The 144,179-nt window shown below is 42.4% G+C and overlaps 2 protein-coding genes across 4 annotated transcripts; one reads left to right on the top strand and one right to left on the bottom strand.

Moving 5' to 3' along the window:
- Positions 1 to 53,109: 53,109 nt before the first annotated feature.
- Positions 53,110 to 111,884, bottom strand: plekha8 (pleckstrin homology domain containing, family A (phosphoinositide binding specific) member 8). Of its 3 annotated transcripts, none has more exons than XM_068002659.1 (14): positions 111,757 to 111,883; positions 106,687 to 106,803; positions 92,092 to 92,247; positions 90,091 to 90,224; positions 76,928 to 77,080; positions 74,750 to 74,790; positions 70,385 to 70,521; positions 68,694 to 68,877; positions 66,023 to 66,108; positions 65,372 to 65,430; positions 65,083 to 65,213; positions 61,813 to 61,883; positions 54,935 to 54,996; positions 53,110 to 54,833 (listed from the first exon to the last, which is right to left on the bottom strand). In XM_068002659.1, the coding sequence occupies exons 1-14, from the start codon at positions 111,833 to 111,835 to the stop codon at positions 54,636 to 54,638; spliced, it is 1,608 nt and encodes a 535-aa protein (XP_067858760.1). In that variant the 5' UTR covers positions 111,836 to 111,883; the 3' UTR covers positions 53,110 to 54,635. The 3 variants fall into 3 exon arrangements, with proteins under 3 accessions (XP_067858760.1, XP_067858766.1, XP_067858770.1); XM_068002665.1 differs by having other exon boundaries at positions 70,385 to 70,518; XM_068002669.1 differs by having other exon boundaries at positions 54,779 to 54,859; positions 111,757 to 111,884.
- A 275-nt stretch (positions 111,885 to 112,159) lies between these two features.
- Positions 112,160 to 127,290, top strand: fkbp14 (FKBP prolyl isomerase 14). Its single transcript, XM_068002648.1, has 4 exons — positions 112,160 to 112,613; positions 116,143 to 116,294; positions 120,701 to 120,828; positions 125,226 to 127,290. Exons 1-4 carry the CDS (start codon positions 112,408 to 112,410, stop codon positions 125,382 to 125,384), a joined length of 645 nt encoding a protein of 214 aa, XP_067858749.1. The 5' UTR covers positions 112,160 to 112,407; the 3' UTR covers positions 125,385 to 127,290.
- Positions 127,291 to 144,179: the final 16,889 nt, after the last annotated feature.

Genomic DNA, 144,179 nt, shown 5'->3' with positions numbered 1-144,179 from the left:
CAATTAGGGATGGGCAATAAATGACGGCCTTGCCAGCGACGCCCACATCCCATGAACGAATAAAAAAAAAAGTTGGTCTAACCAAGGTTCTCTAGAAGTTTAACATAACTTCTCTGCTTTTCAATTCTATCCCACTAGAAATGAACTCCAGTGCTTGGTATGCTCAAAAGCACAAATAGGGTGTTTGAGATGAAAGTTGTCTCCACCGTCCCTACGTTTGCTTTTTCTTTCTTGCTTCCATTTAATTTTTATTTAAATTTGCTCCCCATTTCCTTGTCTCCCTTTTTTTCACTTGTCTTAAATAATAAGCACAGTGCTCTAAGACTTAATAATGGAGAGGAAAGTTCAGTAATATTTGTATACTATGATTTTATGATTTAAACTAGGAATTGTATATAATTCAAAGAGCTACGATCTACAAGTTTTTAAAACCCAAGTGTCATGTCACCTAATTACCATTTCTTCATTTATCTTGATAAATCCATCTTCTCCCCTTTCCTTTGCAGCCCTGGTGGTGTCCTGCAATATGAGCTTAGGCCAACAGCTTAAACTCTGTAAAAATAAAAGATGCCATTTACAAAATTTATCATTCCCTTCTTTTTCTGCTTCCTCTTTTACATTCCTCCACTCCCCCTACCCCCTGCCACACACGCACCATCATCTGTGTAAAAGACAACACTGGGCAAAACCTAGTTGTGAAAATTTTAGTTGTGAGTCAGCTGCATGTGGCACCTTGTGTCAATGTCTTGCCTGCCCTCTGCACAACTGCCAACTCTTGGGTGGGTTCATGAAGGTAGCCTGACATCTGAAAGTCAAACTCGCTGATGGTAGTGGTGTGTGGCTATTTTATAACACATTTTAAACTTGTAATTCCAGTAACCCTGCAGCTGTGCCTCAACACTCTGTATTACTCCAAAATATTAACACAAAATATCAGTGTCAAGGTGTCATATTCTTTTCTCCTGCCTTTAAAACTTTCTCCCAGATCTTGTCCCTTGCACACAAAAGTTTAAATGCAGCATTAATCATCACTGGATGAACTAGGTTGCCGAAACTTGCATTAAGTTATGGGAAATTTGTGAAATGCACACTGGGGCACTTCAAAATTCAGTCACCTTTGTTTGATGGGTGACTTTAATTTTCCTAAAATTCAGTGGCATGATGGTTTACCCTCTGTAGTGGTGGGAGGTGCAGCTGAAAAATTTGTTGAAAATATACATGACTGATTCCTGACTCAACATGTCAGTGAAGTTACCAAAGTAGATAATATATTAGATTTAGTACTGAGCCTGACCTCATATCAGCCTCCATGTGAGGGAGCACCTGGGCAACAGTGACCACAACTTTATACGTTTTCAATTGGCTGGTAGAACCAAAGGAACAGAAAATCTACAACTTGTACCTGATTTCAGAAGGGCAAACTTTGCTAAAATAGCAGATGATTTGGAATGGGTTCATTAGCTAACCCTACTAGGTGGTAATAAAACCGATGTAGAATACAAATGGAAAGCTTTTAAGAACAAGATAAAAGATGCGAAAGACAAATGTATATCCAAAGTGAAAAGAAGAGAATGTGGTAAGAAAAAGCCACGGTGGCTGACTGGTCATGTACAAAGACAAATAAGATGTAAACAAAAATGTTTCCACAATCTTAAGGCATCTAATACTCAACTAAACAGAGTTAAGTACAAAGAACAGCTAAAGAAAACAAAGGCTCCTATTAGATCAGCTAAAAGGATAATTGTGACGAGGATTGTGGACAATTGTGGAAATAATGGGAAAAGCTTTTTCAGTTATGTGAAGAATCAGAGGACTGTCAAAGACTGTATTGGGTCTTTGAAGAACGCTCAAGGACAGGTTATGAAGGACTCACTGGGTATGGCAGAAATATTAAATGAGTACCTTGCATTGATCTTCACTCTTGAAGGCAATGCTCGACTGTTACAATTAAATGATGTTAATAATAAAGCTAGTAATATTAACATAGATGAACATATTGTTTTAGATAAACTAAGAAACTGAAAATAGATAGAGCAGCTGGACCAGATGATATCCACCCGTTGGTCCTCGGGGAGATGGGACACCTGCTGTGCGAGCCCCTTGCTCGTATTTTTAATAGCTCACTGCACTCTGGGACGGTTCCTGTAGACTGGAAGGAGGCTAATGTAGTTCCCATCTTTAAAAAAAAGAGACAAGACCGACCGGGTAATTGTAGGCCCATTAGTTTGACATCAGTAATAGGAAAGATGCTTGAGGGTATCATTAGGGATGTTTTTTATGACTACTTGGATAGAGAGGGTCATACTAGGGACACCCAACATGACTTCAAAAAAAGGTCATGTCTAACAAATTTTATAATATTTTTTGAAGAAGTCACCAAGATGGTGGATGAGGGAAGCCCAGTAGACTTTGCCTACTTAGATTTCCAAAAAACTTTCAACATGGTACTGTACAAGAGGTTTCTCTACAAGATCTAAGTATTAGTGGTAATATATTGAGCTGGATTGAGAACTGGCTGGAAGGACGTAGGCAGAAAGTAGTTAATGATGGATCTGGATCTGTTTGGAGACCGGTCACCAGTGGTGTTCCGCAGGGATCGGACATTTTGTAAAAAAATTTATATTATCATTTTACTAAAATGGATCATTTGTTGCTGTAAGCCTGAAATCTTTGGGGTAGATGAGAGGCTGGTTTCACAGGTGATGCAAGAAGATGTTTCTTCACTTCATGGCATCCATTTCAAAAAGTTCAAAAGATAGCTGCTAATGGGAAGTTATTGATCTCAGACTTGGCAGTGGGATGTGGATCTTGCAAACACATAAACCGGTGGAGACTAGCACTAAAAGCAGTATTATCTGCTGCAGCCCAGAGGGATATAATTGAGGTCTAAGAAATCCTTCAGGGATGGCATTGTTTACAAATGGACTAATCTTATAATAACTAGAGTCAGAAGTAAGCAGAGTCCCTCTGGTAATATTTCAGTGCTTAAAGTTTTTTTTTGATGGACATTTGTGCTTTACAATTACAGTTATCTCCTATAGTCTTGACTAGTTCATTTTATACTAACTTTTAAAATCTGCCTTAAATCTTTAGATTTCCAATGTTCCCAGGTATTACTTGTGGGTAATTATTATTTTAATGTGTATATAATTTTCATTTAGAATTATTTTAAAAATATCTATCAGGAAATAATCAATTAAGTGTTAGAATAATTATGCATCATAGGGAAAGATGTAATTAAGAAAAGTACAGTTTAATGGATTTTTTTGCTACTTAAAAAAGGAATTTGGTTTTCAAATGAACCTCATTTCTAAGCGTAAGCAAAATAGGATTTCAAAGTAGGTTGGAAAATACAATCGGACGGGCGTACAACGGGAGCTCGATCCGCCACTGCCTGTCTTGCTGAAGTTGAAAGTTTCACCCCTGGGATCTGATTTGCACGAGTGGCACAGAGGCGATTTAAGTTTAAAATTTAAAAATGAACGGAACAAGAGTGGTGACGTTCAATAATGCCAACCAGGTCAGAAGATAATAGACAAAGATATTGAGCAAGTTCATTTAGCTGCAGAGGAAAATGTAAAAGAGCAAGAGTTATAGCTAAAGGAGTGAGAGTTTCAATTCTGACAGTCAGAGCTACAACTAGGGAGGGAATGAGACCAATGGCTGAGGTATAGCCTGAAACAGAAAAGGTTAGTGCCAGTTAGTTCAGAGACTGTTAAGTTATAAATAAGTTTAGCAGAGTTTCATGGCTTATTATTGTGTGGTAGGTGAATGGGTAGGAAATAGATGTATCTCACTGGAAAATTGGATTGTATTCATTCATGTATTCATTGTAAAATAAACCAGTTTGTTGATTTATGATTGGCCTCATCTCACCAGTGTACTATTCAGTCTGTCTTCTGAAGAGACAGGAGAATGCATTTGGTGACATGTGTGAGATCATAGCATCTAGTGCACATAGCGTGGAATCAATTGTTATGATCTCCAGGTCATTTAACAAAATATTGGGCAGTAAAGGTGCTGTCCAAATCATATGGGATGGGAGATCTGCTCACAGGGGTGACCGATGATGTTGAACCCGAAAGAATATCTAATGTAGTTTGTGAATTTGTAAAAGTCACCAATATACTGCTAAACAGGCTACCATCATATGGCCCCCATCAAAACTGTATTAATGGCAGTTTAGTTTCATCACTCATCATCCAATGCCATCCAAACTTTTGTTGATGATCCCACTCTACATTCATCAACTACCATCATAGAATCATAGGATGTTACAGCACAGAAGGAGGCCATTTGGCCCATCGTGCCTGTGCCGGCTCTTTGAAAGAGCTATCCAATTAGTCCCACTGCCCAACTATCACTGCAAATCTTTCCCCTTCAAACATTTATCCAATTCCCTTTTGAAAGTTATTATTGAACCTACTTCCACCACCCTTTCAGGCAGTGGCATTCCAGAGCACAACAACTCGCTGCGTAAATATTTTTTCCTTATGTCGCCTCTGGTTCTTTTGCTAATTACTTTAAATCTGTGTCCTCTGGTTACTGACCTTTCTGCCACTGGAAACAGTTTCTCCTTATTTACTCTATCAAAACCCTTCATGATTTTGAACACCTCTATCAAATCTCCCCTTAACCTTCTCTGCTTTTTATAAAGGTTTAGCATAACTTCCTTGCTTTTGGACTCTATGGGGGTAATTTTAACCCCTCAGGATGGAGGCTGGGGTGGGGGGAGGGGATAAAATTTTTTAAATGGGAAATCTGACCCCAACACGCCCACTTCCGGTTTAAGTGGAGGTGGGTTGGGGGGTGAGCGACTAACCTGCTCTCCGGAAGCAGGTCCCTCATTCAAATATTTCAATGAGGCTGCGTGCCTAAGATTTTACCTCTGTTTCAGTTTTAAAACATTGGCCAGCCGGGTTTCTCAAGCCTCGGGAAACCCGGTAGCTGAAGGGAGGCAAAAATGGCCAGATCCATCAAGTAAGTGCTTTTCTGGCACTGTTTGTGGGCCAGGAGGAGCAGGAATGCTTCCCCCCGGCCCACCAAGCAAACCTGTTAACCCCCTCCACCGTGATCAGATCAGCCCCCCTGAGATCAACTGACCCCCCAATCCAGGACCCTCCCCAGTGTCCGACCCACGATCTCTCCCTCCCTGGCTGGCTGCAACCGGGAAACGGATTCAAAAAATGTTAATCAGGTTCTGCTGTTAAATTCAGCAGGATCTCCAGGAAACCTGTACTTTCGGGTTTCCCGGCTGCTAAACCTCCCCCCAGCTCCCTCCCCACCTCCCTGTAAATATCGGGGCCTATGCCTCAATTTATAAAGCCAAGGATCCCGGATACCTTTTTAACAGCCTTCTCAACTTGTCTTGCCACCTTGAAAGATTTGTGTACATACATCCCCACGTATCTCTGCTCCTGCATCCCCTTTAAAATTGTACCATTTAGTTTATTTTGCCTCTCCTCGTTCTTCATACCTAAATGAATCACTTCACAGTTCTCTGCATTGAATTTCATCAGGCATGTGTCTGCCTGTTTCACCAGTCTGTCTATGTCCTTCTGAAGTCTGCCACCCTCTTCCTCACTGTTCACTAAACTTCTGAGTTTCGTGTCATCCGCAATCTTTGAAATTATGCCATGTATACTCAAGTCCAGGTCATCAATATATATCAAAAAGAGCAATGATCCGAACACTGGGGGGAACACCATTGCACACTTCCCTCTGGTCTGAAAAACAACCATTCACCACTACTTTCTGCTTTTTGACCCCTAGCCAATTTCGGATCCACGCAGCCACTGCCTCTTTAATCCCCTGGGCTTCAATTTTGCTAACAAGTCTAATATGTGGTGCTTTATCAAATGCCTTTTGAAATTTCTTATACACAACATCAACTGCACTACCCTCATCAATCCTATCCGTTACTTCATCAAAGAACTAAATCAAGTTATTCAAACACAATTTGCCTTTAACAAATCCATGCTGGCTTTCAGTTATTAACCCATACTTTTCCAAGTGCCAATTAATTTTGTCTCGGATTATTGTCTCTAAAAAACTCCCCACTACTGACGTTAGGCTGACTGGCCTGTAATTGCTGGGTTTATCCCTCTCCCCTTTTTTAAACAGGGGTGTAACATTTGCAATCCTCCAGTAATCTGGCACCACTCCCATATCTAAGGAGGATTGGAAGATTGTGGATACAGCCTCTACAATTTCCACCCTTACTTCCCTCAGTAACCTAGGATGCACCCCATCTGGACCAGGTGACTTTTCTACTTTGAACGCTGCCAACCTTTTAAGTACCTCCTCTTTATCTATTTTTATCCTATCCAATTTCTTTACATTGACATTGGCAGCATCCTCTTCTTTAGTGAAGACAGATGCAAAGTATTCATTTAGTACGCCAGCCATGCCCTCTGCCTCCACAAGAAGATCTCCTTTTTGGTCCCGAATCGGCCCCACCCTTCCTTTGACCACCTTTTTACTATTTAAAGACTTTTGGGTTCCTGTTTATGTTAGCCGCTAATCTATTCTCATACTCTCTCTTTGCCCCTCTTATTTCCTTTTTCAGATATCCTCTGTACTTTCTGTATTCAGCTTGTTTCTCTACTGTATTATGAGCCTGATATTTATCCTAAGCCTCCTTTTTCTGTTTCATTTTAATCTCTATATCCTTAGTCATCCAGGGAACTTCAGTTTTGGATGCCCTTCCTTTCCCCCTCATGGGAATGTGTCTATTCTGTACCCGAACCATCTTCTCTTTGAAGGCCTCCCATTGCTCATTTACGACCTTAAGTGCCTACAAACTCCGGACTTTTCACGTCGCAGCATCCTGATATTTCACAAGGGAAATCTTTTCTTCCCCATTCGGATACCAACTAACCAGATCAGTTGAAAGGTGAAATTGGAGTGTGTCAAAATCAATTCAAATGGTTGGAGAGCAAGACTAGTGCTCATTAGAACCAATCAGATTGGAGGGCAGAGCTGAAGCCTGCCAAAGCAAGTAGATCAGTTGGAGTGTTGGACTGGAGGAATCAGAACCGGTCAATGAAGTGTTACTTTCTCCCACTTTCTTCTCTGGTTCCTTCTAAGCTGCAAATGCATCATTTTACAGACCCATTCCCTTTCCATCACCCCATTATTTTGAAGTAAAGACCCATTACACAGTCTCCTATGCAAACTAATTTTCCCCAGGATTTCAAAACTGAAATTTCTTATCTCCTTCACTCTTTCCTTCCTCCTACAGTCTCAGGCTTTTACAACACAAACTTGGCATTACACAGTAACTCATTTCTGATTTATCTCTTCTCCTTTAATCTCCTTATCTCGGTGGTGCTTGTACTATGGGCCTTAGCTCTTCATCTTGATTTCTCAAGAAAATAAAATTATCAGAAAAATTTCCTGGATTTAATTTAGTTGTGAGTTTTGTTAGAGCAATATATTTTCATAATAAAAATGTATGCCAGATACCACGGTGCTTTTAACTGTGCCTGTCAACTGCAGAAATGTCTCCTGGCTGCCAATAAAACTGTTCAGCTATTTAACAAAGAGATCCACTGGATTAACCTGATGAAGGCAGTTCCAAAGGGTTGAGAATGACCAATTTTGCAACTTGAAAAATGACCATATAGGTGAATTAATTTAACAGATTAAGACTCATCTTATTTATCATGTACTGGACACTGGAACCTCTCTAGAATTAAACAGTCTGCTGGTATATTGTGATTTCATTTGAAATTAATTACAGAATTAGTTAAGAAAATGGAGCCCAACCAGTTAAGTAAATGGAGTCAGTTCAGATGATATGCTTAAAGCATTGCATGCAGCCCATATTACAAGGCTGGAGAAAAGTCTGATTGCAAATTACGTTAAAGGCTTTGTTGGCAAGAAAGCCGAACCTATTAAATTTGTCTGACCTTTTTCCACTGCTTCAGTCTGCTTTGCTCAGCCTCAAATTACTTATTTAGACATAGATGAAGACTGATGAATGTGAAATACCTCTTTACTGTAATATTTAAAGAAAGAGCCAAACTTCCATAAACCAGCTCCATCACTTTGATTGATTAAATTACCATTTGATAGAACTGCAACGCTACCATTTGTTAGCAACCAATGCAATTACTTATAAGAAAACGAAGAAAAACAAAATACACCCACATTTTAAGAAGGAAAGAAAGAACTTGCATGTGTACAGCATCTTTCACCACCTCAGAATGTCCCAAAGTGCTTTACAGCCAATAAGGTACTTTTGAAATGTAATCCCCGACTTTAACTCGGGGCGCGAGTGTAGGATGCGGGGGCTGGGAGCGAGAGGCAAGCTCGCATAATGGCTCAGTGTCAGGCCCGGAGAGATCTTAACTCTCAGGGCCTTATCTCCATGTTGGATGTCCGACTCCTGCCTGAAACCAGCAGGAATAACTAGCTGGCCAGCTGTCGGGAGCAGGAATCCGCCACCGGGGAACTGAGGGAACAGTTAGCTACCTTCCTTAGGCTTCTTCTGGCCCCGCTCCTACTTGCCGCCAAGTTTCACCGGCAGGTCTGGCAGTGTGTGTGACTTGCACAATCAAGAGTTAAAATCGCATCATTGGACCCCCGACTTTTACATATTAGTGAGGCCCACACCTACCTGTGGTAGATGCCCCCACTCTGCCGAGAAACCAGAATTTAAAATGGCGGTGGGAGGGGACACATCGAGACTAGAAAGGGAAAAATACTCAGCCCCTATTTTAACCCCCTGCATTATATTATGTGCATCTGTCTTTTATATCTATATATAAAGCAAATAAAAGACAATGAACTGGATAATGCTCAGAATTAGCAAAGCTTTTTAGGAAATACCCATAATTTTTCAGTTAAACACAGCTATAGGTGTGTGGTTAACTGAAGTAGTTACATAATCCCCAATACATAGTTGTAAAACATAGTTTCCATCATCAAGTGACTGCATAGTCCACTGTTGCCCTGCATTTCAATCTGGATCACAGCCTGTGAGGACGACTGATAACATACGTCTGTTTTGAAGGCCTCTTAAAATTTCATTATAAGGTTTAAATGTTGAAACGATCTACAAAGCAGCCGACAAATAGGCTGTTGACATCAATAGACACCAGTAAGCCCTCTGTGCTTAATACTGTTTCACAGGATAATAGGAAGTCCCTGCAAAACTTACATCTGTTGTGTCAGGAAATGTCCTGCTTGCATAATGGCATGGCTGGTTTGGGAATTTCTGTACAAAAGTAGCCAATTTCCTAATCTTTCTACCACAGCCCATTTAATCATTCTTTTACCTATTCAGTTTGAATAAAAGAACTGGGAACAATTTATATTTACCTCTGGAGACAGAGTGAAACACAAGAATTAGGAGTTGGACACAGGCCACAGCTTTATAAATGGATATAAAAGACAGAGGCACAATGCTAAACTTAAGTGTGAATAAATCTCTCGATATATATCCCTTTTATCTGGTGCTCAGCAGGTGGCTAAGGTGCCCTATGACCACCTTGACTCTTCCCCTATTACAGTATGGCTGTGACCAGAGAGAGATTTGGCATGTGTTGAGATTCCCTTTAGCTTAAAAACAAGTGGTACCTCAATTCCACAGAGCATGATTATTCCACAGTAGGTCACTCATGGAACAGGGATGTCCTGTCCACAAAAAGCAGGACAAATCCAATCCGGCCAATTACTGGCCCAATCAGTCTACTCTCAATCATCAGCAAAGAGATGGAAGGTGTCGTCGACAGTGCTATCAAGCGGCACTTACTCACCAATAACCTGCTCACTGATGCTCAGTTTGGGTTCCACCAGGACCACTCGGCTCCAGACCTCATTACAGCCTTGGTCCAAACATGGACAAAAGAGCTGAATTCCAGAGGTGAGGTGAGAGTGACTGCCCTTGACATCAAGGCAGCATTTGACCGAGTGTGGCACCAAGGAGCCCTAGTAAAATTGAAGTCAATGGGAATCAGGGGGAAAACTCTCCAGTGGCTGGAGTCATACCTAGCACAAAGGAAGATGGTAGTGGTTGTTGGAGGCCAATCATCTCAACCCCAAGACATTGCTGCAGGAGTTCCTCAGGGCAGTGTCCTAGGCCCAACCATCTTCAGCTACTTCATCAATGACCTTCCCTCCATCATAAGGTCAGAAATGGGGATGATCGCTGATGATTGCACATTGTTCAGTTCCATTCGCAACCCCTCAGATAATGAAGCAGTCCATGCCCGCATGCAGCAAGACCTGGACAACATCCAGGCTTGGGTTGATAAATGGCAAGTAACATTCACGCCAGACAAGTGCCAGGCAATGACTATCTCCAACAAGAGAGTGTCTACCCACCTCCACTTGACATTCAACGGCATTACCATCGCCGAATCCCCCACCATTAACATCCTGGGGGTCACCATTGACCAGAAACTTAGCTGGACCAGCCATATAAATACTGTGGCTACAAGAGCAGGTCAGAGGCTGGGTATTCTGCAGCGAGTGACTCACCTCCTGACTCCACAAAGCCTTTCCACCATCTACAATGGCACAAGCCAGGAGTGTGATGGAATACTCTCCACTTGCCTGGATTAGTGCAGCTCCAACAACACTCAAGAAGCTCGACACCATCCAAGATAAAGCAGCCTGCTTGATTGGCACCACATCCACCACCCTAAACATTCACTCCCTTCACCACCGGCGCAGTGTGGCTGCAGTGTGTACCATCTACAGGATGCACTGCAGCAACTCGCCAAGGCTTCTTCGACAGCACATCCCAAACCCGCGACCTCTACCACCTGGAAGGACAAGAGCAGCAGGCACATGGGAACAACACCACCTGCACGTTCCCCTCCAAGTCACACACCATCCCGACTTGGAAATATATCGCCGTTCCTTCATCGTCGCTGGGTCAAAATCCTGGAACTCCCTTCCTGACAGCACTGTGGGAGAACCTTCACCACACGGACTGCAGCGGTTCAAGAAGGCGGCTCACCATCACCTTCTCAAGGGCAATTAGGGATGGGCAATAAATGCCGGCCTTGCCAGTGACACCCACATCCCGTGAACGAATAATAATAATAAATCAGAATCTGTATCCAACTGTATTTCAAGTGCAACTCCAAGCAGAGTTGGATGTATGTGGGTGGTGGTGGGGGAGGGGTGGTCATCTCTAAAGGCTCTGACAAGGTGGGGAATATAAACCTATTTTTTTTCACAAGTCAGACATGGCATTGGTTAGAGATAGGCCAAAACACCTTCTCCATTGCGTCAGAACCGCTTAGCAAAAAAAAATGTTTTTAATCACAGAGCCTGTGCAAGCACTACAAATTTGTACGAGAACTATGAATATATGCAGGCGCACACAACTACCGTACCCACACACGTGCCCTTTCTTTTTTAATCTTATTTTGCTCCTGCTCGCCCCTGTCTAACAGCCAAACGAAAACTTGCAGATGGGTGAAATCATAATAGCTTTATCACTGTAATGCTCAATGTCACGCTCTGTGAACAGAAAGCTTTAAAAGTCAAAATGGACAACCAAGGGTACCTGCAAATTCCCTGTATTTGACCGTAACATAAAGATTCAAATTGTACATTTTGAATTAGAACACTGTTGGTGATAAAACTGCAATATAAAAGTTATGCTTCCGTTAACTGTATCAATAAGGCTTTAAGCATCAGAGGTAAGTGCTAGCAAAATGAAATGGGGTAGTAATTTAATTATGGTGACAGGTTGATTTTGGGAGCTGGTTAAATTATGGTAGCGGTAAGTGTGGCTTTAAGATTTTAAGTTAAGGTCAACATAAATGATAATAAAAACTTGCCATGCTGCAGAATCTACCCTGTGATTGATTGTTTAGTCTCTTGACGTTTTCCTGTACACTATAAACTACAACCCCTATCACATTACAGTTCTATATTAAAAGAGATAATCACAAGAAGGAGTTAGCAATGTGAAGGATTTATAAGCCAATACTGTACTGAAAAGAGAGGTCAGAATCTCTGAATAAATAACTAACTTTTTATTTTATTTCAAAGATACAGCATGTTGCATTGCGATTCTATTAGAATAGATTTTGGATATCAGGGATAATAATTATATTTTATTCAAAGGTACTTCTCAAACAGTTTCCACCTTTTAAAAAAAATGTTGTTCTTGGATAGTGGGCAACACCAACTAGTGCAGTATTTATTACCCATCCATAGTTGCCCTAAGGGTATTAAGAGTCAATCATATAACGTGGGATAGGAGTCACATATCAGTCATATTGGATATGGGTGACAGCTCTCTCCTTGAAGGACATTAGTGAACCAGTTAAGTTTCTACAACAGAACAGCATGATCATTTTTTCTGGTGCTTGCTCCAGATTTATTGAAGTTTAGATTTACAAACTAGCATGATAGGATTTGAGCATATGACCTCAGTGCCATAACCACTAGGCTACCATATCCTGCTATCTTCCTCAACGGAGTGAATACCCTCCCATAACCAGTTTCCTTTAGTCTGAATTGACCCCCCGTCTATTCACACTCATTTATGACTTCCCCTGCTGGCCATTTCTTGCATAACTGACATAGAACTTTGTATCATAACTACAAGCAGATAGATTCCTGTGGATAATTTTGAATTATATTTTATTACAATAAACGAAAGCACACCTTTCGGAACTTCATAGTTAATTCAGGATAAAATAGCAACAGTGATGCCCTAAATGGAAATTAGCATACATTCTAGTAGCAAGTTATAATTGGTTGCAAGAATGCAGTGATTTCTGAATAGTTTTTCAATCACATTCAATTAAATGCCTACAAATGATTAAAACACAAAATGGAATATCATGGGAAGTGTTAGTAAAACACTTAAGAGCAATAAGTCAAATCCCACTTAGGATCAACTTGCTACTATACATAGAACTATTGCGACTCACTGTAGTAGAATTTGTTATGTATAAGATCAGAAGAGTAGTCTTTGCTTGAAATAGGGAGAGGTATTGGAGTTATAATTTGTGCAGTTTGTGTTGCAGTTACATAGCCCTCGTGTGAATGGATGAATTAAAAATAAATCATATAATCAAGATTATTTTTCTTTTGAGGGAGCGGAATATGACAAACAGGGCAGGGGTCATGACTTCTTTAATATTGTATTTCTAGATGAGCAAAGATAAAGTATATGAGCTATCTTTTAATACCACTGGATATCTCTGGCCTGCACTGCATGTACTACATGGTACACCTGCATATGTCCAGTCACAGGAAAATAGCTAAATTGGATATATTTCCTTTATTGATATTAAGAAACCTCTTGGGGCCAAATTTTACTTAATCAATTTCTTTTCTCTAGCAAATTGAAGTTGATGATAATTGGACTCCACTGTATCTCATTCCATCCTCATGCACCCTGACAGTGCAGGACATATTTTGTAAAATTAATCATTGTTATTTAAGTGGAATTTTTTTTTCACCTGAATTAACTTTTCACTTGCCATAAACTGCTACCTGAACTGTAACCAGCAAAATTAATCTTAAAGAGTAATAAAATGAACCTCTGGTTTGAGCAGTTAGTTATTGGGCTAGAAAAGAGCTGCAACAGTCATGAATGATCAGATACAGCACAAAAGAAAGAAATAAAGGGATGGAGATGAAGGGCCGATGTGTTGATGTTGATACCAAATGGATGAAAACCTTCTCTTGCAGCTCTTCAAAGAAAACAAGTAAAAACATGCATTTATATTGTACCTTTCATGACCATAGGACATCCCAAAGTACTTCACAGCCAATGAAGTACTTTTGAAGTCCAGTCACTGATGTAACGGAGGGAAAAGTGACAGCCAATTTACACACAGCAAAGACCCAGCAATGAGACAAATGATCAGATAACCCATTTTTAGTGGAGCTGGTTGAGGGATAAATATTGGCCAGGACTCAGAGAATTCCACTGCTCTACTTTGAAAAGTGTCATGGGATCTTTTACATCCACCTGAGAGGGAGATAGGGCCTCAGTCTCATCCAAAAGACAGCATCTCTGACAGTGACAAAGCTAGAAACTAACTGATTACAGACCAGTTGGTGAGTGGAAATTTAAAGACAATGGGCCATAATTTGCTGTCAAAATAACAGTGAGATTAATGGCACTCCCCGTTACTTATGCACAAATGGTACAGCAACTTCAGGCAAGGGGCAGATGCACAGTTAAACTCAAATATGCAAAAATTACTGTCCGAATTGTGCTGTTCCACCGTAAGCTCCATGAAAACGGCATCTCACTGTCTGCCTCACCATTGAAATGCATTGAATGGCGTGAAGTTCCTGTATTTGCATGGTAGATACAAACTAAACTCACCACAGAAAGTTAAGTCTTGTCCACTTCAGTCTAAGTACCCTTTTAGCAAATTATGGCCCCTTGTGTCCTGTGTAAAGAGCAAGCTAATAAAATAGTGCAACATCAAACATCACTTAATCTATTAAAGGAAACTACATATTGACCACAGTAGTGGTGGATACTGGGATTCGGACTTTCTGCCTTTCCACCAATTAACCCCTTGTTTTCTAAATCAAAACTAACTTCTAATATCTTCATTATGTTCAAAGCCATATCTGGAACTTTACTCTGAACATTCGGAGGCATTAATTCCTAATGGGTGCATGTCATTCTGCCTGAAAGACTCTTTGAGCTAATGGGGTAATTTTATGAAATTGTGCTCCTAGGTGAAAACTTGTCCACCGGAGCTGATATTAGGAATATGCATCCCATAATTTTCCGTCATCATGGACCAAACATGGTGGGGATTGCATGCCTGAATGCCCAGTAGGCACTCCCAGCTGACAAGACTCATGCCAGGAGCGTGATTACTTCTTGTATTCTAATCATTTCATTGTACCTTCTGTTCAGTGTTACGTGACTTCCTTTAGAGGTATAATTTTTTCTGTTATTTTGAGTAAAAGTAGACATAAGACCACGCTGAGGAACACTGCATTACACTCATCCACTTTTTGGCTACAAATAACGAACAGAGGAAAATATATCATTTAGTGAATATTTTTTTCTATTGTCAGTAAAATAACAAATAACTGTAATGTCCCATGATCATAAATCAGAATTTGCTGTAGACCATATATTTTCTTGTTATTCTCTTTGTACCCACAGGAGAATGAAAACAATGACATTATCCTGATAGCTTGTTAAAGACGAAGGAAATCTAAGGTACTTCTCATTGTACTTGTATACAAGAGTCACTTCTGTAATGATTCTTAATTTTTTTTCTGACTAATGTCCTCTCGTTGTCTTGTAGCTTTCCATTTTACTTCCTGTATCTGTATACAAATAGGTTCCTCCCCACTGCTCCCCCACTAGGTCTCCTCTCCACTATCAGAGTGGCATGGCACTGCTCCGATATTACAGTCAGTGGTTCAGAATGAGCACTGCTGAATTTCCCTTGCAGGCATGATGTGCCCACCCTCGTTATTTGCATTGGGATTGCAGCTACTGGTAAGGGCAAAGAGGGGTTCCACTCCACTGGACCTGAAAAGCAGAGTGGGCCCCAAGAAATTGCAGGGGCTTCAGTTTATTAGATTATTATACAGTTTGAGGTATTACATAAAACTTCTGAACTATCAGCATTTGGGATGAGACTTTTTTGGGTTGCTGAGGGGCACTGATGTTTGCATCAGGGTCGGAGACAATGGGCATGATTTTGAATCCGAGCTGGGAAGGGCTAGGGGCGTCAAATTGTTGTCGGGAAACCCGGAAGTACGGGTTTCCTGGACGTCCTTACGATTTTAACGTAAGGATGTCATTTTTTTTTTTGTCAATTTGCCATCCAACTGGCCGACCTGATTGACAGGCTGATCTCAGTCGGACGGGAAACCAGCCAGGGAGAGGATGTGTTCAGGTAAGTCTTCAGGTAAGTCATTGTTTGTATGGATTAGGGGAGGGGGGGGAAGCATGGTTGAGCATGGGTTGGCACAGGGGCGTGTTGGCACGGGGAATGGAGTCAGTCATGAGAGGGACCAGGGGCAGGACGGGGGGAGGTGTCGGGATTGGGGGTCATCATGGGGGCCCACGATCGTTGGCGGGGTCCACTATCATGGGGCGGGGTCGCTGCAGATAGGTTTGTTGGACCTGGGAGAAGCACTCCTGCACCTCCTTTCATGTGGCGTGGAAGAGAAGGCCCAGGAATCCTGGCCCCCCCAGGGTTGAAATCAGACACTCTACAAAAATGGAGGCCTGCAGCCTCCTTGAAAGGTTTTAATCACCAATCCGCCTCCAGGGAGCGAGTTGGTCTCCAGCCCCTCGTCCCACCCTGGTGAAAACGGGAAATGTGCGGGTTGGAGGAGGGTTGGGGGTGGGTCCAAAATGGTTGTGATTTTGAATGCTTCCCCATCCCTAACCCACCCATTTTTCCCTTTTAAAATCGCACCCAATGTTTATGAGCCATTTTTATGCTGACCTCAGACATCATGGCTGGAGTCAGTCGGTCAGGAATGGTGAATGATCAACTGGTCAGGTGCTGGTCATTGGAAATGTGACAGTGGGAAAACCCTACGTTGGCAGTGCTACTCTAAAACCATAAATCCATCATGGGAAATAAAAGGAGAAAAAGTATATTTTATAATCATGCAAATTGATTTCAGGAGGGAGGAAGAATAAACAAATAAATAAAATACTTGCATTTTGAGCAAAATGCTGCCAATCCAGTGGGTGGAACACCAATTTTACACCTCACCCAATATTACTCTCCGATGACTTCAGTGGAGAGTAAAATCAGGCAGGTGTAAAAGCAGCATTCCATCCGATCTCATCAGTTCGCCGGTGGGCGGATTTGGTTAAAATTGCCCCCTGGGTGTCTGAGAAAGGAATATCTTTAATTTCTTAGTACTAGTATCTCCGACCTTGGCGAACACAAAAATAATTTTCATTTTTCCCAGTCAGTTTCAGCGGACTTCTTATTAAGTTTAACAGTGAGCGCTACAGTAGTTTAATACACACCTTGTTGGTACATCAATTCACGGCACTGTGGTAGTGCTGGAAGCAGGCCCATTCTACCGTACCAGAATTGCTGATTGTGTGGGGAGTTGCTGATTGATGACAAGTACATCCGTACAGGAGGGAAAAGAAAATCTGACAGTCATCTCTAAGCAGATCTCTCCACTCCCTCCCCCACCACTGTCCACAACTGATACATAGCCTAGGAAACTGAGGGAGGCCAAAGTAAAATGAAGGGAACACTTAGCACATCACCGGACAACCGGCTTGGAAGAGTTACTGAACTTAATTGTGAGGGAGTTAAATTAATACGCACAGTGGAAGATGAAGCAGCCTGTGCTAATATTATATTAGAGGCCTGCTATGTTCAGAGTTGTTTCAATGATATCAGCAGCAATCCCTGTTTCAGCAAAAGTTTTCTAACAACCAATGTATGGATGTTAAAAACAATCATAGTGTAAGTACATGATTTGCAAAAGAAACGCATAACAAATAAGAGTCATGATAAAGGGAAGCTTGCCAAGGCAATTATGTATTTGACATCAAATAAAGATTTGAAAAATGCTGTGCCTTCTCCTGTTAACCCAAATATTTACACACCTGTCAGCAAAACTCAAATCTCACACAGAAACTTAACCAACAGTTATGATGTGCTAAATGGAGCAGCTGATTAAGCTAAAATTACCTTGATGAAAATCCTTGGTTCATCATTTTGCAATCTATGTCAATGAAAGAATCTGTGTAAAAAAATAATTCAATTTTTTTGGGGTCAACCAACCAGCCACAGTGGAATTTCTGGTGACAGCAGTTAATTAGTTAACAATTCAATGCGAAGCTTATTTTGTGAAGGAGGATAAAATGGCCAGCAACGTGAAAGAAGTTAGTGTCTCAATGGCCAAGACAATGATATCAAACATTAAGTTAAAGAATTGGAGGAGTCATTCTTTTGTTAACAACTGTCTTTTCTGGAATGTCATTGTTGGTATGAGCAGAGTTTATAGGGAGTATTCTTGCATCCAAAATTAAGGATCATGACCAGCAAAAGCAGCAGATCCATGTTTTTCAAATGAAGTGACCAGAGAATTATGAATCATGATCCCTAAAAAAAAATTTCACCAAAAAATACTATTGCATTTATACTGCACAATCAACCTTCTCACTCACCTTTGAACTCTTATTTACTAAGCTAGGCTTAGAGAGTTGGGTTATTCGCTTTGGGGGGTGCGGGGTGGAGGGAGAGTAGGTACTCAGGTGGTACATGACTGAGGTTTTTAAAATTAAGAAAAGATTGAATGCGGTAGATTTGGAGATGATATTTGAAATGGGTAGTGAAAATAGATCTGTTGGCATGCTTACAAACTACATAGGCAAAAAGTTATCTTAGATGTCACAAAGTATTTTTTTTAACATAGAGAAACACCCCATCTTTTAAGAGGAGAAAAGGAGCGGGCCCTCAGCTTTTGCAGAGGATTAAGTAACCAAAATCTTGGTTGAGGAGATGGGCTTTGAGCAGGCTTTTAAAGATGGGAAGGTAAATAGTGAGGTGGAGGGGTTTGGAGATTGAGTTCCAAAGAGTCGGGTCAAGGCTAGAGACTCTGCCTCCAAATGTGGAGCAGAATGAGGGAGGATATACAGGAGACTCTGGTCAGATGATCAGAGGATGCAGGAGGGGCACAGGGCTGGAGATGAATGGTGAGGATGTGTAGGGATTTGTAAATGAGGATTTTACATGGTTGGGTGGGGGGGGCGGGGGAGGACAAGGGAGTAATTAGCAAGGGTACAGTACTGTAGTGAATATAGTACTGGACTAGCAATCCAGAGATTGTGAGTTCAAATCCCAACAGCTGGATTGGCATAAACGGCTAACTGATCACAAATGTCTTTCAGGGAAGGGAAGGGAACCTATCCCCCACTATGGAGTCTGGCCGATATGCCACTCCAGACCCACATTATGTAGTTGTCTCTTAATGCCCTCAAGGCAACTAGGAATTTGCAATAAATGTTGCCTTGCCAGCATTGCCCACACCCCAATAATAAATAAATAAAACATAAGTTATTAAGAGTGGGACTGATGGGTGAACAGGCTCAGTGTAGGACAGGATGTAAGTGTCAGAGTTTTTGGAGGGTGAGCCAGCTGGAAAGTCGAGTCTGTGGGTCCGGAGTGACATATCGGCCAGACTACATAGTGGGGGGTAGGTTCCCTTCCCTTCTCTGAAAGACATTTGTGACCAGTTAGCCGTTTATGCCAATCGAGCAGTTGGGATTTGAACTCACAATCTCTGGATTGCTAGTCCAGTACTATAATCACTACAGTACTGTACCCTTGCCAGTTGCTCCTCCGCACCCCCCCCCCCAATGTAAAATCCTCATTTACAAATCCCTACACGTCCTCGCCATCCATCTCCAGCCCTGTGCCCCTCCTGCATCCTCTGATCATCTGACCAGAGTGGAAATGTGGATAAAGGTTTCAGCAGAAGTAGAGGTAAGTTAATGAATAGGATGTGGGGTTGGAAGCGCAGTTGAGGATGAAGGCAATGGCAAGGTTAAGGAGTTTTTAAGTGGGGGTCCAAAACCATGGTTCAATCTTTGTAATGTTCAATTGGAGGATATTGGGAGGAATTTTAACCCTCAAGAGTGGGTGGGTTGGGGGCGGGTGGCTAGTTAAAATAATTGATTTTTGGAGCGCGACTGCAACCCGGCTCCAACACGCCCACTTCCAGGTGCAACCGAGGTGTGTTTGGATAGGTGCGAGTAACCTCCAGCGTGGGAATCCCGGGGCTTGTGAATCTCGCCAGTGAAACGAAGGAGAGGAGGACCAGATCATGAGGTAAATGCCTTTATTGCGCTGCTTGTGGGCCAGGAGGAGCAGGAGTGTTTCCTCCAGGTCCAGCAAGTTTACCTGCCCCAATCAGACCTCCGCGATTGGCCAGCCCCACCCAATGTCTGAGACTCCCCCCTCGATGGCCAACTTCTCACCTCTCCAACGATCTCTGACTGCTCACCTCCGCCCCCCCACGCTCGACCCCCCCCATCCAACCCCCAAAGATCCTGATCTCTCCCCGACAACCCTCCATCCAACCCCTAAAGACCTCGATCTCTCCCCGACCTCTGCCACACAAACCCCGAAGACTCCAAACTCTCCCCGACCTCCCCCATACAAAACCCGAAGACTCTGATCTCTCCCCAGCTGCTTACCCGCCCGATAGGCAGTGAGCCTCTCAATCTAGCTGGCAGCCGGGCGCGAAACCCAGAAGTAACATTTTTAACCTTCAATTAAGTTGCGATCGCAAATTTTGACCCGCCAACTTCACTTCTGGTTTTGTGTCCGATAAACTTCCACCACTCTCTTCCCAGCTCCAAGTTAAATTTAGCCCATTGTGGCTGAACATTAAACAGATGTATTCATGGATAGAATTATTTACAGACACGAGCAGTGTAGGCAAGCAATTTAACAGTCCAATCCAGCTCTAGAAGTTTTGAAACAGTTCATAAGGGGCTAATTACAAAGCCCTGTCAGACAATATACTTTGAATTCTTCCTTCAGAACATGCGATAAAGAACTTCCCAGAAATAAATGAGAAAACTCGTTCCTCAGTGAAAATAGAATACCGCCTATTTGTGATTTGCATAAATGACAATCATACAGAGACAAATTAATCCCCATCTCCAGAGCAAGTCAAACATATGAAATTTGCTGGGTTTTTTATACTCATTATTCCTGTGAAGAGTAGGCATTTGCTTTAAAGGCAAGTCTATCAGCCAAGATGATTAACTGAACAATACTGACAATCTTTACAACCTATAGACACAAAGCCATCAGGATGGCCACCTTGGAGCGTTGATCAGGATCACCAAAAATTGTCTGGGTTACGGCAAGATGATACAATTTCAACCCCCAACAGATGTTGGCTACTTTCGATTCACACCTGATTTAAAGCAACTTTAACTTAATTGATTTTCTGATCAAAAGCAAGCAGATTTTTTTCACATAGCCTGTTCTGGTGAGATTAATGGAAGCGTTCTCATGGCATGCAAATTGACTGCCATGTTTCCTATATTACAACAGTGACGAAACTGCAAAAGTACTTCATTGGCTGTGAAGCATAATGGGATGTCCTGAGGTGGCGAAATGCAAGTTTTTTCTTTTACATCTGTAAGGAATCTTACAACACCAGGTTATAGTCCAACAGTTTTATTTGAAAATCACAAGCTTTCAGAGGCTTTCTCCTTCGTCAGGTGAGTGTCATCTCTTAATAATTTTGCAATCAAGTCATTAACAAATGAAAATACTTTGTCCTCATCAATTAGATACTGTGGTAGTAAACCAGACATCTCGTCACTGATGCGCAGACTTTTAATGTAGGTGCAACCTCCATTTTGAGCGTGGAATTTAAAAGTGCTATTTAAACCTAAGCAAAAACAATAGAAACTGTGGGCAAAAATTTCACTGTTATTGCAGGGTGATCTCAGATCAAGTCCAATCAAGAAGTGTAAGGCGTGGAGAATTTTAGCCAAACACTGTAGTTATTAAATAAACAGAGAGTAGAGGTTAAAGGTAGCTACTCAGACTGGCAAAAAGTGGGAAGTTTAGTTCCACAGGGATCGGTGCTGTTGTTCACAATTTACATTAATGATTTGGATTTGGGAATCGGAAGTACAATTTCAAAATTTGCAGACGACACCAAATTGTGTGTGGGGGGGGGGGGCGGTGGTAGTTAATACAAAGGAGGAATGCATCAAAATGCAAGAGGACATTAATAAACTTGCAGAATGGGCGTGTAATTGGCAAATGAATTTCAATATAGAAAAGTGTGAGGTGGTGCATTTTGGTAGGAAGAATAAGGAGGCCACATATTGCTTGGACAATAGAGTCTAAATGGGATAGAGGATCTCGGGGTACGGATACTCAAATCATTAAAAGTAGTGTTGTAGGTTAATATGACCATAAAAAAGGCAAACCAAACACTGGGGTTCATTTGTAGAGGGATAGAATTGAAAAGCAGAGAAGCAATGTTAAACTTGTATAGAACCTTGCTTAGGCCACACTTGGAGTATTGTGCATAGTTCTGCTCTCCATATTATAGAAAGGATAAAGAGGCACTTGTGAAGGTGCAAAAAAGATTCACAAGGATGATATCAGAATTGAGAGGATATCCTTACCAAGAAAGGCTGAGCACGCTGGTGCCCTTTTCTCTAGAAAAGAGAAGGCTGAGGGGTGACCTGACAGGGTCTTTAAGATAATGAAAGGATTTGATAGGGTAGAGGTAGAGAAAATGTTTCCACTTGTGGGGGAGCCCAAAACTGGAGGTCATAAATATAAAATAGTCGCTAATAAATCCAATAGGGAATTCAGGAGAAACTTCTTTACCCAGAGAGTGGTAAGAATGTGGAACGCGCTACCACAAGGAATATTTGAGGCAACTGGCACAGATTCATTTATGGGAGAGCTAGATAACATGAGGGAGAAAGGAATAGGAAGGTATCCTGATAGGGTTAGATGAAAGGGAGAGAGGAAGCTCATATGGAGCATAAACGTCAGCTTAGACCATTTGGGCCGAATGGCCAGTTTCTGTGCTGTAGTTTCGATGTAACTCTATGTAAATTACTGAGGATAATTTGTCCCCCATTGCTATTTGACCAGTGCCAACTGACCTATGCTAGTTTTCATTGACTTCAAGTAGGTAAATATTACCTACTTAATCTGGTGTCAAATCTGCACATGTATGATCGTGAAAAGGCATGTTTGCAATAGGTAATATAAAAATAGTTGAGAAAATGATAAGCGATAGATAACACAAGAATAAATAACATCGAATGATTTTAAAGGCCTTGATGTTATTTCAGTATATGAGGCGGATGTCAACTCAAACATTAACTTTTCATGCTTTAGCTGCATTGAAGTCTTGTAAAATATCTGTGTAGTCAGTGGCACATACAGTTTGTAAGAACTGAATTTCATCATCTCCTTCTCCTATCTCAGCCATGACTGTGAGAGAGTGAGTGGGGCAGGTGAGAAGGCAAGTGCTGAGGTCGGAGCCCACGTGCTGCGTGTCCCCATTGGAGGGTTTTATCTTTGTCCTCAGTATTGCTAGGGCTTCATGGTACCATACTCAGTCGAATACTGCCTTGATATTGAGGTCAGCTGCACTCTCCTCTCTTCTGGCATCCAGCTCTTGCATCCAAATCTGGATCAAGGTGGTAATGAGATCTGAAGCCGAGTGGTTTGGGGAACCCAAAATGAGCATCAGTGAGCAGGTTATTGTTGAGTTGGTGTCACTTGAAGGCACTATTGATACTCCTTCCATCACTTCACTGAGTGGGAGGAGGCTGATAGGGCATTAAGTGGTTGGGTTAGATTTATTCTGTTTTTTGTTGCTAGGATAGGCCTGGGCAATCTTACACATTGTAAAGTAGATGCCAATGACATAGCTGCATTGGAACAGCTTGGCTAGGGGAATGGCTAGCTCTGGTGCACAGACCTTCAACACTATAGCCGGGTTATAGTCAAGATCTATTGCCTTTGTTATGTCTGTGCACTCAGCTGCTTCTTAAAGTCATGTGGAATAAATCAAATTGGCTGGATACTAACATCTATGTTGGTGGGGACCTTTAGAAGAGGCCGAACAAGATCGTCCACTCAATATTTTTATCTGAAGGCTCTTCATAACACTTCATCATGTGCTGGGTTCCACAATAGTTGAGAACGGGAATATTCATAGAGCTCCTCCTCCTGTTAGTTACTTAGTTGTCCACCACCATTCTGGACTGGATGGGACAGGACGACAGAGCTTTGTTCCAATCTGTTGGCTGTGGGACTGTTTAACTCTGACTATAGCCTGCTGCTTTTGATGTTTGGCATGCAGGTAGCCCTGTGTAGTAGCTTAACTAGGTTGGAACCTCATTCTAAGGTATGCCTGGTGCTGCTCCTGACACTCCCTATTGAACCAGGCTTTATGGTGATCAAGGATGAGCGAAGTGCTAGGCCAGAAGGCTAGAGATTGGGCTAGTATACAATTCTGCTACTGATGACTGACAGCGCCTCACGAATGCCCAGTTAGATCTGTCCTTAGTGTGTCCCACTTAGCATGGTAGAAGTGCCACACTACATGATGGAGGTGTCCTCACTGTGGAAATGAGATTTTGTCTCCAGAAGGACTCTCCAGTGGTCATTCCTACCGATACTATTGTGGACAGATGTTGGTAAGGACAAGGTCAAATAAGTAACTTCTTTGCGTTGGTTCCCTTACCACCTGATGCAGGCCCAGTCTGGCAGTTATGTCCTTCAGGAATCAAGTCATTGGTCACTGGTGGACTATCAAGCCACCCTTGGTGGTGGAGATTGAAGTCCCCCACCCAGAGTACATTCTGCGCCCTTGCTTTCCTCAGAGCTTCTTCCAAGTGATATTCAACATGGAGGAATAATGACCCATCAGCTGAGGGGGAGGAGCCGTAGGTGGTGATTTGCAGGAGGTTTCTTTGACCTTGTTTGATCTGAAGCCATGTGACTTCATGGGGTTTGGAGTTAATGTTGAGGACTCCCAGGGCCACTTTTACCCGATAGTATACCACTGTGCCCCCATTTTGGGGGATGTTGTTGGAGGATGTTGGCTGATATTTTTCCGAGAGTACGATTATGTCAGGCTGTTGCTTGAATAGTCTGTGGGACAGTTCTCCCAACTTGGAAACCAATCCCCAGAAGTTAGTGAGGAGGACTTTGCAGAGTCGTCTGGGCTGAGATTGCTTAAGTTTTGTCTTCATGCTACTGTTAAAATTCAAATTATAACTATTTCTCTATTTCAAAGCACATCCCCGCTGCTATTAAACTGGCAATGAGGCAATCTCTTCAGCAGGTAATCAATGAAAATCAAATATACCTCTCCTGCAAAACCTAAGCTACATATAATGGCTCCAGTTGCAATTATGAATTATGAAGCAGAATTGAATTTAATGGATCAGCAAAAGTATCATATGTTATATCAAGGGAAAGCATTAAAGCATACTTAACAGAGAAAATAATTTAATTTCATAGACTAGTTATCTGCAACAAAAAAAATGTGCTTTTTTTAAATGGCTACACTAAGGAGACATGATAGCAGAGTATTTTGGAACACAAACAATTGGCACCACAGAGTAACGGAATGCTCCTCTGAATGTCCAATCTCATCCCATTACAGAACTTGAGATAAAGTACTTTGCAGATAGAGATAGAGAAAGAGGGGACATATCTCAAAACCAAGGCACCATGCTACAGGGAGGTAGGGAAGAACCATAGAATCATATAACATAGAAGGAGACCATTTGGCCCATTGTGCCAGTGCTGGCTCTTTGATAGAGATATCAAATTAGTCCCACTATCCCGCTCTTGCCCCATAGCCCAACAAATTTTTCATTTTCAAATATATATCCAATTCCCTTTTGAAAATAACTATTGAATCTGCTTCCACCACCCTTTCAGGCAGTGCATTCCAGATCATAACAACTTGCTGCATTAAAACAATTCTCCTCCTCTCCCCTCTGGTTCTTTTGCCAATTTTCTTAAATCTGTGTCATCTGGTTACTGACCCTCCTGCCAATGGAAACAGTTTCTCCTTACTTACATCTATAGTTTGATAATATTTTATAGAGCTTACCTTACCTGTGGTATTCTCAAATTTATACATCGAATTTTGTATTAATTTTACCTTCGGGAATATTTTTGGTCTTACATTTCACCCTGTTACAAAGTGATTATTGTGATATTTCAAAATGGCAAACACTGCTTTCATTAAAATTAAACTGCTTTACAGTCATTTAATAGGATTTGTAGCTTATGTTTAATTTTTGCTTAGAGATTACCCATATTTTGAATTCTAAACTGCATCTGCTCTATGCTGTGGTTGAATGGAAAGTGTTTGATGCCAATATTGGATGTAAAACCTGGAAAATACTTCATTCTATTCCTTTTTTACCTTAATAAGCACAAACAAAATCAAAACACAAGGCCCAGTTCATACACATACGGTCGGATCTTGGAAAAATAACAGCGTGTAAACGATGCACGCCGTTATTAATGTGCAAATCGGTCAGCAAGTTCAGGGGAATAAGAGAAACACCGTGAGTTGCGGAATCTCCAGAATTTGCTATTCAATTTACCGTTACCTTCTCATGCACAAGTTTGAGCAGGACTTCTTCACTGCACAGGACCTCCAACCAACGCTATACACCAGATACATCGACGACATTTTCTTCCTATGGACCCATGGCGAAGAATCACTGAAGAGACTACACGATAACATCAACAAGTTCCATCCCACCATCAAGCTCACCATGGACTACTCCTCAGAATCGGTTTCTTTCTTGGACACACGAATCTCCATCAAAGACGGGCACCTCAGCACCTCACTCTACCGCAAGCCCACGGACAACCTCACGATGCTCCACTTTTCCAGCTCCCACCCTAACCACGTCAAAGAGGCCATCCCCTATGGACAGGCCCTGCGAATACACAGGATCTGCTCAGACGAGGAGGAACGCGATGGACACCTACAGACGCTGAAAGACACCCTCGTAAGAACGGGATATGACGCTCGACTCGTCGATCGACAGTTCCGACGGGCCACAGCGAAAAATCGCATAGACCTCCTCAGAAGACTAAAACAGGGCGCAACCAACAGAGTACCCTTCATCGTCCAGTACTTCCCCGGAGCGGAGAAACTATGCCATGTTCTCCGCAGCCTTCAACATGTCATCGATGACGACGAACACCTCGCTAAGGCCATCCCCACACCTCCACTACTCGCCTTCAAACAGCCACCCAACCTCAAACAGACCATCGTTCGCAGCAAATTACCCAGCTTTCAGGAGAACAGCGTCCACGACACCACACAACCCTGCCACGGCAACCTCTGCAAGACATGCCAGATCATCGACACAGACACCACCATCACACGAGAGGACACCACCCACCAGGTACATGGTTCATACTCCTGCGACTCGGCCAACGTTGTCTACCTCATACATTGCAGGAAAGGATGCCCCAGAGCATGGTACATTGGCGAGACCATGCAGACACTGCGACAATGGATGAACGGACACCGCGCAACAATCGCCAGACAGGAGGGTTCCCTCCCAGTCGGGGAACACTTCAGCAGTCAAGGACATTCAGCCACCGATCTTCGGGTAAGTGTTCTCCAAGGCGGCCTTCGAGACACACGACAACGCAAAATCGTCGAACAGAAATTGATAGCCAAGTTCCGCACCCATGAGGACGGCCTCAACCGGGATCTTGGGTTCATGTCACGCTACACGTAACCCCACCAGCGAAAAAAAGTTATCTGTTTTTAACACAACGGGTCATTCTCTGTCTTTCTCTTCCTTTTGGATGTTTCTCTCCCTCTCTCTCTCTGTTTTGTGTTCTGGCCGTTTGTGTATTCGGTGGTCCTGTAGGTAACATCACTCTGTCTGAACACTTTGATTGCCTTGACAACAGGCAGTTGGAAAGATTATCTGTAATCACCAGGTATTGTTCTCTGAATATAAATGCGGTAACCTTCCATGGAATCCCACACTCACTCACCTGACGAAGGAGAAAGCCTCCGAAAGCTTGTGATTTTCAAATAAAACAGTTGGACTATAACCTGGTGTTGTAAGATTCCTTACATTTATCATTACTCTGGCTGAGATCAACCAACCCCAAGCTCATGATCAGAACCTCATCACACAATCTTAAAAGCAAAATACTGCGGATGCTGGAAATCTGAAATAGAAACAGAAAATGCTGGAGAAGCTCAGCAAGTCACGCAGCATCTGAAGAGAAAGAAACTGAGTTAACATTTCAGGTCGAAGACCATTCAATCTTAATTGTTTAACGATGAAGGAACATACATAGAAAGACTCTCAGTTTATGGTGGCTGTCTAATTCAGTCACAAATATTTGAGAACTCAACTGCATACATAAGTACCTAAAACGTGTCCCAAAGTCAGCCATTACAAATATGACTTTAATTACAAGTTCAGAACAAATGGCATGTGATATCCTCCATTTAAAGTTCAACAGTCAGTCAATAAACTGTTCTATTAAAGCTTTAAGATTTCCAGGTTCCAAATCATTTTAAGGTTTTATCAAATACCTTGTATTAAAGCAAAATAAAATGCCAATTTTGTAACATAATTTGATGTTAAGCATTAGAAAGAAAACGAATGACCATTCATCGATATTTAATATATTTTATCTATATGAATATTTATATTCCTTTTCTCTGCATTATACATGTGATTAGTTATCTATGTCAATTAATATAGTCAGCTTCACCTAAGTGAATATTTATATTATTAATAGAAATCAAAAATCTTGTGATTTTCCATTTGAAATCATAGTGTTCAATCCATAGTACTGTAACAGTTAAATAAAATGAGAGACCAGTCTATTTCCCAGTTTAGTCTAGTAGAATAAGTATGCACCATCATAGATCCAAAAGGGATACTCCTGTTTACTCTGCACATGCCAGAGGGAAACCTGGTAGCAGCATGTCAGGAGCAGAGTTTCTTCATTCAAAGTCAACCCAATGTGGACATGTACCAAGGGTGAAACAGGGGTCACAATGATAAAGTAATTAAATTAATCCGTAGGACCACCAAAACAAACCTGTGCGTGAAATTTGGTTTCATCTTCACCCTGAATGTGTTTAAGTCCATAATAAAAATAGATGCATCATTCTATCAAAGGCTCAGCAATTTATAAGTGAACCAAAGAGAAACTTCATTAGCAATTGCTTCCAGGTCAACATCATAGGAATTTGCAAAATCACATTGGACTATTAACCTCTGTGATCACGACAGGTTCAGTATATCATATGCAGTGCTGATCCTATTAAAGATATGTTTAGTATCAGTCATTCACCATTGTGTAGCAATGCATTTGTAGGAATACATTATTAATTAAAAGGCTTTTGATTTCAAAATTTGTTGTTGTATACTGTAACCAACTATTATTTATGAATACCTCAATACAAAAGTCACAGGAAAGAGAAATTATGTAAGTTTACATTGATGCACAATAGTGGTTATTATTATAAGGATTTGGATTCATTGTTGCTACTATTATAAGGTCCTAAGAGTGCTTAAAATAGTATTGAATTAGCAGTAAATCTAGATCATGACAGAAATTATCTAAATATAACATATAATATGATCAATGTCCTGTGAAACTGAATTCTCTCCATGGTGTAATAGTTTGTGAGCAGCTGGCTTAAAGATACTAGAATGCAGAAGGAAATTATAAAGAACTATTCAGTACACATTTATGTGAAAAGATTTCATCTGTTCGAGAAGAAGATTAACCTTTGACCTACTTGTCTTGAACTGTAATAATATCAAAAAAGAGAGCCAACTGGTGGATGTAGGCGAGCAGCCCTGTGTAAAGTTTAGGAGGGTGTTGTATACCAGAGTCCCAGTCTCAAATGTCATATGACTGAACTGCAAAAGGCCTATACTGAGGAAAGTAGAGGCCTAGGTTTGTACTGATGTACAGCTGCTTATTTGCAGGAAGAAGCCTGAGTACCAGCTGTTAAGCGAAACCAAGTGGAAAACTGTGACCTATAGGAAACTATGTGAGGCACGTTGCTCTCAGATGAGTTCAAATGAGCTGACCATATCAGCACTGGAACAGATGCTAAATTAGTTTAAATATTTTTGGCCAGGAGCCTCCGTCGTGAATGTTGCCTTCAAAAAAAGAACAGATCAATTGCTCACATCAGTAGCTAGAATTGCCAGAAGACACAGTTTATACCACGGACAAAAAGCAAAACAAAACTGCAGATGCTGGAAATCTGGAACAAACACAGAAACGCTGGAGACACTCAGCAGGTCAGGCAGCATCTGTGGAGAGAACTGACAAGTTAACATTTTGGGTGAAGATCCTTTTGTCGAAACTAGAAGATATTACCAATGAACAGCATTTCAAAAAGAAACAGAACAAAGGGAAGGGGTGGGAAAATACACAGGCAAAAGCATACACTCAGACCTGTGAAGTGCTTAAGCGGAAATCAGGTGATGGTTAAATGGCAGACATTCTATTAGCATGAAACAATAGGAGGCATAATGAGAGATATCTAAACAAAAGACATATACAAGACACAGAGAATGTGTGAATAGCTGAAAGAGGTGGGGGAATGAGGCAGGTATAAAAGGAAACATAAAAAACATAAAAAACGTTGACACACGACAATGCAAAATCGTCGAGCAGAAATTGATAGCCAAGTTCCGCACCCATGAGGACGGCCTCAACCGGGATCTTGGGTTCATGTCACGCTACACGTTACCCCACCAGCGAACAAATGTTATCTGTTTTTAATATAACGGGTCAGTTGCTGTCTTTTCTATGTTTCTACCTCTCTATCTCGGTTTTTTTTTGTTTGTTGTTTTTTTTTGGTGATTTGTATATTCTGTGAGACCTGGCAGGTAACACCTGTCTGTCTGCACACTGATTGCCTTGGCAACGGGCAGTTGAAAAAACTGTCTGTACTCACCAAGCATTGTTCTGTGAATTATAAATGCGATTTCATCTCGAGGATTTCATTTTCACATCGTTCACCTGACGAAGGAGGTAGCCTCCGAAAGCTTGTGAATTTCAAATAAAATTGCTGGACTATAACTTGGTGTTGTAAAATTGTTTACAGTTGTCAACCCCAGTCCATCACCGGCATCTCCACATCATAAAAAACTAGCAAAGTTGAGCAGGCACCAGCAGTGCAAGAACAAGGCAGAAGGAAAAAAAGGCAGGTTGACACCAAGAGTGCAGATCACCTCATCAGTCCGGTGTTTCGATAAGAGGGTCCCCTTTCCCAGCACCAATCCACTCCTTTTCCCCCATCCCCTGTTTATACCATATCAGAATGGCAAATGTGAATATGGTTTTTAAAAGTTTTATAATAAAACAAGATCTGAAATATGATCATGAATATCAGCATTTAAAACACTTACCATCACCATAAAAACTTGCATTTAAACCAGTTTTTGCTGCATTTTTAGAAAGATGGTCATAGCTGCTGAGGCCATCAGATGAAAATGCTTATCCTCAGTAGCCTTTCAGCAGGATTGAAAGCAAATTACCCTTTATTCTACCTCTATAAATACATAACAATTAGAAACTTCACTAAAATTTAATTTATTAAATTGAATAGATATCAGCCCTTCAACATCAGTATCATCCACCTATACAAGTGCAAAGAACACACAGTATGGGTCCTTGCTGGATTCATAGATTGATGATATTCCTCTGATATGTGGGGTGATAATCTTAAATGGAAGAACAGCTAACAAGGGAGTTTTGTATATAAATGAATCAAAAACAACAGTACAGGAGGATAGCAATGAGGAATTTCGATATACTTGAAGATACACAGAGCAGAAGGGGGTGAAATTGCTCTAGAACTACACTAGGTGGTGGTTTGGATATTCTTCAATAAAATATATGTTACTCAGTTGAGCTACAACTGGAAATCATAAAATCCACTAAATTATATTTATAACATTACATTGACCAGCAACTGAAATATCATTGAAATGCTTCTTTTTATAGCACTGTATTGTCTTGTGATGTGCTTTGTTGATGTACAAACAGCAAGTTAGAGAGGCCATTCCTAGAATCAATGCAACAGGAACTTTTCAGCACCTCCTGATTATTTTCCATATACTTCCAGAAACATTCTTACTGGCTAGGGATAAAATAATTCACACACTCGCAGTTACGATTAGAAAATCCTCCAAACCCACTTCACATAAAGTAATTGGCAATAGCTCCCAATGCAATTAATTGGGAAAACAGATTTGGGAGCAAACATTAGATCTGAGAATCTTTGCTTTCTCTCATTTACCCTTCTCGACAGTCGTTTGTCTTCTACTGCTGAAATCATATGAGTGAGCAGAAATACTTCATGTATGACTGTAAACAGTAGGATCACCAGCCACATGCCAATGGCAGGGTCATTGACAGTACAGTTTGAGCCAGGTTTACATTGCTCACATAATTAAATAGTGGGCCGGATTTTGCTGTGAGCAGCGAACGAACGGCAGCAGCTGTTCGTTAGACTTGCACTTGCCCATAGACTTTCTATGAGTTTTTGCACGGCAATTTCCTGGAAATTAGAGATCCAAAAAACATGGCACCCCCTACAGGGCATCTGGGACCTGTGTGAACAGTGCAAGCAGCTGGGTATCTCTTTAACCAATCAGATTGAAGGATTGTTAATAACAGTGCAGTCAGAACCAGGAAGTGTAAGTTAGAATAATGAATTCAATGTCAAATCAGGTACAGAAAACAAAATAAAGAGAGGGTAAGAAATATTGAATTAAAAAAAGAGATAAAAGAGTCAGAAAGAGAAAGAAAAAACTTCATTTTAAAAAAAATTTCCAACAATAATTAAAATCTGAAGGAATGAGACTCCATGCTTGTAAAAGTTAATTTTCAGTGCCAGAGAGATTGTTTCACAGTAATTAAGACTTACCACACAGTTAAAATGGTACTTAGGCTTGAAATGACTTGATCTAACTTTTGTTGGTGAGTTTAGTCCATATTTGCGATATCAGTACAGGAACTTCATGCCGTTCAATACATTTGAACGGGGAGCCAGACAGTGAGGTGCCGTTTTTGCACAGCTTTTGGAGGAGCATCACATCTCAGAGAGCAACTTCCAGATTTTTGCATTTAACTGCGCATGTGCAGTTGTCGGAAGTTGCTTTCCGATTTCCAGTGAGCGCTGTTAGCCTCACTGTTATTTTTACAGCAAAATCTGGCCCAGTATATCAATTAGGTCAAGGAATTCCAAAGTGCACTATTCTCACAGCTTCTAAACCATTTATTATTTAGAGCAAAATTCACTGAAAGGAGAGAAAGGTGCAGCGCAATGGAGCCCCAACATACCTCGTCAGTGCATTAGGACGAGTTCACTACTGTGATTTTCCACTAAGTGAGTTTTCAATCTCAGCTGTGCTGTCAAGACACACTATGGAAGACATGTTGGAAGCTGGTGTTTTACCCGAGGGAATAGAAGAAGGATAAAGAAAGATCAATGACTCTAGACAACCACTTCCATATCTCAATGCTGCTGGTTTAAGAGTAATGGAGACTTGAAAACTGTCACCTACCTCTTTTCCCAAGGCAACATTAGAGCAAAAGTAAATGACTTAAAAAATGGAGGGAGCAGAATAAAATTGAGCTCATTTAAAATGAGGCATGTGTCTACACAAGATACTTTAAATGTAAATTACACTCCCCTCCCCATAATCCAAGTATTCATATTTTGCACAGGCATTACGATTCATGTTTTGAGCCAACGGTTATTCCTATTAATGGCTAGATAGCAGTAACTATAAAATAAGCCTGTTAGATTCACTAATATTGGTAGTCTGGAACATCAGTCTTTTACCATGAGACCCATATATTGGAAGCCGGTAACACTAGTACTTCATTTCACTAAGAGGTTGGGGGTAATATATTAATATATTAGCACAGATAGAGGATCGGTTAACGGACAGAAAAGGGAGTAGGAATAAATGAGTCATTTTCAGGTCGGCAGGGTGCAACTAGCGGGTGCCGCAAGGATCAGTGCTTGGGCCTCAGCTATTTACAATCTATATTAATGACTTGGATGAAGGGACCAAGTGTAGTGTATCCAAGTTTGCTGACAATACAAAGCTAGGTGGGAAAGTAAGCTGTGAGGAGACGCAAAGGGCTCAATTTTACGATGGTGGCAGGTTGGCAGCAGGGTGGGGGGGGGTGGTGAAGGTGAGCGAGGGGGAGAGAGCGAGACGTCATCCGGCGTTGGACTGGAAGACCAGGAGGTGGGGAGAATGGAAGATCAGAGGCTGGACTGGAAGACCGGGGGGGGGGGGGGGGGGGTGACGAGAGGGGAGCATCGGGGGGGGGCGGGGAGAGGGGAAGATCAGGAGGACATCGGGGGAAGATCGGGGGGGGGGGTGGAGTAAAGAGGGGGACATCGGGGGGGGTGAAGAGGGGAACATCGGAGAGTGAGGAGGGGAACAGTTGGGGGGTGAAGAGGGGGACATCGGAACGGGAGACATTGGACATTGAGCAGGTTTCACCAGGCGTGAATCAGAAGCGGTGGGCAAGGCGCCCAGATAAGTTAAAAATCTTTCTAATTACTTCATCTGTTACAGGTAAAGTGCCTTAAGTACCTCAATGAGGTACATTTGGCTCTTTAACTGTTTTCGGGTCGCCAACGTGCTCACAGGTGGGTCCCTGGGAAACCCGGAAGTCGGCAGGTTGGAGCCGGCTTCCGGACCCGAACAGGATTTCCACGACTTTTGGAGCCCCCCCCCCCACTCCCAATGCACCCGCAATTGCCTCCTAAAACCACCCCCAAAGAGTCTGCAAAGGGATATGGACAGGTTAAGTGGGTGGGCAAGAAGGTAGCAAATGGAGTATAATGTGGAGAAATGTGAGGTTATTCACTTTGGTAGAAAAACAGAATATTTTTTAAATGGTGAGAGATTTGGGTATCCTTGTACATGAAACACAGAAAGTTAACATGCAGGTACAGCAAGTAATTAGGAAGGCAAATGGTATGTTGGCCTTTATTGCATGGGGGGTAAGAGTATAAGAGTAAGGAAATCTTGCTGTAATTGTACAGGGCTTTGGTGAGGCCACACCTGGAGTACTGTGTACAGTTTTGGTCTCCTTGCCTAAGGAAGGATATTCTTGCCTTAGAGGTGGTGTAACAAAGGTTCACTAGATTGATTCCTGGGATGAGAGGGTCGTCCTATGAGGAGAGATTTAGTAGAATGAGCCTATACTCTCTGGAGTTTAGAAGAATGAGAGGTGATCTCATTGAAACATATAAGATCCTGAGAGGGCTTGAAAGGGTAGATGCTGAGAGGATGCTCCCCCTGGTTGAAGTCTAGAACTAAGGGGCATAGTCTCAGGATAAGGGGTCGGCCATTTGGGACTGAGATGAGGAGGAATTTCTTCACTCAGAGGGTTGTGAATCTTTGGAATTCTCTACCCCAGAGGGCTGTAGATGCTGAGTCGTTGAGTATATTCAAGGCTGAGATAGATAGATTTTGAGAGTCTAGGGGAATCAAGGAATATGGGGATCAGGTGGGAAAGTGGAATTGAGGTCAAAGATCAACCATTATCTTATTGAATGGCGGAGCAGGCTCGATGGGATGTATGGCCTACTCCTGCTCCTATGTCTTATGTTCTTAAACCAATATAAGAACAGCTAGAGAAAGAATATTGTTGCCTATGTGACTCTCAGTCCACATTCAAAAACAATCGGTGTTTTCAAAGCAACCTTTACTTAATTGGTTTCTGAACACAAGCATTTGTCACTTTCCCATAAGCATGGCGATCCTCCATTTTGAATTTTGTTGAGGGAAGACAGCTGCTATTTCAAAAAGTGTATAAAATCCAGAGTTCCCTATTTGTCACTACACTTCAAAAAAAAATCCTGATTAAAAAAAGAGAATTAAAGCTTAAAACAAAAATTAATTGCTGGGTAATAGATTGACTCAGCAGGAATGCAATGTCATGGAGCATATTCACTTACTTTCTCCTTAGTGAAATGGATGCCTTTAGGTCTCTACAGGGTCTTGGATTACCTGTTTCTCAGGAAATGAAAAGGACCATTTAAAATAAAATCACTGGGGCTATTTAAGGCACTGAACAGCTAAGCCACAGAGGCCAGGAAGGTCCGAGATGCGATCCCTAGACTGTGCAGAGGTAGTTGATCCAAGTTTGGACAGTGGTGGGAGCACTACGATTAGCTTCAGTGCCCCAGTGACCCCTGCTTGAAATACTGCATGTCTACCTCGAGTACGCGCAAGAACAGAATCAGCTGTTATGCCCCCACAGTTGAGTATGCCAGCTGACACTTAGTCACGCACAGAGAATGGCCACTGTAGGGCAATCATCAGCCATGGAACCATGTCAGCAAGGATTCAATGCCTTCAGGAAAAGGAGACAAAGTTGGTGTCTTAGAATTAGAATTAAAAAACCTTGTGTCTGGACCACAAGGGTTAAATAGTTCACATTTAAAGCACAATTTACATTTACTATAAATATTTATATATCCACATTTTTGCAATTGTGCACATGAACTCCTGTGCAAATGAGTAAAGCCTCAGATTAGTCCCTGAAATCGTGGCCTGGCTTTCCTTAGTCATACAATGACTGCTGAACCCTTTATATTGGGCCTTTAACAGAAAAAACGTCCCAAAGATCTTCACAGAAGCATAAAGAAAAAAATAGGCGCTGCGCCAAAGGCGATATTAAGAGGGGTGGCCAAAGGTTTGGTGAAGGGATGCACTTTAAAGGAAGTCTGAAAAGAGGAGAGGGAGATGGAGAGGCGCAGGGCTTTAGGAAAGAGTGTGGGGCCTAGGCAGCTGAAGGCACGGCCATTAATTGTGAGGCAAAAGAGTTGCAGAAGAGGCCAGAGGAATGGACAGTTTGGGAGGGGAGGGTGGTTGTATTGCTGGATGAGGTTAAAGAGATAGAAAGGACAAGGCCATGAAGGATTTAAACAGAAGGATGAAGATTTTCGATTTGAGGTGTTGGAGGAACAGGAGCCAATGTAGGTCAGTGAGGTGAAGGGCAAGTGGGACTTGATGCAGGATAGGATACGGGCAGAGTTTTGGATGAGCTGAAGTTTATGGAGGGTGGAGGATGGGAGGCCGGCAGGAGTGTACTGGTATAGTCGAGTCTAGAGGTGACAATGGCACGATGAAAGTTTCAGTGGCAGGTGGGACGAGGGAGGGCAGAGACCAGTAATGTTACAGAGGGGAAAATAGGCAGTCTTTGTAATGGAGAGGATATGGGGTTGGAAGCTCAGCTTGGGGTTGTATTGGATATTGAGTCTGGTTCAGCTTGAGGAGGGGGATGGAATCGGTGGTGAGGGTAAAGTTTGTGGCAGGGTAGAAGGTGATGGCTACAGTAATCAGAATGTTCAGCTGGAGGAAATTGTAGCACATCCAAGACTGGATGACAAGCAGTCTAACAGCACAGAGGATAGGTTGAGAGAGGTGGTGGCGACATAGAGCAGTGCGTCATCAGTGTACACATGGGAGTTGACCCCATATCTGTGGATGATGTTGCAAAAGGGCAGCAAGTGGATGAGGAAGAGGAGGGGGCCAAGGATGGATCATTGGGGCAACACAAGGTGATATTGAGTGTGTGGGAAGAGAAGCGACTGCTGGAGATGCTCTAGCTAAGCTTAGATAGGTGTGAGTGGAACAATGTGAACACAGTCCCACTGAGCTGGACAATGGAGGAGAGGTGTTGGAGGAGGATGGTGTGGTCGACCATTGCAAAGACTGCAGAGCAATTGAGGAGTATGAGGAGAGACAATGCACCATGGTCACGATCACAGAGAATGTTGTTTGTGACTTTACTTAGAGCTGTTCTGGTGCTGTGGGACGTGGAAACCTGATTAGATCTATTCAAAAAAGGAAAGGCAATTAGGGATGGGCAATAAATGCTGGCCTTGCCAGTGACGCCCACATCCCATGAACGAATAAAAAACAAGTTGTATGAGAGATGGGCATGGATCTGGGAGGTGAGAGGACATTCAATGTCTTTGGAGAGAAAAGAGAGGTTGGAGAGGGGGCATTCGTTTTCAAGGACAGAGGGGTCGCGAATAGATTTTTTGAGGATAAATTTTTTGAGAGGCTAATCATGACTATTTTGAAAGGGAGGCATCAGTCCCCGAGAGGGATCCATTTACAATGTCAGCTAGCATGAGGACCAAGAAGGGAAGAAGGGGGGCCATTTAGTGGGAATGGAGTCAACATAGGAAAATAGGAATTGTTAGATGATAAAAGATCCAGGTCCACCTAGTTCGCCTTCTACCATCCTGGTATGATACAATGATAATGGAGTTGCTGATTAATCATGGCAAACAATCTCTATCGATTAGCCTACAACAGACCCAGACATGAGGCGAGGAAAACCTCCAGCGGTGGAAAGTTTTGGAAATCATGGGCTCGATTTTAAAGGGGCTGTGGGATGGCAGCGGGGGCTCATTGGGCGCGCAGCAAACCCGAATAATAAAACCTTTCCATTCCCCACACGATCATGACATAATTGGTGCCCCTTAACCTTGTTTCCAGGTTTGCCGTCTGAAAGCTGTGCAGTGGGCGGACTGCGCACCCGCATGACAGGCTGTCAGCTGGAGCGTCTAGATTTAAAGGGCCATTGCTCCAATGGATTTTGCTGGAGCAAAAAGCTAGAAGAACCAATGGAGGAGCACAGGGGCAAGGCTGCTCCAAGATTCAGCGATGCCTTACTTCAGGTGCTACTGGCGGGGTGAGGAGGAGGAGGGAACTATTTTACCCGGCCGACAGGAGGAAACGCCCTGCCTCTGCCACCAAGAAGTCCTGCTCGAGATGGCAGAGGAGGTCACCAGCAGCAGCAACATATCCCGAACCTGGGTTCAGTGCAGGAAGAGTTTCAACACCTAACTAGGTCAGCAAAAGTGAGTAGACTTACTGATTCTCCTGCATTCCGTGTTGCACATCACCCCTGACGCCCCCCCCCACCAACTCATGCTGCACTGCCAAGACTCCATCACATCACTCCTCACACCCACTTAAGGCTCATCCTCAACTTACCTTCACTTCCTGAGCACTTCCTCACCTCCCCATTTGTGACTCCACCACTACCACTCACCCCAGTCCTGATCTAATGTGATGTCTCTGTCTCATACTCACCCTCTGATGCACCTCTTTCATGGTCAGCCTCACCCAAAGCAATGCATTCATTGGTTGGCCACTTCACCATCACTCACTCACACGTCTGTACTTTCTCCCCTTCTAGGAGATGAGAGCGCAAAATGCACACGAGAGGGCGAGGACAGGAGAGGGGCCACGACAAATAGTGGTCCTCACAGAGGCGGAGGCGGAGGACCTGGAGATCAGCCGCACCCTTGAGTGCCTGTCATAGAATCATAGAAAATTTACGGCAAAGAAGGAGGCCATTTGGCCCATCTTGTCCGCGCCGGCTGAGAAACGAGTCACCCAGCCTAATCCCACTTTCCCACATTTGGTCCGTAGCCCTGCAGGTCACGGCTCTTCAGGTGCACACCCAGGTATTTTTTAAATGAGTTGAGGGTTCCTGCCTCTACCGCCCCCTCGGGCAGTGAGTTCCAGACCCCCACCTCCCTCTGGTGAAAAATGTTTTCCTAATTTCTGCTCTAATCCTTCTACCAATCACTTTAAATCTATGCGCCCTCTGCTAAGGGAAATAGGTCCTTCCTATCCACTCTATCTAGACCCCTTATAATTTTGTACACCTCAATTAAATCACCCCTCAGCCTCCTCTGTTCCAAGGAAAACAACCCCAGCCTATCTAATCTGTCATCATAGCTAAAATTCTCCAGTCCTGGCAACATCCTCGTAAATCTCCTCCGCACCCTCTCTAGTGCAATTACATCCTTTCTGTAATGTGGTGACCAGAACTGTACGCAGTATTCAAGCTGTGGCCTAACTAGTGTTTTATACAGTTCCAGCATTATCTCCCTGCTCTTATATTCTATGCCTCGGCTATTAAAGGAAAGCATTCCATATGCCTTCTTAATCACCTTATCTACCTGTCCTGCTACCTTCAGGGATCTGTGGACATGCACTCCAAGGTCCCTCACTTCCTCTCCATCTCTCAGTATCCTTCCATTTATTGTGTATTCCCTTGCCATGTTTGCCTTCCCAAACGCATTACCTCACACTTCTCCGGATTGAACTCCATTTGCCACTTTTCTGCCCATCTGATCAGTCCATTGATATCTTTTTGCAGTCTACCGCTTTCCTCCTCACTATCAACTACATGGCCTATCTTTGTGTCATCCGAAAATTTCTTAACCAAATCGTTAATATACACCACAAAAAGCAAAGGACCTGGTACTGAGCCCTGCGGCAGCCCACTGGAAACAGCCTTCCAGTCACAAAAACACCCGTCGACCATTACCCTTTGCTTCCTGCCACTGAGCCAATTTTGGATCCAATTTGCCACATTCCCTTGGATCCCATGGGCCTTTACTTTTTTGACCAATCTGCCACGTGGGACCTTGTCAAAAGCCTTGCTAAAATCCATGTAGACTACATCAATTACGCTACCCTCATCGATCCTCCTTGTCGCCTCCTCGAAAAATTCAATCAAGTTAGTCAGACATGACCTCACCAAATCCGTGCTGACTCTCCTTGATTACTCCATGCCTTTCCAAGTGACAGTTTATCCTGTCCCTCAGAATTGATTCCAATAATTTGCCCACCACCGAGGTTAGGCTGACTGGCCTGTAATTACTCGGTCTATCCCTTGCTCCCTTTTTAAACAACGGTAGAACGTTAGCAGTCCTCCACTCCTCCGGCACTACGCCTGTATCCAGTGAAGTTTGGAAAATGATTGTTAAAGCCTCCACTATTTCCTCCCTGGCTTCTTTTAACAGCCTGCGGTACATTTCATCCGGCCCTGGTGGTTTATCCACTTTCAAAGATGCTAAACACCTCAATACTTCCTCTTTCACTATGTTTATCCCATCCAATATTTCACACTCCTCCTTAACTACAATCCCTGTATCATCCCTCTCCTTTGTGAAGACAGATGCAAAGTATTCATTAAGAATCATACCCACATCTTCCATCCCCACATATAGTTTACCTTTTTGGTCTCTAATAGGCCCTACTCTTTCCTTAGTTATCCTCTTGCTCTTAATGTATTTATAAAACATTTTTGCCGAGGCATAGAATATAAGAGCTAATATTTTTTCATGCCCTTTCTATGCTTTCCTAATTTCCTTTTTAACTTCACCCCTGCACTTTGTATATTCCTCTAAGCTTTCTGTAGCATTGAGTTCCTGGTGTCTATCATAGGCTTTCCTTTTCTGCCTCATCTTACCCTGAATGCTTCTTGACATCCAGGGGGCTCTAGATTTGGCAGCCCCTCCCTTTTTCTTTGTGGGAACATGTTTACCCTGAACCCCTTGAATCACCCCTTTGAATGTCTCCCACTGCTCTGACACGGATTTACTTTCAAGTAGCTGTTTCCAGTTTACTTCTGCTAAATCACATCTCAGTTTAATAAAATTGGCCTTTCCCTAATTGAAAACTTAAACTCCTGCTCTGTCCATCGAGGATGCCGAGACTGGCGCCCCACAAATGTCTGGTGACACAACTTCAACATTCATCACACACAAGATGAATTGATGTTAACAATGCTTGGCATGTTGAACACCTCAGTATGCTCATCGCAACATGATACATCTGTAATGATGCTTAATATTGTCTTCTGTTCTCTTCCAGGCCCTTCAACCACCGCAGTGATGGGAGAGCGCAATTCTTCCGAGGAGCTCCCGTCCTCTGAGGGTGCACCGTCACATCTTAGTGAGCCATCCATCAGCGCAGATACTCAGACCTCGGTGGGTCCTAGTAGTCAGTTAGTTGGGTTGGCACCTGGTGAGTCACCACACACGTGAGTACGAGCAGACGCTGGTGGCTGGGGCAGCTGTGGAGAGTCCACGTCGGAGGGCGAACTCCCCTCCAGGCTCTGCTCAGCTGGACAAATTCTGAACCCCGGGGGCCATCCTTTAAAAGGAGAATTGTCGAGGGACAGTAGCACATTTGCGAGGTACTGGAACAGGTGCCATGTACACTCTCCACAATAGCGCAGAGGATGGAGGTGTCCAACTCCTGTATGAGTGGAATGGTGGCACAGATACGTGAGGGAATCTCTGAGATAGTGTCACAGGGACGTGAGCAACTGTCTGAGATAGTGTCGCAGGTAATTGCGGAAATGTCTGAGATAGTATCACAAGTAAGTGCGGGAATGTCTGCGATGGAGAAAAGGCTAGCCTCCATTGAGCTTCAAGCACGGCTCACAAATGAATCCATTCAGGCCCTGACAACGACCGTTAGGACTCAGGGCGAACAATATTCTGCCGTCTTACACAGGCAGACAGAAACTTTACAACTGGGCTTCCAAGGCATCATACATGTCCTCCAAGCTGTTCTCCAGCAGGGTGGTAGGAGTGATATACATAGGAACAGGAGTAGGCCATTTAGCCCCTCGTGCTTGCTCCGCCATTTGATAAGATCATGGCTGATCTGTGATCTAACTCCATATACCTGCCTTTGGCCCATATCCCTTAATTCCTTTGGTTGCCAAAAAGCTATCGATCTCAGATTTAAATTTAGCAATTGAGCTAGTATCAATTGCCGTTTGCAGAAGAGAGTTCCAAACTTCTACCACCCTTTGTGTGAAGAATTGTTTTCTAATCTCACTCCTAAAAGGTCTGGCTCTAATTATTAGACTGTGCCCCCTACCACGAATTTGATTGAGTTTTTTGAAGGGGTAACCAAGAAGATAGATGAGGGCTGTGCAGTAGACGTGGTCTACATGGACTTCAGCAAAGCATTTGACAAGGTACCGCATGGTAGGTTGTTACATAAGGTTAAATCTCACGGGATCCAAGGTGAGGTAGCCAATTGGATACAAAATTGGCTTGACGACAGAAGACAGAGGGTGGTTGTCGAGGGTTGTTTTTCAAACTGGATGCCTGTGTCCAGCGGTGTGCCTCAGGGATCGGTGCTGGGTCCGCTGTTATTTGTTATTTATATTAATGATTTGGATGAGAATTTAGGAGGCATGGTTAGTAAGTTTGCAGATGACACCAAGATTGGTGGCATTGTGGACAGTGAAGAAGGTTATCTAGGATTGCAACGGGATCTTGATAAATTGGGCCAGTGGGCCGATGAATGGCAGATGGAGTTTAATTTAGATAAATGTGAGGTGATGCATTTTGGTAGATCGAATCGGGCCAGGACCTACTCCGTTAATGGTAGGGCGTTGGGGAGAGTTATAGAACAAAGAGATCTAGGAGTACAGATTCATAGCTCCTTGAAAGTGGAGTCACAGGTGGATAGGGTGGTGAAGAAGGCATTCAGCATGCTTGGTTTCATTGGTCAGAACATTGAATGCAGGAGTTGGGATGTCTTGTTGAAGTTGTACAGGGCATTGGTGAGGCCACACTTGGAGTACTGTGTACAGTTCTGGTCACCCTATTATAGAAAGGATATTATTAAACTAGAAAGAGTGCAGAAAAGATTTACTAGGATGCTACCGGGACTTGATGGTTTGACTTACAGGGAGAGGTTAGACAGACTGGGACTTTATTCCCTGGAGAGTAGGAGGTTAAGGGGTGATCTTATAGAAGTCTATAAAATAATGAGGGGCATAGATAAGGTCGATAGTCAAAATCTTTTCCCAAAGGTAGGGGAGTCTATAACGAGGGGGCACAGATTTAAGGTGAGAGGGGAGAGATACAAAAGGATCCAGAGGGGCAATTTTTTCACTCAAAGGGTGGTGAGTGTCTGGAACGAGCTGCCAGAGGCAGTAGTAGAGGCGGGTACAATTTTGTCTTTTAAAAAGCATTTGGACAGTTACATGGGGAAGATGGGTATCGAGGGATATGGGCCAAGTGCAGGCAATTGGGACTAGCTTAGTGGTATAAACTGGGCGACATGGACATGTTGGGCCGAAGGGCCTGTTTCCATGTTGTAACTTCTATGATTCTATGATTCTATGATTCTACTTCTAGAATCCCCAACCAGCGGAAATAGTTTCTCTCTATCCACCCTATCTGTTCCCCTTAATATCTTATAAACTTCGATCAGATCACCCCTTAACCTTCAAAACTCCAGAGAATACAACCCCAATTTGTGTAATCTCTCCTCGTAACTTAATCCTTGAAGTCCGGGTATCATTCTAGTAAACCTACGCTGCACTCCCTCCAAGGCCAATATGTCCTTCCGAAGGTGCAGTGCCCAGAACTGCTCACAGTACTCCAGGTGCGGTCTAACCAGGGTTTTGTATAGCTGCAGCATAACTTCTGCCCCCTTGTACTCTAGTCCTCTAGATATAAAGGCCAGCATTCCATTTGCCTTCTTGATTATTTTCTGCACCTGTTCATGACACTTCAATGATCCATGTACCTGAACCCCTAAGTCCCTTTGGACATCCACTGTTTGTAACTTTTTACCATTTAGAAAGTACACTGTTCTATCCTTTTTTGATCCAAAGTGGATGACCTCACATTTGTCTACATTGAATTCCATTTGCCACAGTTTTACCCATTCACCTAATCTATCAATATCGCTTTGTAATTTTATGTTTTCATCTACACTGCTTACAATGCCTCCAATCTTTGTGTCATCAGCAAACTTAGATATGAGACTTTCTATGCCTTCATCTAAGTCATTAATAAATATTGTGAATAATTGAGACCCCAAGACAGATCCCTGCGGGACTCCACTAGTCACATCCTGCCAATGTGAGTACCTACCCATTATCCCTACTCCCTGTTGCCTTTCGCTCAGCCAACTTCCTAACCAAGTCTGTACTTTTCCCTTGATTCCATGGGCTTCTATCTTAGCTAACAGTCTCTTATGTGGGACCTTATCATATGCCTTCTGGAAGTCCATATAAATAACATCCATTGACATTCCCCTGTCCACTACTTTAGTCACCTCTTCAAAAAATTCAATCAGGTTTGTCAGGCATGACCTACCTTTCACAAATCCATGTTGGCTCTCTCTGATTAACTGAAAACTCTCGAGGTGTTCAGTCACCCTATCCTTAATTATAGACTCCAGCATTTTCCCCACAACAGATGTTAGGCTAACTGGTCTATAATTCCCTGGTTTCCCTCTCTCCTTTCTTAAAAAGCAGAGTGACATGTGCAATTTTCCAATCTACAGGGATAGTTCCTGAATCTAGAGAACTTTGAAAGATTATAGTTAGGGCATCTGCAATGTGCTCACCAACTTCCTTTAAAATCCCTGGGATGGAAACCATCTGGTCCTGGGGATTTGTCACTCTTTAGTGCTATTATTTTCTTCATTACTGTTGCTTTACTTATGTTAATTTTATCGAGTCCCTGTCCCCGATTCAATATTAATTTTCTTGGGATTTCCGGCATGCTACCCTCTTTTTCTGATGTGGGGCTGGTCCAGGAGAGGGATAGTGGCGAAAGGGGACATGGAAGTGGGGACGCCTCTCAAAGCGCTCCCATGTCTCACCCGTTGCCCCCCTCTGACCAATACGCGCAATGCTGCCTCTTCTCCAGGTGGCCGAGTCTGCCCTGCACAGGTGCAGGTGGAGCAGTCTTTGGAGGAGCCCTCGTGGGCTCCAAAACCTAGAGGACGTAGGCCCAAAGCTTCTAAGCAGTCAGGGCATGAACATGAACAACCTGTCACTACTTCTGCTGCAGCCACAGGGGATGCATCACGTAGAAGTGGTAGGAAGAGAAATGCTAAGGATTTGTGATCACGAAGGGTATGCACAAGGGTGTTTAACAGACTGTCATGTTTTTCATTTATATTTGGTTTTTGTTAAAGTCACATTAAATGTGATCATTCTCACTACTACTGCCACGTCTTGCCCATTCTTGACTGCCTTTTGTGATAGGGCCCTTTCATGTGCTTCATCATGAACAGTGACACTTGACGACACCCAGTGGGTGACTTTACAGTGGCAGTATGTGTAGTTGCAGGACTGTTTTGTGCAGGGGCGGAGGGGTGGGGAAGCCTGGTGTTGGTGCTGCTCTTTCCAGGTGGTGTGAGGATGGGATTCTTCTCACTTTCTGATCTTACGGGAACCGTTCACATATGAGTGATTCCCTGGCCTCGCGAGCAGCCCTTGGGTTCGTCCTCCTCCTCCTGCTGCTCGCAGATGTGGATGCTGGATGAGGGCATAGGGTCCCATCAACCTCTCTGTTGCACCATGTTGTGCAGGACACAACACATTACTATAATGCGACCCACTCTCACTGATGCGTATTGAAGCACTCCCCCAGAACAATCAAGGCACCGAAATCGCATTATGATCAGCCCTATCGCATACTCAATTATAGACCTGGTGGCGACGTGGCTGTCGCTGTATCGACGCTGTTACTCACTGATGTGGCTGATGAGACCTCTGAGGAACCCCGTGTGCAGGGGATATCCCTTGTCCTTGAGGAGCCAGCCCTTAAGGCTGTTTGGTGCGTGGAAGAGGCCCAGGTTGTTGGATTCCCTCAGAATGAATGAATCATGGCAGCTGACAGGAAATCTGTCACACACGTGAAGGAATCTTTTGCGGTGGTCTCAAACGAGTTGCGTGTTGATCGAGTGATACCCCCTTTCTGTTGATGAACAGTCCTGGCTCGTGTGGAGGTGCTCGGATTGCCGCCAGGCCCAGCTGCGAGCAGCTCGGCCTGAAGGAGGCTGCAGATGTCTGCGACCACCTGACGACTCATTCTCAGCCTCCGTGTGCACTGTTCCTCAGAGAGGTCCAGGAAGCTGAGCCTCAGTCTGTAGATCCTCTGCCGAGGGTAGTGTCTCCTGTGACATTGCTCTCTCTGTTGTTCTCCTCTGTGCTCTTGTGCAGGTGCCTGTGACGGAGCACCGTGTTGTAGAGCTACAAGTGGCGGGAGTGCACGCCGTGCCTGGCGAGGATGGTGATGTTCCTCCTCCTCGGATGGAATGGTGAATGCAGCCATTGTGCCCCCCCATCCTGATGGTATCAGTTTGAGGGGGTCCGAAAAATTAGTAAATATGTGTAAACAGAACAATTCTGAGTGGAAGCCAAAAATTCTCAGTCTAAGCACAAAGATCTCCCAGCCAAAAGTTTGTCTGAGAGAACTGAGTGCCCTGCTGCAATAACTCACCTTTTATCTCCATCTGTCAAACTCCATCTGTTTAAATGACCAAATGGCTGCCGGCTGAAACATGATTCATTTCCCATGGCGTGTTTCACACAGTATGGGAAACACGTTGAAATCGCTTGCCTTCATAGCTAATTGCATTTTTGGATTTTTAAAAATAGTTTAAATACTTCAATTTCTGCTTTAAATATCGTCCCACTGGCTTTAATTGCCGGCGGGACTTCTGGGTTCGGGAACAGTGCGCGCACGCAGATTTCCACCCAATCCTGGAAGAAGCGATTTTCTTTGCCCCCGCCCCCAATGAACTCGCACTTTTGTTTCAAAAATAGAGCCCCATAGGTCTAAAATCACCTGTTCCTCACAACCATGCTACATTTACAATAGGTCATGTCTCAAATTACTCATTTATTGTATCCCAAAATATTATTTTTTCAAAAAAATTTATCTAATTTGCATTTGAATGAATCAATGTTATCTGCTTCCATTGTCTCTAGGTAGTCTGGCTTACTGAAATGATAGTTCTACAGATTAGTTTTGAATTTACCACTCAAAGTACAGGCAGTGAGTGTCCTCTGGTTCTACTGTTCTGGGCAAGGTATTAACAGCTTGTTATGGTCGACATAATCTAGTCCCTTTAAAATCCTAAAAACAGCAAACATTTCCCGTCTCAACCTCCCCTTTTCCAGTGAGACATGCCCAATTTACATAATTGTCCCTCATAACCCAAGTAACATTCGCGCCAGACAAGTGCCAGGCAACGACCATCTCCAACAAGAGAGAGTCTAACCACCTCCCCTTGACATTCGATGACATTACCATCGCCGAATCCCCCACCATCAACATCCTGGGGGATCACCATTGACCAGAAACTTAACTGGACCAGCCACATAAATACTGTGGCTACAAGAGCAGGTCAGAGGCTTGGTATTCTGCGGTGAGTGACTCACCTCCTGACTCCCAAAAGCCTTTCCACCGTCTACAAGGCACAAGTCAGGAGTGTGATAGAATACTCTCCACTTGCCTGGATGAGTGCAACTCCAACAACACTCAAGAAGCTCGACACCATCCAGGTCAAAGCAGCCCGCTTGATTGGCACCCCATCCACCACCCTAACATTCATTCCCTTCACCAGTGGCGCACTATGGCTGCAGTGTGTACTATCTACAGAATGTACTACAGCAACTCGTCAAGGCTTCTTCGACAGCACCTCCCAAACCCGCGACCTCTACCACCTAGAAGGACAAGGGCAGCAGGCACATGGGATCACCATCACCTGCACGTTCCCCTCCAAGTCACACATCATCCCGACTTGGAAATATATCAATGTTCCTTCATCGTTGATAGGTAGGGAGTTCCAGGATTTTGACCCAACAGCACTGTGGGAGAACCTTCACCACACGGACTGCAGCGGTTCAAGAATGCGGCTCACCACCACCTTCTCAAGGGCAATTAGGGATGGGCAATAAATGCTGGCCTTACCAGTGACCCACATCCCATGAACGAATAAAAAAAAAAATCCCTCCATCCCCTCAATCATTCTGGTTGCTCTCTTCTATTTCCTTTCAATAGCTACAATATCCTTTTTGTATGGTATACTGTATTCTAAGAGCGATCGCACCAATAATTTATAAACTATCAGGATTACCTCACTATTTCAGCTCAATATTAATCTTTTAATACATCTCAACATCTGTTTTGCTTTACTAACTACCACTGAGCATTGTTGCGATTGCTTCAATTTATTATCAATCCGGGCCCCGGATCTCTTTCATTTTCTATGCACTTTGGGCCAGATTTTGCTGAAAAAATAATGGCGTGTGAACGACACACGCTGTTATTAACACGCAAATCGGGCAACAACTTGTAGCGTGGAACAGATAACCCCGTGAATTGCGAATCGCCACAAATTGATGGCCGATTTGCACTACTCCGCCATTGGCTTCGCGAAAAGGGCATCTCGCGCTTAACCTTCCTGTGATTTTCACGAAGTTGCTGCATTTGCACATTAACTGCCCGTTAAACTTGCTACAGAAAGTTAAGTGCAAGTATGCTTTTAACAACCATGATAATTATTAACGACAGCCAATCAACCTCTCCTGCCCAGAAAGTGAACAATTATAAGTGTGGAGTCTCATTCCTTCAAGTTGTGAATTGCTTTAGGAGATTTTAAAAATGTCAAATTTAAAATTTAATTTATTTTTTCACTTATTTTTCCTTTGTCTTTTTTCCTCTCTTAATCCAACCTTTCTTTCCCTCTCCTTATTTAGATGAGGGATAGAGAGCCACATGTCCAAGTTTGCCGATGACACAAAGAAGGGCAGCATTATAAGCAGTGTAAACGTAAAATTAGAGAGAGATATTAACAGATTAAGTGAATGGGCAAAACTGTGGCAAATGGATTTCAATGTAGGCAAGTGTGAGGTCATTCACTTTGGACCTAAAAAGGATAGATCAGAGCACTCTCTAAATGGTGAAAAGGTTGAAATAGTGGAGGTCCAAAGAGTCTTAGGGGTCCATGTACATAGATCATTAAAATGTCATGAACAGGAACAGAAAATAATCAATAAGGCTAATGGAATGCTGGTCTTTATGTCTAGAGGGCTAGAATACAATGGGGTAGAAGTTATGCTACAGCTATACAAAGCCCTGGTTAGACCACACTTCGAGTACTGTGTTCAGTTCTGGGCAGTACACCTCAGGAAGGATATATTGGCCATGGAGAGAGAGTGCTGCGTAGATTTACTAAAATGATACCTGGACTCCAAGAGTTAAATTACGAGGAGAGATTACAGAAACTAGGGTTGTATTCCCTGGAATTTAGAAAATTAAGGGGTGATTTGATCAAAGTTTTCATGATGTTAAGGGGAACTGATAGGGAGATAGAGAGAAACTATTTCCGCTGGTTGGGGAGTCTAGGACTAGGGGACATAATCCTGGCTCTAACTTTTAGGCTTTCAGGAGTGAAGTGAGAAAACACTCTACACGCAAAGGGTGGTAGAAGTTTGAAACTCTCTTCCGCAAACGACAGTTGATGTGAGCTCAATTGTTAATTTTAAATCGGAGATTGATAGATTTTTGTTAACCAAAGGTATTAAGGTATACAGGGCTAAGGCAGGTAAAGAGAGTTTGGTCACAGATCAGCCATGATCTCATTGAATGGCGGAACAGACTCAAAGGGCTAGATGGCCTACTCCTGGTCCTATGTTTATTTCTCTTTCTGTATGTGATTTGACATTGAATTCACCCACTCTAATTTATCCTCCTTCTCAGTCCTTCCTCTGTTTATTTCTCAATTCTTAAATCTCATTGGTTAAGTAGATGCACTGTTTGTCCTGTTGGTTACCAAGTTCCCAGATGCCCTGTTATCAGCTCGCACTTCCAAAACCTTTGTGGGCAAAAAACTTTAAAATTTAAACGTGCACCAACACATCTTACACGGCATGCCATGAGATGCTCCACTCCAGCAAAATCTGACCCATTATTTTCTTTCCATTTAAGTAATAGATCCTTCTTGGATTGTTAATTGCCCATATAAAGCACTTTGCATTTCATCTGCCATCTGTCTGTCCCATTCCCAAGTATATTCTTCAAAAAAACCTCTCAGGATTTGGGCATTGCTGGCAAGGCCAGCATTTATTACCCACCCCAGATACCCTGAGAAGATGGTGGTGGGCTACCTTATTGAACAGCCAGTAATGGTTTGATATAACTGAATGGCTTGCTAGGCTACTTCAGAGGACAGCAGTTAAGAGTCAACCACATTGGTGTGGGACTGGAATCATATAAGACCAGATAAGGACAGCAAGTTTCTTTCCCTAAAGGACAGTGAACCAGTTGGGTTTTTAAGACAATCTGACAACCTCATGGTCAATTCTTCTGATACCAGCTTTTTATTTCCAGATCTTTTAAACTGAATTCAAATTCTCAAACTGCCATAGTGGGATTTGAACTTATGTTCTCTGCGTATAAATACAGGCTTCTGGATTACTAGTGCAATAACATAACCACTACATTACCTCCTCAAATTCTCCTATAGCTTATCCTGTTCAGATTTGGAGTCAACCACCTTCATATGCTTGTATAATTTGCAAATTTAGCAATTGTGCACATTAGTCCTAGCTTCAGATCATTATGGAGATATTAAACAAAACAGATCTCAGTAGCACCCCACTGGTAACATTCTCCCACGCAGATGACAATCCCTATACCACCACTGGGTTCCATTGATCAAGGGAGCAGGAGGTGGATTGCACAGATGAGATGAGCTCAAAGAGGACAGGGGAAGATGGGAGAGAACTGGAGGGCTATGTAGGTTTAGGGTTAAGGTCGGGGGAGCTTTGGTGTGCTTGCTGGGCAAGCAGAAGGGGATGAAGCAGCACTGGCAGCTGAATAGAGAGTCTCTGTCTTGGTGTAAAGAAGCCCATGAACTCTTCACATTTGTTATTAGAGGTGAGGGCAAAGGGGGCTGGGAGGGGGATTTAAAGAGTGGTTAGTAGCAGAGAAGGAAGCCCTCCAGGATGATCCTAGAGTAGTGAATGGTTTTGGAAAATAAGAGTGAGGCCCAGTAGAGCTTAATACGGTTCAGCCAGGTATGGTGATGAATGACTAAGGCAGTTGTGCTCAAACCTGCACCCCTTGGACTTAAGTGAGCAAAGATGGGAACCTCACCAGGGGAAAACAACCAAGATGGGAGCCAGCAAAGGTTTTTCTGGGAACAAGGGCATCAAAGGTGGAGGTTAGGAGAGATTGAAAAATATTAACATTGTGCAAATGGAGAGCCAAGCACTAGTAAGTTGAGTTTGAAAGTGCACTTGTGGATTTTGGTGGTGGGGGGGTTGGGGGAAGGGGTGCTTCTTTTCCTAATGGCAGTTGCAAAAGGAAGTGGGGTTGGAATGGGCTAGGTGGACATGGGTGGTGAGGGAGACAAGGAAGTAATTGATGAGGGCCTTGTAAATGGTCCAGACCACAGGAATACAAAGGCCACAGGAGATGGTGAGGTCCAGGAGGCAACTATGAATATGGATTAGAGAATTTATATGGAAGGAGGGGTTTAGGGAGGGCAGGGAATTCAGGGAACAAAGGGGAGTCGAGCTAAAGATTGATATCACCAAGAATGATGAGTCACTCAGTGCAAAGGCTGAAGGAGGACAGGATGGAAGCATTCTCTACTTCAGAGGGCTGCGGATGTTCAGACGTTGAGTATATTCAAGACTGAGATCAATGGATATTTGGACACTCAGAGAATCAAGGGATATGGGGATAGGACAGGAAAGTGGAGCTGAGGTAGAAGGTCAGCCATAATCTTATTGGATGGCAGAACAGATTCGGGGTGGGGGGGCCCTATGGCCTACTCCTGCTCCTGCTCCTATTTCTAATGTTCTTACGATATCTAAATGACAATGAGGATTTTTAAAACAGTGTCGAGAGGTGAAACATGATGAGATGCTTGAAGGAGAAGAACATATCAGAGGACTAGTAGAAAAGGCCAAGTTGTGACGTGATAAGGGCCACGCTGCCATTGCAGCAGTTTGGGCAGAGCATGTGGTGGAAAGAATAAGCAGGTGGGGAAGCTTCATATGTGGCACAGTGTCACCACCTATATGCCAGGTTTCATTCAAAGCCAGGATGCCAATACAATCATTCACAATAATGTCATGGTGGCAAGGGCCTTGTTCATGAGTGAATGGATATTTGGGAGAGGCATGGTGATTGTTGATCTACTAGCAGAATCCAAGGGGTCAGTGGTGGATGGGTGAGATGAAGGGGATGGGATGGAGGTTGGTGAGGTAAATCCCCAGCAGGTTTTCTAGACACAAAGGTCGAGAGAGAGAATACGGCAGTTGGAGTTGCTATTCTTAAGGAGGCAGCAATGGGTGCCTGGATGGGCCTTAGGAGAATGTCAAGAGAGGGCTTACTTCAAGGGGATTCAGGCCTGAGATAACAGCAGGAGAGAAGGAAGGCAGAGGAGTAGTGATGGATTGGGGGGCAAAGTACTTGAGAGGGGAGAAATGAAAGGTGGTATGGCTAAAAGACAAAGACGAACTTCTGCTCTCATAAGAGCGTAACAAAAATTACTGACCTTTTGCTTCGGCCCTTCCCAGGCTTCAGTTTCCGCCAACGGAATGGCCTGGCACCACTTCAATTTCCCTGCTGGCTATTGTGGTGGATGCCTCTGATGAGCTCCTAGAGGGTAGGCCCCCTACCTCGATTAAGTTAATGACCGCACCCTGCAATTTTGGACTAGGTCTGCATTGGCGGAGTGGGATTCCTGGGATTTCGGGGCCAATTACTTTGTCCCATTATTGTATAAAAAAGGGGACTGTCTGAAGATGAAAATTTATATAAATGTCAAATTCTTTTTCTTACACTTTTATTCCATTCTGAATTGGAATTTCCTCACAAGCTGGAAGTTTTATAACTACCAAAGATTCCTATGAACAATTGCAACTGCATCAAACAACATAATAAAAGTGCAACTTTTTATTAAATAAGTACAAAATATATCCAGTATAATATATCTATACACACAGTGCATTTCTCAGTTAAATAAATTCTAGTGGCTATAATTGCACGTTAAGTACACTGTCCAATTACTGCATTATAGAAAGACTTCTAAAAACTAGACTAAGTTAGGTTAGCTTAGTCACCCCAGTTGGCAAGTTGGTACGACAATACTTTAGCCAAAAATAGTGTTGGCAACTTCTCAACATTGAGCAATTATTTTAAAATGTTCATGTCAGCTTCCTCTATGAAATCCCTTTACAGTCCAGGCCTTTTCCCTGAATATAATTTGGAGTTGAGATCATCGACCCAGTGCCTGGTCAGTGGTCTGCAGAAGCCTGTGCATTCAGTTTGCATGAGAGATGGATTACTTTGGCGTATACTTGGTTGATATTTCTTTTGTCCCTTTACTTAATGAGGTACTATGAAGCTTTCAGCTTGTGATCACTTCACTCCAGAAACACTTTAGGCCTGTCTGGACTGGAATGGATAAAATGGGCAAATATGACTAATAGTTGTATGGATTAGTATGTATAGTCCAGGGTAAAACAAATCTACTACTTAAAGCTCCATAAAAAGGTCAGAGGTGTTCTGCCGTAACATCCTCAAAAGTTGCTTTCCTCCTAAATAAAGTTCAGTGGAACTCTCCATAAATCAGATTTAAAACACAATTGCATTATAGCTGTGCATACACATATGTGCAGCTCTATGCTGCATAAGGATATGGAGTGGATTAAAATTTTGTCTTTTGCTTTAATCAACATAAACTCCTTTATCACATCATAAACCATATTAAATTCATACATTATTAGAATGTTTGGACTGACTGGAGCTGCTTTCAGCTTTTTATGAATATATGAAGGGCTGCAATGAATTAGCAGACACTGGCCAGCTGTTTAAGCACTTTGTTCTGTTGCACCAATTTCAACAATTTAAAATGTGCCAAAATCAAACAGATTCTGTGCTAAGAGAAGTCTCTTTACATAGCGACGTCACTTCAGCAGATTTTAGGAGTTAATCAATTTACAATAAAATAGAATACAATTCAGTTATTTTCAGGACTAACTCACAATGATATATATTATAAACAGTGATTAGTGTTTCAAATCGCTTGGGATTCATTTTTAAATATTTGTGGCCTTGTTGACCATTTTGGTAGTAATTTTTTTGGGGGGGGAAAATAGATCACACATTTGGGCTCAAAGATGCTTGGATTCAAAAAACCCAATAAATATGCCACTATCTTCATACAAATGTTTTGAATTACGTAGTAGTCCAATGAACAGAAATGTACGGCCGTTGTCCATTTGTTCAGTACGCACCTATTCAATTTTTGGAATTTGACAGAATGTAGTTAAAGTGAAAGCAAAGGGCCTGACTGAAATAGACAAACCAATGTTTTGCTGCACATTTTACTTGTGGCGTCAGAGGCCCAAAATGGTCAAATTTCTTCCTCAACAGTCGACATTATGAGGAATGTTGATTGATCGTTATACCACCTCATCAGATTCTAAATTATATTCTTCATACAATGCATCCAAGATCTCCAATTGCTTCCCCATGGCTGGAAGATACTGGTTTAAATCTCTCCGCATTCCTTCATAGAATGCCTCCTTCTGTTCATCTCCTTCATTTACAGCAAGTGCTGCCATAAAACCTTCATAAAATGGAGCAGCTCTTAACGCCAACTGTGAATGTCAGAATAAGTCAATCACTAACTTCATTGTTTGACAAAAATGCTCTACTGTACGAATGCTTTAGACATCTATTTTTTTTTTAAAAAACTTACTGCAAAGACACCTCTAACGACCCAACCATGGTACTGTCGCAACGTTCTACCATACGAAGTATCTAATCAAGAGAACAAAAAAATACACATTTTGTACAAAAGATAATAAAAATCCAGAACATTTTAAAACTATATATAATCGTAGGAAACATTTCCCAATTCAAACTATATCAACAATTTACTAAGCAGACTGGATAACTAAAAAATCACAAATATGCTCGCTTTCTCTTTTCACACTCCAAACTTTCAGGAAAGTGATCAGAAATTGGGAATACCATTCTCTTTCTAGATCCAGAGGAATTTGCCACCACTGGGTTAAAATCAGCATCATGGAAATACAAAACAAAATAAAACAATAAATGCAGCAGCTCCAGCTCTTCCAAGAATCAACATGGGCCTGAGTTTACCCATAGGTTCAAAGATCAAAAAAATCATCTCTATCCTTGTGCTGGCTCATGCAAAGGTCAGGGACTATGAACCTTCAAGGAAGTAGATTCACATTCCCAAATAAACATATTATCCCTGTTTTTAGAAGATGGGTAATACTAATGTCTGAAACCAGGATAAAGTAATTACATTCTGAAACTACGTTCTTCTCTGCTGTTTTAGAAATATCCTTGGACTCTGAAAACAAGTTGATTGCTTCCCATCTCCTCCCCTCCCAGAAGGAATATTTGAAAAAGGGGTATGGGATAAGTAACATTAAGCCTGCTTGAAAGTTTGCCTGATTTGATGAAATGATAAGCTGCTTCAAATTATGCATAATCCTCCAAAAACCCCTGCTGTGATCAAGGATACTTTGAGAGCATACAGAATTTCCCAAATGGTAGATTCGCCAAATGCAAACAAGCTACTAAGTTAGATTCCGCTAAGTTGAGCTCCTAACTTTCTAAGTAGTAACCATCCTCTGGGTAGGTGGCTGGACTTCTAGGCATCCTTGTCCCATCAGCAATAATGGTATAATAAAATTGTGTTTCTTTGTCAAATAATACTTCCATTTTTAAATTTATACTGTTTTTGTAGGACATTGCACAATTGTGAAATCTTGCCGTTTAATCAAAGCAATATACTCCATCTCTGGAAGGAGGGGGAGAATTGAGATTGTCAGAAAAGAAAACTCCATTTTTTTTTGGAAAAAGCCCTCACATGCACACATGTACGAGAGAAGCATGGGTCTAAAGAATACAGCTTACCATCTAGTGGCTACTCTTCCAATTCAGAACCATCTTCTTGCTGTTTGAGACGATGATGCTAAACCAATATATTTGCTTGAAACTTTGGCTTTAAACACTGAAAGCAATTAGCAGCAAAGAATACTGGGAGTTGAGCACAGAATCAGATTCCAGTGCCCCAAACATTGGAAATTTCAGCCAGATGGAAGAAGAGATTTTTTTGCACAAATTCTCAAACATAAAACCATGGAATAAGACTGGGCTGTATAAAAAATGTTATTTCATCAATTTTCAAATCCATTTTATTTAGGCCCATAAATATGCTAGTAGTTCCTTAGAGATCACCTCTTCTTTAGATTTACACAGCCGATTTATACTGCAGATAAAAACTTGCGTTGTGGCAGAATTATACCAAGTAGTCATTTGTATAAAGGGACCCTAGATCTTTTCTTAAGCTTTGTTCTCTGGATGTGGGCAACAATGGCAAGGCCACATGGTGGTGTGACTTCTCCTTGAACCACATCAGACCTTGTGCGGATGGTGCCTCCATAGTGCCTCTATAAGCAGAATTCAATGATTTTGATCCAGTGATGAAGGAATGGTGATATATGTCCAAGGCGTTACTGCTCTTATCCTTCTTAATGGTAGAGTTTGCAGGGGAGGTAGCTGCTATTGCAGTAACCTTGGTGAGTTGCTGCAGCGCATCCTGTAGGTTGTACATACTACAGCCATAGTGTGCCAGTAATGGAGGGGGGTGTATATTGAGTCCAGTGTCAGGGGTGCCAATCAAGTAAACTACTCTGTCCTGAATGGTGTCATGCTACTCGAGTGTTGCTGCATCTGCACCCATCCAGGCGAGTGGTGAATATTCCATCACACTCCTGACTTGAGCTTTGTAGATGGTGGAGAGGCTTTGAGCAGTCAGCAGGTGAGCCAAGTTGCACAGTACTCAGCATCTGCCCTGCTCTTGTCGTCATGGTACTGATATGGCTGTTCCAGTTAAGCTTCTGATCAATCGTGACCCCCTAAAATGTCAACATTGGGGGATTTAGCTATGGAGGTAAGGGAATTGAGGTTTCTCTTGTTGAAAGGTAATTATTAGGTACTTATGTGACATGATTGGCACTTGGCAGCTCAAGCCTGAATGTTGTTCAGATCCTGTAGGCCTGCATAGGCTACATCATTATCAGAAGATTTGTGAATGGAGTTGAACACTGTGGATTCATCAGCGAACAGCCCCACACCTGACTTTCACATAGGGAAGGTACCTGATCAGCTTTTTAAATGATGTGGAGATGCCGGTGATGGACTGGGGTTGACAATTGTAAACAATTTTACAACACCAAGTTATAGTCCAACAAATTTATTTTAAATCAAAGGGTTGCTAAATTTCCTTTGATATTGCCAAGTCTCAAAAGGCATTTGCAATATATCGCAAACAATGCACTGTCCCTGCTATCCAATTCATTCATCCTTTCCACCCAACCTAGTGCTTAAAATATATATTTGGCTGTAAGGTGTTGTGCAGTTAGTTGAAGAGCTACCAGCAAACCAGTGGAAGGAGAAACATCAGAATTAGAATTGTGCAAGATGAATCAGGCGCAATGGAGCAAAATCTCATGATCTCAGCACACCAACAGAAGCAAAGTGAGATCAATAGCAATACTTTATTTCTGCTCAACAGCTTCTCAAACTTTCCCCCCCTCAATGCCTTATCCTCCAATTCCATCCCATCCTTACTCAACACATTAATAGTTCTGAAGAAGTAAGAGAGCTGTTTCACAGCACTAGGGGACTGGAATAGTTCACCTTCGTCGACAGTGCTATCAAGCGGCACTTACTCACCAATAACTTGCTCACCGATGCTCAGTTTGGGTTCCGCTAGGACCACTCGGCTCCAGACCTCATTACAGCCTTGGTCCAAACATGGACAAAAGAGCTGAATTCCAGAGGTGAGGTGAGAGTGGCTGCCCTTGACATCAAGGCAGCATTTGACCAAGTGTGGCACCAAGGAGCCCTAGTAAAACTGAAGTCAATGGGAATCAGGGGGAAAACTCTGCAGTGGCTGGAGTCATACCTAGCACAAAGGAAGATGATAGTGGTTGTTGGAGGCCCCAGGACATTGCTGCAGGAGTTCCTCAGGGCAGTGTCCTAGGCCCAACCATCTTCAGCTGCTTCATCAATGACCTTCCCTCCATCATAACGTCAGAAATGGGGATGTTCGCTGATGATTGCACAGTGTTCAGTTCCATTCGTAACCCCTCAGATAATGAAGCAGTCCGAGCCTGCATGCAGCAAGACCTGGACAACATCCAGACTTGGGCTGATAAGTGGCAAGTAACATTCGCAACAGACAAGTGCCAGGCAATAACCATCTCCAACAAGAGAGAGTCTAACCACCTCCCCTTGACATTCAACGGCATTACCATCACCGAATCCCCCACCATCAAAATCCTGGGGTCACCATTGACCAGAAACTTAACTGGACCAGCCATATAAATATTGTGACTAAAAGAGTAGGTCAGAGGCTGGGTATTCTTTGGCGAGTGACTCACCTCCTGACTCCCCAAAGCCTTTCCACCATCTACAAGGCACAAGTCAGGAGTGTGATGGAATACTCTCCACTTGCCTGGATGAGTGCAGCTCCAACAACACTCAAGAAGCTCGACACCATCCAGGACCAAGCAGCCCGCTTGATTGGCACCCCATCCACCACCCTAAATATTCACTCCCTTCACCACCGGAGCACCGTGGCTGCAGTGTGTACCATCCACAGGATGCACTGCAGCAACTTGCCAAGGCTTCTTCGACAGCACCTCTCAAACCTGAGACCTCTACCACCTAGAAGGACAAGGGCAGCAGGCACATGGGAACACCACCACCTGCACGTGCCCCTCCAAGTCACACACCATCCCGACTTAGAAATATATTACCGTTACTTCATCGTCGCTGGGTCAAAATCCTGGAACTCCCTACCTAACAGCACTGTGGGAGAACCCTCACTACACGGACTGCAGCAGTTCAAGAAGGCGGCTCACCATCACCTTCTCAAGGGCAATTAGGGATGGGCAATAAATGCTGGCCTTGCCAGCGATGCCCACATCCCATGAACAAATAAAAAAAACCTTCCTAATTAGTGTACAGTTACACACTCCTTCTGGAAGAATGAAGGAACCGTGCCCATCAAGTGGGCGGGAAGCATTCAGACAGAAACATTAAACAGGATAGAAGGGAATTGAAACAGCCATAGTTTTTGAATAATGATTTTGGCCATCACATAGCAATGCCGGAAGAAAGGAGAAGAATGGGATATCTAAAAAACACTATTAAAAACCATTTTACCAATTTTGTTGACCCTCGAGGGGTTCTAGTTTTTTCCTGCTTAAAATCTTGATGTATTTGACCAGTCTGTCTAAATGATATGAAAAATAGTGCCACTATTTATGCTATTCATAGTTTGGAGTGAAAACTGCATCTCGAAGCTGGAAACTGGTCCAACAGCATAATATACAAATTGCTAAAGTGAGTGTTTGGAATGGAAACAAATCTGGCCAGCTGGAATTATAAACCCCAGACCATCACATTAAGTTGGGATCATCTTGATTTGAACTGAGCTGAGATTTCTATTGGGGATTTACTAATCCAGTTTTCTGTGAAACAGTTCAGGATTAGCTTTGAGTTCTCAGAATATATGGAAAATATGTTGGATATGAACCAACGGGACTGTACTGGATTAGCAGTTTAATGTTGTTTCAAGGCAACATTAGATTAAGAGCTGTTGGAATTTGTTAGGCTTAGTAATTTTGTGGTTCAATTTACAGCTGCTTTCCTTCAACTAGTGTACCCAAGTACCATTTTTAAGTAAAATATTTCATTATAAAAAACAATGGAAATTTAATTAGGTTCCAATGAGAAACTTGAAAAAGGATTTCACACCACTGAAACGGACATTAATAAATAATGGCATGATGACAAACCCTTACGCTGACCCAGTTTTTTAAAAAAAAACTGGAACGGTTTCATTCCTTCATCTGACAGTAAAATATAACTATATAATTTCAAACTAATTGGAAAGTGACCAAGGACAAAAATGACCCATGCTACAGATACAGATAGGCTCTGCTTGTGTATCACATGTAGAGGAAGGTTGTGTATAGAATTGTAAAACAGCAAACTGCTATTTTCCAAAACTATTAAGGATCAGATTTGTATTAAATCCAAGTATCTCTGCAATGGAAGTGCAATTGGAGGAGCTTGGCTCTGTCTTACTATTTGGTTTACAGAAATCTCAAGTTAACACGTTCATACAGCCAGAAACATGATATATCAAACATCATTCTTTTGTCAGAAAGTCAAAGACATAGAAAGCTCAGATCACCTTCCATGTATATAACCGTATTATTGGTCTATTCATTTAAATTCTTCAATATAATTTTACTTATGGGCTTAAACAAGAGTGTTATACGGAGGGAGTACTCCATCAGAGGTGCTGTTTTATGGATGAGACATTAAGCTTGGTCAGGTGGACATAAAAGATCCCATAGCACTATGCAAAGCAGAACAGGGGAGTTTTCCCAATGTCCTGGCCGACATTTATTCCTCAGCCACTAAGGACAGATAGCTCATTCTTGCAATTGCCTGTGTGTTTGTCGACAAAGCAACAGTGACTACACTTCAAAATAAATTACTTGGTTGTAAAGCATTTTGGGACTTCCTCAGGACATGTAAGTGATACATAAATGCAAGGTCTTTCTTTCTTAATTGTAGATTTTAACAATCCAAAAGTAGGAAAATGTTTGTAATGAAGGAAAAGTTTGTGGAGAAAAATTTTTTTTGCAGTGCGTTCAGGACTGTTCTCAGAGTCAGTATATTGCTACTCCAACATGGAAGGAAGCACTACTTGACCTAGTTCTGGCCAATGAAGGGTAGCAAGTAGGCAACCTGAATGTAGGCCAACATTTAGGAAACAATGACCACAATATAATTAGGTTCAGTATAAAAGAAAGAAAAGGTCAAGGACAAGGGCATGTGACTAGAAAATAAGCACGCTGTACAGAAATGAAAAAGGGACCTGATCCAGATTACTTCGTTTCTGTATAGGCAATATTAGCAATAAAGGTGGCTAGCTGACTCTGAATATGTGAATTGATTTAGTCAGTCCTTTCTCACAAAAGGCAAAAGAATTCCTTTAAAGATACAACTAGTCAAAAGCAAATTTATCTATCTAAATATCAAATACATAACTCCCCCTAAATTGTTAACACACCATACAACAACAGAGTGAATGAACATTTCACAGTGTATCAGTCTTTTGGATGAGACATCAAACCAAGGCCTCCTTTGCCTGCTCAGATGAACATAAAAGATCCCATGGAACCTTTAGAGGGTTCTCCAGTCATCATGGCCAAATTTTATCCCAATACACCACCAAATGAATTGGTCACTTATCTCATTGCTGTTTATGGGATCTTGCTGAAGAAAACTGGTTGCCATGTTTACCTACATTACAACACTGAGCATACTTCAAAAAGTAATTAATTGGCTGTAAAGTGCTGTGGGATGTTCCAAGAATGTGAACGGTGCTATATAAATAGAAGTTCTTTTTTTCTTGATCATCAGCCTTTTCCTTTCTCCCTCCCACTATGTTGACTAAACAGAGTAACAGGAACGGCAAAACCATAGAATAGATGGTTAACTCAGACTTACTTAATGCTTTTTGGATGTCCTTTTCTCCATTGTTCACTTCTTCCAGAAATCCCTTCAGAAATTTCAATCCTCTGTCAAGTAAGCATTTAAGGAAAAAAAAGTGATTTTCACATTGATTACCAATACTTCTGACATATTTTACAGTAAAGTTTAGAGTAACAATGCTTAGATACTTGGAAAAAAAATTGCACTGAATTCTGTTAAGGGCAATACTGAAAGTTGCCACAAGGTGGAATATATAAAAACACACACCAACCAACAAAAATGGAAATGCTAATGAACAGCTTCAAAAAAGTTGAGACAGCCCCCAAAAAGCCAACAACTGAAAAATAATTAAAAATAAAAAGGCCCATGACCAAGGTCACTGCTTTAAGGCAACTGGATAAGTTAAATTTATTTTAAGTACATTGGGTTCCAACACTTTTTTTAGTACCAGGGATCACATTCCACGATTAAGTTACCTGTGAAAAATAAACACCAGGTCCTCAGGTAAGACATACGAAAAACAGCTACAGCGGGACATGAACTGGTCACTACTTCAGCTGCAGCTATACCCAATATTCCATCAAGGAAAAAACAGAAGTACACAAAAGTGCCATTTTTGCAGTGGTGGAATTAGAAGTTTTTGAAGAGAGAACGGAGCTCTGATAGCACAAAATTAATTTCCTGCGGGGTCTGGGTATGTCCCACCCCCAAAAAAATTTAGAATTTTTTGACACTTTTTAATGCACTTGCCAGCATCTTGATGTGTACTGTGACTCACCATTTCAAGCCAAAATATTCGGTAATGGATATATTGTACATTAAAATAGGAATAGCTGTTGAGAGTCATAAATCAGTGCTGTTCAAGAGAAATCCCTGACTTGGCACAGGTGTGGCTACGGCAACATAATTTTAGCAAGATGCACTAATTTTAGTAGAAAACACTTTACACACAATGCAGGTAAATATACTTCACAATGTACATATTTACTTAAAACGTCCACCACCATTCAGTGTGAAACATTGCAGTCTTTCTCTTTCACCAAGGTATGGAATTCTGGCATGAATTTATCAGACACAGTACATCTTAGTACAACTTCTAGATTTTTGTCTAACAGTTGTGAACAGTACTTTGAGTTCAGTGTGATTGCTGAGAATGTTGACTCGCACAAGATATGCCAGGCCTTGCCTTTGCCCTGTTAGAGCGATTCGTTGTTGGTTAGGCTTGTTTTCTTCTGCTGGCTGAGCTGATCACTCCTCTCCATACAATGGTGCTGAAGTCATAGAATTTTACAGCACAGGAGGCCAATCGGACCATCGTGCCGGTGACGGCTCTTTGAAAGAGCTATCCAATTAGTTCCACTCGCCCGCTCTTTCCCCATAGCCCTGCAATTTTCTCCCCTTCAAGTATTTATCCAATTCGCTTTCGAAGGTTCCTATTGAATCTGCTTCCACCATCCTCTCAGTCTAGCATTTTCACCCGTGTTACACACGATTTTAGCAAATAACTAAGACCAAAAAGCAAGTAACACACCCGACAGTTGTTGTCAAACCTCAAGAGCAAAGTTCATAAAACATGGAGTCACAATATCATTTGAGTAAGCATCTCCACTCCCAATGACTTAGTTAGTAAAGGCAGTGTGTAGGTGAGGTATATAGAACAGAAGGTCTTGATTTAATACCCAGCCTCTTTTAAGTTAACTGATTTTATTCAGGGAGGAAAGGAAGTCAACTCAGTGTCCAGGCTTATGTTTATGGAAAAATGGCTGTTTGGACAAGGTACTGAAGATGGCCTCACCTGTGGAACTGTACCCTGTACATCAGTAAGAGTTAATACTATCAAGTAAGGAGGATGGGGGGAAAAACAGCAAAGAAAAAAAAAATCTAGTATAAGTTTCTACATTACTGCAACACAAAAGATGCGGCAATATCCTGTCTTGTAATGCATACTGGACCACTAGAGGGTAGAATTTGATAAATATTGAACTCAATCTGATTTTTCTCTCGTTAACCCATCTGTACTTCACAACTGAAATTTTTTTTGCATGCATTCACAAAATGCAAGGAATTCATAAATGGTAAATGGTAAATTATAACCATATGATAAATAAACTATCCAGGTTTCTATAAAATGGCACATTTTAAAATCATCCTTCTAAAACGCTTTGTAAATATTAAAAAGACACTTTCATTCCCTTGTCCAAAAGGTCTTAGGAAAGTAGGGAAGAGGGAATAAAAAAACCTCTCAAGCTACCCTAATGGCTCCCCTGGTAAATGGACTGTTAAATGTGGTGATTCAAATGTGGTGAGTCGAATGTGGCACTAAGCTGTGCAGAACAGGTAAGTCCTAGGCTCAATCCCCAATCCATGCTGAGTTTGCTGATTTCAACTGGGGCACCAAGATCTCACTCCCAATCACTTTGGAAGGATGATTTTAAAATGTGCCAGTTTATAGAAACCTGGATAGTTTGTTTATCATATGGTTATAATTAGTTAGACAATATATTGGAGGCAAAGGAGGTAGCTTGTCAGTGATGCCTGCTGTTTGTGACAAGGTGCACTACAATATAACTGGTTTGTTGAAGCCTTAAAACCTTCTGGTCTGGGACAATTCTAACTGATTTTAAAACTTACATTATATATACACACTATATATAATCATATGTACGATTTGGTTCTAATCAGGGGACGCACATCTACAATCCTTTATATGTTCTATATCTACCATTTTTGAATTCCTTACATTTTGTGAATGCATGCAAAAAAACCTCTCAGTTGTGAAGTACAGATGATTTATACATAGACACACCACTGTAGGAAATATATCCATCAGGCAAGACGATAGACCACACTCCCATTAGCATGCCTTAGTGGATCAGTGTGGTTGAGTAATACATCAAGTTGTAAATTGTCCACAGACCAGAAAGTTCTCAGCTTCAAACTTTGTTCTAGGTGGAGTTAACTGATCGTAGCTCAGACAACAATGAGTAGCTGCAGCATCCTCTAGCGGGGTGGGGAGGGGAAAAAAAGAGATAACAGCCGAGGTTACCACTCTTTATTGCTGTCCAGTGGCCTTTGTTGTAAAATGTGTGCCTAATTGTATCACAATTAGGCACACATTTTAATTAGCCTGGCACTTCCTGTCTATGGGGATGCATGAAGATGATAAGTTCCAAGAAATGTGCTAGCAGCCATGGAACCACACTCCCAACATGAGCCAATTTCTTCAAACCAGGACAGGTCAGGAAAGAAATTCTCAGAAAGGGAAAAAAAAACACACATACATACCTCTTCAACCAAAGGAGTGCCTCAGTGGCAGAGTTTCTAACTGTAGCCACATCGGTTTCCAATTCATACAGCACTATCTTCTGAAGGGTAGTGAACCTTATGGCATCAGTGATGTATTTCTGATTTATTTTCTGAAAGTAGAATACTTTTTTGCAACCATGATCGAATAATTGAACTTAAAATGATTTTAAAAAACACATAAAACTTAAATATCCAATTTTGTTACATGTAATCATAGACTAACAGTAAATTAATGACATCTCAAGCAATGGAATAATGAACCACTTACCTTAATATTACCCACAAAATCTAACTTAACAGGAGCAAAGACCGTTGGACCAAGTTTATCTGTGAGGGGGAAAGTGGCGGAAGTTCAGTACAGAATATTGAAACTGATACATTGTGATTTGTTACAGAAATTACAGAGTTAAAAAAGAAATTTCTGCAATTCATAGACTCTCGCAGCAGCCCATCTAACCTTGTGACTTGAAAAGAATTAGACAAGTTACTTGTTTTCAAATTAAAATAGATGGGGCATTGAAAATAACTACATAGACGGAATTTCCTCCCACCTCCTTTAAGAAAGTGATACATTTTGAAGTAGCAAAATCAGAATCACAACCATAATGCAGATTTAAAATTCCATCAGTGCTATCAAAAATGACTAGCTCGGTAACATGATTTTAATAATGGCTTCAACATGGTGCGTGACGAGGATTTTTTTGGGTTGGTGCCCAGGATCACCTGCGCATGGTGAATATTGGAAAATCAGGTGGTTCACAGCACACACCTGATTTTCCTCCTTGTTTTATTTACAAAAAAAAGACAATGAAAGCAAAAAAAAGTTAATGATCCACACAAAATATTATTGGCACAATTATATTTAGGTTGCAACATACACTTATGCGATAAAAATTTAATTGCTGGCAATTTTTCTTACCTAATACTGGAACTATTGCATAACACGATTCCAGAAATGGCACAGTAGGGATACCATTGTCTTCTTCAAATTCAATATCATTAAATCTGAAAATGAAAATAGACTTACATATATATTGTTGGATAGTATCAAAAGATTAGGAATATAAAATACAAGAGACATTTGTGTCCAAAGGGAAACTCAAATAAAATCATTAAGTAAGTGGATATGCAGAACAGATGGCAAACTGGATGATTAAACAAAGGGACTTCAATCTCTTATCCTCAGTTTGGCATGACTTTGCACAAGCCTGCAATTACTCATTCAATCGTATCTTCAAATAACATTGTAAAAACGATTTTTTGCTTTAGTTTACATATCACTGTGGGTGTTTCAATTCATTATGAGGTCACAATATTACGGAATGATGGACGATCCCCCCCAAGTGAAATACAACTACAGTATATTCAAATGAAAACTCAAAGTTTTCCAGTTGGTGGAAATTTAAGCACAGGTTTATTAAATAGATTTAGAACAGTGGACCAGCTGAACTACTACTTATGGCAAGGATTAGTTATTGTTGCAGGTATACAGCAGTGGTGTCAGAAATAACTCATACTCTGCCATCTCCTTCAAAATGTACAGTGTACCTGAACTTCTCCCTGTAAGTACCACTTTGTTAGGGATAATAGAAAAAAAAAATGGGTAATTATTTACAATTTTTATTCAAGTTGTTTGTACAACTGATGCCAGTTAAGGCATCTGGAACGCAAGTTTTATCTTTGGGATTCCTCAAATCTACGTGAACTGGTGTCTTCCTTGTGACTTTGATATACAGTCGAATCCTGTTACAATTGGATGATCACTAAATCCGAAAGTGGCAATCTTATAATACCCTGCAGAGCAGATGCCAAATGAAAAGCTATTTGTTTTTACTTGGATAGTTTGGTGGTTGGCAAACTATCCAAACCCTAATGCGCTATTCAACTTATTAATCTCTCTCTCATCAGTATACCTGCACTATTTTAAAATTTGAGCACAAAGAACCACTGTATTAGTTCTTACCCATCAACAAGTATAAACAGAGAAACTATAAGGCATGTCTCCTTCTGAGTGATGCTCGTTGTAAAAGACATTCGTTTACAGCTCAACATGAATGGCCACTCACAGCACTGACCAGCTGTTCAACGACACAATTTAAACTGCTAAACAGCACTTTGCTCAAAGTACCAGCTTTTCGTTTCATAGTTGCCCAACAGAACATCTTAAGATCTTTATTTAATTTGGCAGCTTCTGAACGGGATCTCTATCACAAACTATTCAGGACAACTGATGGAAAAATGTGGGCTTAAGGGTTTTGGTACACTACATGTACACGATTATTATAAAAGATTCCAATGTAAAGGAATTTTTTCAAGTTTTCTTTGAAATTATTCATTTCACAGCAGTGGTGTTAAATTTGTAACTTGTATACCAATATAGAAAGTATATAAAAACTTATTTTTATTTTAAACATTCAGCAGTCAACTGGCCCTTAATGATATGATTTTCTGATGAACTTTTCTTACAGAAGATAGAGTCATTGGGCTGAAAACTTGTTCCATAGAAATGGAGCATCTAGGACGTACATCATTATTACGGCAAAGAAATTCCAGGAGATTGTGACATGAATTCACCACTGGAGGATCGGGGAGCACAATGAACGCCATGCGTTAAACCATCGCCAATATCGCCACTGCAGCAAATTCTGGGCCAATGTCATATGTAGCTTGCAAAATCAAATATCAATGCTACCTGACCAGTTAACTGTTTCAAAAGAACCACATGTATAAATAAATTTTAAAAAATAAATTGCACTACGTAGCCAAAACTAGGATTAGTTTACATCTGTGATCTATTACAATAGATATCTCCAAAGTCCACATTAGCTGAAACATGCAGTCTTATTCTGATTATAACATTTGGTTGGTAGAGATGAACTTTGAAGCAAAAGAATGGGATTTTTTTCAATGTTTAGTTTGTGGCTATACAACTGTAATTTTAATCGATATCATCACCAGTAATTTCCACAGTGGTTCTCCCAATCCCCCACAGAAACGGCATAAATGGCCATTTATGCCATTTCTATGGGGTTTCCATTAATCGTTTGCTGAAGTTATGGTGAGAAATTGGGGAACCCCCACAGATATTCTACCCTTTTCTTTCTACCAAAACAAAAAGAAGCCATCAATATTTGGACTTTCAGAAAACACTTCAGATCACTGAAGATCTCCAAAGGAAAATAGTTGCTAATCTGCAATACAGGTGCATGTGAGTCACAACATCTTATCATAGTCAGAGGATTGCAAGCTCTGGAAAAAGTTTGTCCTTGTGTTCCAAATCATCACTAACCACTTAATTGTCCCTTATTTAAAGAGCACAACTGGATATAGGACAAATAAGTTAAAGCTCAGTGTTTTGTTTAAAAAAAGACACAATCACATCGATTACAAAAAAAAACACAAACTGGTTGAAATCCTATTTTCACAGAAGTAAACACTTAGAATCATAGAATGATACAGCACAGAAGGAGGCCATTCAGCCCATCATGCCTGTGCTGGCTCTTTGAAAGAACTATCCAATTAGTCCCATGTCCCTGACCTTTCCCCATAGCCCTGTAATGTTTGGGGATTTTCATGCAGACTGGTCATACCTTTGATCCATTGCACTGAAGAATGTCTGAATCTCTTCCTTTTCTGCTTGAAGTATTGTATTCGTACCATCCAGTTCCTCACTGCCCTCACCAATCTCATCTTCAGCTGCAGAAGGCTGAAGTTCAACATTCACACCAGTCTCCTCAGCAGACACATCTGCTAATTTAGAGGTATCCATTATCTCTGATTACATAACGAGGGGAAAAAAAACACACATAATTAGACAAGATTTTCCAGACTTCAAAAAACAAACTCATTTGGATTAGGCAATAAACAAACTACACAGATTCAGCTGAATTAGGTACCCAATGTCAATTGATTAGAACATACTTATATGGCACAAACTTCTGAGGTTTCCTACAGCAATAGTGATTTACCCAAAAGCAATCAGAGATCATTTACTTATTTGTTGTACCATCTTGCAGATGGTTGCTTATAACATACTTGAAAGGAGGTTCAGTAGAAATCTCGATAAGACCAAGTTTTGCTTGCAAGTGAAACATTACTATCGAAAGAAATGGACTTTATAATCTCTTGGTAGCTGGTAAGATTACTACAAAACTGAGCTACAACAGTTTTTGTCCAGATTTAACCCATTGCATTTGCAGAAAACAAAGATCAGCATTCATGGCAGAGCAGAGCCTGTAGCGCAAGGGCAGTTTCAGGGGTGTACAGTGCTGCTGAGTCGCACCATGCTCGACTTAAGAATTTGCATACTGTGATGATATGAAGTACAGTGCTGTTATTCTTCAATCTCACCCGCTAAGAACAAAAGTAAACAGGGAAAGAATAGAGAATGCAATTGTTTAGAAGGACAGATTACTCAGGTTGGACAGTGTCCCTTTTGTTGGGTTCCTTTGAAATGCTTCTAACACTTTTTGAAACCTTACTGAGCTTTGAATTTTAGTAGGAATAAGAATATTTGCTATTTCCATAAACTGCATTATAAGATACACTTTTGTAAAAGATATGAGCCATTACATGATAGGTATTGAGCAACAACTTGCAAAAAATATGCCATGTACTTAAACAAATAAGGTTCTTATCCAAACTACACCCTAAATCTGGATTAATTTTACAAGGTAGCACCAGATTACTGCAAGAATTACATCCACAGCAGCTTCTCCACAAGAGAGTAATTTTATTTTTCAGAAAATTGCAAAGCATAATGCAATATGACAATTGATTCACAGCCAAGGTGGTCGATGAAAGGACACTATGGCCAGGGGTGGGGGTTTTGCTTCTGCTCTCGTCATTCAACGATTTTCCACCTATTCACTTTAATAGGTGAAAAATCACAGACTGCTGGGTGCTTTAGAGGAAATGCTTGGCCTATTTCTTTAAATTTCTCAAATCTAAAACAGTATTATCAGCTCTCGATTGCCTTCTATTATTTTTTTGAAAACTGCATCCCGATTGATGCAATAAAATCCTAATTTTTTGGTGGGATGGGAAAATAAAACAAACCTACTGACTTATTTAGCATCTCTATAGCAACACACTCATACTTAAGTGATTTCTGAAAGCCAAGTATGCTGTTATTGTGTACTCCCCTCATTAAGTTCTTCAATGTCACACATCATTCCAATCAAGACCTTACCCAAGTAAATCTACTCCAAAGGCTGACAATATTGCTCTCTAAACAGCTTAATGTGCTACTTTTTTCTCCTTTTTATTTAAAAATACTTACCCTCTGCATTTTCTGTGCTTCCCCTTCTTAAATTTACTTGATGTCGATTGTCATTTTCTGACTGTGACCTTTTCTGAGTCTTAAAGTTGACTTCTTCGATCCTTGACCCATTCTGGCAGTTATTCAGCTCATTCCTGCTGGAAACAAGTTTTATTTTAAAATGTTTCTTTTCTTCCTACTTCCCAATATAGTTATACATAATTTTAAGGAAGAAGAAAGAGTTGCATGTAAGAGGAGAAGTTCTTTCAATATTAAAAACTACTTTAATAAAAGGGGAACTTCTTTTCATAGAAAGACGTTTAATAAATATTTTGTTTGGGAAAGAGGCATGCACTACTCTGTTCATAATGCTGTTGCATGCAACTAATTTTTTTAAATCATCGCATTGTAACGTGGGCCCGGAATTTGTTGCAACAGCATTATTGCTGACGATTGCCAGAAGTCAGACCGTTGTTCGCCCCGATCCTCCAGCACTGATCCAAAGCAAAAATTTGCTGGGAAACTCATTATCATACGCCACAGTGATGATAGTGAGCGGCACTACTGCTCTGAAGCAGGCCAGCTGTATATGCAGGTCCATTTCATTCAGAGACAGTGATGCTACCGCTCAACGGGGATCCTATCTCTGTTTAAAAATGGAAGAAATTACATGGCTTGAAATTACCACATTTCAAACTGCCGTTTATATTCTTGAAAAGTACCTTTGCAGTTACCTCCAGGATGTTGTTGATAATTCACAAGTATTCAATGATCATGGCCAAATCAGAAGCGTAATTTATCTGTACCTTCCTGTATTGGTTCAACATCTCTAATGGTAAATCGGAGAATAATTCCAAAACCTGAATAGTGATTACTAGCAAACCCCGCTGCTTGCAATGACTAGGTCAGCCATTGTCGAAAGAGTGTCATTTAACACATTTAAAAAACAGCCCACAGAGTGTGTATCATTTTTGTACTTTTAGGTGACCTACATTACAACAGTGACTACACTTCAAAAAGTACTTAATTGGCTGTGAAGCACTATGGTAAAATCAAGAGGTCATGAAAGGCGCTATATAAATGCAAAACTTGACCTCCTCTTGGGAAATAAGGAAGGGCAGGTGACAGAAGTGTTAGTGAGGGATCACTTTGGGACCAGTGATCATAATTCCATTAGTTTTAAGATAGCTATGGAGAATGATAGGTCTGGCCCAAAAGTTAAAATTCTAAATTGGGGAAAGGCCAATTTTGATGGTATTAGACAGGAACTTTCAGAAGTTGATTGGGAGAGTCTGTTGGCAGGCAAAGGGACGACTGGTAAGTGGGAGGCCTTCAAAAGTGTGTTAACCAGGGTTCAGGGTAAGCACATTCCTTATAAAGTGAAGGGCAAGGCTGGTAGAAGTAGGGAACCTTGGATGACTCGGGAGATTGAGGCCCTAGTCAAAAAGAAGAAGGAGGCATATGACATGCATAGGCAGCTGGGATCAAGTGGATCCCTTGAAGAGTATAGTGATTGCCGGAGTAGAGTTAAGAGAGAAATCAGGAGGGCAAAAAGGGGACATGAGATTGCTTTGGCAGATAAGGCAAAGGTGAATCCAAAGAGCTTCTACAAATACATAAAGGGCAAAAGAGTAACTAGGGAGAGAGTAGGGCCTCTTAAGGATCAACAAGGTCATCTATGTGCAGAACCACAAGAGATGGGTGAGATCCTGAATGAATATTTCGCATCGATATTTACGGTTGAGAAAGGCATGGATGTTAGGGAACTTGGGGAAATAAATAGTGATGTCTTGAGGAGTGTACACATTACAGAGAGGGAGGTGCTGGAAGTCTTAACGCGCATCAAGGTAGATAAATCTCCGGGACCTGATGAAATGTATCCCAGGACGTTATGGGAGGTTAGGGAGGAAATTGCGGGTCCCCTAGCAGAGATATTTGAATCATCCACCGCTACAGGTGAGGTGCCTGAAGATTGGAGGGTAGCAAATGTTGTGCCTTTGTTTAAGAAGGGCGGCAGGGAAAAGCCTGGGAACTACAGACCGGTGAGCCTGACATCTGTAGTGGGTAAGATGTTAGAGGGTATTCTGAGAGACAGGATCTACGGGCATTTGGAGAGGCAGGGACTGATTAGGAACAGTCAGCATGGTTTTGTGAGAGGAAAATCATGTCTCACAAATTTGATTGAGTTTTTTGAAGGGGTAACCAAGATAGATAGATGAGGGCTGTGCAGTAGACGTGGTCTACATGGACTTTAGCAAAGCCTTTGACAAGGTACCGCATGGTAGGTTGTTACATAAGGTTAGATCTCACGGGATCCAAGGTGGGGTAGCCAATTGGATACAAAATTGGATTGACAGCAGAAGACAGAGGGTGGTTGTAGAGGGTTGTGTTTCAAACTGGAGGCCTGTGACCAGCGGTGTGCCTCAGGGATCGGTGCTGGGTCCGCTGTTATTTGTTATTTATATTAATGATTTGGATGAGAATTTAGGAGGCATGGTCAGTAAGTTTGCAGATGACACCAAGATTGGTGGCATTGTGGACAGTGAAGAAGGTTATCTAGGATTGCAACGGGATCTTGATAAATTGGGCCAGTGGGCCGATGAATGGCAGATGGAGTTTAATTTAGATAAATGTGAGGTGATGCATTTTGGTAGATCGAATCGGGCCAGGACCTACTCCATTAATGGTAGGGCGTTGGGGAGAGTTATAGAACAAAGAGATCTAGGAGTACAGGTTCATAGCTCCTTGAAAGTGGAGTCACAGGTGGATAGGGTGGTGAAGAAGGCATTCAGCATGCTTGGTTTCATTGGTCAGAACATTGAATGCAGGAGTTGGGATGTCTTGTTGAAGTTGTACAAGACATTAGTAAGGCCACACTTGGAATACTGTGTACAGTTCTAGTCACCCTATTATAGAAAGGATATTATTAAACTAGAAAGAGTGCAGAAAAGATTTACTAGGATGCTACCGGGACTTGATGGTTTGACTTATAGGGAGAGGTTGGATAGACTGAGACTTTTTTCCCTGGAGAGTAGGAGGTTTAGGGGTGATCTTATAGAAGTCTATAAAATAATGAGGGGCATAGATAAGGTAGATAGTCAAAATCTTTTCCCAAAGGTAGGGGAGTCTATAACGAGGGGGCATAGATTTAAGGTGAGAGGGGAGAGATACAAAAGGGTCCAGAGGGGCAATTTTTTCACTCAAAGGGTGGTGAGTGTCTGGAACGAGCTGCCAGAGGCAGTAGTAGAGGCGGGTACAATTTTGCCTTTTAAAAAGCATTTGGACAGTTACATGGGTAAGATGGGTATAGAGGGATATGGGCCAAGTGCAGGCAACTGGGACTAGCTTGGTGATATAAACTGGGCGACATGGACATGTTGGGCCGAAGGGCCTGTTTCCATGTTGTAAACTTCTATGATTCTATGATTCTATAAGCTTTTTGTTTCTTTCTATACACTGTATCGTCATTGAAAGAACTACAGTGTTGCTATGCCACCATTTGATGCATTACATATTACATTTTGATCAGTTGTGTCTCATTATTGTCCCAAAAATAACAGATTTATTGAGCCTGACTCTCCAGCACCTTTCTGAAACAGCGTTCTGCAAGCAGCAATAAAACTGCCCTTAATGCAGTAAATTGGCCATCGACATGGTTTTCAATGGGAGGTGGAGCTTGCATAATGACCCTTTCCAGGTTCCACAGAGCAGTGCTAAAGTCCCAACAAATTATGGCGTCGCTATAGTGGAGTTATCCACTAACACTATAATTTCCTGGGACTATATTGACGATAGTAATGGTGTTCGCCATTATTTCACCATTACTATAAATGTAATTCATTACATGGAGCTGACATTAACAAGAAATGCGGGTTGCTAAATTTGAATGTTGCTCCATCCACCACCGGCGCACTGTGGCTGCAGTGTATACTATCTACAAGATGCACTGCAGCAACTCGCCAAGGCTTCTTCGACAGCACCTCCCAAACCCGTGATCTCTACCACCTAGAAGGACAAGGGCTGCAGGCGCACGGGAACACCACCACCTGCACATTCCCCTCCAAGTCACACACCATCCTGACTTGGAAATATTTCGCCGTTCCTTCATCGTCGCTGGGTCAGAATCCTGGAACTCCTTATCTAATAGCACTGTGGGAGATCCTTCACCACACAGACTGCAGTGGATCAAGAAGCTTCGCAAGGGCAATTAGGGATGGGCAGTAAATGCTGGCCTTGCCAGCGATGCCCACATCCCATGAATGAATAAAAAACTTATGGGTGGGGTTTGAATTGAGACACTGCAAGTCTAACACTGTATGTCAAATGCTACTGATCTATGGAGGAAATTTTCATAGTCCCATGGAATTATGCCCAATGAATTCTTACCTTTCCGTGCAACTGTAACTGGATAGACGATTATGTTTAACCTACAAAAAAATCATAAAAGAACAAAAATTACAACAAAATGGCAACATGCTCAAGTCCATTAAATCAGCAAATGACAAAATGTTGCTGATGAGTTTTACAGTAACTGGCTTCCTAGCCTCAATGCTTCAATTGTTTGTTTCATTGCTATATTACAAATACCATTTGGGCTCAACCAAAGTTTGAGTGTATCTGGTACAGCAACATTTTGATACTTGAATTTCTCACACCAGCCATCTTTGCAGCCTGATAGAGACTACTATGTGACAATTTCTGCTGAGGGTGTGTGTGTTAAGATTGTCCAATTCTTAACCTATGGTCTAAACAGTAGAACACTTCTTCGTGGACAGAGTTTTTAAAACTGTGTTTTGGCCTTTTTTTCCCAAATGAAAAAAAAGATATTTTTATGTAGTTTAGGGGAAAAGCAGCTTTCCTGTAGAGCCACTGGGCAACTGCATGACCTTCAAGCCTCTGCACAACAAGATGCATTTAATAATGCTCACTGAAGGAATAAAAGACAAACAATTTTATGAACTAGAGTTACACATTTAGTCCTTGACAATAGCACATGCTGCATTTATTAAAATTGCTAAAAAGTACTGCTTCTTTGGAAGTGAGGTTTGATTTGCACGAGGGACTATCCAAGAGCTTTAACATGAGGCAGACGAGACTTCAAACAGGTGCAATCTACCCCAATTTCATGCCGCTGCCTTAGTGGATGCCCCGTCCTCTACCTATTTTCTCTCCTCCTAACTGGAAGAAGTTGACCCCCTTGCTGAAATGCACTCAATTTTCACCCAGGGACATGGAGGTCAATTGTAGCACATCCACCCACTGCCCCCGAGATCAGCCAACTAACTCAGACTGCAAATTGAACCTGGGAAAATAATATAATTATATATAAAAACAGTTGCCATGCAAATATGGTAAGTCTCCTAAACTAATGGCATACAGAGCCTATCCAAGGCACATAAAAATCATGCTTCAGCAGTACCTTTTACACATATTTTGATATCCAATTTTTTCAAATGTTATTAAAAACTGCTTCTCTGTTAATGCTGCTCAGACTCTTTTCATTGCTTTTGGTTATGATAGAAACTGAGTAAAGGCATTAGTTTGTTGAAACATCTTTCTCAGTTACAAAGGCTCCTTGGTGCAAACTACCACAGCCTGCACCATTAGCATTTAGGTCATAAAACAATAAGACAATAAACCAAAATGAAAAACCATTTCCTTGTAACTCACAGAAGCCAATTTTGTGTAGTGGGCTCAGTGCAGTTTCTTTCTAAATATAATAGTGCAGGAACATCAAACTCCTTACTTAATATCAACTTACATACATGGTCATCTGAGAACGCTGTATAAACTACTCAAAAGTCTGTCTGATCTGCTTATTGGAACCACCACTTTTATTTGTGTTTTCTGCGGTCCAAGATTGCACTGCAGAAATAAGTCACATCGGTGCGCCTCAGCTTGCAGCTCTCTCTGTGCCTCATTATGTTCAACAAGTAGCCAAAGGAGAGGGCATGCTGGATGTTTCAGTACCCTTGTTTCTGAATTTCTAAAGATGGCACTCCCAATTGTGAAGCCAGCTTCCTTATTTCAAGATGAATGTTTTTTAAAAATTGAATACATACATGACTTTAAAAAAACTCAAAGATGAGACCATTATAGAGATTTCCCATTGGGGATTCTTTTAATGGGGCTCAGAAAAACCTCTTGATTGGTTGGAAACCTCTCTCACTGAGAAGTCATGGAGCAGTAAAACAAGGCCAGAAGTGGGCTTACTTTTTCTCCCTCTGGATTAGCTTTCTCCTTTCAATTTGTCTGTTTCTATCTCTTTAGCAGCATCCAGGTATCAAATTAATGCAACAGAACTAGGTCACAGAAATAAATATATTAAATCTTTTGTAACTTTAATAAATAAAATGTCTGTGCAATGCTAAAGTAAATTACCTGCCTAACAAATTGCCATAGGATTTATGATTCCTGCACTCCATCCGAACCTGGCAGAGTAAGTTATGGTAAACACATGTACTCAGCACGTAGCGTTAATTCATTTGAAAGCGATCCCATTACATGTGTAGAAGTCACAATAGAATGTAAAAAACAAATCTATTTGCTTAAAAACAAACATACTCTGTTTGGTTTTCTGACAGCCACATTCGGGGAACCTGGAGGTGTAGGTTGCAATAGTTCAGGCCTAAACGTGGCATTGGCAATTTGCATGCATTCTTCCAGTGTCTTCATAAAGGTATTGCAAGTTGATCTTAGAAGAGCTGCCATATCAATCTTCGCCAAGTTTGCGCATGAATAGGAACAAGAAACAGACATAAGATTACAATTTTGTATTAGAAGGTTCAAGGATTGAAAGGGGGATCGTCATGGATGGAATAACATTGTCTCAGTTTGCCAACTGTGTCTACCAAACCATGAGGCAATGACATTAATGGATTCCTCAAACTCAGCCCAAAAAACAGAGCTGCATGCAAACCAAGATAAAAGCGATTCTGGGTTTCCTCCCTTCAAAAAACGACAAACCCCCTTGAAAATCAGAGCATAAATACATACACAGCAGCTTAGTTGGTCGATTTCTCTAAACCAGTCAGATAAGAGTCATGGATTTGATATTATACCATTCCTTCATTTTAAATAAAGTTTTTTTTTTCATTGATGTATCACAATCAATACAAACTGACAGAAAATAACTATTTGCACAATATTGATTCAATATATTATCAGAGAATCAGGGCTTACGTAGACTCCAGAAAGACATGGTGAATAGAAGACCAAAGAGCAGCCAGCAATACTTGTTTTTTTAAAACCTTCAACAGGAGAACTATAAAATTGCTTGGGGCTGGGGCAGAAGAGAAAAGAGGAAAAAGAACAAAAATGTATCGGCCTTTGTTCTCTCTGGTTCCTCATTTGGGATTTTAAATCTATTGGAGAGTTGCAGACCAGAAGCAAACATTTGGTGTAGAATTTCCTCTTCAGTGAGATTATGACATTTCATTCCAGCAACACTGTAAATGTGGATCCAGAACTGTGGACAGCACAAAACACAGGAACAAGGGAGCACTCAGAGGCACCAGAGATCCTAACATTTAGGATTGTCTAACAACTCAGGAAAATGCAAATCCATTTAGTGGGACAGTAACCAAAGCAATAAGATGGGTTGTGTGAAAGATTGCGTTCTAAATTGGTTCAATGGCAATGAAGTCTCATTGAGAATGAAGGGTAACCATTCAGTGATATTATGGCGCACTCACCGTACAGGGCTACAAGGTAACTGGGGAAGCACCGAGACTCATCTCATATCAAGGGGTGGTTTAGCCTGGTGCCTCCATAAGTAGATGTGCCAGGACAGCAATGTAAATGGTTGTCTACAGTGCTGTTTGGTATTTTTGTCTGATCAGGCTAAGCACTCAGCAATGTAGTTGTCACCATTGCAGGTCTATAAATGCCTTCCCTATCAATCATACAGTGAGATATGGCTGCACCATTAGTCTGTCGCCAGTGCTTTAGAACTGTGCCCGAGCTCCATAACACAGTCAGGATATTAAAGAACCCCTTCAAGAGACAATACCTCTGGAACATAAGCACAGCCTAAGGCATGTACAATCCACACTCATACTACTCTCAAAAGCTACCGCACAATCTAGCAAATTTGTTCAGAATTATATTGGTGCCTTCTGGGCAATAATTGGAAGGACATACTGTAACAAAATGTTGGTCTGTTGTGCATTTCCAGTATTTTCCATTTTTGTTTCGGTATTTAGTAGTCATTACTCCCTACCTCCCCAAACTGTGGCTTGGTAAGTAACCAATTCTGATTAAGTTACAGGTTGGCCAAATAGGTCACAAAAGCAGTTTGCATCAGAATTTTACTCACCACCTACAAACAGTGATGTAGGTATGCTATAAAATGTTCTTTAACAGGCACCCTTCTCAGAATGTAGAGACACTATTAAGGCGGTAGAAGCATGGAAATAAGAGGGTAAGTTACTGTCGTCAAAATTTGGCTCTTAATGGCTCTTTCAAACATATGCCACATTCTCTCATTAATGTAAGTGAAGGGGAGGATATTGTAAGAGGATAAGCAGCTGCAGAGTTATTAAAACACCAGGCCAGGAAGGAGGAGAAGCAACAAGGCACTCAAATCTGCCTTGGTTGTAACATGGGGTTGATTCCAAAGCACCAGCAATGGTCAATCCAGTATGGGAAGGAGGATTATCTGAGGTAGGAGATGCTGAGGAAAATTCAAGGATATGAAGGAAAGAGCAGAGGTCAGTTACAGATAATGTTAGTAGCTTCATGGTGATTGGATGGATTAGAAAAACCAACCAATCATCAAGATAGTGGCAGCATAGAGAGAAGAGAGGGAATGAGGGAAATGCATGTCAACAACAGCAGGAAAAAGAATGTGTGTGAAAAATATTGGGATAGCCAGATACTCATGACCGTGCTCATGGCCCAACGGTTAAAAGCATCTCATGGTGTGGCACTGATCATTAACAGCAAAGTCCCAATTTTGATCCCTGGCTTCCATGGAGTTAGGTGACTTCAGTCAGACAGTAGAGCGGGTGCTGCATCTGACCTCAGCACCCCAGGCTAAGAACAAAAGTCAGCTAGAGTTCCTCCTCTTGATGCTTATCCTATGACTCCTGCTGGAAGTGAACCTCTGGATGCAACTGAGCAATGAGTTCAGCTTATTTATGCACGTGCACGCGCACGCGCAACCCCCACCCCATAGGGAACAGTTTGCCAGCATTCATTGTCTGGGCTCACAAACGAAGAATGGCCACTTGAGTGAGGAACCAGAGACGCACCATTCACAGAACTGTACCCCAACATGGGCCATCATCTTTAGATGAAAAGTAGGAAAAGGAAGGAAATTTAGGGGACATAAATATTTAACCACTTTGTATCCACAGGGATCCAAAACGTTCATAGTCGCATAAACATCAAGGGCCGGAAAACACGCCAGGTTTTGATCCCAGCGAAAATGCTTGGAATCAGTGCAGTGACCTCTAGTGGTAACCCTGCCAAAGATTTTTAAGGTCATGGAGAAGTCACCTCATTATGATAACTGGGTGGGCACCTGTGCTACTTCAGGACACAGCTTCAGCATTCACCATGGTGGAGGCACCACAAAATGTGGCCTTGGGTGCCCTCTCGGGGGGAGGAGGAATGCCAAAGTGCTGCCTCCTACTGGAAACATCAGACAGGGACCATCAGTGCCCCGTATAAGGGAGCCAGGAGATGCTTCGCGCTCACCATATCTCTGGGGATTCAGGCCGCATCCTAGACTTGGACCCCAAAAGGTGAACCCCACTTCCACCTGGCCTCACACATCATACCAGTCCACTGCTCTTCCACCAGTCTGCAGATGTGGGATCTCCAAGCTTGGGAGTCTCAGCCCCAGCCACTCCTATGGTACTGTGGTAACTGGCCTTGTTTGGCGCAGAGGAGGCTATGGCTCGACAAGGCCCCACAGAAACTCTCTTGCAAAGCTGGGACTCAGCCTAATTCGCAGCCCTCCCACTAGAGTTGTGATGGAAGAGTCGTGGATTTTCGGCCCCCAAACCTTTAATTTTTCTTCCCTCCTCTACATTCTAGTCTCCAATTAATGCACAAACACTGAAAATGTATTTGAAAAAAAGACAACTGCAGAATAATTGGCTGGAAATCTTACATATCAAACTTGTGTGTGCAATAGGCCTAGTTTATATAGTTTACATACATCCAAAGTAAAGATAAAATTTCACTGTAGTAACAAGAAATAAATACACACATCTATTGTTATAGATTAACTGCAAAAAAGTCTATTCAGAGAAAGAATATATAATGAGCAAAACAAGTTCAAAGTCACTTGACTGGACAAAATCTAGCAGATATAAAAGGCCCATATATTATACCAAATGGACTAACAGATGGGCAGATAAAATCAAGGAAATTACTCAAGTGCCACACTACAAGCACCAGAATTAATAAACACTATAATATTACTTAGGTTGATAGCATTTGATCAAGAATTTGTTAAAATTGAAACATATGTAGTTGTATTCTAAAAATAACTAGAGCACCACATCAAGCTCCCAATAGTTTGAATTCATGTGACAAATGACTGCTTACTTTTCAAAGACAATTTATATAACCTTGTAATGTGTTAACTAAATTTGAAAAAATGTGAGATTATACAAACATGTATTTTAAGTAACAAAAACAAACTAACAGAGGACAGATTGTAACAGCTCTCATTCAATTAACCTGCTCCAGAATCGTAGGAAAATCCTGACATGTTAACCCTTTCCCAGCTTTCACACATACCCCATAATTTTTAGTTAGGTACCTATTTTGCCATTTTCAACAGTATCACCCCTATTTTTGAATTTCTCTTTAAATTAACTTGCTTTTTAAAAAAAAGCATCATATTGTACATTTTCCTTAACGCCACGTGTGATCTAGGAACGGATTCCTTTTTAAAACTACATGCTAATGATAAAATATTTATTCTGCTCCTCAGCAGTCAGCCATTCCCCAGAAGCAGAAACCATCCTTTAGTAAAGATAAATACATAAATCCTGGCCATCTAAACCTCAAATTCAGCATCACTGGCCAGAAAATCACAGAGTATGAATGCCTTCCTTCACGATTGAAATACAAACTCAAACAGCTGTTAGCTTTCATTGTCTACTGTGTGGCAATGTAAACTGCCCTATTCATAAAGCTCCCATTGTTGACTTAAGTTTTCTTAGGGGTTTTGGTGTCACTGCAGATCTTACTTCATCGCCAGCTACTCCGTGCCAGTCACGTTCAGTTTCTGCCCCTCAGTGGCCTGACTACCACTTCAGTTGACGTGCCTTGTGCTTCCACTGACTTCTAGGCTATAAATAACTTCTTACTGTCCTTCAATGCTAGTTTTGGGTGCCATGCAAGTACTTCTTTTTGCCCCTCAGTGACCCACCAGTCATTTCCGTTTTTAAAAAAAAATTCGTTCATGGGATGTGGGCATTGCTGGCGAGGCCAGAATTTAATGCCCATCCCTAATTGCCCTCGAGAAGGTGGTGGTGAGCCGCCGCCTTGAATCACTACAGTCCGTGTGGTGAAGGTTCTCCCACAGTGCTGTTAGGAAGGGAGTTCCAGGATTTTGACCCAGCGACGATGAAGGAACGGTGATATATTTCCAAGTCAGGATGGTGTGAGACTTGGAGGGGAACGTGAAGGTGGTGTTGTTCCCATGTGCCTGCTGCCGTTGTCGTGCATGGTGGTAGAGGTCGTGGGTTTGAGAGGTGCTGTCGAAGAAGCCTTGGCGAGTTGCTGCAGTGCATCCTGTGGATGGTACACACTGCAGCCACTGTGCGCCTGTGGTGAAGGGGGTGAATGTTTAGGGTGGTGGATGGGGTGCCAATCAAGCAGGCTGCTTTGTCCTGGATGGTGTCAAGCTTCGAGTGTTGTTGGAGCTGCATTCATCCAGGCAAGTGGAGAGTATTCCATCACCCTCCTGACTTGTGCCTTGTAGATGGTGGAAAGGCTTTGGGGAGTCAGGAGGTGAGTCACTCGCTGCAGAATACCCAGCCTCTGACCTGCTCTTGTAGCCACATTATTTATATGGCCAGTCCAGTTAAGTTTCTGGTCAATGGTGGCCCCCAGGATGTTGATGATGGGGGATTCGGCGATGGTAATGCCATTGAATATCAAGGGGAGGTGGTTAGACTCTCTCTTGTTACAGATGGTCATTGCCTAGCACGAATGTTACTTGCCACTTATCAGTCCAAGCCTGGATGTTGTCCAGGTCTTGCTGCATGCGGGCACGGACTGCTTCATTATCCGAGGGGTTGCGAATGGAACTGATTTCTGGTTTATCTTGGAAGGCCTCAGTAAATGTTGAATTGTGCAATCTTGGAAATTTTGACTGTCACTCAAGAACTAAAATGACAAGTACTTAAACAAAACACAAGCATTTCCACTTGCTCCTCAATATCTGCTCCAGCCTCCAAAAAATGAATGAAAGAAAATATACGTATTTAAAAAAATGGGAGTTTCACTCAGCTCACATTTGTAGCAACTACATTGTAAATTGCTAAAGAGTTTACTTTATTTGAAAACAATTGTTCAAAATTTCCATTTTCACAATTTTTAGATTTTACAATTAGTTTACTGGGAATGTTTATATTTTAAAAGCTTTCTTCAAAACATTTTTAATTCACTAACTTCCAGTTCCTGGCCAAGCTGGCCTTGAGGCTCTCCATTCCCTGCATCATCCAACTATGCAGCTACCTGCTGGTTTAAAATTGGACCAGCAACTAAAGCTTCATATGGCTCAGTAACTCTTTGGTTTCCATCTTAAGATAGTCTGGGATTTAAAATACTACAGGAATTTTCAAATGGCACTTGGTCCTCTGCAGAAAAGTGAAAGTCACCTCCTGTGACCCAGTGATTAAACTCTGTATTTACTTAAAACATAAATATTGAAAAATGTAGTCACTAGAGTGGTGGGACATGGGTCAGGCACTTCACCACAAAAAGTGTTGAGGTCACAATCAGATCAGCCATGATCTTATCAAACGACAGAGCAGGCTCGAGGGGCCGAATGGCCTACTCCTGCTCTTAATTCGTATGTATGTGCGTATGTAAAAAGGGGGAAAAAAAACCTGAAGGTCAATCATCCTGGGCACTTTTGGACTCCTATTAACCAACTATAGACACACTGATGGAGGGTTCAGCTTACTCCCAAATCAGGGAAGGTTTCACTCACTGATTTGCTGCTTGTGATTTTGTATTGATGACAGGAGAAACTTCTTTACACAGTTGTGAGGCTGTGAAATTCATTTCCAGGGTCAATGATTGAGGCAGAAATTACGTAAACATTCAAGAATGCTACCACAGTGCCAAGGTGTCAGCCATGGTTCAGGGGTAGCACTTTCACCTCTGAATCAGAAGGCTATGGGTTCAAGCCCCACTCCAGAGACTGGAGCACATAGTCTAGGCTGACATTTCAGTGCAGTACTGAGGGAGCGCTTGCACTGTTGGAGGTGCAGTCTTTCAGATGAGACATTAAACTGCCAAGAGCAAGTGAGCTTTCCCAGTGTTCTGGCCAATATTTATCCCCAACCAACGTCATTAAAACAGATTATCTGGTCATTTGATTCATTGCTGTTTGTGGGACATTGCTGTGCACAAGTTGGCAGCTGCACTTCCCTATATTACAATACCGTACTCTGGGTGGGGGACTTCAATGTCCATCACCAAGAGTGGCTCGGTAGCACCACTACTGACCGAGCTGGCCGAGTCCTGAAGGACATAGCTGCTAGACTGGGCCTGCGGCAGGTGGTGAGCGAACCAACACGAGGGAAAAACTTACTTGACCTCGTCCTCACCAATCTACCTGTTGCAAATGCATCAGTCCATGACAGTATTGGTAGGAGTGACCACCGCACAGTCCTCGAGGATACAGCAAAGGCTATGGGCCCCGACAACATCCCAGCTGTAGTGCTGAAGACTTGTGCTCCAGAACTAGCTGCGCCTCTAGCCAAGCTGTTCCAGTACAGCTACAACAGTGGCATCTACCCGACAATGTGGAAAATTGCCCAGGTATGTCCTGTCCACAAAAAGCAGGACAAATCCAATCCGGCCAATTACCGCCCCATCAGTCTACTCTCAATCATCAGCAAAGTGATGGAAGGTGTCGTCGACAGTGCTATCAAGCGGCACTTACTCACCAATAACCTGCTCACCGATGCTCAGTTTGGGTTCCGCCAGGGCCACTCGGCTCCAGACCTCATTACAGCGTTGGTCCAAACATGGACAAAAGAGCTGAATTCCAAAGGTGAGGCGAGAGTGACTGCCCTTCACATCAAGGCAGCATTTGACAGAGTGTGGCAACAAGGAGCCCTAGTAAAATTGAAGTCAATGGGAATCAGGGGGAAAACTCTCCAGTGGCTGGAGTCATACCTAGCACAAAGGAAGATGGTAGTGGTTGTTGGAGGCCAATCATCTCAGCCCCAGGACATTGCTGCAGGAGTTCCTCAGGGCAGTGTCCTAGGCCCAACCATCTTTAGCTGCTTCATCAATGACCTTCCCTCCATCATAAGGTCAGAAATGGGGATGTTCGCTGATGACTGCACAGTGTTCAGTTCCATTCGCAACCCCTCAAATAATGAAGCAGTCCGAGCCCGCATGCAGCAAGACCTGGACAACATCCAGGCTTGGGCTCATAATTGGCAAGTAACATTTGCGCCAGATAAGTGCCAGGCAATGACCATCTCCAACAAGAGAGAGTCTAACCACCTCCCCTTGACATTCAACGGCATTACCATCACCGAATCCCCCACCATCAACATCCTGGGGGTCACCACTGACCAGAAACTTAACTGGACCAGCCATATAAATACTGTGGCTACGAGAGCAGGTCAGAGGCTGGGTATTCTGCGGCGAGTGACTCACCTCCTGACTCCCCAAAGCCTTTCCACCATCTACAAGGCAAAAGTCAGGAGTGTGATGGAATACTCTCCACTTGCTTGGATGAGTGCAGCTCCAACAACACTCAAGAAGCTCGACACCATCCAAGATAAAGCAGCCCGCTTGATTGGCACCCCATCCACCACACTAAACATTCACTCCCTTCACCACCGGCGCACTGTGGCTGCAGTGTGTACCATCCACAGGATGCACTGCAGCAACTCGCCAAGGCTTCTTCGACAGCACCTCCCAAACCCGTGACCTCTACCACCTAGAAGGACAAGAGCAGCAGGTACATGGGAACAATACCACCTGCACATTCCCCTCCAAGTCACACACCATCCCGACTTGGAAATATATCGCCGTTCCTTCATTGTCGCTGGGTCAAAATCCTGGAACTCCCTTTCTAACAGCACTGTGGGAGAACCGTCACCACACGGACTGCAGCGGTTTAAGAAGGCGGCTCACCACCACCTCCTCGAGGGCAATTAGGGATGGGCAATAAATGCTGGCCTCGCCAGCAACGCCCACATCCTGTGAATGAATACAAAAAAAATAGTGACTACACTTCAAAAGACTTCCTTGGCTGTGAAGCACTTTGGGACATCCCAAGATTATGAAAGACACAATATAAATGTAAGTTCTTTCTTTCTTAACATTCAAAATTAGATTGGATAGGTGGATGGGGGAAAGGGTTCCAAGGGATATGGGAACAGGATGGGTAAACATGATTAGAACTATTTGTTTGCATGGAGGGTAAATGTCAACATGGACTGGTTCACCCAAACGGCCTGCTGCCATGTTGTAACTTCTCTTTATTTCTATGGTCTATCATTAACGCAGAGAGCCTTTCTCTGATGGCCAGTCCTGCTGGTCACCTCAACTTATTTTTTTATATTTTATTCAATCAAGTTTACTTTTATGCTTTGCTTCCACAGATTTAGAATAGAAGAAATTTACAGCACAGAATGAGGCCATTCGGCCCATCGTGTCTGTGCCAGCTGAAAACGAGCCATCCAGCCTAATTCTACTTTCCAGCTCCTGGTCCATAGCCTTGTAGGTTATGACACTTCAGGTGCACATCCAATTACTTATTAAATGTGATGCGGGGTTTCTGCCTCTACCACCCTTTCAGTCAGTGAGTTCCAGACCCCACCACCCTCTGAAAAAATTTTTCCTCAGCTCCCCTCTAATCCTTCTACCAATTACTTTAAATCTATGCCACCTGGTTATTGACCTCTCTGCTAAGGGAAATAGGTCCTTCCTGTCCACTCTATCTCGGCCCCTCATAATTTTATACTCCTCAATTAAATCTCCCCTCAGCCTCCTCTGTTCCAAACAAAACAACCCCAGCATATCCAATCTTTCCTCATAGCTAAAATTCTCCAGTCCTGGCAACTCCCTCATCAATCTCCTCTGTACCCTCTCTAGTGCAATCACATCTTTCCCGTAACGGGGAGACCAGTACTCAAGCTGTGGCATAACTAGTTTTTAATACAGTTCTAGCATAACCTCCCTGCTCTTATATTCTATGCCTCAGCTAATAAAGGAAAGTATTTCATATGCCTTCTTAACCACCCCCTAATCTCCCTGTCCTGCTACCTTCAGGGATCTGTGCACATGCACTCCAAGGTCCCTTTGTTCCTCTACACTTCTCAGTATCCTACCATTTATTGTGTTTTCCCTTGCCTCGTTTGCGCTCCCCAAATGCATTACCTCACACTTCTAGGGATTGAATTCCATTTGCCACTTTTCTGCCCATCTGACCAGTCCATTGATATCTTCCTGCAGTCTACAGTTTTCTTCCTCCTTTATCAACCACAGCCAATTTTTGTATCATCTGCAAACTTCGTAATCATGCCCCCCTACATTTAAGTCTATACCACAAAAAGCAAGGGACCTGGTACTGAGCCCTGTGGAACCCCACTGGAAACAGCCTGCCTGTCACAAAAATTCCCGATCATTACCCTTTGCTTGCTGCCACTGAGACAATTTTGGATCCAACTTGCCACTTGCCCTTGGGTTAATGGGCTTTTACTTTTCTGACCAGTCTTCCTAAATTCCACGTAGACTATATCAAACGCACTACCCTCATCGAACCTCCTTTAACTTGTGAGGCGGGATGGTATGTTAGAAGGATCATCAAATGAGGCCATATGGGTTGAACTGAAGAACAAAAAAGGGGGAATCACACGAGAGTACTATAGATCCCCAAACAGTCAGAAGGAGATAGAAGAGCAAATATGTAGGCATACTTCCCTTAACAAATCCACGCTGACTGTCCTTGATTAATCCGTGCCTTTCCGAATGATGATTAACACTGTCCCTCAGAATTGTTTCCAACAATTTGCCCACCAAGGTTAGGCTCACTGGCCTGTAATTACTCGGTCTATCCCTTTCTCCTTTTTTAAACAGTGGTACAACGTTAGCAGTCCTCCAGCCCTCCGACACCAGCTTGTAGCCAGTGAGGATTGGAAAATGATGGGTCAGAGCCTCCACTATTTCCTCCCTTGCTTCTCTTAACAGCCTGGGGTACATTTCATCCGGGCCTGGCGATGTATCTACTTTCAAAGATGCTAAACTCTCTCTCACTATGTTTATCCCATCCAGTATGTCACACTCCTCCACCTTAACTACAACCTCTGCATCGTCCCCCTCTTTTGTGAAGACAGACGCAAAGTGTTCATTAAGAAGCATACCCACATCTTCCGCCTCCACACACAGGTTACCTTTTTGGTCTCCAATAGGCCCTCTCGTTCCTTAGTTAACCTCTTGCTCTTAATTTATTTATAAAACATTTCTGGGTTTTCCTTGTAAATATGTTTTCATGCCCTCTTTGCCTTCCTAATTTCCTTTTTAATTTCTATACTCCTCTAGGCTTTCTGCAGTATTGAGCTCTCGGTGTCTGACATAAGCTTCCCTTTTTTGCCTTCTCTTACCCTGTATGCTCCTCGTCATCCAGGGGGCTCTAGATTTGGCAGTCCCACCTTTTTTCTTTGTGGGAACATATTTGTTCTGAACCCCTTGAATCTCCCCCTTGAATGCCTCCCACTGCACTGTCACTGATTTACCTTCAAGTAGCTGTTTCTAGTCCACTTTTGCTAAATCACATCTCAGCTTAGTAAAATTGGCCCTTCGCCAGTTGAGAACTTTTACTCCTGGTCTATCTTTGTCCTTTTCCATAACTACGCTAAATCTAACTGAATTCTGATCACTACCACCAAAATGTTCTCCCACTGATACCCCTTCTACCTGCCCAGCTTCATTTCCTAAAATGAAGTCCAGAACTACCCCTTCTCTTGTTGGGCTTGCTACATACTAGCTAAAAAAGTTCTCTTGAATGCATTTTAAGAATTCTGCACCCTCTATACCTTCTACACTGATTCTATCCCAGTTAATATTAGGATAGTTGAAATCCCCTATTACTGCCCTATTGTTTTTGCACTTCAAAAATTTGCCTACATATTTGCTCTTCTATCTCCTTCTGACTGTTTGGAGATCTATAGTACTCTCATGTGATTCCCCCTTTTTTGTTCTTCAGTTCAACCCATATGGCCTCATTTGATGATCCTTCTAACATACCATCCCGCCTCACAACTGTAATTGTTTCTTTAACCAATATTGCAACACCCTTCCCTCCTTTTTTATCCCCCTCTCTATCTTGTCTGAAAACCCTGTAACCAGGAATGTTGAGTTGCTATCCCTGCCCTTCTTTATGCCATGTTTCAGTAATAGCTATGATATCATACTTCCATGTGTCTATCAGTGCCCTCAGCTCATCAAATCAACCTGGCAAATTGCCTAGAATAAGAAGTGGCCTTCAATGTACTACACATGTTACATAGAGTTTACAGCACAGAAACAGGTTATTCCGCCCAACTGATCTGTGCTGGTGTTTATGCTCCACATGAGCCTCCTCCCATTTTACTTCATCTAACCTTATCTCCATATCCTTCTATTTCTTTCTCCCACGTACCTATCTAGCTTCCCCTTAAAGGGATCTACTCTATGTGGTAGCAAGTTCCACATTCTAACCGCTCTTTGGGTAAAGAAGTTTCTCCTAAATCCTTTACTGGATCTATTAGTGACTATCTTATATTTATGGCCCCTAGCTTTGGACTCCCCCACAAGTGGAAACATCTTCTCTAAGTCTACCCTATTAAATCCCTTCATAATTTTAAAGATCACTATTAGATCACCCTTATTTTTCTAGAGAAAAGAGCCCCAGCCTATTCAGCCTTTCCTGATAGAACTGAGAGATTATAAATGGGATCATCCTTGTAAATCTTTTTTTTGCACCTTCTCCAGTGCTTCTATATCCCTTTTATAATATGGAGACCAAAACTGTACACAATACTCCAAGTGTGGTCTAACCAAGGTTCAATACAATTTTAACATAACTTCCCTGCTTTTCAATTCTATTCCTCTAGAAATGGACCCCAGTGCTTTGTTTGCATTTTTTGTGGCCTTGTTGACTTGCGTTGCTACTTCTAATGATTTGTGAATGTGTACCCTGGATTCCTTTGTTCCTCTACCCATTTAGGCTCTTATACTCCTTTTTATATGACCGGTTTATTCCTCCTACCAAAATGCACCACCTCACATTTATCTATATTGAAATTAATCTACCATTTACACACCCATTCTGCAAGTTTATTAATGTCTTCTTGTATTTTGTCACAGTCTTCTTCAGTATTAACTATACCCCCAATTCGGTGTGCATGCACTAATGCTTTCCATCTTTAGGAACAGGGAAAAATCATTATCAGAAAGGGATTAGCAGCAATGAGTACATCTAGTGAACAAAATATACAATGCAATGGCACATAATGAATATATACCTCTAAATCAGTTGGTTTGGACTGATCGGATTGTGCATTCTCTTTTAGGTTATTCACTTGGTAGAGGAGAAGATCACAATACAATCGCAGTTCGGAGACCTTCTTTTTCAGGGATTCAGTGTTTTCGCTTATTTCTTTTTTTAAAAAAAAGAAAATAAAAATCAGTTGTTTGTCCCTCAACTTCCTATATGCCATTTAATTTGTGTTCTGAAAGCCTTAAATTATATTTTTTGCAACAAAAATAGTTTAAACCTAAATATAAAATAGATGTGAATTTTGCAAAGATCAGTTTAGCTTCAATTTTTCCCTGCACCAAAAGGTCACAAATCTTGGTAGAGTATGGTTTCACAATCATAGAAATCTTCCAGGTCTTTGCTCAGAAGTGGTTATCCTTCATATGGGGAGCCTAGATAATTTTGGCAGACTATTCAACCACAGGGGAATATCAGAGCTCAATTCAATCCTCTTCTCACGTGGTGTCCAAATATGTAAGCTTGATTAATGAGCAAATAGAAGCAGTGCTGTTACACATGGAGGTCAATTGCCTGGTTCTTGGCCTTATCAAAGAACAGAAGTGAAACTGGATCTTCTCGACCTAAACAACTCATGCCATCATACACTGTGCATTTATCTGCTAAGCCCAGATAAAATTGGCAGAATAACAAATAAAACTTATTGAATGAATGTTCCACTAGTGAATAAGCAAGGTTCATAATAATGTATGTCTAGTACAGACACCTTTAAAATACCATTAATATCTGCACTTGAGTGGACTTCTTCTGAAAAATCTGCAAGCAATATAATGGAAATATAAGGGGACATTTTTCTGTCCCAGAAAAGCTAAATGTTGTTGGGGAGGAAAGGAAAAGACTATGTAACCAGATGAAAAATATTCAACTCTTTTTTTTGAAAAAACAGCCTTGGGTAGAATTCTCTCACTGGTACAATAACCCAAAAACAATGTGCATGAGTGCCATCTTATTTTGAGACAGTTACCAGAAAAAAAAGGTTTGCTCCAGAGCACAATTTTATTCATACATCAGCAAAAGTTGTGTTATGCTAGGATGAAGGCCTGGTTATACTAGACTCTCCAAGAAATTATCTAAAAGCGTTCTTACAAATGAGTGCAATGCAGAGCATGAACTTTGCATGTGAAAATATTGAAAGTTATTTGAACTTCTGTTCTTGCCTTCTATATTGAGCTAACTAGTTGTGAGGTGGTGTGAGTCGAGTGGGGGTAAAAGAGCAAAGTTGGACATACAGGTAGCATGGTACTACAGTAGTTTGGAGCTCCAAATTAATGTGCCAGGAACTGGTACTAGGATTCCAAAATAGTAATATCAGAAATTTCTCAAATAATATTTAGCTACATTACCCAAGTCTTGGGGAGAGGGGGGGGGGGGGGGAGGGGAGGGGAAGAGAGAAAGGAAAGCAGAGAGGGGGAAAAATTAAAAAAACAAGCATAAAGACTTGCATCATCATACTTATAGATGCTCTAGTACTTTAGCAGTGACCAAGAATCCAATTTTCCTTTACTGCTCAAGCACAACAAAAGCTCAGTTTCTGTGCAAGCAAGTCACCGAATAAATTAAACAGTCAGTACTGTGCAAAACCGAAGTTTCTACTCACAAGTGCACAAGTGTACAAATCCCTCAATTCCCTCCCCAATCCTCTCATCAGCTTGCAATGTGCATGTCTTGCACCAAGAGGGCAGGAAGTCACCTCCTCCCAGGCCTCCACCAATTCTATTTGTTTTCTGTGTTCTGCAGCCTACTCTTCCTTCTAATTTTTGTCCTCTTGCCTGCATGGTAAAGTGCTTGACCTCTGTTCAACAACTCCCCACTGCAGTACTGGGGGCGAGGAGCAAGAATTATAAATTGCACCAACATTCCACTCCACTTCATAAACGATCCCTTAAAATTGTTTTGCTGCAAATTGCACGTTTTAAGAAAGAGATACAAAAATGGTAGTGTCCTATGAAAGAAAACAAAAAGCACTTACCTTTCTCTTTCTTAGTCCTGCTATCTGTCAGGCAAGCCTTGGATGATCCCAAGGCAACAAGCCACCTCTGTCTCTCAGCAGCATTGACTGCCTTCACGTAAAAGTGCTGTTCCCCTGGGATGATCAGCTCCATTCTCGTATTGTCACCAGTATGTACTGCAAGTGGAAGAGAATGATTAGAATACCTGAGGGAAGGGGGTGGGGCGGAGGAAAGAGAGAAAAGTATACTCATGAAGGTCACTAGCAGCAGAAATAATTAATGCAGAAAATCTACATCTCACAAATCAAAGACAAGCCTAAATCAATTATTTCAGGTTACTTTGCTGATTATTTTTTCTTCTACAAAGAAAATCCATCATTACAAGGTCTTCTATTTCTGATCCTCTTCAGCTTGAAAACTGTGTCTGCATGTTCCATCTCACTCGATAAGCCAGACCCACCTTCCCTGGCATTGTGAGATGCAGTGACTTGCAAAAGGCTCATTATCAGGTTGGCCACCGTACTTAACCCCAAATGACCATACACCAATGTGGAAAGAAAACAAAAAAGGACACTACCTTTATGTTCTGCAATGCCAATGGTGTTTGATTTCAGCAGCAGTGTTGCACATGAGCTGACCCTGCTGCCTCTAGTGACACGGAGAACCACCTAAAGGAGGCGTCTGACAATTAAATAAAGTAGAGCATTTCAGAACATTCTGGAATTCATTGACACAATATAGGAATAGATCCAGAGGTGTCGAGCACAGGCTATGGGGTCTTCCAATGGGAATGTATAAAAAAAAGGGAGGATCATAGCTGGGCAGCCTGGTAGATGACTTTAGAAATATTCACAATAACTTAAATGCAGGGTTGTGCCTGGACTCTGAGGTGCAGAGATGGCAGACCAGGCTCGCAGGGATGTTTAGATGTCAGCTATGCATTCGCTGACCTAGTTGGACCTTCCTCAGTCACCGGGAAAGGTTCAACAGCAAGAAATACTCACAAAATTCAACATACAAACTACTGGAGATATTCAAATATATGTATTGCACTGGTGAGTGGAAAACATCCTGCATTGTAAGTGAGATGAATTCCACAATATTAATGTTTCAACCCGTGTATCAGCTGGTTGGTGTTTCAGAAGAAAAATCAGCTTCTTTCACTAGGAGTGGAGGTCACCAATATGAACCAATCAGACCAGTTGGAGGGCAGGACTGAACAGCATTGGAACCAATCTCACATTGACATTCCAACTGTTTATGCACAAATTTGATGCAGGAAAGTTTTATGATGAATTAATTAACGGCATTTAAGAGTTGCAGCTTGTTTATTTAGCATCTGTCCTAAAGTAGTTATATAGAACAAGTCGCAAAGATACAGCTTTTAAAAATGCCTGTTGTCTTATGTGAAAGCTTTTTCTTCAAAAAAAAAGTTTGTTACTTTTTTTTTGTAAATAAGGAGGATGTTCCCTAGATTGAATGTAAACTGGCTTTATTTGAACACTCCAATCACCGCATTTGTAGAATTGCCATGGTTTGCAAGTTAAATAGGGAGTAGGAGTCACGTAACGATGAGTTTCAATGAATTGAAAATGGATAGTGCCTCATAAAAGCTAGTGGTGGGGCTTGATCCAGGACCCTCAACAACTGAAGGGTATGCAGGGTTCCGGGAAACCCTAAAGAAACATGACACCACCATTTAATATCTCTCTTCTCTCCGCCCCCCCACCCCCAAAAAAGGTTTATCTTTGGGTCTTGGAATCTTCCGCCTGCCGCATCCAGAGAAGGGTTGAGAAACTTCCATGTCATGAGGGGCGAAAATGGATTGAATGCTTTGGATACTGTTGGGGGAGATGGCTTATCAGGGGAAAGCAGCAAGAGCCAAGTTCGGGGCACCACGGGTGGCTCTGCTGCACAGGAGGGGAGGAAGAAAAGTGGCAGGGCTATAGTTATAGGGGATTCAATTGTAAGGGGAACAGATAGGCATTTCTGTGGCCGCAAACGTGACTCCAGGATGGTATGTTGCCTCCCTGGTGCTAGGGTCAAGGATGTCACGAAGCAGCTGCAGGGCATTCTGGAGGGGGAGGGTGAACAGCCAGTAGTCGTGGTCCATACTGGTACCAACGACATAGGTTAAAAAAAAGGGATGAGGTCCTGCAAGGTGAATTTAAGGAGATAGGAGATAAATTAAAAAGCAGGACTTCAAAAGGTAGTGATCTCAGTATTACTACCGGTGCCAAGTGCAAGTGAGTATAGGAACAGGAAAATAGACCGGATGAATGCGTGGCTGCAGGGATGGTGTAGGAGGGAGGGATTTAGATTCCTGGGACATTGGGACCGGTTCTGGGGAAGGTGGGACCGACATAAGCGGGACGAGTTATACCCGAGCAGGACCGGGACCAATGTCCTCGCGGGGGTGTTTGCTAGTGCTGTTGGGGAAGGTTTAAACTAGAGTGGCAGGGGGATGGGAACCTGAGCGGGGAGTCAGAAGGGAGTAAAGTTGAGAGCAGCAAGAGAGGGGAAGACCCAGGGGAAATTTACAATACAAATAGTACAAACAGTTGTTCAAGAACAAGTGAAAGGGAAATGCGTAGAGCAGAGGAAAGAAAGTGTACTTTAGGCACGACAGATAAAGTAAAAACTAGAAGGCGTAAGGCGATTAACCCAGCATCAAAGCTGAAGGTCAGGCTAGGGTGTGTGGCCCAACTAAGAGTTTTATATACAAATGCACGGAGTATAAGGAATAAATTAAATGAACTACAGATTCAAATTCAAATTCAAATTCAAATTGGAGGGTATGACATGATAGCTATTACGGAGACATGGCTGCAGGATGGTCAAGATTGGGAACTAAATATACCAGGTTATAAGGTCTACAGGAGAGATAGAGAAAATGGAAGAGGGGGAGGAATAGCCTTAATGATTAGAGATGAAATCAATTCAATGATAAAGGAGGATATAACGAGAGGTAAGCAGCCAACAGAGACCTTATGGGTTGAATTGAGAAATAGGAAAGGATCTAAGACTATAGTGGGAGTTGTATATAGGAGCCCTGGCAGCAGCTCTGAAGTGCTAGATTGTATAAATGCAGAGATTAGACAAGTGTGTAAGAAAGGCATAGTGGTCTTAATGGGGGACTTTAACCTTCACATAGATTGGGAAAAGCAGACTAACAACTGCCAGAAAGGTAGTGAATTTCTTGTGTGTGTCCGGGATAGTTTTCTACAGCAGTATGTCCTAGAGGCAACAAGGGGGCAAGCCATACTAGATTTAGTAATGAGTAATGAACCAGATTTAGTTAACGGCTTAACTGTGCGTGAACATCTATCCAATAGCGATCATAACATGATCGAGTTCAATATAGTGTTTGAAAGGGAAAAAAGTGAATCAGCTGCTAAGATTCTAGACTTGGGTAAGACCGACTTCAATGGGATGAGACAGAGACTGTCTGCAGTAAACTGGGCAAATCTGTTAATGGGTAAAATGACTGAAGATCAGTGGGAAATGTTTAAAGAAACATTTAACGTGATACAGAATCAGTTTATACCCGAGGGGCAAGAACTCGACTTGCCAAAAAAAAAAGCCATGGACAACTAAAGAGGTAAGGGACAGTATAAGACATAAGGAAAGGGCATACAAAAAGGCAAAAAATGGCACAGATCCTGGCGAATGGGAAAGATACAAAGATCAACAAAGGGTCACAAAACAGATAGTAAGAGCTACAAAAAGAGAATATGAAAAGAAACTCGCAAGGGATATCAAAACCAATACGAAGAAAGTTTATAGTTATATTAGGAAAAAAGAGGGTGGTCAGGAGCAGTGTTGGCCCCTTAAAAACTGAAAGTGGGGATAATGTCATTGACAATGGGGAAATGGCAGACATGTTGAACAATTACTTTGTGTCAGTATTTACAGTAGAAAAAGAGGATAGCATGCCGGAAATCCCAAGAAAACTAATATTGAATCGGGGACAGGGACTCGATAAAATTAACATAAGTAAAGCAACAGTAATGAAGAAAATAATAGCACTAAAGAGTGACAAATCCCCAGGACCAGGATGGTTTCCATCCCAGGGTTTTAAAGAAAGTAGGTGAGCACATTGCGGATGCCCTAACTATAATCTTTCAAAGTTCTCTAGATTCAGGAACTGTCCCTCTAGATTGCAAAATTGCACATGTCACTCCGCTTTTTAAGAAAGGAGAGGGAGGGAAACCGGGGAATTATAGACCAGTTAGCCTAACATCTGTTGTGGGGAAAATGCTGGAGTCTACATTTAAGGATAGGGTGACTGAAAATTCTCGAGGTGTTCAGTTAATCAGAGAGAGCCAGCATGGATTTGTGAAAGGTAGGTTGTACCTGACAAACCTGATTGAATTTTTTGAAGAGGTGACTAAAGTAGTGGACAGGGGAATGTTATTTATATGGACTTCCAGAAGGCATTTGATAAGGTCCCACATAAGAGACTGTTAGCTAAGATAGAAGCCCATGGAATCGAGGGAAAAGTACGGACTTGGTTAGGAAGTTGGCTGAGCGAAAGGAGACAGAGAGTAGGGATAATGGGAAGGTACTCACATTGGCAGGATGTGACTAGTGGAGTCCCGCAGGGATCTGTCTTGGGGCCTCAATTATTCACAATATTTATTAACGACTTAGATGAAGGCATAGAAAGTGTCATATCTAAGTTTGCCGATGACACAAAGATTGGTGGCATTGTAAGCAGTGTAGATGTAAACATAAAATTACAAAGGTATATTGATATATTAGGTGAATGGGCAAAACTGTGGCAAATGGAATTCAATGCAGACAAATGTGACGTCATCCACTTTGGATCAAAAAAGGATAGAACAGGGTACTTTCTAAATGGTAAAAAGTTAAAAACTGTGGATGTCCAAAGGGACTTAGGGATTCAGGTACATAGATCATCGAAGTGTCATGAACAGGTGCAGAAAATAATCAATAAGGCTAATGGAATGTTGGCCTTTATATCTAGAGGACTGGGGTACAAGGGGGCAGAAGATATGCTGCAGCTATACAAAACCCTAGTTAGACCGCACCTGGAGTACTGTGAGCAGTTCTGGGCACTGCACCTTCGGAAGGACATATTGGCCTTCAAGGGAGTGCAGCGTAGGTTTACTAGAATGATACCCGGACTTCAACGGTTAAGTTACAAGGAGAGATGACACAAATTGGGGTTGTATTCTCTGGAGTTTCGAAGGTTAAGGGGTGATCTGATCGAAGTTTATAAGATATTAAGGGGAACAGATAGGGTGGAAGGAGAGAAACTATTTCCGCTGGTTGGGGATTTTAGGAGTAGGAGGCAGTGTCTAAAAATTAGAGCCAGACCTTTCAGGAGTGAGATGAGAAAACATTTCTACACACAAAGGGTGGTAGAAGTTTGGAACTCTCTTCCGCAAACGGCAATTGATACTAGCTCAATTGCTAAATTTAAATGTGAGATAGCTAGCTTTTTGGCAACCAAAGGTATTAAGGGATATGGGCCAAAGGCAGGTATATGGAGTTAGATCACAGATCAGCCATGATCTTATCAAATGGCGGAGCAGGCACGAGGAGCTGAATGGCCTACTCCTGTTCCTATGTTCCTATGGCTCAAGGAATTTCGGGAGGCGGTGAATTACGCCGAGTCCCCCATTGCATCCAGATCAGCCTGTAATCTATTTCTCTCATCTAAGGTCCTAAATCCCACACATATCTTTGCAAGTTCATGGACATTACAGACAATTCCTCTAAAGCCATCATCCAGATCATTGATAAAGATGGTGAAGAGCTACAGCCCTAACACTGATCCTTGAGGGCTCCACTGATAATAGTAATAGTTGTTATTGACTGGTACCCATGTAGAACTATCAGTCTACAAAAAAACAATCAAATCCTTATTCAACCCAAAATCAGCCCTGTACTTCTACAGGACTCAATTTTATTAAGTAGATTATTGGGTGGCTCCTTGTCGAAGGCTTTTTGAAATTAAGAGTAGACATCAACTGGGCTATCTACATCCACCAACCTAGTGACTCTCAAAAAATTCAACCAGCTTGGTGAGATATGATCATCTTTACCAGAAGCCATGTTGAGAATCTCCAATAACCCCTTCTTCAGTCAAGGTCATCTCTAGTGATCCCTTCCACCAACTTGCCTATAATCAAAGTCAAGTTAATTTCCCAGTTCTGTCCTGTTTCCCTTTTTAAATATTAGTACCTCATGAGCCTCTCTCTAGCCCTTAGAAACAATCCCAGAACCCAGCAAGCTGTTAAAAGAATGAGCAAGGGGCTCATAGAACACAGCCCCCATTTCTTTGATCACAGTAGGATGGATGCCATCAATCCAATTTGTTCTCAGATCATTTATTCTACCCATGACCATTTCTGCATCCACTTCTGTATCCACCCTATGATGTACTATTGGTAACTCAGCATCGTCTTCTGTATTGAAGACTGACAAAAAGTAGCTATTTAAAACCTCTGCCTGGGATTCCACCTAAATCTACTCCAAGGAATCCTTTAAAATTCCTATACAATCCTCAATGGCCCTCTGACTCCTAACATAGCTGGAAAATACCTCCACTATCTTCCTGTTCAATGTCCCTTTGGCTGTTCAGATAGCAGCTTTTATTGGAGGGCAGGGTACAAATGAACCAAGTGATGCAGACATAATTTAGTCCCCATTTTAAGTGATAGTCTGTCCTTATTTTTACATTTCCATTATAAATGTGTAAGCTCACGTTTATAATGGTAACCGCCAATGTAAACTTATCATGCTGTAATTGCAATTTCCTGGAAGTTATGACATTGCAATGTCTTCACTGGCAGGAGAGTGCAATTACAGCATGGCAAGTTTATTTAGAAGGCCAGATTTTGCTGTCAAAATAATGATGAGGCTAACGGCACTCACCATTATTTATGCGTAGACGGTACAGCAACATGGACAAAAGAGCTGAATTCCAGAGGTGAGGTGAGAGTGACTGCACTTGACATCAAGGCAGCATTTGATCGAGTGTGGCACCAAGGAGCCCTAGTTAAATTGAAGTCAATGGGAATCAGGGGGAAAACTCTCCAGTGGCTGAAGTCATACCTAGCACAAAGGAAGATGGTAATGGTTGTTGGAGGCCAATCATCTCAGCCCCAGGAAATTACTGCAGGAGTTCCTCAGGGCAGTGTCCTAGGCCCAACCATCTTCAGCTGCTTCATCAATGACCTTCCCTCCATCATAAGGTCAGAAATAGGGACGTTCGCTGATGATTGCACAGTGTTCAGTTCCATTTGTAACCCCTCAGATAATGAAGCAGTCCGTGCCCACATGCAGCAAGACCTGGACAACATCCAGGCTTGGGCTGATAAGTGGCAAGTAACATTCGCGCCAGACAAGTGCCAGGCAATGACCATCTCCAACAAGAGAGAATCTAACCACCTCCCCTTGACAGTCAACGGCATTACCATTGCCGAATCCCCCACCATCAACATCCTGGGGGTCACCATTGACCAGAAACTCACTGGACCAGCCATATAAATACTGTGGCTACAAGAGCAGGTCAGAGGCTAGGTATTCTGCAACGAGTGACTCACCTCCTGACTCCCTAAAGCCTTTCCACCATCTATAAGGCACAAGTCAGGAGTGTGATGGAATATTCTCCACTTGCCTGGATGAGTGCAGCTCCAACAACACTCAAGAAGCTCGACACCATCCAGGACAAAGCAGTCTGCTTGATTGACACCTCATCCACCACCCTAAACATTCACTCCCTCCACCGTGGCTGCAGTGTGTACCATCCACAGGATGCACTGCAGCAACTCGCCAAGGCTTCTTCAACAGCACCTCCCAAACCCACGACCTCTACCACCTAGAAGGACAAGGGCAGCAGGCACATGGGAACAACACCACCTGCACGTTCCCCTCCAAGTCACACACCATCCCGACTTGGAAACATATTGCCCTTCCTTCATCGTCGCTGGGTCAAAATCCTGGAACTCCCTTCCTAACAGCACTGTGGGAGAACCTTCACCACACGGACTACAGCGGTTCAAGAAGGAGGCTCACCACCACCTTCTCAAGGGCAATTAGGGATGGGCAATAAATGCTGGCCTCACCAGCGACACCCACATCCCATGAACGAATAAAAAAAACTTCAGACGAGGGGCAGGTGCGCATATAAAAGTATATTGAGAATTCTAGATTAATGAATGTCCGTCTCTTCTGTGATTGAAATGATAGTGTGAAGTTGGAGAAGTAACAGTAACAGTTTGAGGAGTAATGCTTCAGTGTTAGGAAGATATGAAACATTAGAGAAAGAAAGAAGTGGAAATAGTTGGGTTGTGCAAAGCTTGGTGGTAGCTCATGCAAAAGTTGGGGAGGCAGGTGAGTGGTAAAAGATGAGTGAAGGGAAGTGCTGAAATGTTTGAGAAGTTACAGGTTTGAGAGAATTTGGTGGTGGCGAGTACGAGAAGAGTATATTGGGATGAGGTCCAAGCACACAAGAAAGAGGCAGTCAAGGCAGTTACAATGAAGAGAACTGTGGGGGAAAAGTATGTTGGGGGGGGGGGGGTGGTGGATCTTTGAATATGTCTCGGTGTGCTGATTTAAAAAGAAAACCAGGAGCATGACTAAAAAGGAGTAATTAAAAAGAAACAGCGGTATTCAGATCTTAAAATACAAACTCCACGAATGGGAGTCAAGGAAATGAATGGGAGCAAAACTGAAAGAAAGGGAAATACTGGGAGCGGAACCTAAAAACAGCAGAGCTGTAGTTAAAAATATAAACACTGCATGTGAATGTAAAAAAAGGAGCACAAATAATGCAAGCCACACTAAATAAAAATACAATCACTTGGATAAACACAAACAGTGAAAACAGTAGAACTGAAAATGATCATGTGATGTAAAATTGTTTTCAAACACCAAGTTATAGTCCAGCAATTTTATTTTAAATTCACAAGCTTTCGGAGGCTTCCTCCTTCCTCAGGTGAACGTTGTTGTTTTCCAACATCGTTCACCTGAGGAAGGAGGAAGCCTCCGAAAGCTTGTGAATTTAAAATAAAATTGCTGGACTATAACTTGGTGTTGTAAAATTGTTTACAATTGTCAACCCCAGTCCATCACCGGCATCTCCACATCATGTGATTGAAAGCAGGAGTTAAAAGGAAACAGCTGAGTTATATTTAAAAAACACACAGTGGGAGTAACACTAATACACATAAAAAACAGAACAATCAGAAGCCCCTCTTCTCCCCCATCTAAGCAAACACCCCTTTTGGCTCTATTTTCCTATTCCTCCTCTTCTACTAACCCCCATCATCATAAGTAACTACTTATGACCCCTATTCTTCCCCCTGCCTGACAACCTTCACCACTTTACGCTCCCCATTCTCCTCATCTCCCACTCACTGATTGCTCCCATTCGCCAACTCTCTCCCTCTGTGGCTGTTCTGCATCTATTAGGCTGCCCCCATTTCTGCATCCTTTTGTGGCTGCCCCTTCTACACCTTCCCTTTCTCAATGCCCAAGAACAGCATCACAAAGTGCCTGGCAGAAGATGGTGGAGTACGTAAATGCTCACAGTAACACTCAGAGCATGCGGATCCAAGTCCAGAAACAAATAAGACTTCACCAGGTAGTCAAAGTAGGACGACCTACTACTAGCTTATATGAAGGTGTAAAAATGCATGGTACATCACAGTCTTTACTCCCGACCACACTTTCTTACAGTACTTTGAATGATTACCATGCCTGCAGATTAAGCAGCAGGGGACACTTAGCATCACAACTGTCTGTAATTCTTTGACAGTTGTTTACAGGGTTTGCCCCAAAAAACTTCCGTCACGTCTACTGCAAATTTCACGTATATCCAAGCACATCCACTCGAGGCTACAGGTTGGCACTTGGCCATCACTGTGCTTCAGAGGATCAGAACATCATATCTTATTCTCTACTTGTACTGCAAGGCCACGCATAACAGACGGAAGCAAACTGACAGATGGAGGCCCCAGGAGCTTCGGGGCACTAGTCAATTTTGAGAAGGTTAATCTTCAGATGGCTGGCCACCAAAGCTTTGAAGGGGAATAGAGAAGTAGAAGACCTTTCCCAAACACAAAGTACCATCCTTCTCATGTTCTCTCTTCTTACTCAACTCACTCACTCCCTTCTTCCGTCCTTCACCTCCAGCACCAAAGCATGCAATGAAGCTCAATACCACGTGTCACATTGTCATACACACTACAATTGAAGGGTTGTAATGATAACAGCATTCCAATATATGTTCCTCTTATACGACTCCAGTTCAGCCCCAGGAAGTTGCTACATGCCCCAGTTGCCACAAAATTCCTAACACTTCATTATCTAATATTATCTACCCTTACCCATGGGAGCACTTTCTCATATCTTACTCCCATTTGGTAGACATGAGTGGCAGGGAGGTGCACCAGGGGATAAAAAGCTGAACAGGAGCAGGTGGTTGTGGCAGAGGAATATGGTGGTGTAGTGGTTAAGTTACTGAGCTACTAATCCAGAGAAAGTGAGTTCAAATCCTACCATGGCAGTTCGATAATTTGAAATTTAGAAATAAAAAGCTGGTATCAGTAAAAGTGACCATGAAGTTGTCAAATTATTGTAAAAACAGATCTGATTCACTTAAAAGGGAGGAAACCTGCCATCTTGACAAATACGTGACTCTTAACTGCCCTCTGAAGTGGCCTAGCAAGCCACTCAGTTGTTTCAAACTACTACAAAGAATACCATACGCTGCAGCAGTTCAAAGGCGGAGGCCCACCACCACCCTCTCGGAGCAAGTAGGGATAGGCAATAAATGCCGGTCTTGCCAGCAACACATCCCAAGAATAATTTAAAAAACAAATAGAACCAGGCTGTCCAGAGAGCCAGCTCCCCTCAATCCTCAGCTGAGGGATCATAACCTCACAGAGACACCATTTAAAAAGATGCTTTCTGAACACAGATCGATATAGTTATTGGAAACAGCATCAAACCACCTGCAACAGATGAAAATTAGTAAGGAGGAGTCCACTACCCACATCCGAACAGCAGTCAAGGACAGATTTGCAGCACTGCAGTCTACTGTGAATCTCCAAGGGCATATGCTGCAAAGCTACTCCTGGCAGAAGCCCCAAGATTGGCCATTTGTCGTGAGTACCCAGTCTGCTGCTATAAAGGCCTTGGACTCCACTGTGGAACAGTCTTTCTCTTCTGGCTTTGAAAGGCCTGGGAAATAACCTAGACCATCTGTGGCCTGGCCATCTCCAGACCTAGCTCGCAGAAACAGAAACACCATCAACTTCAAATTACACACCATACTGACTTAGACATATGTCGCCTTTCATTCACCATCATTGAATTAGTATCCTGGAATTCCCTACCTAACACCATTGTGGGAGCACCAACACACAAGGACAGCAGCTCAAGAAGGCAGCCCACCACCACTTTCTCAGCACAATGAGGGATGGGGAATAAATGCAGTCTTGCTAGTGTTTCCCACATCCTGAGAACAAATAAAACAAAAAAAAGAGGGCTAACTCATTCTCAGGAAGCTTTCACAGACACACAGTAGACAATCACTTCACTTACTCCTGCCACGGGGAGGACCAGATTAGGTTGATCACAAAACTCATACACTGGAAAGAACTGGGATTTTAAAAAAACACCACAGTAAACACAGATAAATTTTAGGGAAATAAAATTTGGTTCCACTGGAGTCCTACAGTTCTAGTATTGGTGTTGGATAATGTATCAATAGGTGATAGGGATGGGATCCTTGTTAGTTTATTTGCAACTACAGCTTTACGTAGACAATGGTGCATTTAGTCACAGCATGTCAAAAATGTGGAAATGACTGTTGAAGTATTGAGTGATTTGGATAATTAGGTCTATGACAACCTGAAAAGGTGCTTCTGCAGCAGGTTTTTCTGGTCCCTCCTGTTAGTTCTGTTGCTGCAGTTGGTTGTTCTCTTCCTCCCGGTGCTCCAAAGTTATGGGTCATTGGATGGCAAAGTTGTTGCAGCAGCTAGCAGACTACAACGATTGTGAAGACTCTGACCAGGCTATGTTGTAGGATGACCCCGAAAGGTCAAGGATTGTGAAGTGCTGCTTCAAGGTGCCTGTTGCATTTGATAATGATCCCGGTAGCTGCATGCACAGCAGCTGTTTGTAGCTGTCATTGACGTGCCATGAGATAGGGTGCAAGGCCTTGTTTTCCTGGGTTCCCTGAGTTCTTTGTAGCTCAAATAATAGGGGACATAGTAGATGCCTTTAAATAAACAAGGGGTTGTGGGAATCAGACAGTGACTTGCATGATCCTGTGCTGATGGTCATGGATGAGCTGAATGTTGAGTGGTAGAACTGCGTTTCAGAATGTACAGCTTTTATTATACTAGAACTCACATGGTTGCCATCGATGACAACTCTGCCCCTTGGAGAATTAGTCTATTTGGAAAGAAGTGCTGTTTTGCCTTCTCATGCTGTTGCCAGTTATCTGTGGAATATGTAATGTAGCAATGTGCTTAAACAAGGTGTAGTCACCTGCTTGATAAATCTGTGGACTGCAGATTGACTTATGTTATTCACGTCCCTTGTGCAACTCTAGAATGAGCCTGCAGTTAAAAGTTAAAAAACTAGCAGTGCCGTGTCTGTGGTGGAATTTGTTTAGATGTACCAGGTTCTAGCACAACTGTTGGACTTCGATTATGAGAGACTGTGAAGATAGAGTTCCTTGGACAAATCCAGTTCAGTGCATCTCTACCTGTATATCCTGGCTCACCACCACCTTCTCAAGGGCAATTAGGGATGGACAATAAATGCTGGCCTCGCCAGCAATGCCCACATCCCATGAACAAATAAAAAAAAAGCTAATGGCAGGTGTGGGCTGTCTACCTCTGGTACACCCTTGCCTGCCAGGCTTCTCACCTTGGCTACTTTTATATTTATTTTTTGGAGGAAGAAGAAAAGTAAGCCAGCAGGAATATCCTAGATCCAAATTTAAATTACATCAGCTATAACTTAGTGTCAAAATTCTTAGCACAAGCACTATAAAAATTAAGTGGAGCCAAAACAAAAGATCCACCAAAAACACAGCAAATTCTCCTCCTGTAGGCTCCAAAAAGGTCAGCTCTCTTTTAGGAACATAGGAACAGGAGTAAGCCATTCAGCCCTTCGAGCCTGTTCCACCATTCAATTCGATTATGGCTAATCTATATCTCAACTACATCTACCAGTCTTGATTCTGTAACCCTTAATACCCTTGCCTAACAAAAATCTATCAAACTCTCAGTTTTCAATTGACCTAGCCTCAACAGCTTGGGGGGAGGCGGGAAGAAGAGTTCCTGATTTCCACTACCGTTTGACTTCTTGTCAGCACACAGCCTAGCTCAACGCTGATTATACATGGGCAGGATAAACATGCACCTCACCTCTGGTGTGAATCATGGGAAATTGCAAATACATTCACTAGAATGCATTAAAATTTTATTTTATTGTTTAAATGAAGCTCCTACCTGTCTTTAGCTGGAGCTTCTTACCCCAAGCCTTACCCAAACAGAAAAGCGCATTATAGGCAGAGATCTGATGAGCGCAATCTCCACGCCGACTTCCAGTCGCCAATGTTGTGTTCACACTACCTTTCTCTTTCAAAGACTGATTACCCTGCTGTACAAAGTAACATACTTCCCATTCGCTAGAAAAAGCCTTGGAAATCCGTGTGAAAAGGATTCCCTACTTGTTACATTTCATAGCAAACTTTTGAGAAGAACATTATTTTCTCAGACAGCAGTCAATACAATGAAAATAGATATCTCTTCACTGTAATTTTATCAGAAACCATTCTTCACACATGTAAATACATACAACAGCCACTTCAAAATAGCTTTCCTGATCAAAGCTATTGCTCCTTCATTCTGTACAATCCATTCATATCTACACACATTCAATCCAGTGTTACTAGGCATAAATAAGAGACTTTTAATTCATAATTTCTCAGCTTAACCTTCAAGTGAGAGCAGAATCACAAGAACTCACGCTAATGTTACAGCTCAGTATGCTATTTCCAACCCACATTTGGCAGTACAAACTCCAGAAATGTTTTCATTGTTCAACTGGATGTAAAAACTTCACACATCTGCTTTTAAACCTTACTCTGATGACACTAAATATGTGAGATTATAAAAATATCCCACAGCATTTTTCAAGGGAAGTACAATTTGTACTTAAAAAGTTCCAGTACAAACCCTAAGGGTTAATTACTGAGGGAGCACTCAATGAGTTACTATAACTAAAAATAGGGTTAATTACTATGGGAGCACTCAATGAGTTACTAAAAATACTGTAAAGGTCACATTCTAAAGCTGCATGATGAAAGCTCTTGAACATTAACTAGGAGTGGGAGAAATGCATTGGGGCAAATTGTATATTAAAAAAAGAATTGCCTTATCTTTGCCAGTATTCACAGGCAGAAACCCAAGGAATATGACAACATTGTTTATTTAATTTCAAAATTTAAGCAAGATGTCATATTTAATATCTACATTAGATTTTCCAATAATTCCAAACCAGCATCTAAGAAATGTAAGTTAAAGATCAGAGATGTTAAAATCCACCTTATACTTTACCTTGTATTTCACACACTGCCATCTTAATGCTGCCTTTGCAGCCCTTCCATGTGTCCTCTTGTGAGTCATAATAGGACAAAATTCCACCAGCAAGAACAAACCAACGTGGCTGCCATCCTGTGCACAAACAATAACAATATCAAATTACTACACAGATGAGTAACAAACACGTGCTTCCGCAAAGACAAATTGGGAGTATTTAGCTAATACGGGTACACAAACATATTAATTAGTGGGTATATTACTGCCAGGGATTCCTTCTACAGTTAGTCACCAAGGAAATTCCATTTTTCAATCCAAGACTTGTATCTACGTTTTCTGGCCTGAACTTAAAAGGATACAAAAATTAGGAATAGCATTCGTAACTCTGAAAAGACCTATTATTAAACTCCCCTTGTCTTTGTACTATTCCAATAACAGTTTCAAGTATCTTGTATATCAAAAATTGGCTTGAGGATTTTCCTCAACATAGAGAATGCAGAATAAAATCATTTTATTAGACAAATAGTGTAAATATAGTACTGTAGCATAAATGGAAATAGCTCAGTTGTGACTTGCTTGCATAGATCCAGGAGTTGAGATGTGAAGGAAAACTATATTTATTTTAGTCAGTTGAGTATCCAAGATGTGCAAAAATCTACTGCCTCAAGAGTTTTCAAACCAAGCTACTGATTAGTTTGATAACCACAATGAGGAAATCAGACCATTTCTGGCCTCCATGCATACTACTCATCTCTCGTGGATTAACGATAAGGGCTGCTTGGTGAACCAGCAAGCTTAAATTAAGCTTCGCTCTATGAAAGAAAAACGGTGAAAGATGAAAACTGAGGTATTGCAATCAGCTGCTGACCAAAAGGACATGAAGCGCTTCTTTGAGGAGGTACAGGCTGTGTATGGACCAAAATAAGTGGCACTATCCCCATCCTGAGTGATGATGACACTAAATTACTAACCGACCAACCAGGAATCATGGAACCCTGGGCCAGCTATTTCAACCAAGTCCTCAACTGTGCCTCTGCAGTGCCTGCTAACGCTAAATGATATACTGCAGCTGCCTCTACAAGACCAGGATGCCATCACATTTAGCATTGCTGAAGTCCAAGTTGTGATCAAGCAGATGTCAGGTGTTAAAGTAGTTGGTTCGGATGGTGTACCTGCAGAGATCCACAAGCTTAGGAAGAGACTCCTTGCCCTCTACAATAAAATCTGGAAAGGTGAAACTGCACCTCAAGATTTCAAAGACAGTAGCATTGTGTACCTCTACAAGCACAAAGTTGATTACTCTTGCTGTGATAGAAGTGAAATTCTGCTGTGACTATCAGCAGCAGTTAAAATTCTCGCCCACATCACACTTTACCGACTATTGAATAATTATCAGAAACATTCTCCCAGAATGTGGCTTTTGGGCTGGTCGCAGAACACCTGAAGTGATTTTCTCAGCTTGCCAAATCCAGCAAAAATGTAGCGGAGGGTACCAGAATCTCTACGGCTCTGTTGTCATTTGATTTTGTGAATCGTGATGCATTGTAGGAGATTATCCTAAAGTTCGAATGCCCTGGCAGAATAGTGAACATTTTCCGGCAATTACATGTTGGTATGATGGCCCGAGTAACAGACCAGTGTTGCATGTCAATACCATTTGTAGTCACTAACAGTATCAAACACAGTTGTGTTCTTGCCCCAACGCTGTTGGGCATACTGTTTGCTGCAGTACTGCTTGAGGTGTTCAAGAACTGTGATGGGGAAATCTATATTCGATATTGCACAGCTGTTGGCATCTTCAATCTTCTTTAGCTGCATGTAAAAATGAAAGTAATGCAGATAACCGTTCGTGACTTGCTTTTTGCCGGTGATTTTGCGTTACTCGCCCACACAACTTACATTTATATAGCACCTTTAATGTAGAAAATATCCCAAAGCTCTTTACAGGGGCGTCATCAGACAAAACGTGACGCTGAGCCACAGATATTAGGTCAGGTGACCAAAACTTGGTCAAAGAGGTTTGAAGGAGTGACTTAGAGGAGAGAGAGGTAAAGAGGTCGAGAGGGATTTCCAGAACTTAGGGCCTAGGCAGCTAAAGGCATGGCCGCCAATGATGGAGCGATGGAAACTGGGGACGTGCAAGAGGCCAGAATTGGAGGAGTGTCGAGATCTCGGAGCGTTGTAGGGCTGGAAGAGGTTACAGGGATGGGATGGGGCGAAGCCATGGAGGGATTTGAACACAAGGATGAGAATTTTAAAATCGAGGCATTGCCGAGGATAACGCTCGAGGTTATTCAGCTGTTATCTGACTGCTTTGCTCAGCATTTTGGCCTTACAATCAACTAAAAAAGACTGAACTCATGGTCCAGCCCATACCTGGTCAGCCAGTCACACCCCATACCTGGTCAGCCAGTCACACCCCATACCTGGTCACAATCAATAACGTACCACTTAAGTTCATGACCAAATTCTGCTGCCTTGGTAACGTTCTCTCACAGTATGCCACAATCGACAACACTGATTGGCAAGGCCAGCCCTGCCTTTGGCAAACCTGAGCAGAGACTCCAGCAGGAATAAGGGGTTACTCTGCCAAGAAAAGTCACTATATACTAAATTGTTGTCCTCACCACCCTACTGTATTAATCGGAGTCATGGATCTGCTCCCGCCGTCACATCAAGCAATTTGACCATTTCCGCCTGTGCTGTCTACGACGCATCGCTGACATCAAGTGGCAGGACAGGGTGCCCAACACTGATGTCAAGTACTGAAATATAACTGGAATTGAGGTCACAATCAAAAAGGTTCAGATGTGTTGGTCTGGACACATCATTCTAATGCCTGATTATAAAGCTCCCAAAGCCGTCTTCTAGGACGAGCTGCAGCCTGGATATCACAACAGAGGTGGGTGAATGAAACACTATAAAGACACACTAAACGCCACCTTAAAATCTTGCAATATTAACCCCGGCACCCGGGAAAACACAGCCACCGGCAGACCACAATGGCAGCATATCTATCAAGTCAGTTTGAATGAATTTGAGGCTGCGAAGTTGCGAGATCCGGCTGCCAAGCAGCTGGCATACAAGGAAACTCATCCGGCTTTCAATGCGATATGTAAGGCCAAGATCGGGCTCTCCTCCCATCTGCACACCCATAACAACTGAGACTCATCAGTCGGTTCGTTGGGAGACTCCATTAAAAAAAACACACATTCTCTCCAAAGGAACACAGCCCACCTACCCAAGTCCAGAGAGTTTAGGTGTGGGTTGACAGGAGCCAAGGCTTAGGGACTCATAGGTGTGCAGAGGAGCACTGCTGGAGGTCTCTCCAGATCTCATTAATAAGACAGGTTGGCTGATCAATAATCAACACTACACTGGGCTACTGTGGACCTGCTTGGGTTACGTATTAGATTACTGAGGCGGCCACGGTATGGAAGCTTGGAACCAAACCAAAACCAAAATGCGTTAGTAGGGATCCATCTGACCCCAGTCTTCCCTACCCACTCCAGCCACCTTGATATCCTAGGTGCCCAAATGCAATGGCACAATACAGGCTTATTAGTAACCAAATGCTTAATCCAATCCCTCATGTGAGGAGCTTTGGCAAAGTTACATGACCACTGTGAGGCAGATTCCTCCTGCAGGGTACTCAGCAGCAGTAAGCTTGAACACTTTTCTTCTTTTTGCAACAAATCCACCTCACAGCTTGGTCCTAAATCTCTTATGTGGGCCAGAGAAATAGAAAAGAGGAATGAGTCAGATGAAAGTAAAAAGCCAGAAATAGCAATCAGAATAAGAGTGCAGTTACATCAAAACTAAAGCTGTAGTGTAAACGCAGTCACCTACCTGGACCAGGGAGTTTGACACCACTAATTCACTCATGTGGGGTTAAATCTAGTACAGTGTAAAACATGCCCAGAGGGTCCCTTGGACCTCCAACACTTTTTACATTTACCTACAACTAATTGATTTTTTTAGACAGTGCAGACTGTACAACCCACATTGGAGTTTAACTGCTGGGAGAGGAGCTCAGTGTGTGCATTTAAACACAAGTGCACAGAACTCTCTCCTGGGCAGCAGAATTCAAGTGTCACCCAGGCAGTGTAAACAGAATGTTGTCAGACTGAAACTCAAAAATATTCAGACTGGTAGTCACAATATGAATACATGCCAAGTTCATCCATTTATAATACAAAATATGCTTCAGTAATTATTCATTTGATTTCAAACTAAATTATTAGTAAATGGAAACACATTTAAACCCTATTGTTTAATCTATCAATGGACAAACTTCTGAAATTAATTTGCAAATCAGTCTCATCCTATTAAAACATAATTTTAAAGGAACAGGTGTAATTAATGCTCAATAGTGGGAGGGATTACAATGCTGGAGATATGGGACATGGAGAATTTCTTCAATACTTTCCCTCCCCTTCAGTGTTTGGTTATAAATCACCCACCAAAACATTTTATGGTTACCAAATGCAAAGATACTGACATGCCCAATCATATTAATTTCTATGAAATGTAAAAGGACCCAAGAATATCAGATTTGATTAAGGCACATGCAGTTGCGGATACTGAACTGCCACCTTTACAAAAAAAGGGGGCCAGGACAAGCTATTAAAACATACCTTAATGACTTTTAATGTCAAATGAATGCCAACTGGATTAGGACTACCCTGACAATAACAGCTTTACTTACTGCCGTGTGACCCAGATACACCGTAGACTCTTAACGCTGTTTACAGCTTACTCGGCGCCAGTTTACATCCTTCTTTACACTGCGCTCATGTTCAAGACATAATTATCGAGACCCCCCCCCCCCAAGAAACACACATCAAAAAATACAATCACTTAATGTCCTACTGTTGCTCCAGAGGCCCTGGCTCTACTTGCGATGCATTTTACTATCTTAAGAGGCCTGACAACGAGTGGAAAAAAAAAATCCCTTTGATCACAAGAATGTAACGATTCACATTACATGAGAGTAACACTGAGCGGCCCCTCTCTTGATTAAAGTTAAAGACAAAAAGACAAACCCGAAATCACATCACAGGCTTGAAATAAAAGGGAGAGAATTACCACTGAGATAATTGGTCCATTTATAAAGCATTCCTTCCATGATAACTGCACAGCCAGCCAGCCATTCACTCGCTCGCATCCCTCATCCCACCTCCAGTGCAATGTAACAATTCACACAGCCGGGCGGAACCAGGAACAACAGAAGGAGCGTGACGCACACTGATTGACAAGCCGGGGAACCACTCACCAGAGGTTATTGCTACCAGGTAGGCGCGTCACATTTCCCGTCAGTAGCCAATCGGAGGTTCGCGGAGGCGGAGACCGGGTGAATTTTTTTTCTCTCTCTCTTCCGCCCCTCTCCGCAGCCTGGGTTGGAAAGGACCAATCAGCGTTTACGCTGGGAGAAAATCTTTCACTTCGGGGAAGGTGGGGAGCGTTTGTTGCGTCATGACGTTGGGAGGAATCGCCCCGCAGAACAATTCGAGAGCGTGCGAATTCCTTTGTGACGGAGAGTATCAAAGTACGGAGAGGGCGGGGCATGCTCGTCATTACGTTTGTTTGAGAACTCAGCGCTGAAACCAGCGGAGGAGCAGAGTTGTCGGTGCCACGTCTGCGCTCGGTTGGTATTGAGTGCGAGAGGGAGGGGGGCAGACAATAAAATAAAGCGATATAACTCCCAGACAGTGAGGCTAAATCGGCACTTTGCATATTATGTTGGCCAAGTGTTTAAACGTTTTCCAAGCACTCGTTTTCACCTTTGTGCTGGATTATATCTGCGGTGCTCTGATACCAGAGCCTGAAGTGAAAATCGACGTGTTGCAAAAACCTTTCCTCTGTTACCGAAAGAGCAAGCTAGGTGACCGGTTACTGATACATTACACTGGATTCTTCGAGAATGGCACCAAGTTTTATTCCAGGTAAGTCCTTGAAGTTCAAGGTTTGTTAGATATTTATTTTGGAATTTAAAATGTCAGAAATATGTCCTTCAAATCATGTGTATCCGAAATGCATCATGAAGGAAAGATGAGTGAATCAAGTGAGTAATCAATGAGTGAATCAAATCACAACTGGGTGAAGAAAGAACTTGCATTTATATAGCGCCTTTCATGACCTCACGACGTCCCAAAGCGCATGACATGCAATGTAGTGTAGTCACTGCTGTAATGTACATTGATTCTACAGCACAGAAACATACCATTTGGCCCAACTGGTCTATGCCAGTGTTTATGCTGCACACGAGCCTCCTCCCTCCCTACTTCAATTAACCCGACCAGCATACCCTTCTATTCCTTTCTCCCTTCTGTGCTTATCTAGCGTGCCCTTAAATGCATCTGTACTATTTGCCTCAACTCCTTGTGGTAGCACGTTCCACATTCTTACCACTCTTTGGGTAAAGAAGTTTCTCCTGAATTCCCTATTGGAGTTATTAGTGACTATCTTACATTTATGACCTCTAGTTTTGGACTCCCCCACAAGTGGAAACATTTTCTCTACATCTGACCTATCAACCTTTTTATCTTAAAGATAACGGGCAGTCAAAATTGCACACAGCAAGGTCCCACAGACAACAATGAAATAAATGGCCAGATAATCTGTTTTTAGGTGTTGGCCAGGACACCGAGGAGAACTCCCCTGCTCTTCTTCGAATAGTGTTTGGGGTCTTTTAAGTCTATCTGAGAGGGCCTTGGTTTAACTTCTCATGTGAAAGACGGCATCTCTGTCAGTAGTGCACTGAAGTGCCAGCCTAGATTATGTGCTCAAGTCACTGGAATGATACCAAGGATAGATGTTATGATGAGTGGTATGTAACAATGCAGTTGGGCTTCACTTTCACATTGCTGTGTAGGGGTCCATATGCAAATTGATGCATAAAGTGGTACCATAAATTGGGTGTCATTTCTCCCTCTAGCGCCTGATTGCACTAAAGCCAAGTAATGTGAAAACCCCTCCTGGAGTTATCTTGCACAATTTAGAGTTTACACTGGCTACAGAATGACTCCAAACTGGTGCGAAGCCACATTTTAAAAGTGCCCAACCAGCCCATTGGTAATTAGCCACAGAAAGAGCAGAGCTGTAAATATGCATGGAAGTGTTCCTTTGTCTCTACTTCAGTGGAGGTCAGTCTGCAACATGACAAACTATGGTCGACGGTACCTGACTATCGGCAGATTCATTATCAAATTGGAAGCTGTGAAGTAACTACAGTCTAAATCACGCTTCAGGGATCCTCATGTATTCTATCAATGGCATATATTAGAAATGATTTTGGTAGATTATCATGTTTTTAAAAATATGCTAGTAAATCACCTGTGGCATTGACATAGGGAGTCAAGATGAAGCGTAGTATTTAGGGCAAGTGAGGTTAGAGGGTGAGAGATTTTTAAATTCAATCTCAGGATGTGGCCATCACTGGCAAGGCTGACATTTATTGTCCATCCCTAGTTGCCATGAGAAGGTGGTGGTAGGCCAGCTTCTTGAACCGCTGCAGTCCGGGTGGGGAAGTTGCTGAAAGTTTTACACTATCACGCAAAGTCAAGATCTACCCCATCTTGTTTAAGTCAAGTAAGGCACCCAACTGACATGGGAAAGCATGGCATGTTCTTCATTTTGTATGTTTACACGAAGATAAGTTGTACTGATTGAACTAAGTGAATCTGGTCATATCTGTTGCTCTGTTTATTCACTTGATGTGAAACAAACCTTGCCTCACCAAATGTTCTCTAGGTGCACCTCTGGAGAGATTGAAGAAGTACACATGCAATAGATACAAATATCTGGTTCAGGTCACTAGGGGGTATATTTACACCCTGAGTTACGCTATCATAGCGGTGAGTATGTATAGGGTATGAGTTAATGCCCATATAGAATAATGTGGAGATGCCGGTGATGGACTGGGGTTGACAATTGTAAACAATTTTACAACACCAAGTTATAGTCCAACAATTTTATTTGAAATTCACAAGCTTTCGGAGGCTTCCTCCTTCCTCAGGTGAATGTGGAAATGAAATCCTCGAACCCTTCGCATTTATAAATCACAGAACAATGCCTGGTGATTACAGATAGTCTTTCCAACTGCCCGTTGCCAAGGCAATCACAGTGTGCAGACAGAGAGGTGTTATCTACAAGGCCACCGAATATACAAACAACCAAAAAAAAACAGAGAGAGAGAGAGAGAGAGAGAGGCAGAAACATCTGGAAGGAAGAGAAAGACAGCAAACGACCCGTTATATTAAAAACAGATAACATTTGTTCGCTGGTGGGGTTATGTGTAGCGTGACATGAACCCAAGATCCCGGTTGAGGCCGTCCTCATGGGTGCGGAACTTGGCTATCAATTTTTGCTCAACGATTTTGCGTTGTCGTTAGTCTCGAAGGTCGCCTTGGAGTATGCTTACCCGAAGGTCGGTGGCTGAATGTCCTTGACTGCTGAAGTGTTCCCCGACTGGGAGGGAACCCTCCTGTCTGGCGATTGTTGCGCGGTGTCCGTTCATCCGTTGTCGCAGCGTCTGCATGGTCTCGCCAATGTACCATGCTCTGGGGCATCCTTTCCTGCAACGTATGAGGTAGACAACGTTGGCCGAGTCACAGGAGTATGAACCATGCACCTGGTGGGTGGTGTCCTCTTGTGTGATGGTGGTATCTGTGTCGATGATCTGGCATGTCTTGCAGAGGTTACCGTGGCAGGGTTGTGTGGTGTCGTGGACGCTGTTCTCCTGAAAGCTGGGTAATTTGCTGCGAATGATGGTCTGTTTGAGGTTGGGTGGCTGTTTGAAGGCGAGTAGTGGAGGTGTGGGGATGGCCATAGCGAGGTGTTCGTCGTCATTGATGACATGTTGAAGGCTGCGGAGAACATGGCGTAGTTTCTCCGCTCCGGGGAAGTACTGGACAACGAAGGGTACTCTGTTGGTTGCGTCCCGTGTTAGTCTTCTGAGGAGGTCTATGCGATTTTTCGCTGTGGCCCGTCGGAACTGTCGATCGATGAGTCGAGCGTCATATCCCGTTCTTACTAGGGCGTCTTTCAGCGTCTGTAGGTGTCCATCGCGTTCCTCCTCGTCTGAGCAGATCCTGTGTATTCGCAGGGCCTGTCCATAGGGGATGGCCTCTTTGACGTGGTTAGGGTGGAAGCTGGAAAAGTGGAGCATCGTGAGGTTGTCCGTGGGCTTGCGGTAGAGTGAGGTGCTGAGGTGCCCGTCTTTGATGAAGATTCGTGTGTCCAAGAAAGAAACTGATTCTGAGGAGTAGTCCATGGTGAGCTTGATGGTGGGATGTATAGAATATACATATAGAATAAGATGTTGTTTCCTTCTTAGTATGTCTGTTCCTAACAGTATACAATGTACAATTTGTGGTGCGTTCATCATTTTTGCAACAGAACTATATGGAAGGATCTACTTATGAAGTCTGTGCTCTCAATTTTGGGTACTGAAACTATTTTATTCTATTTCAGTCATGAGCAAAACAATGGCGAGCCAGTTTGGTTCATACTTGGGATTAAAGAATCTCTCATTGGCTGGGACAAAGGATTACGTGAGATGTGCACAGGAGAGAAGAGGAAACTAATCATTCCCCCAGCCCTTGCATATGGAAAAGAAGGACGAGGTATTGTACCCAGAATTAACTACTCAGATGAGGAATATGCTTGATTTTTTGCTTAATCCAGAATGTTTAATCTGGGATTATTTACCCATTATTTCTGCTGCACAATTTTAATGCTTTTACCATATACTTAACCACCAGCTCATGATATATTTTGCAGATGCGACATATTGTATGGTACCAGATGAGAGATACTGTATAATACTGGATGCTTGGAGATAATTGCACAAGATGAACTTAGTATTGTATTAACAAAATAGTAATTTGGAAAACATTCTGATTGATCAGTGGAACCATTTTGTTTCTAATAACCTTTCAAAGTAAATATGAGTTTGACTGCATCTAAAACTAAACTTGTATATTTTATTGCTTTGTATTTAATTGAGCACAGTCTCATGTCAGACCCAGTTTTTTTTTTAGTTTCCATTTAGTAAACTGATAAAAACACAAGAGTTGGGGTGAGGATGGTAGGTTGGAGTGTACAAGAAAAGAGAAACCATGGAAGTCTCACAGTCCCACTGTCCCAGTTAAATGTCAAGTATGAAAAGGCAAGCAATAAAAATTATCAGCCTATTCAGGATTCATAAACAACTGTTTGCTATAACAGAGATGACACAGTTACACATACATTCTCAGGAAAATCATTCTGCAGTTGTGAGTTCGCATTGCTATTAACACAGATAGTCTACAAAGAACAAAACCTAATGTTGGGTTTGTGTAGGTAAATGCATTTAATATTGCAACCAAAATATCCTGCACCTAGAGTTTTCATTTTTTTTCAACTAATGTACTAAACAATTGCTAACATGAAAACTGTTAATAATAGTTTTTACAATTAAATTACTAATCATTCCATACTCTCTTTGTTTGGTTAACAGCTGACATGGTCATGTATACTCAATGCATGTCTTTGAATTGATACCTCCGTTACCCAGTGACCTTTGCATGCTGATTTTGGCTGTTGTGATTTTTACTTTCTGGTAAGGTTGGCTACAAGTGAGTGAAAGTAGGGATACTATAATGGAATAATTCCACCTACTATAACCATAGATAATGATTGCATATCATGGAATAATAAAGCAGACAAGTCCTTGCCCCCAGAGTACACATGTGGTGATAGTCCTACTCTGAATCCCTAGTCTGACTGAAACTCCTGTCCATCTCTATCCTGGGGCAGCTGAGAGCCACATAATCTCTGGATGTCAGTGTCATAATGAATACAAAGGGTTGTTGAGACAAGCTAAACTTTGAACATTGGATGAGGAAAAGATTAGGCTTGGCTGTGATGACTCGTGAGGCCCAATAGCTTGGCAATACTCACTGTCAAGGTTCACGTGTGACTAATGGCCATTTGAAAGAGGTATACCAAAGTGTGCCCAAGAAACTGTACTACAGCAAGGAGTCATTGGACTCGCAACTTCATGAGGCCAACATCCTGCCTCTGACCTCGGGGAGGTCCATCATTACAATATCACTGGCAAATGCCCATATCACTTGGGTCTATCTTGGGCACGAATCGGGGGAGTCTGCAAATTGCAGCAAAGGCTGTCTTCTCTGGGGGTGTTGCCTTCTCTCCCAGAGACATGTGCTTTTTGTCCCATTGGCCCCTTTCAGAAAATAACTTCAAAATCTGATAAAGATCTTTGGGGATACAGGTCATGACCCAGGCCCAGACCCCCAGGCAGACCTCGCATATATCGCTCAGAACACCGGTATGCTTTCTTTCACTGGGTGTAGCAGCCCTTCAGCGGATTCCCAGGACCAGGAATGAGGAATCTGCCGGCCTGGGAGTCCCCTTCTTGTTGACGCACCCTCTGATGCGGGTGACCTTGTTTGGGGCAGGCAAAGGCTCTGTCCCAAATAAGGCCCAATGGAAACTTGCAAGGAAGGTCAGGACACAGCATAATTCCCTGCCTTTCTGCTGACTCGCACCACACATACGGTGGGATTGCGCCTGTCAAGTCATGGAATTTCGACCAACGTCTTCAGGAAAGAAGGGGAGGGAAAATATTGGTGAGAATAGAATCATACATCTACTTGTTTCAGTGGGGTTGTGTGCAATTGCTGTTATATAAGGACATATAGTATCCGATTTTCTCCCCCCACCCCATCCCTCAACCTTTAAAGGTTTACTAACTCAAGTGATTCTGAATTGGGGGTTTTCCAGCTGAAGTCGCTGTGTAGTCAACCGGAACCCTAAAAACTCTTTCCTTCACTAACACAGGCTTACTGAAGTCAATTGAAGGCTTCTGAAAACAGATATACTTTTATGCCGACTTAACTGCTCAATTAAGAATTAAACTGTAAGTAAAATGCATTGATTGGTGGGGAGGGTTTGTGATAGTTGGTAACACTAAGGCCTTGATATTAAACCCCCCCCCCCCCCCCCCCGCTCGCACCACACACTAGGGGAGGGGGTTGTTTAATAAGTGAAATACTCGTAACGCAGCCCCCAACCCCCATATATGCACCGCCGCCTTTTTTATGGCGGCAGATATCAGGGCACCCAAGTGTCACACCGTGGAGAGGCAGGGTTCTTAATTTACACATTTAAATCTGGTTCCCCCAGCCCCGATCATAAACCTCTCCCGCCTCTACCCTCCCCTAGCCCGATCATAGGCCTCTCACCCCTCCCCCTGAGAATCCCTACGTGGTCAGTTTTCGGTAAAATATTAAGATGCCTACGTGGCAAAGAAGCAGAATGCAAAATGGTTAGAAAGGGTTAATTAGTTAGTAACTGAGATTGATACAAGTGGCCTGGCCCTCCTGCTGGGCCATATGTTTGCTTAGTCAGCAGGCCTGCATTGTCTTATCAATGATAGGTCTTTGATGTGATTCAAGGACTGGTCTGAATGTCTCCATGTTTATGGCAGATCAATATAGGTAACGAGCTTAGCCAAAGTTGAAAGACATTCCAGGTTGGGAGATAAGGAACAGAAGGAACAGGGAAGAACATTCTAAGTTGGAAAGTGAGGAAGTATCCCCTTTGATGTCTAACAGCAGCATGATCAGCACATGGACGATTTATGATTGGTCGGAAATAATGTAACCTCGCATGGCAACCTGTGCCCGGCTTATGATTGGTGTTGACCCTCGTTAAGTATGTTCCAACCCTATTGATTTGTATAAAAACGTGTGGACTTCTGTATGTTCTTGTTCTTGCTCTGCCAGCATAGAGGGACTCTATCAGGAGTCCGAATCAATGCTGCAGACTAAGAACCCTGCTATTAAAGATGTGTTGGACTTTAAAATGTATTCGACTTCAGTTATTACTGAACCAGACTGAGGGGAAAGAATCCGGATCGTCACCCCCACACCCATTATTTCCAACCGACCCCCCCCCCCCCCGCCCCAATCGCGGGCCTCTGTCCCCTCCTGATTCCCAAGTGTTCCCCGTCTGCGGCTTCCTGCCACTGGTGTTCTCCTCCTGCCAGCAAGGAGACAGACCTACAAAATGTTAATGAGGTCCTGCTGTTCAGATCAGCAGGACTGCCGTGTCCCTGACCTTGCCAGGTTCTTTGGCTGTTTTTGGCCTCACCTGCACCCTCCCCGCAAATACCGGTGCCTAAGACTCCTTTTCCATATTTAAGGCTAAACTGCATACATTTAAGTGCTCAAAAGTATGTGTTGTCAATTTAGCCTTTTAATCAACAAGTTTTATGAAATAAATGACTGTCGCTATAGGTGACCTCTCTCTCTTTTAATTTAAGTAAGTTGTGCAAGGGCACAATCCGGGTCCTGCAGTGGGTTAGATACTAGCCTTTCACCCACTGGGTGCTATGTTCAAATCCAGCCAGGAACAATGGAATACAAATCTCCACTGTCTACTGCTGCTAAGTATTGTTCATGAAATGAGCCTGACCAATCTTAATACTAATGAGCATGGCTCGACAAAATCGTCCCTAATTCAGCAAAATAGCAGCCATCCCACTCGGTGGCTGGTGAGAGAAATGGGAATAAAGATACAGCGGGTGCTGTCATGAGATTAAGGCTAATGCACATTATTGGGGCAGAGTAGAGGGAGCTTTACTCCATACCTAACCATACCGTATCTCACCTGAGAGTGCTTGATGCCCAAAATCTGAAGTGTTCCATTTCCTACAAAAATCACAAATAAAGTTTAAAAAGAAAGTAAATAGTATTAATAATTTCATCGTGTATGTTATAACAATTAATACCAAGATTTATCCCCACATTTTAACTTGTTTCCAAGTATGTCTTGACATTCGTGTCAATCACATGACTAGTAAATTATTGTTGTAAGACAGTAAATTAATATATCTGATCAACTGAAGCCCTTATTTAGCAGAAATGGTAATCAGTTCTCAAGGGAATTCTGTGAAAGACATTACATGGTTTAATTTTTAACACAAGTATTTAGTTTCACAACTAAAATTAATGTTATACAGGAAAAATTCCACCTGAAAGCACTTTGATATTTGAAATTGAGCTTTTTGAGATCAAAAGTGGACCACGGTCTCATGATTCATTCCAAGAAATGGACCTCAACGATGACTGGAAGTTGTCCAGACAGGAGGTAAGTCCTTTTTGGGGGCCGTATGGTTCATCGTGCATGTGCCGGCTCTCTGAAAGATCTATTCACTTAACCCTTTAAATTTTTCTTTTTCAAATATTTATCCTCTTCCCTTTTAAAAACTATTATGGATTCTACTTCCACTATTGTTTCTGGTGGGGCATCCCATCTCCTAACAGCCTTTCACTTTTTTAAAAAAAAACATTCTTCTAACCTCTCCCTTTGTACTTTCGGTGATGATCCTAAATTTATGTCCTCTAGTTACTGACTCACTGACGAGTGGAAATAATTTTTCTCAATTTTATCAAAGCCTCTCATCCCTGCTGACCTCTTAATAAATCTCTTCTGCACCCACTATCCATGGCCTTGACGTTTTTCTTAAAGTAAAGCATTAAAAACTAGACACCATATTCTAACTGTGACCTAACCAATGATTTGTATAGGTTTAGCTTTGCTTTTGCATTCGATACCACTATTTATAAAAAAATAGAATCCTGTTTCTTCTTTTGACAGCTGTATCAACTGGTTCTCTCTCAAATATTTGTGCTTTACCTAAATTTCATCTGACATCTGTCTGTCCAATTTACTAACTTAAATCTAACTAACCTAAAAGAGGATAGCATGCTGGAAATCCCAAGAAATCTAATATTGAATCGGGGACAGGGACGTGATAAAATTAACATAAGTAAAGCAACAGTAATGAAGAAACTAATAGCACTAAAGAGTGACAAATCCCCAGGACCAGATGGTTTCCATCCCAGGGTTTTAAAGGAAGTAGGTGAGCAGATTGCAGATGCCCTAACTATAATCTTTCAAAGTTCTCTAGATTCAGGAACTGTCCCTCTAGATTGCAAAATTGCACATGTCACTCTGCTTTTTAAGAAAGGAGAGAGAGGGAAACCAGGGAATTATAGACCAGTTAGCCTAACATCTGTTGTGGGGAAAATGCTGGAGTCCATAATTAAAGATAGGGTGACTGAACACCTCGAGAATTTTCAGTTAATCAGAGAGAGCCAGCATGGATTTGTGAAACCTGATTGAATTTTTTGAAGAGGTGACTAAAGTAGTGGACAGGGGAATGTTATTTATATGGACTTCCAGAAGGCATTTGATAAGGTCCCACATAAGAGACTGTTAGCTAAGATAGAAGCCCATGGAATCGAGGGAAAAGTACGGACTTGGTTAGGAAATTGGCTGAGTGAAAGGCGACAGAGAGTAGGGATAATGGGTAAGTACTCACAATGGCAGGATGTGACTAGTGGAGTCCCGCAGGGATCTGTCTTGGGGCCGCAATTAGTCACAATATTTATTAACGACTTCGATGAAGGCATAGAAAGTCTCATATCTAAGTTTGCCGATGACACTAAGATTGGTGGCATTGTAAGCAGTGTAGATGAAAACATAAAATTACAAAGCGATATTGATAGATTAGGTGAATGGGCAAAACTGTGGCAAATGGAATTCAATGTAGACAAATGTGAGGTCATCCATTTTGGATCAAAAAAGGATAGAACAGGGTACTTTCTACATGGTAAAAAGTTAAAAACAGTGGATGTCCAAAGGGACTTAGGGGTTCAGGTACATAGATCATTGAAGTGTCATGAACAGGTGCAGAAAATAATCAATTAGGCTAATGGAATGTTGGCCTTTATATCTAGAGGACTGTGGTACAAGGGGGCAGAAGTTATGCTGCAGCTATACAAAACCCTGGTTAGATCGCATCTGGAGTACTGTGAGCAGTTCTGGGCACTGCACCTTCGGAAGGACATATTGGCCTTGGAGGCAGTGCAGCGTAGAATGATACCCGGCAAGGGTTAAGTTACGAGGAGAGATTACACATATTGGGGTTGTATTCTCTAGAGTTTAGAAGGTTAAGGGGTGATCTGATTGAAGTTTATAAGATATTAAGGGGAACGGATAGGGTGGATAGAGAGAAACTATTTCCGCTGGTTGGGGATTCTAGGAGTAGGGGGCACAGTCTAAAAATTAGAGTCAGACCTTTCAAGAGTGAGATTAGAAAACATTTCTACACACAAAGGGTGGTAGAAGTTTGGAACTCTCTTCCACAAATGGCAATTGATACTAGCTCAATTGCTAAATTTAAATCTGAGATGGATAGCTTTTTGGCAACCAAAGGTATTAAGGGATATGGGCCAAAGGCAGGTATATGGAGTTAGATCACAGATCAGCCATGATCTTATCAAATGGCAGAGCAGACATGAGGGGCTGAATGGCCTACTCCTGTTCCTACGTATCTGTGTTCCTATCTAACTCCTCCTTGAATCCTTAACACTTAGCCATGCTCCTTAATTTTATGTTTTTCAATTTTTGATATTGTACCCCCTATCCCCAAGTCCAGATCAGAGAGAGAAGAGCAATGGTTCCAACAATGAACATTGGGGAACACCATTGTTTACATCTCTGGAAAGCTTCCATTAACCAATACACTCTCTTTCCTATCCATGTTGCCACACTCCCTTTAAGTGCCTTAATTTTATTAACAAGGCTGATATGTGCCACTTTATCAAATGCCTTTTGAACATCCATGTACACAATATCCATTGCATTTCCTTTATCAATACACTGCATTATATCCTCAAAGAACTTTATTAAATTTGTGTGACACAACTTGCCTTTTACAAATCCATGCCAGCTGTCTTTAACCCACGTCTTTCTCGGTGAATATAAATTTTTATCTTATATTATGGCCTTTAGAAATTTACTGACTACCAACAGTAAGCTGACTTGTCTGTAGTCATCTGGTTTATTCCTTTCTTCCTTTTTGTACAGAGATATTACATTGGCAACCCTCCAGTCCTCTGGCACAACTTCCATTTTTAAGGACGTTTGAAAAATTCTGGTCAGAGCCTCTATTTTCTGCCTGTGCCCACCCTGAGCATTCTAGGATGCATGCTTTCTCCACTTTGAGTTCCACCAATTTTTTTTCAGTACTATTTCATTATCTGTGGTTATCCTATCTAAATGCTCCATCTCCTCCTCTTGTACCCTTTCATTCCACATTCTTCTGTGCAAACCAAGGTGAAATATTCTTTTATTATCTATGCCATTCCTTCATCGTCCATAAGATTTCCATTTTCATCTCTAATCAACCCTCCCCCTTTTTAACATTTCTTTCACTTTTTATAAAATCTTCTAGTATTTCCCATTATGATACCCGCCAGTCTTTTCTCATACCTGTGCTTAGCCTTTCTAATCTCTTTTGTTTCCCCTCAATATTTTCTGTGTTTAACTTGATTTGTTATATGCCTCTTTTTAATTTTAATTTCTGTACTCATTGAAGGAACTCCATCTTTTGCTATATTAATTTTTCTTGTGGCAATATATCTCATCTGTGCCCCAATCATTTCCCTTTTGAGCATTTCCCATTGTTTCTGCACTGTCTTATCTGCCATTGTTTCATTCCAGTTTACCTGGGCTAGTTCCCTTTTTATCTCATTGAAGTTGGCTTATTTCCGGTCAAGTACTTTTATCTGTTTCCTCTCCTTTTCATGTCGAACCTAATTATGTTTTGCTCCCCTGCCCTTGCATTACCTACTTGCCTCCTTTCATTTCCTAGATCCAGTGCATCCTCTTATTGGACTAAAAACATATTATTCGTGCAGCAATTTTATTGTAAATAAGCAATATTTATAATGTTGAGATTAATTATTTAAATTTTGCAAACTTTTGTAGATAGACATATTCTGACCATTTTTTAATGAGAAGCTTGCCTGTGAAATTGTCCTTTTTTCTCAATGGTATGGTTGATTTTTTGAGAGAGTATAAAATGCCTTTTGCCTCCTGGGTCACCCACAATATTGAAAATATTGTTCATTAATGTGCCCCTAGTGGCACAGGTGCCCACCGTTGCATTGCAAAACAGGGGGCCTCCCCCGATCCACAAACTTACACAGTATCGATAGCATAGGTCCCCGGCAGGCACATATGGGCATTTATATCAGGTTGCTACTCACCTCCCCTCACTTCCCCTACCTCACCTCACTTTTCTCACTCTTCTCGCTCTCCCCTTCTTCTTTTCTCTCACTCTCTCTCACACACACTTACTTACACTTCCCTTCTGTTCAGTTTACCTAGCCTGAATATTTTAAAAGTAATTTGATAAACTCTGCCTAATAGGTAAGATCTTTCAACAACAACTAAAGCTTCTGAGAGTGGGATGCCTAACATTTAAAAGTATTTTGAATTTAAAATGGAACAAATTTAAAAATATATTTTAATTTTGGTTTGTTAGGTTTTGTTTTTTTTGTTTTAGTTCCGTTTCCTTCTCCCCGGTAATATGAAAATCGGAATATTCTTTACCTATGAACTTTCTTCACTTTAGATTATTTGCCTTTTGAATGTTTCCGTTAAATTAATCCAGGACTATCTTTGCAAATTAGGTGAAAGAGTATCTTCGCAGTGAATTTGAAAAATATGGAGTTGCACAAAATGATACCCAACAGGAGACTATGATGAACGACATCTTTAAAAATGAAGATGAAGACAATGATGGATATATTTCTGCCAGAGAATTTACATATAAACATGATGAGCTATAAATTAATTCATGGTTCTGTTCCTTACCAGCATATCTGAACTGTGATGTTAAGTTTATTTCTCAAAGAGAAAAAAAATAATCCTTCCATTACAAAATCTTTTTTTAAAGGTTTTTTAAAAAATTCAAATCTGATATGTTCTAAAAGATGAGATGAATTGTTCAGTGGATGGCATGCTTACCTCCTATTTTGTAATGTTTCACCTGGCGGTATTGGCGTCCAATAAGTAAGTTAATCTACCTTTCTGTGGACATTAACATCAATCGTAATTGGGTGACCAAGTCATCAAGAGAGGCAGGGCTGTGGAATTACAGGCCCACTGCTGGTCGGTCATTATTAATTTTAAAAGGGGCACTGCCCTTTTCAATTGTAACAGTTAAAATCTTATTCTCAGCACCCAGCTGGGTGTTTATATGGCATTACAGAGGGGGTTAGGTAAACAAAATATTAATCCTGTCTTTACCAGTGAGCCGCACACTCTTCATCTTACCTTTTTGTCACTGGTATCATTTTTTTACATAAAAATACTGTCAGTGTATATTTAAATATGTAGAAGGAGGGCTTTCTGACAGTCGAAAAAAATGGCATAAAACGTTCTTCCCACTCGTGGTTTCACCTCTGTTTTTCCCCCCCCCACCCCCAACCCCGACTACAAAATTCAGTTAGATGTCAGCAATTAGAATACCTTTTTTGCCTTTCTTGTTTACGAATCTTCTTTAATGCACTGTTTCTTGCGCTAAATTGTTGCAACAAGATAATTACAGATGGGGAAGATAATTGGCCCAACTTAATTCATCCACCTAGCCAGACCCTGCAGTTCTCCCCTCTTTTCCCCCCCACCATCATTGTCGCATCCAATTGTTTCTTGGGTACCGGAGTATTTGCCTCCACTACTCTGTCTGGAAGTCTATTCCATGTGTTGATCACTTTATGTAAAGAACTTACTGAAAACATATCTAATTTACCTTTTTATTAGTTTGAACCCATGTCCTACATTCACACTTTTTGTAAAGTAATATACAATTTGTTAACTATCTTCTATACCTCTATAAGATCATCTCTCAGACATCTCCTTTCCAGGCTGCAAACTCCAAGATTCCCCAGGCTTTCCTCATAACTCAGACCTTTAAACAACCTTGTGGCTCATTTCTGCACTGCCTCCAGCACTTGAATGTCTCTCGTGTCTCAGCGACCAGAATTGGACACAGTACTCAAAGTGTGGTCTGACCAGAGTTCTGTACAGTTTGATCATAATTTCTTCTGACTTATATTGTTTTGTCTATGCAGTTCAACATTCTGTTGGCATTATTGGTTGGACATGTTAAATGTAAAGTCTATAAACTTCATCTTTTAAAACATTCATGGATTACATATGACGCCTACTTTTCCTTTACTATGTGCAACAAGATTTCCTACTTCTGTAAAAGCCAACATTTCTACATTTATTTTAATAGAATAGATTAGAAGAGCATTACCCACAGATCTTTGGTAGAACTCATCCCTACATGTTCAATATGGCAGATTAAAGAATAGAAGAAAATATGTTTACTTTCTAATAGCTAATTGATGTGATTAGTTAGGTTGCTACAGTGTACTTCTAAATTTCTGGCTGAAACTCCTGAAAAAATGCAGTGTTTACATATTGAACTGAGACCTACATATCTTCAACGTACCTGGAAATGACAGTAGAGAGTGGGAATGCATAATTTGAAAGCAGACCTGAGCTCCTAAACATTGCTGACTACGAGCATCTCATGAACCATTGATTGAACCACAGTAGTCTACCACCTCCCATGTTGAAGCCACTGGGGACCACCTCACAGAAGCACTAAAGCAGGTGAGAAAGCTCTTCAAATTGGCACTAGGGGCTGCACCAAGGCGAGAAATATTATAAAGGACTTTCAGTTAACTCTGCCTTTGTCCTTCATTCCATCTCCACCTGTTATACGAAGGCTTTATATGCAGGGAATGTTCCTGCGGTGGTTGGTGATATTGCAATGTGAGGTTACATGAAGAGAAGTTTGATAATTCAGTTGATATTGATTATAGAGTAGAAGGACTTGGACAAATGTTGGACATGACTGTTAAGGCAGGGGAGCATGGATTGTTTAGCTGACGTTCCTGTCGAGCAGCTCTGGGACAGGTAACTGCTGAACCCCTTCCACATCCTCACCATCGTCCACATCATCTACATCCTCTTCATAGAAACATAGAGAGCAGGAGTAAGCCCTTCGAGCTCTGCCATTCAATATGATCATGGCTGATCCTCTATCTCAATACCATATTCCCGCTCTCTCCCCATACCTCTTGATGCCTTTTGTGTCTAGAAATCTATCTAGCTCCTTCTTAAATATATTCAGTGACTTGGCCTCCACAGCCTCCTGTGGTAGAGAATTTCACAGGTTCATCACCCTCTGACTGAAGAAATTTTTCCTCATCTCAGTCCTAAATGTCCTACCCCATATCCTGAGTGTGACCCCTTGTTCTGGACCCCCAGCCAGGGGAAAAATCGTCTCTGCATCCAATCTGTCTAGCCCTGTCAGAATTTTATATGCTTCAATGAGATTCCCTCTCATTCTTCTAAACTCGAGTGAATACAGGCCGAGTAGACCCAGTCTCTCCTCTTACGACAGTCCTGCCATCCCAGGGATCAGTCTGGTGAACCTTTGCTGCACTCCCTCGATGGCAAGTATATCCTTTCTTAGGTAAGGAGACCAAAACTGCACACAATACTCCAGGTGTGGTCTCACCAAAGCCCTGTATAACTGCAGTAATGATGTGGAGATGCCGGTGATGGACTGGGGTTGACAATTGTAAACAATTTTACAACACCAAGTTATAGTCCAGCAATTTTATTTTAAATTCACAAGCTTTCGGAGATTTTCTCCTTCCTCAGGTAAATGTTCAGGATCTCCTTGAAGCCTACGCATTTATACATATTGAATAATACATGGTGTTTACAGACTGCCCCTGCAACTGCCCGTTGCCAAGGCAATCACCGTGTTCAGACAGAGAGGTGTCATCTGCAGAACCCCCGAATACACATTCAACAAAAAAACAAACAGGGAAAAAAAACAGAGAAAAAAAAACAGAGAGAGGCAGAAACATCCGGAAGGCAGAGAGAGCCAGCAAATGACCCATTATATTAAAAACAGATAACATTTGTTCGCTGGTGGGGTAACGTGTAGCGTGACATGAACCCAAGATCCCGGTTGAGGCCGTCCTCATGGGTGCGGAACTTGGCTATCAATTTCTGCTCGACGATTTTGCGTTGTCGTGTGTCTCGAAGGCCGCCTTGGAGTACGCTTACCCGAAGGTCGGTGGATGAATGTCCATGACTGCTGAAGTGTTCCCCGACTGGGAGGGAACCCTCCTGTTTGGCGATTGTTGCGCGGTGTCCGTTCATCCGTTGTCGCAGCGTCTGCATGGTCTCGCCAATGTACCATGCTCTGGGGCATCCTTTCCTGCAACGTATGAGGTAGACAACGTTGGCCGAGTCACAGGAGTATGAACCATGCACCTGGTGGGTGGTGTCATCTCGTGTGATGGTGGTATCTGTGTCGATGATCTGGCATGTCTTGCAGAGGTTACCGTGGCAGGGTTGTGTGGCGTCGTGGACGCTGTTCTCTTGAAAGCTGGGTAGTTTGCTGCGAACGATGGTCTGTTTGAGGTTGGGTGGCTGTTTAAAGGCGAGTAGTGGAGGTGTGGGGATGGCCATAGCGAGGTGTTTGTCCTCATTGATGACATGTTGAAGGCTGCGGAGAACATGGCGTAGTTTCTCCGCTCCGGGGAAGTACTGGACGACAAAGGGTACTCTGTTGGTTGCGTCCCGTGTTAGTCTCCTGAGGAGGTCTATGCGATTTTTTGCTGTGGCCCGTCGGAACTGTCGATCGATGAGTCGAGCGTCATATCCCGTTCTTACTAGGGCGTCTTTCAGCGTCTGTAGGTGTCCATCGCGTTCCTCCTCGTCTGAGCAGACCCTGTGTATTCGCAGGGCCTGTCCATAGGGGATGGCCTCTTTGACGTGGTTAGGGTGGAAGCTGGAAAAGTGGAGCATCGTGAGGTTGTCCGTGGGCTTGCGGTAGAGTGAGGTGCTGAGGTGCCCGTCTTTGATGGAGATTCGTGTGTCCAAGAAAGAAACTGATTCTGAGGAGTAGTCCATGGACGTCTCGGCACTATACACCAGTATCCCCCACGATGACGGCATCGCTGCGACAGCATCAATACTCAACACCAACAACAGCCAATCTCCGGAAGCCATCCTACAACTCATCCGCTTCATCCTGGATCACAATGTCTTCACCTTCGATAACCAGTTCTTTACCCAAACACACGGAACAGCCATGGGGACCAAATTCGCACCCCAATACGCCAACATTTTCATGCACAAGTTCGAGCAGTACTTCTTCACTGCACAAGACCTCCAACCAACACTATACACCAGATACATCGACGACATTTTCTTTCTATGGACCCACGGCAAGGAATCACTAAAGAGACTACACGATAACATCAACAAGTTCCATCCCACCATCAAGCTCACCATGGACTACTCCTCAGAATCAGTTTCTTTCTTGGACACACGAATCTCCATCAAAGACGGGCACCTCAGCACCTCACTCTACCGCAAGCCCACGGACAACCTCACGATGCTCCACTTTTCCAGCTTCCACCCTAACCACGTCAAAGAGGCCATCCCCTATGGACAGGCCCTGCGAATACACAGGGTCTGCTCAGACGAGGAGGAACGCGATGGACACCTACAGACGCTGAAAGACGCCCTAGTAAGAACGGGATATGACGCTCGACTCATCGATCGACAGTTCCGACGGGCCACAGCAAAAAATCGCATAGACCTCCTCAGGAGACTAACACGGGACGCAACCAACAGAGTACCCTTTGTCGTCCAGTACTTCCCCGGAGCGGAGAAACTACGCCATGTTCTCCGCAGCCTTCAACATGTCATCAATGAGGACAAACACCTCGCTATGGCCATCCCCACACCTCCACTACTCGCCTTTAAACAGCCACCCAACCTCAAACAGACCATCGTTCGCAGCAAACTACCCAGCTTTCAAGAGAACAGCGTCCACGACGCCACACAACCCTGCCACGGTAACCTCTGCAAGACATGCCAGATCATCGACACAGATACCACCATCACACGAGATGACACCACCCACCAGGTGCATGGTTCATACTCCTGTGACTCGGCCAACGTTGTCTACCTCATACGTTGCAGGAAAGGATGCCCCAGAGCATGGTACATTGGCGAGACCATGCAGACGCTGCGACAACGGATGAACGGACACCGCGCAACAATCGCCAAACAGGAGGGTTCCCTCCCAGTCGGGGAACACTTCAGCAGTCATGGACATTCATCCACCGACCTTCGGGTAAGCGTACTCCAAGGCGGCCTTCGAGACACACGACAACGCAAAATCGTCGAGCAGAAATTGATAGCCAAGTTCCGCACCCATGAGGACGGCCTCAACCGGGATCTTGGGTTCATGTCACGCTACACGTTACCCCACCAGCGAACAAATGTTATCTGTTTTTAATATAATGGGTCATTTGCTGGCTCTCTCTGCCTTCCGGATGTTTCTGCCTCTCTCTGTTTTTTTTTCTCTGTTTTTTTTCCCTGTTTGTTTTTTTGTTGAATGTGTATTCGGGGGTTCTGCAGATGACACCTCTCTGTCTGAACACGGTGATTGCCTTGGCAACGGGCAGTTGCAGGGGCAGTCTGTAAACACCATGTATTATTCAATATGTATAAATGCGTAGGCTTCAAGGAGATCCTGAACATTTACCTGAGGAAGGAGAAAATCTCCGAAAGCTTGTGAATTTAAAATAAAATTGCTGGACTATAACTTGGTGTTGTAAAATTGTTTATAACTGCAGTAAGACATCCTTGCTCCTATACTCAAATCCTCTTGCAATGAAGGCCAACATAGCATTTGCCTTCCTAACTGCTTGCTGCACCTGCATGTTTGCTTTCAGTGACTGGTGTAAAAAGACACCCAGGTCCTTTTGTACATCAACATTTCCCAATCTATCACCATTTAAATAATACTCTGCTTTTCTGTTTTTCCTTCTGAAGTGGATAACTTCACATTTATCCACATTATACTGCATCTGCCATGTGAGGTGAGAGTGACTGCCTTGACATCAAGGCAGCATTTGACCGAATGTGGCGCCAAGGAGCCCAAGTAAAATTGAAATCAATGGGAATCAGGGGGAAAAACTCTCCAGTGGCTGGAGTCATACCTAGCACAAAGGAAGATGGTAGTGGTTGTTGGAGGTCAATCATCTCAGCCCCAGGACATTGATGCAGGAGTTCCTCAGGGCAGTGTCCTAGGCCCAACCATCTTCAGCTGCTTCATCAATGACCTTCCCTCCATCATAAGGTCAGAAATGGGGATGTTCGCTGATGATTGCACAGTGTTCAGTTCCATTCGCAACCCCTCAGATAATGAAGCAGTCCAAGCCCACATGCAGCAAGACCTGGACAACATCCAGGCTTGGGCTGATAAGTGGCAAGTAACATTCGTGCCAGACAAGTGCCAGGCAATGACAGTCTCCAACAAGAGAGAGTCTAACCACCTCCCCATGACATTCAACGGCATTACCATCGCCGAATCCCCCACCATCAACATCCTGGGGGTCACCATTGACCAGAAATTTAACTGGAAAAGCCATATAAATACAATGGCTACAAGAGCAGGTCAGAGGCTGTGTATTCTGCAGCGAGTGACTCACCACCTGACTCCCCAAAGCCTTTCCACCATCTACAAGGCACAAGTCAGGAGTGTGATGGAATACTCTCCACTTGCCCGGATGAGTGCAGCTCCAACAACACTCAAGAAGCTCGACACCATCCAGGACAAAGTAGCCCACTTGATTGGCAACCCATCCACCACCCTAAACATTCACTCTCTTCACCACCGGCGCAGTGTGGCTGCAGTGTGTACCATCCACAGGATGCACTGCGGCAACTCACCAAGGCTTCTTCGACAGCACCTCCCAAACCCGCGACCTCTACCACCTAGAAGGACAAGAGCATCAGGTACATGGGAACAACACTACCTGCATGTTCCCCTCCAAGTCACACACCATCCCAACTTGGAAATATATCGCCGTTCCTTCATCGTCGCTGGGTCAAAATCCTGGAACTCCGTTCCTAACAGCACTGTGGGAGAACCTTCACCGCACAGACCGCAGCGGTTCAAGAAGGCGGCTCACCACCACCTTCTCAAGGACAATTAGGGATAGGCAATAAATGCTGGCCTCGCCAGCGACGCCCACATCCCATGAACGAATAAAAAAAAATCTGCCATGTATTTGCCCACTCACTCAACTTGTCTAAATTGCCTTGATGCCTCTTTTCATCCTCCTCACAACTCATGATCCCACCTAGTTTTGTGTCATCAGCAAACTTGGAAATATTACATTTGGTTCCCTCATCCAAATCATTGATATATACTGTGAATAGCTGGGGCCCAAGCACTGATCCCTGCGGTACCCCACTAGTCACTGCCTGCCACCCCAAAAAGGACCCATTTATTCCTAATCTCTGTTTCCTGTCTGTTACCAATTTTCAATCCATGCCAGTATATTACCCCCAATCCCATGTGCTTTAATTTTGCACACTAACCTCTTATGTGGGACTTAATCAAAGGCCTTCTGAAAATCCAAATAAACCACATCCACTGGTTCTCCCTTATCTATTCTACCAGTTACATCCTCATAAAGGTCCAGTAGGTTTGTCAAACATGATTTCCCTTTCATAAATCCATGTTGACTTTGTCTAATCCCATTGATATTTTCTAAGTGTCCTGTTATCACATCCTTTATAATAGATTCTAGCATTTTCCCTACTACTGATGTTAGGCTAATCAGTCTGTAGTTCCTTCTTTTCTCTCCCTCCTTTTTTAAATAGTGGGGTTATATTTGCCACCCTCCAATCTGCAGGAACTGTTCCATAATCTGTAGAATTTTGGAAGATGACAACTAATGCATCCACTATTTCCATGGCTACCTCTTTTAGTACTCTGGGATGCAGATTATCAGGCCCTGGGGATTTATCGGCTTTCAATCCCATTAATTTCTCCGACACTATTTTTTTATGAATACTAATTTCCTTTAATTCCTCCTTCTCACTAGTCCCTTGGTTCCATAGCATTTCTGGGAAGTTATTTGTGTCCTCTTCCATGAAGACAGACCCAAAGTATTTGTTCCTCATAAGGTTGAAGGCCCTCCTTCAGTAGTGGCTCTATGTGGAAGGAAAGCAAGGTCCCACAAACAGTAGTAAGATCAATGACCAGTTAATCTATTTTGATGTAGTGTTGATTGAGGGATAAATGTTGGCCTCCTGCTCTTCGAATAGTGCCATGAGATCTTTTACACCATCCAAGAGGGCAGATAAGGCCTTCATTTAATGTCTCACCCAAACAGCAGCATCTTCTAAGTAGTGCACTGCAGTCTCAACCTAGATTATGCACTCATGCCCCGCAACTTTCTGATTCAGAGATAGGAGCGCTATCACTGAGCTGAACTGACACAATATGATTGTAATATTAGTAATAGATTAGAGTGAAAATTTACTAACCGGATCTATTCTGGTACATTTCGAAGAAGTACAATTGGATCCCCAGGCTCTTTTTGTAAAACTGTTTTGCAGCACGCAGTCTCTATTGAATAGCATGAAGTGGGGCCGCATTCATCTCGAAGCAAAGACTATACCACTGGCATATCTACTATTAGCAAATGTTAAATTCAAGCACACTGTATGAAACATCTGTTGTTATTTTAAAAAGAAATGTGCACACTTTTGATATAACAACAAGCTTCGAGTGACAATTACACAAAAGAAGGCTCTTTTTAAAAGTTAGAGGTATTCCGGATAATGGAGCAAGTATGTATAATAGCCGCCTAAAATGTGTGATGTTTATGTAATTGTGATGTGATCAATGCCTCTTTTTGCTCTATCTCTCACAATGGGCTCCATTTTAGCACCCGTTATCGGGTGTGTTCCTGGCGGGGGGGCTCCGAAAATCGGGGAATCCCGGAGCGGGTCGGGAGCCCGGCTCCAACCCGCCCACTTCCGGGTTCCCCACAGACGCACTGACGTGCGCGCGCAGCCCCCGCATGTGGGACTCCCGCAGGCAATTAAAGCCAGCGGGGTGCCACTTGACAGTATTTATCTAGCTATTTCAGGTCATTAACAGACCTGATTAAGGGAATATTTCAGGAGGGGTGGGATTTTAGAAACAACTGCGACTGTTTCCCACACTGGGGGAAACACTCCCAATTCAAATGGACGTGTTACAGCTATCAGCCTATGGCAGCTGCAAAGGTCCATTTGACAGGTGGGGAGGGGAGACCCTCACTCATTGCAGGAGGCCACTCTGTCACTTGGGACAAAGTTTGGCCTCCACCACGCTCCTCCTGACAATCAAATTCACCAACTTGCACACTTACCCCGGGGTCCAGAGACATGTACCTACCTTGCGGACCCCCTCAGATGTACATCTTCCGGATGGGGGCCGCTGTAGCTGAAGTCATGATCTCCTCGGAGGGCGAACAGCACCACCAGCCTCGCCGGCCATGCCGTCTACCTCTGATACGTGGAGCTCCACAACACAGTGCTGTGACACATCCACCTGCACAGCAGGAGGGAGGGCAACCGCAGAGAGTGATGCGTCACAGGGGGCACTACCGTCGCCACAGGGTCCACAGACCGAGGCTCAGCCTCCTGGACCTCTCTGAGCAGCAGTGCACACGGAGGCTCAGAGTCACTCGACATGTAGTCGTGGACATCTGCAGCCTCCTTCATGCCGAGCTGCCTCCGGCTGGCCCGAGCACCATCTTCTTACCTGTCGCTGTCAAAGTCACCACTGCCCTCAACAACTTCTCCTCCGCATCCTTCCAGGGTGCCACCGGGGACATTACTGATGTCTCTCAGTCGTCTGCACAAAAGAGCCCTGCAAATACACCTACACCCATTTTGCAGTGACACAATGGGTGGCATCAGGTGTGGGTCTTCATTGTGATCCTCAGAAAAGGGCATTATTGCACAGACCAGACAAGATTCGCAAAGACGTGGCAGTCGTAATATGTGATGTGAGTTGGTCAGAAATCAATAGAAGTAAAAACCATGACAAACCCTCTAACACCCTTGTGCATCCCCTTCACGCTCACAACACTTTTGTCTTACGCTTCCTACAGCACATATGTGATGCATGCCCTGTGGCTGCAGCACAGGTAGTGGCAGGTTGGGTGAGGCTGACCGTGAAAGAGATGCATGAGAGGGTGAGTATGAGATAGAGCCATGAGATTGTATGAGGATTGGGTTGAGTGGTAGTGGTGGGATGAGTACTGGCGAGGTGAGTAAGTGCAGGTAAGATGAGGATGAGGTTTGAGTGGGTATGAGGGGTGATGTGGCAGAGTAGTGTTGGCAGTGCAGAAGGAGATGTGGGGTGGGGGCGGTGATGTGGCAGACGGAGTGTAGGGGAATGAGTAAGTGTACTCACTTTGGCTGACCTACTGAGGTCATTGAAGCGCCTCCTGCACTGTATGCAGGTGGGCGATATGTTGGTGGTGCAGGTGACCTCCTCTGCCACCTCGAGCCAGGCCTTCCTGGTGGCAGAGGCAGGCCGCTTCCTCCCGCCCGCCGGGGGGAAGATCTCTGTCCTCCCCCTCCTCCTCACCCCATCTAATGATACCTGGAGTGAGGCATCATTAAACTGGGAGCAGCCTTCCCCCAGGGCTGCTCAATGCTGTATTTTTTCCTATTTCTTGCAGCATCAGTCAGTGGAGGACTGCCCCTTTAAATAGAGCTCCTCCAGCTGACAGACCTTATTGCGCATGCGCAGTCCGCCCGACGCGCAGCTCAGCAGCGGGGACCCCGGAAGACCAGGTAAGTGGATCCAATTAGGCTGCGATTGCGCATGCGGCTGACTGATTTCACCGGGCGCATTACCCACGCGCCCAATCGCCCCCCACCCCCCGTCGCGAACCCGCAGCCCTGGCAATATCGAGCCCAATGTTGCTGGGAAACTGCTTTAGAATCATAGAAAGGTTACAGCACGGAAGGAAGCCATTTGGCCCATTGAGTCCGTGCCACCTCTGTGCAAGAGCAATCCAGCTAGTCCCACTCCCCCACCCTATCCTCATAGCCCTGCAATTTTTTCTTTTCACATACTCCTCCAATTCCTACTTGAAAGTCATGATTGAATCTGCCTCCACACCATCGGGCAGTGCATTCCAGATCCTAACCACTCGCTGTGTGAAAAAGATTTTCCCACACGTCATCTTTGGTTCTTTTGCCAATCACCTTAAATCTATGTCCTCTGATTCTTGACCCTTCTGCCAATGGGAACAGTTTCTCTCTATCTACCCTGTCTAGACCTGTCATGATTTTGAATACCTCTATCAAATCTCCTCGCAACCTTCTCTGTTCCAAGGAGAACAACCCCAGCTTCTCCAGTCTATCCATGTAACTAAAGTCCCTCATTCCTGGAATCATCCTAGTAAATCTTTTCTGCACCCTCCCTAAGGCCTTCACATCCTTCTTAAAGTGCAGTGCCCAGAACTGGACACAATACTCCAGTTGTGGTCGAACCAGTGTTTTATAAAGGTTCATCATGACTTCCTTGCTTTTGTACTCTATGCCTCGATTTATAAAGCCCAGGATCCCGTATGCTTTATTAACCACTTTCTCATCCTCCCCTACCATCTTCAACGATTTGTGTACATATACCCCCAGATCTATCTGTTCCTTTACCCCTTTTAGAATTGTGTCCTTCAGTTTATATTGCCTCTTCACAATCTTCCTACCGAAATGTATCACTTCGCGTTTTTCTACGTTAAATTTCATCTGCCACATGTTCGCCCATGACAGCAGCCTGTCTATATCCTCTTGAAGTCTATCACTATCCTCCTCACTGTTTACTACCCTTCCAAGTTTTGTGTCATCTGCAAATTTGGAAATTGTGCCCTGTACACCCAAGTCCAAGTCATTAATATATATCAAAAAAAGCAGTGGTCCTAGTACTGCCACCTGGGGAATACCACTGTATACCTCCCTTCAGTCCGAAAAACAGCCGTTCACCACTACTCTCTGTTTCTTGTTACTTAGCCAATTCTGTATCCATGTTGCTACTGCCCCTTTTATTCCATGGGCTTTAATCTTGATGACAAGCCTATTAGGCGGCACTTTATCAAACACCTTTTGAAAGTCCATATACACCACATCAAACGCATTGCCCTCATCGACCCTCTCTGTTACTTCATTAAAAAACTCTATCAAGTTAGTTAAACACGATTTGCCTTTAACAAATCTGTGCTAGCCTTCCCTAATCAATCTTCCCTTGTCCAAGTGACTGCTAATTCTGTCCCGGATTATCGTTTCTAAAAGTTTCCCCACCACCGAGGTTAAACTGACTGGCCTGTAGTTGCTGGGTTTATCCTTACACCCTTTTTTGAACAAGGGCGCAACATTTGCAATTTTCCAGTCCTCTGGCACCTCTCCCTTTATTCCCAGCATTTTGCTGTTTGTTCAAATCTAGCTAATTGGTAGTAAGTCAGGCAGCTCACCACAAGGAGGAAGGGAAGTTCAGTGGGCAAGTCATCAGATCATCAGATTCATTCTTGCAAACTACCAAGCGGCCAGCACAACAATTTTAGCGGCTTCCTGCATCCTCATCCAGGGAACAGCATATGACAAAGAGGAAGGAGACAGGACCAACAGGTTGGAGAGAATTTTTAAAAATTAATAAAGTGGGCAAAAAGTATTCTGTGCTTCTGAATCTTGTCACCAACCAGTTTGATGTGTGAAAAATTATTTTAACCTTTTTCTAAACTTTGAGGGAAAATAATAGAGCTTATATGATCAAAATAAATTATATGAATTATAGTACGCATTTTATAATATATTGGTAAATCTCCCATGGTGTTGCTTACAGGTACTCCAGGTTCTTGGAGTGCAGTTTTTAACTTTTATCATGGTCCCACTGCAATCTAAACATAACAGCGATTTGGCGATTGCTGTAATACAGCCACTTTACTGAAGCAATATGTCATATGACTGACACCAGTTTAAAAATATTAACATACCTTACTGATATTGAAAGATTGAATCTCGCAGATATAATATTTGTAATACTGTTTACCTACCACTTTACAAACCTTACTTAAGATGCAAGTAACTTTGCGATTCATTTCCAGTTATTTACTTTTTGAAATATTTTTTTTTGCTGCTCTATCTCTCACAATAGAATAATATTATTTACATAAGATGCAAGTACTTTTTGTTTATTTTCCCTCCTGAAAACCACGATTATCATTGGAGGTATTTTCCACTGTTAGTTACAAGGCTCAGAATTTAAATAATTTAATTATTTAGGTTACGATATTTTGCCATTTTAAGAACAGAGAAAAGGAATAGTACCAATGGGAAGGGGTATTTTGCCAGAATGAAATGTAGACCATATGCAAAGGCTTGTAACCATGGGGAATCCACCCCCAATTCTTCCATTTCACCCACAGTCACATCACCAATTGTGAGTCCCAATAGATGATTTAGCTGGCAATTATTATTGTCATCACCTGGTAAAACCATTAACCCTAAAACCATACTCCAGCAACATCTTCAGAAAAGGAGCATATGGGAGAATTTGGTAATAAGAGAGGAAATATGTATGGTGACCTGTCACCGGCGAGTCAATTTCTGGTGCAGGCCTTTGGAATGGAAGAGCCAAAATTTGATTCTTACTGGTTGACATAAAAAGCAGAATTAAAAAAAGGATAAATTCTGAACAGTCAAAAAACGTCATCATCTTCCAGACAGGAGTGTAGAGGCAAAAGTTGGCAAAAAAAAAAACAATGGGAAAGAGCTTTTATAATAATTGTACAGGATGAGAGGAAAATCATAGGGAGACCAGCACTCTGCACGCTTGCTGAACATCTGCATTTAAATAGTGTGGCAGTCATGTGGAGACTTTTTCTGATGAAATCCTCTGTGTCTTGAGAAACTGTCAGTTTACCAGAAAGTAATTATTCGAGCTGAGTGTCAACTATGGGGCACAGAATGAATAACAACAACAAGTTGCATTTAGATTGTATTTCTCATGTAAAGCAAATATTTCAGAGTATTTATAAAGACAACATACTTCTCATGGTAGTTTAAAGCCGTGCTCACCTCCCCAACAAAATGGTAACATTTATATCTCTGAAAATGCTCCCCAAGAATCCTAATTTGGTGCCATGCAATTAAAAGATTTTTGCTCAATGCACAGAACCAGGTTTACCCATTGATGATTGAAGGCATTAGTGCTTATTCCTTTATTTGATGCACCATTTATTGTTTTAAGCCAAAAGGTGGGAAAAAAATCAGATTTTCATAGAGTTCAAAATATAATGGCTAATGAACCAAATACAGTTTTCGCTTGTAATTTTTCCTCCAGGAAAATTTTGAGAGACAAACTAAGATACTACAAATCTTTAGAATATTATAATTGAACATGGGAGCTTAATCACATTTTGTAATCAGAAGCCAATCATAGGCAGTGGAGAAATAGGATAGGATAAAAATAGATAAAGAGGAGGTACAGAATAGGGTGGCAGCACTCAAAGTCGAAAAGTCACCCTGTCCAGATGAGATGCATCCTAGATTGCTGAGGATTTCATCAGAAAAAGTCTCCACATGACTGCCACACTATTTAAATGCAGATGTTCAGCAAGCATGCAGAGTGCTGGTCTCCCTATGATTTTCCTCTCATCCTGTACAATTATTATAAAAGCTCTTTCCCATTGCTGAGGGAAGTAAGGGTGGAGATAGTGGAGGCTCTAGCCACAATCTTCTAATCCTCCTTAGATATGGGGGTGGTGCCAGGGGACTAGAGTATTGCAAATGTTACACCCCTGTTCAAAAAAGGGGAGAGAGATAAACCCGGCAATTAAAGGCCAGTCAGCCTAGCATGGTGATGGAGACAATAATCCAAGACAAAGTTAATTATCACTTGTTGGATTTGTTAAAGGCAAATCGTGTTTGATGCATTTTTGTAGGAAGAATGAGGCGAGGCAATATAAAGTAAATGGTACAATTTTAAAGAGGATGCAGGAACAGGGAGACCCGATGGTGTACATAGGTGGCAGGACAGGTTGAGAAGGCTGTTATAAAAGCATATGGGATCCTTGGCTTTATAAGCCAAGGCATAGAGTACAAAAGCAAGGAAGTTATGCTAAACCTTTATAAGTCACTGGTTAGGCCCCATCTGGAGTATTGTGTCTAATTCTGGGCACCACACTTTAAGAAGGTGTCAAGGCCTTAGAGAGGGTGCAGAGGAGATTTACTAGAATGGTACCAGGCATGTGACACATTGAATGCAATACTCCAGCTGGGACCTAATCAGCGATTTATAAAGGTTTGGCATAACTTCCTTGCTTTTGTACTTGCCTTTGTTTATAAAGCCCAGGATCCCATATGCTTTTTTACAGCCTTCTCAACTTGTGCTCCCTGTTCCTGCACCCCCTTTAAAATTGTACTATTTAGTTTATATTATCTCTCCTCATTCTTCCTAACAAAATGCATCACTTCACACTTCTCTGCGTTAAATTTCATCTGCCATAAGTCTGCCCATTTCACCAGTCTGTCTATGTCCTCTTGAAGTCTGTTTACTATCCTCCTCACTGTTTACTACATTTCTGAGTTTCGTGTCATCTGCAAGCTTTGAAATTATTCCCTATATACCCAAGTCCAGGTTATTAATATATATCAAAAAGAGCAGTGGTCCTAATACCGACCTTTGGGGGACACCACTGTATACTTCCCTCCTGTCTGAAAAACAACCATTCACCACTACTCTCTGCTTTCTGTCCCTTAGCCAATTTTGTATCCATGCTGACACTGCCCCTTTAATCCCATGGGCCTCAATTTTGCTGACAAGTCTATTATGTGGTACTTTATCAAATGCCTTTTGAAAGACCATATACACAACATCAACCGCACTACCCTCATCAACCGCACTACCCTCATCAACCCTTTCTGTTACTTCATCAAAGAACTCAATCAAGTTAGTCAAGCATGATTTGACTTGAACAAATCCATGCTGGCTGTAATATATTAGCACTGGTGGGAAAACATAATACTCATTCCAAGTGTAAAATCCAGACCAGTGAATTGTAACTCACAGGCCAGATAAAACTGGGTATCTGGCATCACTACCATGCTATTTATTTATATGTATCAGATGAAATAGTTGAATTCCATGGCAGAGTTGCTCAGAATAGAAAGTTTTTTTGGAGATCATTGGCTAAAAACTATTCTAAACATTTTAAAGGAGGAGATTTGCTCTATGCACTATTTGTAGCAAAATTATTAACACTTTTTCAAAGAATACATTATCAATTTCAGTAGAAAAAGTGAACAGAAGAAGTCTTTTGATCACAGTGTGTAAAACTCTGCTCTGAGTTATTATTGCCTTAAGGTCAGTGCCTGAAAGTCTGCTCTATTGCTGGGTACATAATCTCAAAGCTTTCATATCAAACAATTTCACACATGAGAATCTCATTGTAATGATTCAAAGAGCATTCCAGGGATTACAGAATCACTAATAACCATTCATGGATGATCAAGCTTTAATATATACATGAAATGAATTGCAACTGTATTAATTTCCCCAAGCAATTTCAATACATTCTTTTACAATTCTTTGCTCCTGGACAAACTGTACTCTGATTTATTTGAGTTTCAAATATATCTGATTCCTTTATATCCCCTGTTCTTTAACATATCTGAATACCTGCATGGAATTGTTAATCTTGTCAGGTCTGCGTGGAAATCCCCCAAAATTTGTTCTTCAACATAAACTGGGTTAGAATGAGTTTTTTTTTAATACTTGACAATCAAACCAGACCAGCTTCAGTTGTAAAGTGAAACATTATATGTGAATATAGCAACATCACAAGTGTAGTTTTTACTCTTCTTTGCTCCAAAATGGCATGTGAATTACAGCAGCAATGCAGAGGAATAGTGCACACTAATCTTTACCCCCAATTTGCACATCTAGAGTGCTACCTCCTTACTTCCTCTATGGCTTTCCTGATCTCTGCACCTGACTGTACCTGAAGTGGATGCAGCAATGTAAATTACATACAAACAGATGGCAAATGGGCCTGGACCAAGATTTCTCCTACTAACCCTAGAGGCAGATCTGGGATCGGCTGCCCCATAAAAACTTGGCACTGCTGCTTCCTTAACTACTGTTTACATGCTATCTATATTGGAGAAACAGGCTGGTATTGTCAAGAAAGATCTTTATCTTTGGCATTAAAAACTTTTTAGTTGCTTCAGTACTTGTTGCTGAATGGTGCAAGTCCTTTACGTTTAATTGCAGAGGTTGTGTTCAATACTGTGACAGCCCTTCTTTTGTGATACGGTTTATCTGATGGCAGACAAGGAGCAACAAATGTAAGCCCCCTTGACAGCTGCTGAAAAAATTCACTTGACCATGTCCTAAGCCACTAACAACTCTTTCTCTAACACAGAGCAAGAATCCATCCTCCCACCATGTGTTTAAAAAAGTCTTACAGTCAAACCAGCACCCTCCTCCTGTTCCCATACTATCAGTCCTCACGCCCGTACTTGTTTTCACTCTTCTTCCACGTTCAAAATGCACAGATATCACAACAATAGATTATCAACAGCACTTTATTGAAATAAGTGTGTCTGTGTGTCTACCACTTGTCACAAATGGGCTTCCCTTTCCTTCCAAGGTTCACTATAGAGGTGCCCTGACTCTTACTTGAGGTATTTTAGCAGCAAGAACACATTCAAAGGGAAAGGCATGTTAAATTCTACAAGAAGAACAAATCAAAGCTTCAGACAGGCAGCAGTGGATCCGCAAAAATGTAGGAGCAGCTGCAACATCTTTCCTGGTTCTAGATTTTTTTTGAACATTTAAGAGCAGTGTTCTCTTAATATTGATTGAACAGTTAGATATACATTTCATAAGATGCCATGTTTGCATGTTTAACCCCACTGAGATAATTGTGGAAACACAGCAGCTCTTCAGTTTAAGATCTGCAATTTTTAAACAAAAGTTTTCTATCAGCCATTAGCTCATTTTCACCTGACAAGAAAGGTAGTATTGAAAAACCTTCCAAGTTGAATGGAGATGAACATTTTCAAACATTTTACTTCAGCATTTTTAGTATTTGTCATATATTAGAGGAAAGAAATTGAAGTTCGTTCCAGAATGCCACAAAATCCTGATTTCAACAGCAGCTTCCATCATGCAAATCCTCCTACAACATCCTACAACTCCTTTAACACTGCTCCTACCTTTAAGGCCATTGAAGTGCCCAGACTTCCTTTCCCCTGTGGAACTGTGCCGAACAGTGTACATTCGTCCGATACATGCCCATTCCATCCAAATGAGGACAATGAGGAAGTTCAGGCACTAAGGTCAAGGTCTCAGCAGAGCACACTTCTGGTACACTCTGCCCAAATCTCCCCTACAGACTCAGTTTCACAAAGTAAAAATTCACTCTCTCCTGGAGTTGTTATTATGTCTGTGGGACCTGCTCCAAGGTCACCCCACCATGTCCTTTTAATGTTATATGAAAATATTCAAGTGATTCCAACTATGGCACATTGTCACTACATTGGTATATTCTATGTACACTGTGCAGAGACTAAGCTGTGCTGTAAAGGGATAAAGCTGGAATAAAGCAATTAGTAATCTACGTTATAAATCATAATGTTACCCCTGAAACTTTCTGGCCAAATTTGAGCTA

This window comes from Heptranchias perlo, chromosome 2 (assembly GCF_035084215.1).
Source record: "Heptranchias perlo isolate sHepPer1 chromosome 2, sHepPer1.hap1, whole genome shotgun sequence".
NCBI lineage: Eukaryota > Metazoa > Chordata > Chondrichthyes > Hexanchiformes > Hexanchidae > Heptranchias > Heptranchias perlo.
The sequence above is the reverse complement of the archived record's forward strand: the minus strand, read 5'-3'. Positions and strand labels throughout refer to the sequence as shown.

Coding starts and splice junctions, on each gene's coding strand:
- plekha8 (XM_068002659.1), bottom strand. CDS start 111,835: ATGCGAGCGAGTGAATGGCTGGCTGGCTGTGCAGTTATCATGGAAGGA. Junction 90,225..92,091: donor CAGGACTAAGAAAGAGAAAG/GTAAGTGCTTTT, acceptor TTTTAAAAAAAG/AAATAAGCGAAAACACTGAA. Junction 65,431..66,022: donor TGCAATAGTTCCAGTATTAG/GTAAGAAAAATT, acceptor TCCCCCTCACAG/ATAAACTTGGTCCAACGGTC.
- fkbp14 (XM_068002648.1), top strand. CDS start 112,408: ATGTTGGCCAAGTGTTTAAACGTTTTCCAAGCACTCGTTTTCACCTTT. Junction 116,295..120,700: donor ATATGGAAAAGAAGGACGAG/GTATTGTACCCA, acceptor AATGTTATACAG/GAAAAATTCCACCTGAAAGC. Junction 120,829..125,225: donor GGAAGTTGTCCAGACAGGAG/GTAAGTCCTTTT, acceptor TTTGCAAATTAG/GTGAAAGAGTATCTTCGCAG.